This window comes from Lupinus angustifolius, chromosome LG03 (genome assembly GCF_001865875.1).
Source record: "Lupinus angustifolius cultivar Tanjil chromosome LG03, LupAngTanjil_v1.0, whole genome shotgun sequence".
Classification (NCBI taxonomy): Eukaryota; Viridiplantae; Streptophyta; class Magnoliopsida; order Fabales; family Fabaceae; genus Lupinus; species Lupinus angustifolius.
This window is the reverse complement of record NC_032011.1, coordinates 23,632,621-23,733,555: the sequence shown is the minus strand read 5'-3', so window position 1 is coordinate 23,733,555 and position 100,935 is coordinate 23,632,621. Positions and strand designations below refer to the sequence as shown.

The 100,935-nt window shown below is 31.9% G+C and overlaps 13 protein-coding genes and 1 long non-coding RNA gene across 16 annotated transcripts in view; 7 read left to right on the top strand and 7 right to left on the bottom strand.

The window, feature by feature from the left end:
• LOC109343814 (putative nuclease HARBI1) lies at nt 2,201-4,105 on the top strand. The gene has a single exon (XM_019582293.1). It carries the CDS (start codon nt 2,381-2,383, stop codon nt 3,815-3,817), a length of 1,437 nt encoding a protein of 478 aa, XP_019437838.1. The 5' UTR covers nt 2,201-2,380; the 3' UTR covers nt 3,818-4,105.
• LOC109343815 (RNA-binding protein 1-like) lies at nt 6,258-9,222 on the bottom strand. The gene is made up of 6 exons (XM_019582295.1): nt 9,058-9,222; nt 8,685-8,809; nt 8,287-8,581; nt 7,924-7,985; nt 6,854-6,935; nt 6,258-6,513 (listed from the first exon to the last, which is right to left on the bottom strand). Exons 1-6 carry the CDS (start codon nt 9,113-9,115, stop codon nt 6,410-6,412), a joined length of 726 nt encoding a protein of 241 aa, XP_019437840.1. The 5' UTR covers nt 9,116-9,222; the 3' UTR covers nt 6,258-6,409.
• On the bottom strand, nt 11,463-19,182 carry LOC109343813 (aminopeptidase M1). Its single transcript, XM_019582292.1, has 19 exons — nt 18,926-19,182; nt 17,826-17,971; nt 17,391-17,493; nt 16,712-16,898; nt 16,536-16,629; nt 15,791-15,944; nt 15,569-15,673; nt 15,324-15,440; nt 14,969-15,082; nt 14,534-14,716; nt 14,133-14,421; nt 13,928-14,049; nt 13,749-13,846; nt 13,156-13,333; nt 12,961-13,075; nt 12,818-12,885; nt 12,550-12,624; nt 11,909-11,986; nt 11,463-11,812 (listed from the first exon to the last, which is right to left on the bottom strand). The coding sequence occupies exons 1-19, from the start codon at nt 19,139-19,141 to the stop codon at nt 11,627-11,629; spliced, it is 2,628 nt and encodes an 875-aa protein (XP_019437837.1). The 5' UTR covers nt 19,142-19,182; the 3' UTR covers nt 11,463-11,626.
• Nucleotides 30,981-35,820, bottom strand: LOC109342622 (probable WRKY transcription factor 50). Its single transcript, XM_019580564.1, has 3 exons — nt 35,638-35,820; nt 31,432-31,573; nt 30,981-31,311 (listed from the first exon to the last, which is right to left on the bottom strand). The coding sequence occupies exons 1-3, from the start codon at nt 35,657-35,659 to the stop codon at nt 31,188-31,190; spliced, it is 288 nt and encodes a 95-aa protein (XP_019436109.1). The 5' UTR covers nt 35,660-35,820; the 3' UTR covers nt 30,981-31,187.
• LOC109343810 (17.1 kDa class II heat shock protein-like) lies at nt 38,328-38,976 on the bottom strand. Its single transcript, XM_019582290.1, has one exon. The coding sequence runs from the start codon at nt 38,840-38,842 to the stop codon at nt 38,369-38,371; it is 474 nt and encodes a 157-aa protein (XP_019437835.1). The 5' UTR covers nt 38,843-38,976; the 3' UTR covers nt 38,328-38,368.
• Nucleotides 44,131-45,524, top strand: LOC109343808 (solute carrier family 25 member 44-like). Its single transcript, XM_019582288.1, has one exon. It carries the CDS (start codon nt 44,159-44,161, stop codon nt 45,218-45,220), a length of 1,062 nt encoding a protein of 353 aa, XP_019437833.1. The 5' UTR covers nt 44,131-44,158; the 3' UTR covers nt 45,221-45,524.
• Nucleotides 46,761-52,095, bottom strand: LOC109343809 (PHD finger protein ALFIN-LIKE 4-like). Its single transcript, XM_019582289.1, has 5 exons — nt 51,908-52,095; nt 51,791-51,823; nt 49,321-49,549; nt 47,585-47,717; nt 46,761-47,336 (listed from the first exon to the last, which is right to left on the bottom strand). Exons 1-5 carry the CDS (start codon nt 52,002-52,004, stop codon nt 47,061-47,063), a joined length of 768 nt encoding a protein of 255 aa, XP_019437834.1. The 5' UTR covers nt 52,005-52,095; the 3' UTR covers nt 46,761-47,060.
• LOC109342447 (mechanosensitive ion channel protein 10-like) lies at nt 57,099-60,031 on the top strand. Its single transcript, XM_019580430.1, has 5 exons — nt 57,099-58,489; nt 58,609-58,729; nt 58,841-59,134; nt 59,221-59,423; nt 59,770-60,031. The coding sequence occupies exons 1-5, from the start codon at nt 57,099-57,101 to the stop codon at nt 60,029-60,031; spliced, it is 2,271 nt and encodes a 756-aa protein (XP_019435975.1).
• Nucleotides 61,769-62,399, top strand: LOC109343812. The gene has a single exon (XM_019582291.1). The coding sequence runs from the start codon at nt 61,842-61,844 to the stop codon at nt 62,214-62,216; it is 375 nt and encodes a 124-aa protein (XP_019437836.1). The 5' UTR covers nt 61,769-61,841; the 3' UTR covers nt 62,217-62,399.
• LOC109343805 (F-box/LRR-repeat protein 15-like) lies at nt 68,600-74,901 on the top strand. Of its 2 annotated transcripts, XM_019582285.1 has the most exons (18): nt 68,600-68,758; nt 68,852-69,069; nt 69,361-69,577; nt 69,694-69,826; nt 70,069-70,165; nt 70,251-70,448; nt 70,532-70,802; nt 70,885-70,983; nt 71,076-71,164; nt 71,319-71,418; nt 71,501-71,671; nt 71,923-72,072; nt 72,445-72,605; nt 72,687-72,894; nt 73,227-73,687; nt 73,769-73,832; nt 74,367-74,453; nt 74,606-74,901. In XM_019582285.1, the coding sequence occupies exons 2-18, from the start codon at nt 68,870-68,872 to the stop codon at nt 74,681-74,683; spliced, it is 2,784 nt and encodes a 927-aa protein (XP_019437830.1). In that variant the 5' UTR covers nt 68,600-68,758; nt 68,852-68,869; the 3' UTR covers nt 74,684-74,901. The 2 variants fall into 2 exon arrangements, with proteins under 2 accessions (XP_019437830.1, XP_019437829.1); XM_019582284.1 differs by having other exon boundaries at nt 68,600-69,069.
• LOC109343806 (copper-transporting ATPase PAA2, chloroplastic) lies at nt 76,631-85,367 on the top strand. Its single transcript, XM_019582286.1, has 17 exons — nt 76,631-77,268; nt 77,375-77,452; nt 78,098-78,195; nt 78,448-78,501; nt 78,731-78,817; nt 79,095-79,259; nt 79,560-79,670; nt 79,783-79,851; nt 80,202-80,311; nt 80,634-80,739; nt 81,200-81,266; nt 81,776-81,855; nt 82,532-82,983; nt 83,783-83,957; nt 84,088-84,219; nt 84,663-84,813; nt 84,987-85,367. The coding sequence occupies exons 1-17, from the start codon at nt 76,656-76,658 to the stop codon at nt 85,079-85,081; spliced, it is 2,643 nt and encodes an 880-aa protein (XP_019437831.1). The 5' UTR covers nt 76,631-76,655; the 3' UTR covers nt 85,082-85,367.
• On the bottom strand, nt 85,515-89,339 carry LOC109343807 (endoglucanase 16-like). Its single transcript, XM_019582287.1, has 8 exons — nt 88,797-89,339; nt 88,134-88,343; nt 87,632-87,832; nt 87,387-87,464; nt 87,141-87,290; nt 86,952-87,060; nt 86,257-86,420; nt 85,515-86,086 (listed from the first exon to the last, which is right to left on the bottom strand). Exons 1-8 carry the CDS (start codon nt 89,007-89,009, stop codon nt 85,763-85,765), a joined length of 1,449 nt encoding a protein of 482 aa, XP_019437832.1. The 5' UTR covers nt 89,010-89,339; the 3' UTR covers nt 85,515-85,762.
• On the bottom strand, nt 90,148-95,877 carry LOC109343804 (guanine nucleotide-binding protein alpha-1 subunit-like). 2 transcript variants are annotated; one of them, XM_019582281.1, is made up of 14 exons: nt 95,749-95,877; nt 94,535-94,711; nt 94,365-94,437; nt 94,120-94,157; nt 93,948-94,037; nt 93,664-93,741; nt 93,344-93,451; nt 93,151-93,252; nt 92,543-92,598; nt 91,734-91,868; nt 91,193-91,286; nt 90,963-91,022; nt 90,796-90,875; nt 90,148-90,568 (listed from the first exon to the last, which is right to left on the bottom strand). In XM_019582281.1, the coding sequence occupies exons 2-14, from the start codon at nt 94,619-94,621 to the stop codon at nt 90,391-90,393; spliced, it is 1,179 nt and encodes a 392-aa protein (XP_019437826.1). In that variant the 5' UTR covers nt 94,622-94,711; nt 95,749-95,877; the 3' UTR covers nt 90,148-90,390. The 2 variants fall into 2 exon arrangements, with proteins under 2 accessions (XP_019437826.1, XP_019437827.1); XM_019582282.1 differs by having other exon boundaries at nt 94,535-94,602; nt 95,749-95,873.
• LOC109343803 overlaps nt 100,588-100,935 on the top strand; it is a 437-nt gene continuing 89 nt past the window's right edge. Inside the window, exon 1 of the long non-coding RNA XR_002107260.1 lies at nt 100,588-100,879. This is a non-coding gene — a long non-coding RNA (uncharacterized LOC109343803). The remainder of the gene's footprint in view (nt 100,880-100,935) is intronic.

Genomic DNA, 100,935 nt, shown 5'->3' with positions numbered 1-100,935 from the left:
CTAATATGTGTATCATATAATACAAAAGTTTGCATTATCCCATAATATTTCAAAAGATACATCAAAATGATAAATAAAAAGCCATAATGAGAATTAAGATCACTTATCACCAAATTAAAATAGAATCTTCATATAGAATAGTTAACTATAAAATACATGAAAATAAACTTAATAGGTAAAAGGTAATACATGCTCACTCTTTATTGTGTCTTAAAATAATCTTGTCCAACAACTAAGTGACAATTAAAAAATTATCAAAATTTAATTATTAAAATATATTATTATATTTGAATTGACTTTTTCATATGTTAATTTTGAATAGGTCGTATGCCTATTTATTAAGGTATTGGAAGCCATGAACCTACTTAATTGCACGAGAAAACAAGGTGCAAATATGAATAATTAAAATTTCATACCCTTTTACAATAAATTAAATTATTTCTATTTTTCATATATTTTCTATTTTTTTATCCATGCAGGAATCAATCTCTAAAAGCTCATATATAAGTCAAACTACAACTCAAAGATATTTAAGTAATCAAAATAATATTTTTGTAATCGATATTTTTGGTACTATCAAAGGTATCATCCTTTTATCCTTTTTTGCTTTTTGGGTATGAAACTAATTTCTCTTGAGGTTCATGGCTGCCCCTCTCAACAACTGTCACTCCTAGAAATCAAATTTTTAATATTTTAATCATTCTATAGATCTAATAAGGTCTTATATCACTTGACCAATATATTGTTGGTAGTAATTGATACTTTAATTAATGGAATATAGAATGTATAAGAATGAAGAAGGAGGGGTCCTATAAGAGTAGATTCAGAGTATGAGAACAAAAGAGTTGGTTATGCAATCTCCTATAAAGAAATAGTTATCGTAGGCAACAATTCATAGAAGAAAAGATGAACAAAGTTAGAAAAAACCAAGTCTTCCATTGTCCTTACGCAAATGCCACTCCACATTTTAATTTCGTGTTCACACTTGCTCCTATACCTATCACTATCACCGACGCTAAAACTGCTCAACACAAAATAAGGATTACATGTCTCAACAAAATTATGTATTCATGTCCAAGCCAATCACATTATAATATGTATTCAAAGAAAATTATTTTCTATTTTTATGATTTTTTTCTTAACTAGTTGACATTTTTTGATAAAATTGATACACAATGGACACCAAATCTTAGGACAGGGATCCTTGACACATCCTAATTTCTTAATTTTTAAGCCTTTTTTAATCTTAAACTTAGTCTTACATTTCAGTCTTATAAATTTTACATTAAAAGTTTAAATATTAATCCTTTGTTGGGTCTTCATATTTGACCTAAATTAACTGAAATCTAAGAAATTTAAAAATATACGTTTTCATATTAGCAAAATTCTTATATTTTTCCTTAATCCCCAAAGCATGTTTTTATGTATACAATCATTTGACAAATGTTTCTTCCACAAAAAATGACTTTAGTATTTCATATTTTAATCATTATTACTTAACTAATGTATATTACATTTATTTAATAGTCAATAATATTCATAATAAATAATATACGAACAATAGAAAAAACTCTTATTACGGGTTGATATTTAACACTACAAAGATTGTGAAATGTAAACAAATTAAAAAAAATATAGGTGAAAAATAAAAATAAATGTATAAGTATTCATATAGTACAAATAGAACCTGACACTATAATATAAATTAACTAAAAATATATTAAATTAGAGTGTAATACTGCAAATATATGATATAATAATGGAGTATGAAATTAAAATATTATATAAAAGAGTATAATATCTTTTATATATTGTCTGTATAAAAATTTATATTAACTCAGTATACCATTTACCATTTATTTGTATTTCAGTTTTTTAAGAATCAATAATTATTAAACATCAACAATACATTATACAATGATAATTATATGAAGTTCATTCTTTGTAAGTACGTACATTTGTTCAGTATAAAAAGAAGAGTGATTCACTTACAGTAAGTTTTAAATTTATTCTTTATCCTGACCATTAATTTTAGGAAAATCCAATAATATGAATTAGTAAAATCATCAAATATTCATAAAAAATTAATAGTTAAGATGATGAGTAAAATTAAAAAAACTTACTCTTAGAATAATGAATCATTCAATATAAAATGTACCCTACAAAATAGTAATATATGATAGGATGAGTTTGAGAAAAGTGAGGTGCGTTCACACTACAAGAGAAAGTGTGAAAAGAAGGTTTTGCAGTTTGTGAGGTTCATCACCATTATATTATTATTACATCACTCTTCATTCTTCATTCTTCAATCTTCATTTCATTACCATCTTTATCAAAATCTCTACTTTTTCATACCCATAATAACAACCCCTTCGATCAAATGAATGAAAATCCCACTGCCACCAGAAAACGCCGCCGTAAGAACTCCGACGCCGGCGACGGGAAAAACAACAAAGAAGTTAAGGGAATCCTCACTTCACTTCTGTTTCTCGATGAGCAAGAAAAACATGACGAATTGGAGCTTCAAAAAATCTCAGAGGAAGAGAAAAACTCAATTGAAACTAATCACAGGAAGAAGAAAAACGCCATGTTTGATTACTATTCCAATCTCGACGATTACTACAGCGATGTTGAAGAATCAGAAGAAATCAAGAGGAAGAAATCACGTGGCGTGGCACGTGCAGCGTTGGTGGCAGTTACCGCCGCCACCGAAGACGGTGCTGATTCCAAAGATGCTAAATCCGGTGGCGGTGTTCCACGGCGGCTTTGGGTTAAGGATCGATCAGGAGCATGGTGGGATGAATGTAACAAACCTGAATTTCCAGAACAAGAGTTCAAAAAAGCATTCAGAATGGGAAAGGTAACATTTGATGCAATTTGTGAAGAACTAAATTCTGTAATTGCAAAAGAGGACACAACTTTAAGAAATGCAATTCCAGTGAAACAAAGAGTAGCGGTTTGTCTTTGGAGATTAGCCACTGGTGACCCTTTAAGGCTTGTGTCAAAAAGATTCGGTCTTGGTATTTCAACTTGTCATAAACTTGTTCTTGAGGTTTGCACTGCAATTAAGAATGTGCTTATGCCTAAGTATTTGCAATGGCCTGATGAGGTTTCGATTAAGAATATTAAGAATGAGTTTGAGTCGATTTCGGGTATTCCTAATGTTGTTGGATCTATGTATACTTCACATGTGCCTATTATAGCTCCTAAGATTAGTGTTGCTGCTTATTTCAATAAGAGGCATACTGAGAGGAATCAGAAGACTTCGTATTCGATTACGGTTCAGGGTGTTGTTAATCCGAGAGGGGTGTTTACTGATGTTTGTATTGGTTGGCCAGGGTCCATGAATGATGATCAGGTGTTGGAAAAATCCGCGCTTTTTCATAGGGCTAGTAGCGGGTTTATGGAAGGTGTGTGGGTTGTTGGGGGTTCAGGGTATCCTTTGATGGATTGGGTTTTGGTTCCTTATACTCAGCAGAATCTTACTTGGACACAGCATGCTTTCAATGAGAAGATCGGTGAGGTTAAGAAGATCGCGAAGGACGCGTTTGCGAGGTTGAAAGGAAGGTGGGGTTGCTTGCAGAAGAGGACTGAGGTGAAGCTGCAAGATTTGCCTACCGTCCTTGGGGCTTGTTGTGTGTTGCATAATATATGTGAGTCCAGGAATGAAGAAATTGATCCCGAGTTGATATTCGATATTGTCGATGATGATATGGTGCCCGAGGATGCGATGAGATCAGTTAGCTCCATGAAGGCAAGAGATGCTATTGCTCATAATCTTTTACACCATGGGCTAGCAGGCACTAAATTCCTATAATTGAAATTTGGAAGGTTTTAGTTTAATTGTTATGTTACTTCATATTAAAATTCTTTTTCTTGTTTTTATACATGATATTCAAGTCTTCTTCATTATTTGTTGAAGGGGATTCTGTAAAAGGTATAATTACCCCTTCAACAAATATTGATGAATTTATGTTATATAGCATTCATAGTGATAAGGTTTTATACTTTTATGTATTAGATTCAGGGACATGTAAGTTGTGAACCAGCTCCTTACTTTAACAAGAGATTAGTTAATGAAATGAGAATGTTGTTATTTGTTGTAGCACTCCTCTCACTGATTTCAGAAAAGCAAGTTTTATTTGTTTGTAGTGTCCAGGATCTTGTCATTTAAGGCATGGTATACTATAATAACCATTTTTGCTTGCTTGTCCCAATTGATGTTAATTCTTATTTGACATTCCACTTATGTATGTATAGTTATTTATTGATTTCATCTTAATTCAGTATTGTATATGGTTGTATTATTTTTATTTAAGAGTATGTAATAATAGTGTAACAATTTCTTACATTGTCGATGTATATATTATTTTCTCTTTCTTTTATAAACAAATTTAATTAATTTCACACATATAGAAGAAAATGATTCAAAGACAATTAATTAATTTAATAAAATAATTATAATTATTAATCATGTCAGTAATTGCTACGATTAAAATTGATATTAGAAACTCTTGCCAAATTTACCTATGTTTGAGAATAAAAAATATAGATGTTTTTTTCTTTTAGAAATAAATGTTTTTTATATTAATAGCGTATCATTTAGCATTTACATGTAAATATGATTAACTCTTATATAAAATTAAAAATATATAAACAATGAATAATGTATTAACCGTCTAATAAACTTTACACTAATAATATCCTGATACTAAATTCAGACTTGAAAGTATGTCAACATGTTGAACATGAAAGATGCAGGTTTCAATAGAAGTGAAGAGATGTGACAAAAGAACTTGTTAGATTTGTGGACAAACTTACCACGAGGACATTTACAACGATTACTAAATTCACTCTATCGTGTATTAGATTCATGTCAAAAAGTCTCATAAAAATAAAAGGCAACAAATCAATAAAACAAGCACATTTCATACCCACCTTTGCATATTTTATTCAAAGTTGAAGCAAAATCTTGTACTATTTTTTTCTTTGTTTACAAATCACAAATTGACTCCAACAATGTGAATAAGAATTCTACTCATCCGCATTCACACTTTAGCAGAAAGGTTAATTAAGAAGGAGACTTTGTGAAATGAGAGTGATATTCAGGGTTTCAACCCCACATTGGTTTTAGATTAGATGCTTTGTTAATTCCACCACCAAGTTGCAAGACCCTACTGCAGCTATTGCTGCTCCAGTTCACACTAAACTACTATTTGTAGAAAGGACACATTAATTACAATGATGGCAGTTTAGAGAGACTGTAGGGAAATTTCAACAATGGATCAATTTGGCATAATAATTTATACTTTATTAATTATAAGGATAGAGTTAATAATCATTTAGTTCACTGTGATCACAATTTGTTTTTATTTATTAAAATTTCAACTGATAATTGTGGGTGTTCTGGATATAACTCTAATAGTGACAATGAGCCAACCCATAAGTAGGGATAATTTTTATAGACTAGCAATATTCCACAGTCAAGACAGATAATTTTCAGCATTGGAAGTTTCACTTTTCACAGCCTTTCTTTTGTAAACAATCATTAACCAATAGACTCAGCACAAATCTTAGCATGTATATTGCATAATTAGTCATATATGTTTTTTAAAAGGGCTTTTTTTAGAAATTTCATTTTGTATATTTTTAACTCCTTTTATAGCCATATAGTATTCTTTTTTTCATAAAAATACATTTAACAGAACAGTTGGAAAGGCCCTCTAGTTGTGATGGCATGACATTTTTTTTTCAGAATCCTGAACTTTGAGCAAGTATTATTATTCTTTATAGTTTTAGGCAGCTGTGCTAATTGGATTGAACTTTGGCCTGGATGAAAAAGTGCAGCAACTTTTGATTCAACTTTGAATAAAATATGCATAAGATATGTGTGGCAAAAATGGTGAGCCCTTAAATATGGGCATAAGAAATGGTGAGCCCTTAAATATGCTTTTGATAACAAATAATAACAAATCAAATCACCACCAGGGCACCCTTGAATGGGTGAGACAGTAAACCAAGGTGATGCATATAGCATATAGCATATAGCATATAGTTACACCAAGCAAATTGTGATATTAATAGCATATATAGTTTATACTATCACGCATAAACCATAAAGAATTGCCAAAATACATTCCATTAAAAGGTAAAAATTGTTGTCCAATACATGAGACTCTCACCGTTTTGGTGTTTGCCAAGGGTATTTGTACATGACCTTATACCCATGAACGGGGGGCCAAAAATAAGCATGAAAGTTCGTCACCAGAAATTGATCCATGTATGCATTCCTATATTCACTGGCAAGGCAACTCATCTACAATTTGGAATGTAAAAACAAATTTCTGCAAATATAGTTCACCTGAACAGCAGCAAACGAATTCTCGCAACATAAAACCAGTACCAGTTACTATGACATAAGCTGTTGATCATGATCAGGTGGACGGAAAGGAAAGTGTGCAAATTGGATTTTCAAGGTCGACAACTCAGGTTTTTTATCATCAAATTTGTAGCCTGCATAAAATCTTACATTTGAGTATATGATGTATTTCCCCCACATTTATATTATGATTAAGTTCAAAAGGCTGGACAAAAGGCATCAGGTTATGAAATAGCTATGGTAATCAAATTAATATATAAAGCATAAGACTATAAGAGGTGTCACAAACATATATATGGGGAAATTTCACTTTCTTCTCTTAGTTAAATTGTCCCATAAGAATGTCGTCAAGTTAGTACATAGTAATCCTGTAGAGTTGGGCATGTAGTAATTGTATTACATTGTAAAACCATATGGATAGACATCAAAATCACTCATATGCAAACTGATAAAATTAAATAAATAACATTTTACCTTGCAGAGCTTCCATGGCAGTGAGAGCACATTTCGCGTCAATGAACTCCACAAAGCACAGAATCATGGCCTTGTCTCCACTCTGCAGTAAGCTTGGTCATTTAAAAACTACTAAACGTTCATGATAAATCAAATAAAAACAAATAACATAGATTGACATTTTACAATAAATATAGTTTAGCAACTGTTTCCCTAATTGGACCCAAGGAGGTCCGACAACGTTTGTGACCCAACCCAAGAGAACCATCCCATAACTTTTAGGGTCTGTTTGTGAGTTGGTTTTTGGAAGGTGTTAAAATATATTTTAATATCTTAGAATATATCAAATTATATTATAGAGAATATCTACAGGATACTTGAAGTCTTGAGAGTTGGAGCCCTCTCGCAAGTGTATTTCATGGTTCTCAAGCTCTTTTCCCTTTCCTTCCCCTCTAATAACCAACTCGAAATAGACTTTAAGCTTTGCCACTAGCTCGAGCAGATTCCAGAAGGTTCTAGAAGCCTAGAGTAAGGAAGACTAACACCAGGGCACCACAGGGGTTCATGGGCACACCCAAGAATCGTGCACCATGATTGAGCCTATAAAAGGCCATGCCATCACAAGATGGAGAGAGGTTCTATTCTCTTACTCTCTACCCTACTCTGTCTTATACACACATGCCATACTTTCTGCTGACCGGAGTGTCAGGATATCCCCATTGGATATCCACTGGCACTTGCATCCGACATCAAGAGTTAGGGAAGGATCTCTCCTTTCCATCACCAACTGAGTGTCTCAGGTCCCCAAGGCCTTCACCACAGAAACCAAAGCTAGTATTTTACTAGAAGAACTTCATGAACAGAGTAGAAGCAATAGCTTAATTAATGCTAAAAGACAGATAACAATCACAATCTCAGCCGTATTGTTTCTTCTACTTCTCCTTTGTCAACAGATGTAAATTACACTACAAGGGGTTATATTTTTGCTTCCCTAACAACTTCCTGCTAAGGACTTTACAAATTGAACCAACAACTATGTTATAGGTTCCATGTAAAATAATATAGATGAACATCTTAATTTAAACACTTACTCGTCTAGGCTCCCTGTGGATAACTTTGATATCTTTGTAGCCAATAAAGGGACGGAAAAGGTCTTCAGAAATAGGTCAAGGCTCCATATCAACAGAACAATAAAATTCGATTAATGTTATTTCATACACACTTCAATTTCATTTACATAATTGTTAAAAGGAAAATAATATTGTCCAAAGTTCCACAGGAAGTTTTTGATGAACTTGAAGTAACAAAGTACCACTAAAAATGATGTTATATTATACATCAAATAAGAATTTAATTTGAAGATGCATTCTTCCTATTTCCATTATCCACATACTCCATGAACAAACACAAATATGCTAATGCATAAATCCTGACATGTATGCAGCAAAGGATACGGCCAACTTCCCTTCTAGTGCAGTCCTTTGGAAGTCCACCCACAAACAGAACGTTTGAATCCCTTGGTGCAATCGAGACACCATCATGATTGCTTTTCGTGATCAATCTTTCACTATGTATATCAGGAACACCTGGACTAACTCCTAACGAACTATCTCGATTTTTACTAAGATCACGATCATCAAGAGATGGATAATGCTTGACATCATGCCCGGCTGCAACAACAGGTTCATGATGAACTCTAGAACCAATCGTATCATTAACACCATACGCCCCCATCCGATACAAATTCATCTGCAATTAGTTCAAGCGAAAATTTATGAAAATTTATCACCCACACACACACACACAAATGTATTAATTGCATAATAACTCAACAATAATTGAAGTTTTTTACATCTTTCTGCGGGTAATCCGGTCCGGCACCACGCAATTCAGTCCTATTTGATGCATGAGGAGAAGTCAATAATGACGGTGCAGTGGATGGAATATAACCAGCAAAGCTAGTTCTGGCAATGCTTGCTGAAACAATCAAAGTAATAAATTAACACATGAGTATCACGTGTAAACAATGTCATATGAATTGAAGTGTTAACTAGGTTTTCAATTTCTATGTTTCAGTATATAGGGTTTAAAGAGTAAATGACATGTTAAGATAATTCCTAATTAAGAACATGTAAGGTATTTTTTACCCTTCATTCCATGAATGCAAATTGAAATTGAAATTGGCGTTAGGGAAAAAAGGAAGAGAGAAGAAGAAGAAGAAGTACCTGGGTCAGAATCAGCGAGTGCGGGAGTAGCGTAAGGGTAGTAGGGATCTGCCATCATCAACACAACACAAAACAAAACACAGCTACTGATTTTCTATTCTTGATTCGGGTGGCCCGCAATGTTCCGGGTCGGACCAAATTTCATAAGTAAATCGGGTTGATTTCACCAAGACCGGAACTTCGCAATTTTTTTTTGTATGAGTATGGATCTTCTTCAATATTGGAAAGTCAAATAGTAGGAAACAAATAATATAATATAATACTTATACCCTTTTATATATAATGTCACTAAAAATAAAAGAAAAAGAAGAATTATTCTTTCTCATACTAGAGAAGAACATATCTACTTTAGCACTAATTGTATTCCAAAGATTTATGAAGAGATTATGTAGCAAAAAAAAAAAGTGGTGTCTGATACACATGGTGATGGAATGCATAGGCAAACTCACTAAAATCCTATATGAAATCATCAAATTACCCATAAGGGTAATATCCTAACTTACATATTAGAGTGAGTATCATCTTTTCTAGACTCACCTCATCTATCATTTTTATATTTGATGAATTATGGTTAATAGATATCCACAAGTATATATAATATTGGAATTCTAGATAATTCTGAGTCAGTAATGTAATAATATGTAAAGTTGTCTCCTTCAAAAATAATGTACTAATTATTGTTTTATAAAAAATGGGTTTAGATCTCTTAATTTGTTAGCTATCCATATATTTAATAAAAAATATATTCACGATTTGATATTTTTGTTTTTTGGTAATACATGAATTGAAAACAAAAAACTAAGGACCGGAACTAAGAAAAGCAAATTTGCACACCTAAAGGTTGAGAAAGCCACTGAGTAGTGACATTCAAGTTATAAAGTCTTGCAAGAATGTGTCCCATAGGATCAAATAGAACCTCATATACTCATATTTTGGAGATTTTCTTTGCAACTTTCATCATTATTCAACTTAACAAAATCCACCATAAATCCCTTTGTTCAATTAATACATTTTTTTCTTATCGAAAAAAATCGCTATTTGACTTGACATTAGTTTTCTTTGACATTTATTTGATATTTGATGATATAGATAATTTGTTTTTATTTTGTTATTTGATCAATAATTGCCATGGATACATACTTTTAATTGATTTTTTATATTTTTAAAAAAAACTTTTAGAAAACTTTGGATTATTCATATTTTTATTATTCTTCTGCCTCTCACAAGCCCTATTTTCCCTAACCAATTATAGTGTGCTGTTTGAGTTGGACTGTTGAACCCAAGCCTCAAGGTTTTCTCATCACATTCTTTTTAAATTGTTAGGTAGATCTACCAACAGCAGCAACAACTGAGTCTGGATCCTCACCAAAGGTACACTACCTTGTATTGGGTTACATGTCATTATCATTTTCTTCATTTAAATCCCCAACAATTCAAGTGTTATCTAAAAACATGGAAGTGTAATATATTTCACTTTTATATGAAAAACAAAGTAATAAACTAAGTTTATCATTCAGGAGTCTGAGATGCATGCTATGAGATGAAAGACAACATATTTAATAATTTATTATGGCTACTTTTTTTATTTTGGTACTACCAATGGTATCATCTCACCTTTTTAGGTATTAAACTAATCCTTTTCGGGATTCATAATTGTCCCTCCCAACAAGTGACACATTCTTCATTTGCAGGAATATGCTTCGAACCGAGCAGCTGAGGAAGCAGTCTTACAAATACTTGCAAGATCCCATGAACTAAGAAGAAAGCAGCATCCTGATGAAATTATTAGATGTGATGTGTATACATTTACTGGGACATAGCTCAAACTTAACTATAAAAGAAGACAGCTCAATCCATCAATCTTCATATAATTCACATATGGATTGAGCTTGAAAGGATGGTTTCAATATTTCCCATGCCTCAATATGATGAGGCTATACCCAGAACAAAAGGATCAAGACCGTCCCCTACACTATGTGGGATTTACAGATTGTACCATTCCTTTTAGTTCATAAGGATTAGACACCCATATTCTAGGACCATACAATCCTTTTACATGAAATGCACCTAGCAAAAATAAGCACCCCTCCAACAAATAAATGAATTCCATCCATTTTGTGGTGTTTATCAAACTTGATTTCTTCTACAAGTTTTTAATAAATAAAAAAGAGAGAATCCCCCTTGCCTAATTTAGGTTGTTTGTTAAAGAATGGATAAAAAAATGTCCACAAGAGATGTACTAGGTGGGTTATTCCATTGATATCTTCACTTGTGATAAGATGTGTATATCTACCACAACCTTGTACATTAGGTAGCCTCACTGGTATTTAATAAATTATGTACAGGCAAGAAGCCTCACGTGTATTGGTATTTTTTTACCCACAAGGCCACAAGGAAGACAAGAAATATAAAATTGTATAAAAATGAGAATAGAAAGTCAAGTTTATTACTAGAGCAGGTGCTGCTCACGTTGAAGATCCATACTCAGCAATAACACAGTAAACATGGACAAGTTGAAGAAAGTCACAAGTAGCTCCACAACCATTTTATGAAAACAAGAAAGCCCAGCCTAGTATTTCTTGTATGCTAACTCCTTCACAGTATCAGCCAGATCTTTCTCGTTCTTAACACTCTCAACCAAGTTTGCATTGATACTAACCCGTTCAAGGCTCTGCTTTAATGTTCTAGCAATCGAGGGCTTACCACGGGTGGCAAAGAATTCCTCTATTTCCTTGGCCTTCTCAAAGGTAGCAAACTGCAACAATGGGTAGGCACAAAAAGAAAGAATTTAACTTCTCCATTAGAGTGAGGATATCAATGGAATAAAGCATATAAGGAACATGAGACAAACCGGTGAGACAGTTGCGCCGACAAAGCGGGTTATCAAAAATCCAGAACCATATGCCTTTAAGAGGGTTTCCCAATTTTCCTGCATAAAATTAATACAGAACTTCTGAGAATACGATCAAAGGCAAACAGAGTTAAAAGTAAGATAAGTGCATATATCATTATCTCCATCACAATTTCTCATCAAAATCAAGGTACTATATTATGCATTAAAAGACTACAAACAGCATTGCCATGGGCAATGAAAAAACAGTGAAACTTAGCATGCTCTCCAGACTTAGTCAAATGACTCTAACTCAATCCAAACATGATCAGTTTCCAAAAGCTTGAAAGAAACTAAAATTGATTATGCTGGATATAAAAATAAAAAACATGGTATCAGAGCGTCTATGACCAACTAGTCATGGTTTCATGGGTTCAATCCTTGCCAACCCTATGCTATATAAAAGTTGAGCACATGGTAAAATGGCTTGTGAATTGTTAACGCTACAAGCCCAAACAGCTCTTGCTTGAGGAGCATGTTAGCAATAAAAGTTATTCATGTGTTTTCACCTAAAAACATAAGCAGATAGTTGGAATATATTAAGGTCTATACACTTCATTTCAATTTAATGTGCTTCACACTGCTGGTTCTTAGTTGTTTACCTTCAACCATGCCCAAGCTACGTCTCGTCCTTCCCGACTAGAAGGTAGCCCAAAAACAACATCCTGATTACGAACCTTGAACATATATAAACAACATATTAATTTCAAGTGTATATATTATAATTTTGGCAGAACTTTATGGAATCACTTGATCCATGTAGCCGATCCCACCCAGTGGAGAAAGACTTAGATGTTGTTAAATATATAATTTTCCAACTTGTGTATGTATGAGTATTCTGAACTCAAATAATATCTGAAAATTAGATACCTCAGAAGTCAACAAAAAGTTAAGAACTTCAAGAATCAGATCTGGATCAGGTGAAGAAGCCAATGAGCCTACAAGAACATAAGATATTAGGATCCTGACCTAGAAAAATGATACGGTAACTCACATAAAAGAGATGTTATTACCCAGAATGCGTGTTTTCTCCTGACTGAGGTCACTTTCTCTATATATTTTCAACAGAGAATCATAGCCCAGTCGGTTAGATTTGCTTGCCCGTTGCATTACAGCCACATATGCTGCCTGCCAATATTTCACACAAAAATCATTAACAGAAGAATCCATAGGGAAATTTCCAGCATTCTATTGATGCTGCGGACAACCTTTCTTATATCAGGTGGAAGAAGTGGTGTATTCCTGTCTTCTAAGAATGCCTGAAAACGCCTGCTTGCCTCATCCAGTGTTAGATCATGTCCAAACAAAGCAAGGGCAGTCAAAATTTCTCCTCTCAGCATTGCATCAAGATGACTCTCTCCAGGTTTTGGATCCCAACCAAGCCTCCTGTAAGGGGAATATCAAAAGAGGGTATTAAGTTGAAACGCAGACAAAAAGGAAACTAATAGACGAACATAGCCAATCTTGACACAACACAAACAGACAAGTTGGCATAACTTGTGGAGCCTCCAGTTTTTCCAATGTCTATATCCATTTCCGCAACATTACCATATGAGCTATTATTATCCAAATCTGAGCTATCAGTTCTACAGCAACATCACTTGCTATTATTTTCCAATGTCTATATCCAGATTCCTATCAGAGACTACCAACTCCATGGTATTGCACATGCCTTTATAATCATGATGCAAGCCATATGAGTGTTACACAGTTACAATAGAGCTACTCTAATTGCTGTAAGTTATTATTATCAAGAGTCTGAAACAGAATCATCTCATGATCAATGCATATAACAACTCACTCAGCAGTGGGCTGGAAAAGGTTAATAAAGAATTGCTTGAGATGTTCAAGTAAGTCTGGCACTGCATCAGCTGAAATTGATTCAATTTTATAACTTATCTGTAAAATAAAATAGAAATCAGAATTAGTTCCAAAAATAACCTAAGTAATGAATGAGCAAGCTTTGGAAGATAGCATTACCGTAATCAGGTTGGATAGCACCACATAATCAACTTCGTCTCTGTAAGCTCCCATCAAGTTAATCAAGGAGGTCAATGACTCTTGGCGAGCCACACAGAGTGCATATAAATCATCCAAAACGCCTGTCAAAACAATAACTCCCAAGTTATTTGCCTTTTTTCTATTCTAGCATTGGAAACAATTTGTCACGGGGTATCTAATTTACCAAATCGGTCTGTTGCAGTTAAGAGCTGTTTCTCTACGGCATATCGAAGTTTAGTTGCAAGCAACTCATCATATTTCACCCTGTAAAAACCAGTCTGATCCACATTAAGTTTAATCCAAGAATTTACACCTTTATCTTCAATCGAGGTACCCAAGAACTCTTTAACATCAAGTGTTTCAGATTTTGTTTGCAAGAGGAAATTCTTCCGGACGTCATACGAGCCAAAGCTTAGCGTTATTGGAACAATCCACTGGCCTTCTCCTTGAGCCCCACTTGACAAGAATCGTGACTGCAAATTACATGCTAAACTTACAACTTGCAGGTTACAATACATATAATGGATTTTCTCACTGAAAATAATCATAATGAAGAACTGGTGAAAAAGTCAGATGCAAAGAAACCTGATTAAACTCCAATTTCTGATCAGTGGCTTTAACTGATACAACAGGATATCCCTGCTGCTTTGTCCATGTGGTCATTATTTTGTTCACAGGTTCACCAGATCCCTCCTCAAGTGCAGCCCATAGATCCTCAGTCTTAGCATTTGAGCCAGCATATTTTTTTATGTATGAAGCTAGTGACCTCTGGGTACATAAACAAGCAATGTATAATATGATCACAAATAATGCAACACATAGCTCTGCCATATTTTATATGTAAATTAATGTAAAAATATTTAATACATACTTATAAAAACTTCACATCATAATAAATACTACATCTGCTTATTACTTGTGAATTCAATATGAAAAATTCACTGTAGGTTCCTATTTCTTCCCTGAAAAGCTGTCATTGATAACAGTGTTTTATGGAGGCAGCATGGGCCAAGTACTGACCTGAAAGGGTTCAGCACCTAGATAGCTTTGTAGCATCCTAATTACGGAAGCACCTTTTCTATAACTTATAGCATCAAATATTTCATCAATCTCACCAGCATGATTTATCTCCACCTGCAAAATATTTTTATAAAGATTAACTATTTTAGCCAAGGATTAGCAAAAAGCTTGATTTATTTGAATATTTAATTCAAAAAATCGAAATAAAAAATATATATTGATTATATACAACAAAAACATAAACAAAATAACTGCATATAGTTAATCTGACATACAAGCAAAGTCAGATAAAATTAACAATCTTCATTACCTAAGGCATACTAAATTCATGGACAGCTGAAAGATATAAAAATACCTCAATTGGGTGGGATTCTGCAAGCCCATCCAACTTAAGACCAGCAGTAATTTCATCAAGAAATTGAGACCATATTTTCCACTCAGGAAACAAGCTATCAGTTGCTAAATAGCTAACCTGACCACACCCAATGAGAGTAGTACAGAAGTAGAGTAACTATTAGTTACATGTTACAAAGCTAAAAAAAATAGCAAGCAGAGCTTGTAATTGCAACTATATAATGATATATGAGCCACACAACTTACCCATGTTGCAAACCCCTCATTCAGCCATAAATGTGTCCACCACTCCATTGTAACAAGATTACCAAACCATTGGTGCGCCAACTCATGAGCTACAACTGTCGCAACCTTAACAGCAAGCAAAGAAATATTTTTTGTCCTTGATTTGGTAATAGTAAAATAGCTTTATATCGAGATTAGGAAAGTTAAGTCACCAAAGGGAGAGTTTAAGGATATCTAGACTACCCTCTGTTTGTTAGCAGCAGCAGAATGTTGATCATCATACAGCAAAGCAGTCTCCCGATAAGTAACCAAACCATAATTCTCCATGGCTCCAGCAGCAAAATCCGGGATTGCAATCATATCCAACTTTGGCAGAGAATAGGGAGTGGCAAAGTAACTGTCGAATTATCATAGATAGTTAAATAATGAATAATAAACGATGCAGCATACCGACACAGTCAAGCAAATGAGCAAACAAGAAGATTAACATATAATCAACCATTACTGATATATGAAGGATGGCCGCTTGAACGACAGTCTCAAGACTGCAAGTTTTTCCTTCATTGGGACTTTATACCATTAATATTTGGGCTGCATGGTGTACAGCTTTATTTTGAATTCCAAAACCCACAATAAAAGATTTTGAGGATAAAAAACAAAACTTCCCCTAGAATCCTACATGGCAGTATGATGTCTTAGTCCAAGCCTGACCATCCTAAGTTGAATTTCAGTGTATAATCAAATCATGTCTGTCAGTAATTAAAAAAAGAAGACAGAAGCAATTTTTAATAAAAATTAAGAGACTCTTTAAGCATCTCTCGCTCTGTCATGCTCTTTGGGTAAATGGTCGTGACTTGAGACCAAATAAAAAAAACGTGTTTTGAACCAGAGAGGTGGATTAACGAAACTAAAAAGATATAATGTTCTGAATTATTTCTGGTAAATTTCCTATTTTAGAAACAAAGAATTGAAATGGTTGCATACTTACTCCTTGAATAATTCCAAAGTTTTCACAGCAACATGTAATGCAAATTTCCCCTGGTTTGTCTTGCCAATTTGACAATACACTCGGACTTTGACCCCTGTAGAGATTAGATTGAGTTAAGAGGAACAGGAAAATCAGAACTAGCAATACCTATTATTAGGTAGCAAAAATAGTCATACCATCCGAAGTATGATCTTCCACATAATCAAACAAACCAACAACGACTGCAACCAAGTATGTAGACATGATTGGGGATTCTTGATATGAAACTGTTTTGAAATTTCCATCATTTTTTTCTTCAACAATTGGCATATTAGAAAGAGCAATCAGCTCCGAAGGCACATCCAGTGTGATCTTGAAAGTAGCCTGCAAGATCAACATCCAGTGAAAATGGGCCTAGCCTTAAAAGTACTTATAATTTCTGAGAGCAACGTGAATCCTAGAATCCATTCAGACCTGTACTATCCTATCCTTTTATGGCCTCACCAACCAAGCCATGAACCAAATAAAGAATTATTATTTAAAGTAATAAGCTTTCTTTATTGCAACAAAAAATATTCTACTGTTATAGGTAAAAAAAGAATAGGAAAGGCAGATAAACCTTGCAAGCAGGTCCATCCTAACATGGAAAGCATCGCCTGAAAATGGGCCTAACCTCAAAAGTATTTATCATTTTTTAGACCAACTTGAATCCTAAAATCCACCCAGACCTGTCCTAATCCTCTTATGGCTTCTCCAATCAAGCCATGAACCAAAAAAAGACTTATTAATTAAATTATTAAGCTTTTACAAATACTCTACTGTTATAGGTGCTTATAAAAAGATTCATTTAAAATGGATGAGGAAAAGCAGATAAACCTTGCAAGCAGGTTCATCCCAACAAGGAAAGCATCGCCTGGCATCAGCTGGTTCAAACTGTGTAACTGCCATATTTTTCTTCTCACCATTATGCTCATAGGTACTGCATATGAGAATATCCACATAAATAATTTAAAAAGAAAAGGTAAAATTTCTGATTCATAACAATTAGAAAATTAGCAATAAGTTAACAGACCATGTAATTCGGTATATGTTGAATTGTGTTGGGAAAATACAGGTTTTTAGAATCAATATGGTTTTGAAATGACTCAAATGAGTGGTTTAAACAGAATCAAGAAGCCAAGAAAAAAAGTAAGTTATGAACATCAAATAATCAGTGATCAACTTGAAGCATGAAGCCGAGTTCAACTTAATATTTTTGCGATTTAATTCTTCAGGAAATTTGGCAACCAAAGAGAACCAACCAAGACTTGCCTTCTGTAGAAGCCTTTCATTCTATCATTCAAGGTTCCTTCAAACTGAATGGCCAGGACTCCCAACCCAATTGGTACTGTCTCTGGGAACTCCAATACCAAAATCTCATCATCTTCAAACAATGCAACGCTTGAAGGCTTGAGAACCTGCATGGGCATCCTAAATCAGCAACACTTTACAGGGTCACCAAAAAAATAATGACAACTTTTCTGAAATTGGTGCAAGAAATGCTTAGTTATCAATCTTAAATTTTGTCTAGACACGTCTTGAAGATATTTTTAGTAACATATTTAGAGTCGGTGCCCCACACTTTTAAAATGGCTGAAATGGATGCAAGAACTGCATCGTTATGAATCCCAATTCTTCTAGACAGTGGTGGAGCCAAATTGTTATGATGGGAAACATACCATAATTTCTATTATAAATCATGTCCATGAGAAAAGCATGCCAAAATTAAATAATTCTTAATCGTTTCACCAATATTTTTCCTTGACCTTTCATTTCTAAAGAAGTAACAATGGGACTTCCCTCCATCTGATTAAACTCTCATTATCAAGACTTTTATAAGAAAGTCTTCTCCACATATGCCAAAACTACCTAAGACAAGATTCTAAGCTCTTTTCTACGATAGATGTTACCCCAACGTTCTCTCTAATGCATTTTTTCCTTAATTCTACTTTATCTACTCATCCAACCCAGTGTTTTAAATTATGGTGGCAACTGCGACCATTGTAATGTTTATTGCAGCCATTACGACCACATCATTGTGATTCGGTATCACACCAGGTTTGTGTTGTGACACGGTTATGACGGTGACAGTAATATTGCAGCCACATCACTGTCTACAATTTGAATCACTGATCCAACGCACCATTCTCATTCCTCCTACTCTTTGATTGACATTACAAAATTTCGTAAAAATTTTCTTAAGCTTGACTAATCACAAATAACAGCTACATAACAAATAGGGATAAAAACAGAACAAGATTAGATCAACGAACTACTCTTACTATCAATAGATGTGGAAAATTGAAGTTCCGATCACAGATTTGGTTATTTAGCATCATAAATATAAAAATAACATGAATCGAAATGATAACCTTAGAGGAATCGCGGTTAGTGAAAGATACGGAAGCGTTAGTGATGGAGAGTTCAGCGGCATTGAGGACAATGAAGGAGGTAGCAGCGACGATGTTGAGGTCTACGGCGACGGAACCAGCGAAACGACATGCGGTGAGGTCAGGTTTAAGCGTTAAATCGTAGCGTTTTGGAACGGCGAATTTGGGAAGACGAGCTTGTCCTTTGAATTGATCCATTCTGATTTGATTTAGTTTCTTTCGAATTTCGAATGTAACCCTGAAACAGAAATGGATGTAGCTATTTATGGATATAGGATTTTTTTTTTTAGAGTGTAATAGGTGGCAAAAAGAATCTCACACCGATTTTAAGTTATTCTTCAACTATAAATTAAAAAGAATCATACTTATTTTTGTATTTATTGGATTTTGGATTTTGAGAATAGTTGGAGAAACAAATATCATCTCCATTAATGAAAAATAAGTACTTGATTTTATAAGTATTTTCAATTGCAAAAACATTATTATATTGTTATAAAAAGGGTAAAAATATCTTATTATATCGTTGTTTCATTTGTTTTTTATGGTAATTTCATTTCTATTAGAGGATGGAGTATCTCCTGGTGTGATGAGATAATTTCTCTTCTAACATCAGTTAGGCAATGATAGATGGTTATTTTTACCTATTTTAAAAATAAATAAGAAAACAAAAGGTAAAGTAATACAAGTGTCTATTAATGAATGAGTGTGAGAGGATAACTTCTCTCCTCACATCAGGACATATATTATTCTATTTTTATTAATAGAGGGGATAGTTACTTTAGTTGTATTAGTTGTTCATTCATTTTTTTCTCACTCACTTTATGTTCATTAATTAAGTGTAGTATGGATAAAGATTTACAATTAAGGAGAGTGACTCAAATGAGAACAGTTTTGATTTTCATATAAGAAATGTGAGAATAATAAATCTGATATAGGACTTACAACTAATCATTGATCATTATGATTAAAAATTAGTTATTGATCATACGATAATTATGTGTATATATATTTTAATCTTAGTCACACAAATAAGATTCAATAGTTTATATTAATTGTTCTTATTCCTCATAATAACGCATCGTTTCTACATGAGTAATTTTGTCGAGTAACCTTTGTTGAGCTCTCAATTCAAGTTAATTAATAAAAATTCATATTATCTTTTGTTTTATACAATTAATAATTTTAAATTATATTTTACCATTTTTTCAAAGTTATTTTCTCTATTGATAGTAATATCTTTTTACTTTTTTACCATTTTAGTATATATTTATTAATTTTATTTATAGAAATAATAATATATAATAGTAAATTTATTTAATTAAAATTTTATAATTAGTAAAAATTGATCATTCTAATTAATATTAAATATATTTGGATTAATAGAGCGTTATCATATGTAGGACTTAATTAGTTTTGATTATTTTGTTAGTTATTATTTGGATTGTTACTACCTTATCGTTTACAACGGTTTTTTATTGTATTTATTTGACTAATTCATATTTGAGTTTGATCAATCTTTATCATCTTAAACTTCTACATGGTAACAGTTTCATCATTCATGACATATTCGGTCACTATTCTTTTATCGAAAATTTGGAACTCCAATTAGTCATATCTCTTTGTCGTATCACATGCATTCATATCCTTTTTCCAATCTTAGAATCCCACTTACACGCACAATTCATTTTCTTTATATATATATATATATATATGTGTGTGATAATCTTCACATGGATAATATTTTTGGTAGCATTTTTTCTTTCATTAATGAATTATGTTAGTAGTGAATTCTTTCACATAGATGATCATTCTGATGATGATTATATGAATGTGTTCTATTTTCACCAACATTCACTTTGTGATGCATTTTCTCTCCAAAGAATTATGTTACTAATGGTTTCTTTTCCTATCAATGATATGGTGTTTCTACTAATGGTTTCTCTTCTCACTGATGATCACTCTAGTGACACCTTTTGTCCTCCTGATGAATTATATTGATTGTGACTACCTTTCATATCGACTAGGTGTGAGTAGGACCGGGTCCTACTCACTCAACCAAAACGACTCCATCATGATCGAGTCTAAACATGGTCGGGTCTCATCGAGTTTAGGATCGGATTCAGATTTAAATATTAGACCCGATCCATATTTATGGTTGGGTAGGGACCAAGAATGACTCGTTCAGACCCGTCTCATGGTTACTCACTTATCATGTTTGTATGTGTCTCTATTCAAATGTATAGAGAATAATGTCATTGTTTTTTATTGAAAATATCATTGATTCTCTAATTTTTTTTATCATCATATATACATGATTAATAATATATATTATTTTATATGTCAAATTACATATTCATAATAATAAATATTATTAAGAAGACTTTATCTAAAATGAGTATACATTATATTTAATCGAGTTTAAGGTCGGGTTCGGGTGAGACAACCAATATTTAAGGTTGGGTAAGGACAAACCTTAACTCATCAGAACTCAGCCTATGCTCACCCCTAACATCGACAATCATTCTGATGTTGATTATATATCTAAGCTTTATAGTTCACAACACATTTCACTATTTTTTGTGAAGCTCTTATAATTATTTGATTATTTATATTTTGAAAAGAATTGTTTCTAATAAGCTTACTAAGTTTTAGCTTGATGAATATGTTAGCTATGTTTGGATTAATAAAACATTATCATATCTAGGATTTAGTTAATTTTGCTTATCCTATTAATTATTATTTGGATTGTTATTATTTATTATTTATAATGATTTTTTGTTTATATAATTGTTGGGGATGTTAGAAATATGTTACTATATGAAGTCTCACATTGCCTAGTATTAAAATAAAGTAGAGTAATATATTATATATTTGATTCAGGTTCATTGTTCATTGTTAATATGTGCACCAAATATAAACATCAAATAGAAACACATTATGGGCAGTTGAGCTCATGTATGTGATATGACTTGTAATCATTATTCTCTAATAATATCTTGGTAGTCGTTCAACGCTACTGGGACATAGACACAATTGATTGAACCTCATTACTGAATCCCTTGTGTTATTCTCTTTTCCTTATACTTTTTTACTATTTAATTGTTCACGTGTTCCCAACAATTGGTATTAGAGCTAATTGGTATATAACTCTTGACCCAAGCATCAGGTTATGGCTAAAGAGAGTGAAAGCATGATGGTTAGACGAGGTGCATCAAGGGTACTGCGTAAGAATAAAGTATATGAGTTGAATGAGAAGAAAACATAGCGGAACTATGGTAGGGTGATGTATGTGTTGATCCAGAATCCCAGAAATTCATGTAACGTGTTAGGAACATGGTGGAGATAAAGACAGTGGTGTTGAGTTAGATGCTGACAATATCTTTGTAGATGTTGAGAGAATTTTCTCATTAGAGATGAGAAATGGAATATCATATTGATGTGTGTGCAACGTCATAGTGAAGAATAATAATCGTTAGCAGATCTACAAAAGCACAAAGGCATTGGCTGACTTTGATGTAGGTGTAACATGACAATTGACTTTGATGCAATGTGTAACACGGGAATTGGTAGAGATGCATGGTGTGACATGAGTATTGACTTGGATGCAAGGATGTGACACAAACATTGGTTAGCATTGCCGCAAGGTGTGTGTTGTGGGTATACTCCTTATGGTGGAGTATGATAGTTCCTTTGAACTAGGATTGTCGGAGTAGACAATGGTGGTAATAGTTGAGACTTTCCAAGGAAACTCCAAGGTTCAGTTTGACAGAGTATTGAAGAGGACGATTATTGGTAAAATTTTGTGTAGAGGTTTTATATATTAAAAGATTTCCTAGCAATAAGTAGTTAGGCGACATGTTCCATGTGATGACGGTACGTGAAGCTGCACTACAAGTTTGGAGAGCTAGACTCTTGGTAACATTGTCAAAGATACTAAGAAAGGCTTATGCGTAAAGGGATTAGACTCTTATGTGGAGGAGTTGTTACAGAGAATTAGGCATTGAGCAACGTCAAGTCATATATTCGCTAAGATGAAGATTCTTGTGAATATTTCCTAAGGAGCAAGATATTCGTCCATTTCAATCAAGGTGAAGATTGTTTGAGATGTTTGAGATATGTTATTATATGAAGTCGCACATTGCCTAATATTAAAATAAAGTAGAGTATCAATATTATATATTGAACTGCGATCCCTTGTTATTATGTGCATCATATATAAACACCAAATAGAAAACACTCTATGGACAGTTAGGCATATGGGTGTGCTAGGACTTGTAATCCTTATTCTCTAAAAATTCTTGGTAGTCGCTCACTGCTCTCGAAGATGTAGACACAATTGGCCAAACCATGTTACCAAATCCTTTGTGTTATTCTATTTTCTCTATACTTTTTCACTATTTGATTGATCTCTTGTTCCCAACAATAATAAACTATTTTAATTAACTCATATTTAGACTGAATTTCTACCATTTAAGAGAAAATGATGTGTGTGTTTTGGGTAAAAGAAGATCTATCAAGTAATCACCACACAGTAATAAGATTCTATATCATCTGACGAAAAAGGTAATATACTTGTGACATGAGTAAAAAAATATGAGAGCGATGCTGGAAGAGAATGGATAAAGTATATATGCTCTTGAAATAAAAAGTAGTCGAAAATAGTTTTCAAGCATGAATAACGTTATTATTTCGGATGATAAAGTCATTAATATCCTTAAATAGGTTAGCTTCTGCCGTTGCTTTTTTATTTTTCTTCTTGTTGATTTGTTTTGTACATTTGGTACCTTTTGATAAAAATGAGGAATATTAATACTTATTATGACTTATAAGGCAAGTAAAATGAAAGCAGATCCTCATTAGAGGGGGATGGAGATTAAGGGTGAAAACAGGCTCAACCTAACTTATAATAGATTTGGTCAAACATTTTTCATGAACATGTTAAGCTTGAGTTTTTAATAAGCATATTTCGTTTAATAGACCAGATTTTATGTCATCTGAAAGATATATTAAGTCTAACATATTATATTATTTAGTTATATTATATAATAATATTCATATAATACTATTTCAATATTGGTAATTGTTAGAAAAGTCTTATCAAAGCCTAGAGAGAAAATTAGAAAGGAGAGAGAGAAAAATTTGGAAGAAAATGATTATGTTATTATTCAATTGTTAGTTATGACACAATCACTCTTCCATATATATTGGAGTTGAAACATATCAAGAGATAATACAATAGCTATCAATAATACATAATCAACACTACTTTAATATTCCCCTTAAATTCTGAGCCATCCATACTACTAGCCGAGCTGAGTAGAAAAACCATCAGTAATCTGAAGCTTGTCTATGAGGATAGTAAATCTAGAGGTGGAGAGAGTCTTGGTAAGGACATCAACAACCTGATCTTCAGAAGAAACATGCTCAACAAGAAGTTGCTTGCTAATAACTTTTTCTCTAACTCAGAAAAAATCCAACTCAATATGTTTGGTTCTAGAATATAGAACCGGATTCTGGGAGAGTAAAATTGTACTCATATTGTCACACTAAATGACGGGAGTAGTAGCCTGAAACTGCAACTCATGAAGCATTCTTTGAATCCAAAGCAATTCATTTGCAGCAACAACTAAACTCATGCACTCAGCCTCAATAGTAGACTGAGCAACCCACTCTTGTTTTTTAGACCACCACGAGACAAGGTTAGGACCAAGATAAACAGAAGTACAAGATATAGATTTCTTGTCATCCAGATCAAATGTCCAATCGGCATCACAATAAGCATAGAGAGGAAGATGATCAGTCAAATAAGCAAGTCGTAATAACAAATCATGATTAAGTGTGCCTTTAAGATACCTAAGTATTTTTTTAAGAGCCTTCTAGTGTTTCTCTTGAGGTTGAGAGAGAAACTAACACACCTTGCTAATACTGTAGCTATTTGTCCTTTGTTATGTGGATAATATTATTATCACACGTACTTCCTCTTCCCTTATCAAACAACTCATTGATAAGATGAACTTAGCTTTTGTTTTGATACCATGTTAGAAAAGGCTTAATCAAAGCCTAGAGAAAGAGAATCAGGAAAAAGGGAGGAAGAAGAAGAAGAAAATGATTATGTTATTATTCAATTGCTAGTTATGACATAATCATTGCTTCATATGTAGAGGATTTGAAATAGAACATGGGAGAATACAATAGCTATCAATAATGCTTAATCAACACTACTCTAATAGTAATATTATTATATATCTAATTTTAATTTAAAAATATAAACAAAAATATAATATTATTGTTAGAGTTAGATAAGCCTAATTAAAAATAAATATAATAGCATATTTAAATGTAGACATAGTGATCTATTTCAAGAACATATAGTATATCAGATCTTTAAACAAACTAACAAGCCTGGTACATATCAAACATATGTTTTGAATTTTTTTAAAGAGGTTAAGAGGCTAGACTCGGACTTCTATATGTTATATAGATTTGACTTGTTTAAGACAAAGTCTAGTTTGGTCTAACCTATTTTCATCCTTAATGAGATAGTACCTTGTATACTTGATGACGATCCTGAGCCCATAAAAATAATAAACCCAATTCTGAGTCGATAGATGTTGGCATAAGATACAAAAGTTGAAGTTGTTTACTCACATAAACACCATTGACTCAATCTCCAACTCCATGAGAGTCAATAAGATAAGTTCTTCATATTCAACTTCTCTTTATGGGAGTTACATTTTAATCTCAAACTTTGTATGACTTTATGTACATTTCCTTTTTTATTGGTGAAAAGAATAAAACATGAATTAAATATATATTAACTTTAAATTTTCTAACCAATAAGAATGAAAAGGTACATAAGTGACCCAAAGTTTGAGACAGAAGATGTGATCCCCTCATTATGCACCTCTTCAAGATGCATACCATACTTGCTTCAACATGTTTGATTCATTCTAAAATCATTCTTAGATGTTATTCCATCTATTTTACCTATATTAAACCATATCTTCATTTTTGAAGGTGGTACTTTGAGAAATTCATGATAGGTCACAATGTTTTCAATGAACCAGGCCTTTTCTCCTTATAACAACAATAGAAGTTATGTATTTGTGATGATATAAATAGGTTTGAGTAGAGAGTTATACATTTATATATTTATATGTTATGTAAACCTAATATAATAAGGATAATAATAACCGCAAATACAAATCTTATTCTCTAATACATAATGTTAGTCTCTCAATTGGTCGAACATCGTTATTAAATTCATTTAATTATTATCTCTTATATATAATATCTTTTACTACTTGATTACTCACTTATTCCCAAATACTATGGCTTATAGATGGCTCAAAACATAAACAAGAGCAAATAAAATAAGTTAATCAATGGTTGAAGCATGCAAACTCCTTTAGCTATTTTTTTGTTCTTAACTCATCCTTAAATAGAGTAATTGGTTTTCCAAATTTCTTATATTATTATACCTTATCTCTAATCTCTTTTACTATTTCATTACTCTCTTATTCCCAAATATTTCCAAATACTTATTATGACTTATAGAGGGCTCAAAACATAAACAAAACCAGATAAAATAAGTTAATCAATGGTTGAAGCATGCAAAGATTTATAATGAAAGTATAATATCTATATATTATAAGTGTAAAGATTTATATACAGTTAGTTATCATATATCATTTATTTGTATTATTTTTTTAAGAGTGAATGATGACAAAACATGAATGTTAAATGATGTAGTATCAATATATAAAATGCACACATTGTCAATGTATACATTTTTTATATTGTAACCAATATTATGAAACCCGAGCCGAACATCAAACCGGAAGAGATCTCACATTAGGTTTAACTGGTTAAAACGTCGGGTCATATTGATATTAGTTATATATAAATACAAAAATTTATATAATAAATAATTATGTATAATTACATTGAAGTATCATATCTCTATATTTTTCGATTGAAGTAAAATAAAATATTAGAGTAGTATTCCGTTTTTTTTTAAATTATGTGAATTGTTCTATTTACTTTCCGGATTATTTGGTTTAACCAAATTTAACATAATTGGATTGATATTTCTCTAGTTCAAAACGGTCTAACTCCTCATTCAATTAATACTACAAACCATGATTGTTCTCAAGTCTGGTCAGAAATCAAACATATGGACATGGTTATCCAGTTCTCATAACATTGCTTCAAACAATCAATATGTGGAAAATGGAGTGCATAAAAATGAAACACTTCTACTATCAAAGTCATTGGCTATTACTATTAAAGTGTTTTCCTTTTGTCGTGTTTGACTATCCACTATTATTACTTCAAACAAATACGCTTCTTCACATTTTTAGCCAGTTAATGGAGATTTATATATCAAGGGATGTATTAGTGTACAATAATCCTTTGAATCAAAATGAAGAGTAAAAGATTAAAAAAATGGTAAAACTAAAAATTTGGTCCTCTAACTTATTTTATGTTTTAGCTGGTCAATAAGTTACTTTTGTTTCAAACAGATTATTTAAATTATTTTCTATTTTTAAATTGGCTCTTTAAGTTATTTTCTATTATAATTTAGTCATTAAATGTTTCCTAATTTATTTTAATGTTTTGTATACCTTTAAAATATTTTAATTTATTTTAATGTTTTTTACACCTTTAAAATAGGAAACATTTGTTTTTTTCCATCTTGCATTAATTGCCACTTTATCACTTTGCCTTTTTTTAATATTATATGTCGTTTTTGCATATCATAAATGATTAACCCGTTTTTCCATATGTAACCCTTATTGCATTAAATATTGAGCGGTAAAGTGAGTGATTTGTAGAGATATTTTGATCAAAACACATTATTTTACATTTATAATTAGGAAAAAAAAATGTATACATTGATAATGTATGATTTTTATTCATTATCATTATATTATCTATTATTCATGTTTAATTATTATTGACTAATGCAAAAATTAATTCAAATGAATTGTGTATGATATAATGATTATGTATAAATTTTTATACTGACAATACATAAATATTATACTATTATAATTAACACTTTCATAACTATCTTAATATGTACGTACCTAGCCGAACCGAGTCGAACCGGAGTTCAGCTCAATAAGGATTGGTTCAGCTCAAAACTCAACTTGAGTTCGATACGAGGTATTTTCTTAGCTCGAGTTCGGTTCTGTTAAAGTTCGTGAACTGTTCGGCTCAGTTTGATTAGTTCATTTGGACAACTTAAACAAATAATTATTTTATTTAAAAATACTATAAATTTTTTATACATATAAATATAATCATCTTTATATATATATAACAATAAATATAAAAAATAATGTATAAGTCATAATAAACATAAAAATTAGTTTATATATATATATATGAGCTAGTTCATGAACCTAACGAGTCGAACTGCATCCAACTCGAGTTTGGTTCATCTATTTAACGAGCTCAATTTCCAGCTCAAGTTTTGGTTCATGAACCAAGTCTATCGAGTTAAATAATAAATCAAGTTTTGAACGAATACCGAGTTGGTTTGGTTCATTGTCAGTCATATATTGATGTATTACACTAAAGTGCTGAATAAATTGTAGGACAAATAAAATGCTGGTTTTTTGTTTTGAAAATAATATGGAAAATGCTTGATAACCTAAATTGATTCAATTAATTTGATTTAGAAATATTAGAAGTATTCAAGTGTGAAGTCCCAATTTAAATAAGATGCGATAATTGAAAGAGTTTATAAATAAAAACTTTGAAACTTTTGTCTCCCATAACTCGATAACAATGAACCTCTTAGATAGTTTGACCTCCCCAATCCCATCTCCCAATAAGTGGTATTAGATGCCCTAAGGAGGAAAATACGTAAACTAAAGTATGTGAATATTCAAGTGGATTTAATATAAAATGATTCAAGAAAAGTGTGTAGTACTCATAGTTGATGAGAGAATAATCTAATATATTTTTTGTACGATCAAGAGTATATCATTATTATGAGGTAATGAATTAATCTCATTTCGCATTGTATGGTGTTCTTTCCAACAAGTGTCGTTTCTAAGAATCAAACTCTTAGCATTTTGGTCATCCTGAAATCTAGTAGGGTCTTCCACTGCTAGATCAACATTTTGTTGGTTGATATATTTAAGTACAAGGTAAAATATTGAATAAAATGAGATAAATAAAAGCATTTATAAGGGAAAAGGACTCATAAAAATTATAAGATTTTAATTTAAATTGTGGTGTGGAGTGACTTGATAACACAATTAGTACCTCTAATGGTGAGAGATTCCCCATTACAAAGACTATAGATTCATTATTATTTGCAATTTTGTAGCTTAAAAAATAAACCATTTCAATGTAAAAAGATGGTAACTTTCGTAGTTTGAATAAATTGATCTCTTTGCATTTAGTAGTTTGTTGAGATTTTAATGTATTTTGCAATATTTTAATTTCTCAATTTTGGGCATTCTACAAAGGATGCAAGAGAGAATGAGGAAAAAAAGAGCCGTTGCCATATTTTCTAAGGGCAATGAGATCCTATGAAAAAAAGAAAAATTTTAAAAATAAAAATATTATTCTAATTAGTTCGGGTAGGAAATAAGATATAATTTAAAATAAGTGATCTCAAGACACCATCTCAACTTGAGATCATGTAGGATACTATCCAATCAAATATTACTTAGAGATAATAACATGTATCACAAAAAATATTTTAAGGGTTCAATTCTTCAATTATTTTTTAATTAACTAAGTTCAATATTTATAAATCTCATTTTTTATCCTCACACAAGGGTTCCTTACCATAGAAAGATTTCAATTCCATTTGAACATACCATGAAAGTGATCATTTTTATCCTCTAAGCTAAAATAATATGACAAGGACACAATTTTTCATCACAACCTCTTCATAAAGTGTATGTTTCAGGAAAAGGCAATTCTTAAAATTAGCACGTAAATTAAATAGTAATTAGTAAAATGATTATTTTTTCTCTAAAAATTAGTCTCTTTATTACTCTATTATAATAAAGCTAGCATATTAATAAAACATTGATTTAGTTGTATAATGTAACATTAGATCCTTAGAATAATTAAAATGTTAAATATTTGATTCTTAAGAGTAACACTTGTTGCGAGAGATTACACAATCCGAAAGAGACGTAAGTGTCACTCTTCTGGCCTTATCAAACCTCCATACAATTTGTGAAAAGTACTAGTAAATTTGGTCACCCTCAAATATCAAAGGAAGTGGGTGATGAAGAAATGTTTGAAAAACAGAGGGATTCAATGATATTTGATCTTCATAATTTTGAGAAAAGAAAACTTTTCCTAATTTTGATCTTCAAAGTCTTTATTGCATTATGGTCTATTTGGAAGTTGATTATTAGAGAGCATTGGATTGGAAGGAAAATATTTTGGAACTATAAAATACACTTGTGAAATAACTTTCAATATGTTTCAAATTGCGGACTGCATAACGTGATGCAGCCGCAATATTGCAGTTGCAATGAGCGTCACAACCACATCACACTACAACTGTGGTATGATAGTGACTCACAATTATGCGACCATAACGGGTCGCAACACAACCACATTTGTGTTGCATTAGACCGCAACACAATCATATCAACCGCATCACTATTAAAAATATTTTTTTACTCATAAAATATTTCACATCGAAACGGTCGTAATCCGCATCGTAACGGCTGCAATGACCGCAATAGCAGTAAACGCAATTGCAATCGCGACCGAAGCGGCAATTTAAAACACTCATAAACCCTCATTTTTCCTTCATTCCTCTCTGTTTGCGGGTTGGTTTTTGATGGATAATAGAGGGAAGAAAAAGTTTAAAAGTCATGAAATACACTTATGATATGACTCAAACCTTCATTTTGTCTTCTTCCCATCAAAAACCCAACTCGGAAATAGACCTCAATCGGACATATCAAGTATTTTTCCTTCAGCAAATTCAAAATCACAATACTCAACCTGCTAGAAAAGCCACACAAAAAAAACATGCACCACCATATAGTTTAAAAACCACATTAAATTATGTCTTAAACATGTCTATACCAAATGATATTGGAATCTCCACAAAATAAACAGAACATAGGCTTCACTATTTTATTATTCACCAGGAAGTGTCTTAGACTCTTAATGATATAGGAATCACAAGGGTCAATAGCACATGCCTTAACCATAAGAATTAGTGAAGGCTATGACCTTAATTTCCAACTTAGGTAGGAACTGGATGAGTATGAATGCCATCATAGGTTGTTATCACATACGTTGGATCATCTCTGTCTCTTTCAACTCTTTTCTTCACTGGGCACCCATATGCAGAACACTTATAGTAGTTCCTGCAATCAAATCAAATATTCTTCACTACACTAGAACTTTCGAAACTATTTTTTACCAAATAAAAGTTCCATAATAATGCATGCATATATATATATATATATATATATGTTTATATATACCTTGGAAAGGGGCTGCTTTTGACCATTTTCTTCCCATACTTTCGCCATTTGTACCCATCATCAAGCACATCCACCTCAGATTTGGTTTTCAGTATAATTCTCTGTTCCTTCCGTTCAGGTGCAGGTGCATTGATGATTTCACCTATATGTGACACAACCAATGATATGACAATAAGCAAAAGAAAACAGAAGCTAGAGATAAAGCAAATTTATGTAGAGTTATATTAAGATGCTTATATAGTTACGCGTGAGTTTGGCACAACAGTAAAGTTGTTACTTAGTAACCATGAAGTCACATGTTTAAATTTTAGAAACAGCCTATCTGCTGCTTGCAGAATAAGATTGCGTACATCTATGCTCCTCGAACCCTACTTAATGACCAAATAAAAATCATATGGTACAATAATATAAACTCCATTGCTTTTACTTAATGATGCAGCTTCATAGTGATCTTCCTATGAACTATATCATAGTGACCTTCCAATATCAGTGAAAAAAACATGGAATTAATATTATGAGTGGCAATGCAGAAATTTTAATCCATATCAGCTATATATTTATATGTACATACATAAATTTATAATATTACATTAAAATATGTTTATATAAAAACATATTAATTAGTGACATATATAAAATCCTAAGATAATAACATCATACTACAACAATTAAACTTCTAAACTTCAATACTACAAACAAAACATTTCTCTTTATAACCAAATAAGTGTTCAACCATTAGCATTTCATATGATTTTACATTCCATTTTTTATATTTATGGATAATGTTTAATATTTTCTTTCTATTTTATAAAATAATCTAGAATATAAATGCTTGCAAAGGAAAAATGTAGTAAAAATCATGTCAAATAATAATTTACGTTTTGATACCCTTAGCTTCAAGGGTGGAACTTAGAAGAATGTAGTTTTATTTAATAATTTTTTCATAGACTCAACTATATTTGATACCAGGTTATGGTCCTAAAGTATATTTGATACCAGGTTATGGACACTCAAGTTCTGTTAAATGATAGTATAAAAGGTAATTTATTATGTAGTTTTATTAAGTATGTAACAAAGCAAGAAGATTGAGAAAGAAAGTGTAGTGTTTCAGGTTACCATTACATTGTTGTTTTCTATAAGTGGTAATGGAGTAGATGATCCAAATCCCGTTAGTTTGAGTATTTATGTATGGTCAGGAACAATCATAAGTTGAGATTATGCAAGTGCACAGTGAAACTGTGATAAAATATTGGTCTGAGACCAAGTTGAATTGGTAAAGTGTTGAGTACTGCCAAATCTCACATTTTTGTCGAGCATGATGAAAAAGTTCAACAATAAAAACTATGACATGTGGAGCTCCCAAAGAAATTCTATTTGCTCGACCAAGATCTTTGGAATATTATTAGTGGCATAGACACAACTTCACTAACGAACGAGAAGGAGAAAAGAGAATGGAAGATTAAAGTTGACAAGACAATGTACATGTTATCAATTGTTACAGAGGATGAGTTCTTAGAGAGGATCAAGAACCTGACAACACCAAATGAGGCTTGAGATACCTTAACGACATTGTTCGCTAGGAAGAGCGATGCTAAGTTGCAGCTATTGGATAATGAGTTAATATCACTCACACAAGGAGACATAGAGGTAAGTCGGTGCTTTACTAAAGTAAAATTTATTTGTAATGAGATTGTAAAACTATATCCAAAAGGAGTAATTTCTGAAGCAAGAAAGATGAGAATAATTAATTTTGGATTAAATTTAAAATATAATGGTATTATTACTCTCATTCGAGGATGGGACAAGGAACCTACTTTGACAAAGTTAAAGAGTATCTTGGCTAATCAAGAAGCTTTGGATAATCAAATATTTAAAGCTTCGATCAATGGGGAAGATAAAACTTTATTTAGCATAAGGGGAGCACAAAGAGAAAACAAGGCCCCTTTGAAGTTTAGTAACAAGGGAGAATGCTTAAAGAGATGAGAAAGTTGGCAGAGGAGTTGCAAGTATGAAGGATGTCTACAACAAGGAGGACCTAGAAAACTCTGATATAGAAATGATTCGGAAGAACATAAGTACCACAAGAATAAGGACTAGTGTTACAATTGCAAAAGAAGAGGTCATTGGCTAGAGACTTTTGGTTCAGGAACGCTGAAGGAAATGTAGTTTTCTCCAACTACAAGAAAAATGAAAGTGAAGAAGAATGTGACCTTGAAGCATTAGTTGTGATTGATGAAGAAAAGTTGAAAGGTGATTCTTCCAAGCTAGAGGAGTTAGAAACTTTGCGCTCTACGCAAACAAAAGAGATTGTTCTTATTACAACTAGTGATAAATCAATAAACCACAAGCATGATTGGATTGTTGATTTTGGTTGCTACAACCATATGATAAGAGATGATAAGAAATTATCAAACAAAAAAATAAAAAGGATAACGTGCGGTGTTAACTGTTGACAACGCCAAACTGCCAATTACAAATGTTGGTGAGACCAAAGTAGTTCCTCGCTAGAGTTCTCATCCATTACAATTGCAAAATATGTACCACATACGAAGGATGATGAAGAATTTATTGGCAGTTTCTCAACTTAAGCTTTGGGAAATTATATAGTGTTTGGACCAGATAATGTCAAGGTCTACATGAATTTGAAGCTGATTGGGATGCCAATTATGAAAGGACGACGACTTGGGTCGATATAAATAATGTCAACAAAAACGACTTACGTAGACAAGACTAGGAAGAATGAAACTATTGATTTATGGTATAACTGTTTAGGACACATGAACTATGGGAAACTCAAGAAGATGATGAAAAATCCCTACTAAAAAGTCATCCTTAACTAGAAATAAGAGATGAAGTAATGTGCATCAATTGTCAATATGGTAAGGCACATAAACTTCCTTATGGTGATTCATAGTTTCAATTAAAGGTGTCACTTTAGTTAGTTCACTCAAATGTATTTGGACCAATAAAACAATCATTGGTGAGTGAAAATCGTTACATGATAACCTTTATTGATGATTATTCTAGATATGTCTATGCATATTTCATGAAAGAAAAATCAGAAGCTTTTGAGAAGTTTAAAGAATTCAAGTGGCAGGCAAAAAAGTGAAACAAGGCAGAAAGTCTAGTGTGTGCGTATCGACAATGGAGGAGAATAAACCTCATGTCAGTCCTACAAAATTTTTGAGGGGGGCAATATACAAAGACAATTAATATGTCCTTAGACACCACAAAAATATGGAGTTGTCAACAAAATCGACATTTAGCATATTTTTCATGTGCTAAGCTTATGGTCTTTCTCAATATTTCATCTCATTAGGCATATATCAAATCAAAAATCAAAAGTCAAAAGTCAAAACAACCACTCTCTCCACAACCTTTATTTCCAAGTTATGTTTACCAACATTTCACTTTTTTCAATTTGGTAGGGCCTCCGAAATTACTTGTCAATGATTAACTTCTTTTAATAATAATATAAAGGAAATAGTGATTATTTCCTTTTCAACCTAATGTGTACATGATTTTTTTTAAATTTGATCTCCAAAGTTTCTTTTAAAATTTAAATTCATCCCTACTATTAAGTTTAGTGTTAATGATGTGGTTTCGCTCTTCATCTTCATGTGTCACTTATTTTTCTAAGTGCTAAATAACCTAAGTAGTTAATATGAATAAGTTTCTTAGCAATTTTAAATTTCACGTTTAGGAGTATTTTATTGCCCTGAACTTTCATGGAGGTTTACCTAAAAATTCCAAGAAAGATTGAAGTTTGAAGGACTGAAAAAAGATATGGATTCCACCTGATATTAAGTGCAATTCTACCCATAGACTTTTCCTTGTTATAATTTTAGATCAGAGATAAGATCAACCCTATTGGACCCTCAAACTTATGATAGCGGAATAAATAGATCCCTCACTTTTTTATTTTACTGTGTACAATTATATTTGTTGGTTGGAGATTTCAAGTTGAGGATTACTCGTATTGGTAGGAGTTTGGTGTTCCAATTATTGAAAGAATCTATTTCTCAACTAAATGCTTACAAACAGACAATCTAACATTCGGGGAAACAAAATACAAAAATCATAATTTAACTATTAAAGAATCGATCAATTAAACCATACCATATTCAAAATAGACCATTATATTTTCATATCAAAGTAAGAGCAGATATCAGGGCAAAACCCCAAAGAAAATTTAGGGTTTCTTACCTAGATCGGAAGATGATGCCATTTTCTCCCTTACGATCTTTCTTCGATCTGAACCTTTTCGATTTCCTCTTCGCCTCGCCTCTCCTCTCCTGTGCTTCACAATAGTAAAGTAAAATATAAGACACTGAATCTTTCTTTCGCCGACCACTTATATATCTAGATAAATCTAGAAAGATCGAATGTGATATAGAAGCCCCATTGACCCATTACTTATATCTTGGAAAAGTAAACGACGTATTAGCAAGTGACCTGTGGGGTCAATTTTTTTCTTTAAAAATATATTTAAAAATCCTATTTCGGAGACTTACCATATAAGGAATAAATTATAAAAAAATGAGCTGAAAGGTTAATTATTAAGTATAATCATTTATGAGGTATTTTTATTGTGAATATCAGTATTTAAATAACAAAAAAACAATAGTATTTTTTGCGGTCAATAAGATAAATTTATATACGTAGAGTTATCGAAATAAGTCATTCATATACTTAGTGTTGCTATGCACAAAAGATCCAAATCTAAATATTAAATTAAAAGTATAATATTTATACATTATGAAAATAAATATTTATATATAGTTAATAATAATGTATTACATTATTTATCATTCTTTTCCATTATTATTTTTGAAGAGACGAATTTCACATGAATGAAAATAAATAACACAATAATATTACATAAAATTTTACTGTATTAATACATATTTATTTTTTTCTAGTGAATTAAACTTTTATTGAAAAACTAGACTAATAGTTGGTTGGTGAGAAACTTTAAACCAAAAAAAAGGAAGAAAAAAATGTAAGACGACACCAAGAGTTGTCGTATAATGAAAAGGACGAAGAAATGCACATTACGAAGAAGATTCCAAATGAAAATGAAGAAAACCATTGAACGAAGACGAATATGAATCGTAGTGAGAAATGATCATACTTTTCGCATAGAGAAGCAGCAAATGATTGAAACATGTATTGGATTCTTCTTCTGTACTTAACTTCAAGTGAAAGGTTTGATTTTAAATTTTAATTTAATAATGGAACAATATGAATTTACCTTTTTCAGAGACAATAGTATTTGATTTACATCATTATCTATGATATTATTTTCGGTTAGGTGTGCAAGGATCATTATCTAGGACATGTAATACTGTAATATTAGATTGGGGAATGAAAATTGTAATTTGTTGAAAAATTATAAGGCAAAACATGAGACATGAAATATTGATTCAGCTTATAGCTTTTTGGAGCTAGCTTTTAAAAATTACAATTTCTGTTTTCGATAAGCTATAATCTGCCAAATAAGCTATAAGTTTGCTAGGCTAAACACAGAGTTGTATTGGATGATGTTTTGTTGAAGCTGTTAGATTATTTGCAGGTCAGTTACTTTCTCATATTGTATATAAGCTACCAACAAGCCCCCACTTGATTCCCAATGTCGATGTTTCGATTCTTGCGAGCGACATTTGTTTAGAGAGGCAGCCACGAACCCTGAAAGGGATTAGTTCCTTACCCAAAAAGGTGAGGGGATAACTTGGTAGTACAAAAAAATATTGTATATAAGCTGCATGGTTTGATTGATGTAAGCACTTTCACCCATTTAGTAAAATTCAGGTTCTAGTTTTCTCAACTCTTACACTTCTCTGTTCTCTGCCATGTTTTTTCTAACAAGACACTTAATCTTAGGCAGTTTCACTAGTTTGATGATGCAGAAGAGTACCTGAATGATGATTTCTTGAACATAGATCCCAAGGCTCCTTGTTATTCTAAGGTGGACTGTGATTTTCTTATCTATACTTGTATGTTCTTATTTTCTATGGAGCTTATACTGGATTATCTGTTTGCTTTGGCATGTTGTTGTAACACTTTAACATCCAGTGTTTTATTCCACAATTACTTTGTTCATGTTTTTATGTAGTTATTATCAGATTTATTATTGCAGATTCAGGCTATAACTTCTGGATTCTTCCTGCTCTGGGTCTTGCACTGCTGCTACAAAACTAGACCATCTGCTCCCATCTAAAGCAAAATAATCATTACAGTATAATATCTTGGAAACCAAAATAGTCATTACAGTATTATATATTGTAAACCAAACTAAATCATTATATACAAACCTAATTCATTACATGTATCAGGACCTAGTTTTAGATTTTGACTGATATTATTTGTCAATTTAATGCAAATTAAACATGGAGATTTTCTTTTGAAGTTTCAACTTTTGATTACATAGGTCAAGATACTGATATGGAAAGATTGAACAAGCTTGCATCTTTTCAGAGAAAGGCTCTCCAGCATGCTTTACTTGTGATTAGTTTGTTTATCCTTATCAATTCATTTTTATTCATCTTTCACTTTCTAGGTTCATTCTTTTCTGGGAAGGATCTTTCTTTTTTTGAATTGATATGGATATTAATATTATAAGTCTAACATCTTAGATTCTTTGAAAATTTAGAAATGTTCCTTAAACTACATGCAGTTCCTGCAGTTGAAAGAATTTTCTACAGTACATGTTCAATCCACCAAATAGAAATAAAAATACAGAAAAGCAAAGCAAATTATAATTTTATTTATAATTCATTCATATCAAAGCATGCATTACATCTCACTTAATCATGTTATATCCCATGATCATATTACAAAACTCATAACCCAAAAGACACACTATAGACTAAACAACAATATCATAAGTCATAACCATTATACCACTTTTTCAACATTCACTTGAACAAGCTCAAACTCAAGCAATGTGAACCTCAATAGTCTTAGGCTTCTTAGGCTCAGGAGGAGGCAATTTCTCAACAGTAACAGTAAGCACACCATCTTGACAAACAGCAGAAACAGAATCAGTGTTAGCATTTTCAGGGAGCACAAATTTTCTCATAAATTTACCAACCCTTCTTTCCATTCTCAGATATTTACCACCTTCTTTCTCTTCCTCCCTCTTCCTCTCACCACTTATCAGAAGCACATTCTCATCCTCCACCTGAACCTTTATGTCCCCAGATTTTAACCCTGGCATGTCTATCACAAACACAAATGATTTTGGGTATTCTTTCACATCTGCAGGAGTTGCAGCCATTGCTTTTGCATCCCTCACATATGTTCTACTTGGTGCATTCAGATTCTTCTCTGCATTTTCATCTGTGAGGTCCATTATTTGATGCAGGGTGTTGAACAATGGAGAGTCAAAACCCAACAACCTTAAATCCATGTTGCTTGTGAAATACTCTTTTGTTTTTGTTTTTGTTTTTTTGTTTTTGGAAGCTTTGATTTGTGTAGTTGTAGTGGCTATGAGGGGTGTAAGTGTTTTATAGAAGGGTGATATTGAGAGAGTGGAACAGAGTGGGAGGTTCTGGAGTGACCTTAGGAACTTCCAGGTTCTTCTTTTTTCAAATTGGAATAAATGCTTCTAGTAGGCTCCAGAATACATCATATCATATCATCTTCGATTAAAACCCAAATTAAATAATTTGATAAATATAATGTAGAAAACACAAGGAATTATTCTTTGATCCTCTATTGACAATTTAGGCTATCATGTTGTATTTATATAATGATTATCTAAATTATGATGATTATACACATGTCTATTTGTGAAAGCACATAAAATATTATGTTTTGCTCGTCTTAAATATGGATAAAATAGACTTTTGGATTATCTGCTAAACAATTAAAAATAAAGAAAAGAAAAAAATTATGATGTCATTATCACATTTTTAAAATTGCATATAAGAATGTTCAAAGTATTTAACATTGTATCTTTAAGTTCAATAATAAAAAATCAAAATTATGACAATAACTGCAGCTAGTTAAAAAGGCTCTCAGACAAATCAAACATTTTGGACTAATAAAAATATTTTTATGAGTATTAAATCTATATAATAACAGTGTAAAGATGTATACACAATTAGTGTATCATCTACCGTTCATTTGGATTACTTTTTTTAAAAAGTCAATAATAAATGTAAATAAATGTTGGATGATGCACTCACAATGTAAAGAACTCTTATACTCTTAGTATATATATCTTTTTCTCTATTTTTATATCCTACCTGTTAATTATTATGGGCGGACTTAGAAGACATAGCTTAAATTATCAATGATATTCATAGTTACACTTACCCATTAATTTTATAAATATAAATTTGATTGAATAATACAAAATGAATAATGTGATGTGTGTGAGACAATCGGTCCTCGTGTGATTTTTTTTATATTATCAGTAATACCATCTACCACACTCTTTCTCCTATAAGCACAAGCCCATGACTATTATTAGAAAATTATAAAATTTGGAAAATAATCTAATATCTGTATGGCTAATTCCCTATCAATTCAACAAGATTTGGAAAATCTATTATTTATAAATGCAACAATTAGAAAATGAGTTATGAATTGGCTCACTTTCCTAATCTACCGGTACTTGTTTAATATATATGGAAGTGTGTAATTTTTACTTATATTTTTAAAAAACAAAGCATGTGTATTTTTGTTGGTTGTTTTTATTACTTATTTTTCACTTCTCATTTTATCCTTCCAATTTAAATACAATACTTTCATCTATTTCTATTGACTTTTCATTGAATTGATTCTTTTATCATTTGTGCATCATTCATTTTTTGGATTGTCTAATTTCATTTTAATAAAAAAAATTAATTGTGTGTTAAATATCACATCTCTCTGATTTAGAAGAGATGACAAAAAATACACTGAAGATTATTAAATTTATGTTTCCTCTCATATGAAGAGAAAATGGGAGAAGAAGAGTAAAAGTGAAAGCATTAATTTCTCTTATTTATTATATAATTAAACAACACAAAAATTCAATTTATTTACATTTCTTTTCTCTTTTCACTCCTTTTATTGTTTCTATATTCTTATTTTCTTCTCTCAAGAAACTTTCAAATGTATAACAAGTTTTTAAAGATTTAAGAGTAATATTATATATTACTATATTATCATATTAATCCTCCTACGCATAAGAAAGTGACACATATTTCTGATAAATCAATCATTAATAATGATTTTCCAATAAATGAATATATAATTTTCCAATACTTCAATATTATTTAATGATGTGCCCCACCTTTGTTTTTTTACTAGCTATGGCCAATAGTAAAACAAATCTATTAACAATATAATAAAAAAAACTTCATCATGCCACATGTCACTTTCTCATTCCCTCATGCCACATATCACTTTCTCTTTCCCTTATGTCACATGTCACTTTCTCCTTCTCTCATGCCACATGTCACTTTCTCCTTACATTTTTTCTTTCATGCCACATGTCACCTCTTCCTCACATATTTTTCTTCCTACTTTTTATATATTATATATTTTATATGCTAATAATAATTTAATATTAATTAGTGATTGGTTCATGTCGCTATCCCACTAGAATTGAGTGTTTACAACATCTATATTTTGTTATGTTAAAAAGTAATAGTCATTTGAAATCATTTTTCACATTCAAATTATTTCTTTACATGAATCTATCTATATAATTTAATGATTAGCATTAATCTAAGAATAATTGTATTTTTTCACCTCATCAAAGTTTTTTGACATTTTTCGCACTGAATTTTAATATTACAGTTCAGATTCTTTGAATTTTAATTTTTATATATTAACAACATAATAAAAAACACTCCCTTATGCCACATGCCAATTTCTCCTTACATTTTTTCCTTCGTGTCACATGTCACCTCCTCCTCACATTTTTTCCTTCCTACTTTTTATATATTTTATATGTTAATAATAATTTAATACTAATTGTAGAAAATTCAAATTAAAAATTATCAATTTATTTTTCTTATGTGCTTAAACATGCAAATACACAAGTAAGATGTATATTCTTAATAATATGAATGTATGAGTAATATGTGCGTTTTAACTATGCGAATACATGGGTAACATGTGTTTTTTTAGTAATGTGAATGTACGGGTAACATGTGTATTTTAGCCATGCGACTGCACGGGTCACATGTATTTAATTACTATCATTATATTATTTAATTAAAAGATAACAATATTATATATATTCATGAAAAATATATGTATTTTAATTTGTACTATAACAAATCAATTATTAGACTCTTTTTATTATTTTGATTAAATTTATAAGAAAAAATATCTGTCATATCCTAACTTAGTGTGTTTTAATTTATGAGTTATTTTCATACAATGATTATTAGCTAAAACATAATCAAATAAATAACATTTAATTATACAATATTTGAAAGCTAAAAATATATTCAAATATTTATACACAATGAACATTAATCTAAAATAAAACATAAGCATTTAAGAGATATGCTAAAAAATCCTTATGACTTTATATGATACTTATAAACGTAATCACAAAAAATATGATGCAAAAATAACTCCTTATATTTATAATTTTATATAGAGAATATAGAGGTGAGATATTATCCAATACAATTTGAATTTTATTTATTGAGTTATTTAAGAATCAAATAATTTCTATAATCACACTTTCAACAAATAAATGCTTATACAAACACATTTATAATTGTTAATATTCTACATATACACTAAAAAATCAATGTTAATATTGCACCTATATGAATGGGAAATATGATGTTCCAATACATGATTTATTGATATTATAAAATATATGTATATTATATTTGCATTATGCATAAACAAAGAAGCGACTCGTGCAAGTGTACAAGTACACTGCTAGTTATTAATAAATAAAGTATTAGTTTGCGACACATGTCACATTCTTGTGAATAATAGGAGAATATATCATTTTTAAGATTTAAATTTATTTAGTGACGTGGCTACTTTGTTTTTTTTCCAGCTTTGGCCAATTGGAAAACAAGTCATTCGTACTATGCATGGACTTTTTATTGCTTGAAATAATGATTTGATATAATATTTATAATGTGGTGTTGAGGTAAAGATTTATATAGTTAGTGCATTATCCATAATTTATTTCTATTATTGTTTTTTGAAGAGTTAATAATAATTAAAAATAAATGATGAATGAAAGACTTGATAGTATATAAAACTCCTGCACTATTAGTACGTACGTCTTTTCCTCTAATAATTTTATGATTAATCAAGTATATTTTCCATTTATATTTATAAGTCAATTTTTATAAATTATTTAATGTAAATTATGTTATGATATTTAAGTAACAATAAATAATTTATAACAAATATATTCATTTATGATTGCACTCTATTTATTATTCTCTACGAAGCTAATGAATAGATAAAGTAATTTTAAAATTTTATTAATTTTTTATAAATGGGAGAATTAAGTTACTTTGATTTAATTTTGTGTTAGAAAATTATTACAGTGTTATATTTATATAATAATAATGTAAATATTTATACAAAAATTTAATACACTTTCAACATTTATTTATATTACTCATTTAAAATAATTAATAATAATTAAAAATAAATGATAAATATAAACATAAAATATATAAAAGTTTGAGTTTAAAATTAGTGCACTATAAAGTTTTTTACACTGTTAGTATTTATTATTAATTTATATTACTTTATTTGAGAGTCAATAATATTTAATAAATCAATAATAAATAATTTACTAACAATATAAAAACATTTATATTATCAATATATACCTATTAAATCCTAAAAGTTTAAAATGATTAATACATTTTTCGTGTTCATATTATATTCTACCCACAGGTAACACGGTGTGAAAGCAGAATACAAATATACAATGGGTGATACTGTTACCTTGGTCCTCGAACCCGCATAATAGAGACATAATCAGAACAGCTACCTATGTAGCATCGACCACGTGTCTATTTCGTTCATCCTAAAGGCCCTAACTTTAACGGTTTAACCCCTCACATGTTTCCAAGATCGGTCCTAAAAGTCAATAGTAAATAATACAATAATAATATATAAAATTCACACATTATTAGCACATATTATATCTTATTCTAATAAATTCTTGACACATAATAAAAATTAAAAAATATATATTTTCAGTCACTCAAAATTATTTAGTAGTATCACAATTTTATTCTATTGAATTGGAACATGATTGGGACAAGTTTGAATACAAGTGATATGGATTGAAATGTTTCTGCTCTTTTCTTTCTCTTATTAAATATTCTCTGTTTTCACTTTACTACTACATACACCATCACATATATGGCAATACCTATTATATACCTTACTCTTCTGAATCCTCTTGTTCTGCCCACTAATGTTTCACCCTTTTAACCCTTCCCAAATCTGTCTCCGTAAAAAGAAGAAAAAACAGATAAACCCCACTATTTTTATTAGCCATTTTCTTCAATTTTACACTCTTTTTTACCAACAATCATAAAGTGTTCACAATTGTTGCTTTCATATAAAAATCTGTCCTTTTTTTAGAAACAAGCATACCCATTTCAGATTTAGATAATTGGGTGGATGAATTCAAAGTTAGTGGACCTTCCAAACGATCACCTTTGATTGTGATATTTGTGAAGGAAAGGTGTTTGATATTTATTTCCTTCCAAAAGTGGCTAAGATGGGTTTAAGCACAACCAATGATGATTCTTCTTCTACTTCTTCTTCGGAGATTCACATCCCAGAAGAGATAGATTGGCACATGCTTGACAAATCCAAGTTTTTCTTCCTAGGTGCAACCTTATTCTCTGGTGTTTCAGCTTTTCTTTATCCAATGGTTGTGTTAAAGACACGCCAACAATGTTCTTCAACACAATACTCTTGTCTCAACATGTCTTGTGCCATTATGCGCTATGAAGGGTTCAGAGGTTTTTACAAAGGTTTTGGAACTTCTTTGATGGGAACAATCCCTGCTCGTGCATTTTACATGGCTTCTCTTGAAGTTACAAAGAGTAATGTTGGCACTACTCTTCTTGATTTAGGATTTTCAGATACAACAGCTAGTGCTATTGCTAATGCTGCTGCTGGTGTCACTTCTGCTATGGCTGCACAATTGGTTTGGACACCAATCGATGTTGTGAGCCAAAGACTTATGGTTCAAGGTTGCAATAATAGCACCAACACAAAAAATGTACTAACCAATCTTAACTCTGAGAATTACAGGAATGGCTTTGATGCATTCAGGAAAATTCTATGTGCTGATGGAGCTAAAGGACTCTATAGAGGGTTTGGGATTTCTATATTGACTTATGCACCATCTAATGCAGTTTGGTGGAGTTCTTACTCTATTGTCCATAGGCTCATTTGGGATACTTTTGGTAGCTACATGGGTAAAAGGGATGATGGGAATTTGGTAAATAGAGGGTATGGTTTTAGGCCTGATTCTAAGGCAATGGTGGCTGTGCAAGGATTGAGTGCTGTTATGGCAAGTGGGGTATCAGCAATTGTGACAATGCCATTTGATACAATCAAGACAAGGTTGCAAGTGTTGGATAGTGAAGAAAGTGGGAGAAAGAGGCCTTTAACTTTTGTGCAAACTGTGAAGAGTTTGGTGAATGAAGGTGGATTGCTTGCTTGTTATAGAGGAATGGGGCCAAGGTGGGCTTCAATGTCAATGTCTGCAACAACCATGATTACAACCTATGAGTTTTTGAAACGGGTGTCCACAAAGAGTGAAGAGTAATTGTATGCCAAATGTTTTTTGTTTTACTACATTTTTATAGAATATTTGGGACAAGGTTAGATTTATGTGAATATGGATGAACATCAAGGAATCCTATGTTTTAAGGTAGAGTAGAGAAATGTGTGTACAAATAGAATGTTGTCTCAAATATGATGAGTGATTCATTTACTCCAAAAAAGTTTAAAAGAACTTATTCTTCATCCTAGCCATCAATTCGGAAATCTAATGAGTGAACCCGAAATTTTGGGGATAGAGGGACTTGAACCCTCACGATTTATAAAGTCGACGGCGAACAAATTATATCAATTCGGAATTTGAAATTACTGTAACTGAATAAACCTTTTTTTCAATTAGTGAGTAGATCTAAATCATTAGATTTCCCTAGAATTGATGGTTATGATGAGGAGTAAGTTTAAAAACTTACTCTAAGTGGATCCCTACTCCTCAAATATTGTCAAAATTTGTTTAATAAATAACACAATCTGCGTATTGAAGTCTCAGCTAAAAGGCTAAATTTTCTTTGATTTTTTATGGTTTTTTGTTTGATTCATTTGAGTGCTTCTATGATACAACGTCTTCAGTTAGGTGTAATAAATTGCTACCACTTGAACTACCATTGTGGATGATACTCAATCACTTAGCTACTATTTTGTCTTATGCACCATCCTGATCACTACATACCTATAACTATCCGGATCAAGAACATCTTCCTGAGCCTCAAACGCTTGAACAAGTTTTTGTCTCCAAGTCTTCATTAAACAGTTTTATAAGAAAAAGAAAGTTTGTGTCATTGAAATTGTCCTAAATGGCATTTACTTTTATATATTTTGCTTTTAGTGGAGAAGTTGAATAAGCTTCAAAGTTAGCACCATTAATAAATATAAGCTTCATTGTTTTGTGAGTTAATATCAATGTTTTGTTGTTAAAGCAAATCTGATATCCACAACTTTGTGTCACTTCATGTATCAGGAGATGTCATTGGTCAGAAAAATATAAAATAATTATAATTTTAACTTAAATAATTTTTTCAACCAATCAGAGTTGATGATAAATGGAGTAATGCAAAAAATGAGATATCATATGTGATCCCTAATATATAGGAGCTCCATCTTCTATCCAAGAGTTTATAACCCTGCATGTATCTTTTCTTTCTGGTTGTGATCATAAAAGTACAAAACATAAATAAATGACCAATAATAATAAAATTGTAGACATATTAGGATAAAAGATGTGGTCTTTGGATAGAAATGTAATGTCTCATATGACAAGGTTTCCTTGTGTTCTTTCAATCCCTAACTATTTTGGTAACTTTATAAAATCGGAATAAGTAATGTTATATCATCTTACAAATTCTCATACCCACAAGAAAGTGACATATATCACTCTTAAACCAATCATTAATAAACAAAGTATTACTTTATCATTTTCTTGTAGGTATGAGAATTTGGTTGGAAAATATATCATTTTAGAATTGGAATACATACATTCAATACATGCATTCAGATGATAAAGTAGCCAGATATTTGATTTGCAAAAAGTGACTGACACATGCCAAACTTGAATTAGAAAAGACTAAGGTTATGGCTCATGGGGAGAAAATATGAACTTCACTGAGATTAACAAAGATACCCTTATAGACCCCACTATGTTTAAGGAAACGCATAACACAACAACATTTAAGTTCGGTTGTAGCACAAATATTCTAATAGGCAGTAACTCATGCCTAATGTAACATCTGAAAAAGGTTGCCTGAAATTGAGAAATGTTAAAAAACCTGACCAACTAAACAATATATAGCAGTCATAAAATTGGCAGGGGCATAGATTATTCACCATCCTAGTCACGGTAAAGGTCGAGATCTCTTGTGGCTGCAAGACGGACATTTGTAGATTTTGATATGATCAGCCCTTGCCTGGGTAATTTTGACACACTTTCCATGGAACCACCTCCCGCAGACATCACAACAGATCCAGAACTGCCCAGTTATATAGTTCTCTCCACATGCCCCACATTGAGTCTCTCCATGGTCCTCCTCATCTTCCTCTTCAAAACCATTCTCATCCTCATCTTTTAATTGCACTGCTCTGGAATTCTTAGCTTGAGGTTCAGAACCTCCCTGCAAGTGCCAAATCAAAAAGAGACCGTCACAATTGATACCAATAGGGTGCCGAGATGGCAATATTGTCTGTGTAATCATTTATCCCCATTTCCCAAGAAGAGTTCCTACTTACTCCAGCACCTAATGTCTAAAGACTCTAAACTAACAATGGAAACTTGTATCAAATTCAAAATAATTTTCAGAGAAAAAGTAATTAGCTTCGTTGCTAAAAGTTATGACATAAACAAACTAGCTTCATTGCATACCTTAGAGTTTGATTTAGGTTTGTTACTGCTATGATTAGAGACTGATGACTTTTCCTTTCCCTGTTTCTTGGCCAATCCTGAGACAACCTCAGATATAGTTGGAAGATCATTTATCATAGTAAACAGTCGTTTCCTGCATTTGAAGAATGAGAAGTAAATACTACTGAAAGATGACAACATATATCAAATTACTTAAAAACTTGAGAGGGTAAGCCATCTATTATAATCATGAGAGAAGATATGATGAAGCACTAATAAGCAATCTTAAAAAGGAAAAAAAACCATTAACATCAAGTAAATGGTATTAGGACCACTAAGAGCACGGATTCCGACAGTGATAGAAGTTAACATTATAAGTACCTCTAAAAATGCAAGGTTCCTAAGTTCTAAGTACTCACATCTATGAACATTAATAATCAGATAGTTAATTAACTGTGTTAATCATACGAGCAAGAATATTGGAGGGTATCACCCTCTTATGACGGAATTCCCAGATTAATCTCACCATCCAGAGCAATTGGTAATACGCTGGATATTTTAGTCAAGGATAGCAAGTTCCGCACACAGTGACCAGTTAAAAGAATGACAAAACTCTTAAGTGACTGTACATTATTGCTATTGTGATTATCATAACCAAACTGTTGAATTGGAGGGTTTTTAGGTAAGGAAGGCGGAAAAGAGAGAATAGAGAATCAGATGACAAACTTAACAATGCAATTTATGCTAATAGTGCACTCTTAGTCCTATTGTCCTAATTAATTAAGAAAACAAATTAGGGAATCTAAATATGAAATAAATCCTAAGAGATCATCTAGAATGCTATAAGATATTCTAGGATACAGCAATGATATTATAACATATTTTTTCATATATATTCTAACACAAGTATTGGACGCAAAAACATTGCAAGCCATGAAATATAGACCTTTTCCATGTGATTAGTACATATCACTTGATACTGTATGGGCTTTGTGTTTCACCCAAAGTTATTGAGTGGGTTCATCCAGCAGTATGGAACGGTCGTAGTATAAATTACAGATTCAGTTTTCAAATGTAACAAAAGTGGAACTGAAATTGAACAGTCCAGTGTTAAAATGTTCCTGAAGCTACATATTATCTAAAATCAGCCTTACTGAGGCCAAAACCACTACACGTCAATGACATACTATTATTTGAACAAACATCTTTTAAATATTCCATTGAGTTGCACATTAATGAAAAGCGGCAAAAAAAGATCAACACACCAATGCATTGAGAGGTACTATTGTAGTAATAAAGTATGATACAACCAAAAACCAAATAGAAAAGTCATATATTCATATTCTGCTTCAACAGTCAAAAAGTTTTCCTCGGATGAAACAAAGAATGGCATACTTAGAACTAGATGCAACTGTCGAGATAGCAAACAGGCAATTAAATGTATTAGGTAGAAAACTGTTCTCATGCAACTCTGCCTGCTTTCATTATGTGTATTTATTTGATATTCACCACTTGTGTCTGAACATTTATTTTTTATAATGTATTGTTTTAGTCTTATTTCACGTGCCAATAGAGAAGCAAAAGAACTGCACATGTTATAAATTTTGGACAATAATATGAAAACAATGTCAGTCATCCAGCTACCTGACAATAAACCTACGCATCTTCAGAGTTCAGATCAAACATATACAAAAGAAAAGAATAGACACTAACCAGCAGAATAAAACAATGTATAAATGGGAAAGGAAAATAATTACCTATCAGCCTTATCAAATCCAAACTTGGCACCGAAATAAAATGCTACAGAAAGTAACCATGCATCACTATGGACAGCAACCAAGGTAAGCCAGTCCTTTTGTTGCATCCCATCTCTTGCAAAGTTAATACCCAAAACTGGCTCTGGAAGCTCTGGAGGCACCTCCTCAGCAGGCAGATTGACTTCCCAGTGTTCAGTAGGAAATCCATAAAGGCAAAGATTTTCTTTGTCTGTGTCATAAAGCTCATGCAAATCAACTGAAGTTTCAAAAATAATTGCATGCTATATAAACAAAATCTATAAGAGGTAATTTGGAAGTACATTGGAGAAACGGATAAAATGACAAGCTGACAGATCAAAGACAAAATCCAGTATCAATGGTGAAATGTCCCTACCTAAGAGCTGAAAATGTTAGGTGGAGACCTACAGATATTTTTTTATCCCTAACACACGTTGTCATGCAAGAGAGCCTTTTGGGGCATGGGCAATGCAGAGCCCAATTTTACCTTGTGCTGAGACTAAATTTAATAATGAAGAATGATGGTGGCAAGGAGTGAACTCGTAGCCAAGTGGTCACAGAGGTTTTGATACCACATTAAGGACTGGCTCTCATTATATATCTAACAATGTTTTTCATACAACTAAAATTTTAATCAACGAGTTCATTTCAGTCAAAAAATCAAAATACATAAAATGCGATTAATTGATGTATCATCTAACTTATGAATTCATGAAAGGAAATTTATAATTTCCAATTAACATAAATGATCCTCTTTTATCATATTTTCGTATGTTTTGGCAGCAGAGATGAAGCAGCACCGCAATATGAACATCAAGGTTACAACTTATCCAAAGGGGCAGTGCATGAGCGTGCAGCTCGCAGTTGACGCGTGCAATATAAATATCAGATGAATGTTGACTGCATTCCATTTTCCTAACGGATACCCCACTAAAATGTAAATTTAAGAACAACATTTTTTGAATCCAAAACAATATCTTTAGCGAAGGCCTTAAGTCGTAAATCAAAAGTCATTCACACAGATGACAGAACAAACAACCATATTCCAATATGATGCTGATTGAGTAGTTCTCAACTTCCCTCGACCCTAACAGTTTACTTAAATTTCAAAACTATATAAATGTAATTCTTTCAACTCTTTACATTGGCAACGGAGTTAAGGACGGATGGTCCTGAATGCATCTAGAATGCATAAAAATTCAGATTCCTGCAACCCAGTAGCTAAGTCCCATCAGCAAAACGAACTTTCCGACCCAAGTACAAACAAATAAAAAGACGAAAGTTTTAAATGAAAGCTACAAACAGCTTAAAGAATTTTCCAATTAAAGATTCCATCCAGACATGGAAGCATATTGCTATTCCCATTTCAGCAGTGGTGGTGCCATGTTATGATAAGGGTTTGCATGAGCACTAGCTGAAAGCCGGAAACGTTTTAATTTCAACAATATGTATTATTTTAGGTTCAAATGCTAATTCTCATTATTTAAAAGTAATTCCACACAATTTTTTATATGTATATGCTATGTGGACCATAGTTGGGCCAAAATACCACGGCAGCCCACTAAGGGCACAAATCCTTTTATCTTGATTGGCATCCTCCATCCACAACTGATCCCAAAGCGGTGAGGATAAAAGGAATAAATCCGTTAGCTACTACCAAGAACTTTGATAACAAGCAAAGATCCCGATCATTATCAGCTCAACCAATTCTCATCATCTGGTTCAATTTTGCTCACGTGTAGCACACACTGACTTGACTTAAGAGTCCGAAAGTCAGTGCAGCTACACATCCCCCATTTTCGACACTGGAAATAGTGTGGAAGATGGAGGGCATAGCATTTCAGAGAACCTTCTGGTGAACATCCTGACACTCATGTAATATCACAAAACAGTGTGCATTAAGCGTCATTAATTTTTTGTTCCTAGAAAATACAAGGTAACGTCAACAACAGACTAAATAATTAACAAGCTAAAACATCTTCGGAATTCTTTAAAATGGTAAAATTTTAAATAAAATGAAAGACTACCAAAAATTAATGAAAAAGGCTAAAATGAACATGTTAAACTGTTAGGGTTTCTCTCTCATTCATGGTCACCTTACTCTACCAAACATCTTAAGTGCTCCATAAACCTAAAATGTCTTAATTACAAGGTTGAAGTTCGTAAAGAATAATTTAATAGATACAAAAAATATTGCCATAGAATTCAGTATAAGCACAAAAGGACTAACTCCACTGAATTGTGGACATGTCTGAGAATTTCATTTCATACAACAAAATAGAACTATAGCACATAAAAATAATTAGAAAAAACAAATAAAATTTAGATAGTGAATTAACAATTGAAAAAAAACAAAATCAGTAGTAAATTCACGTAAAAGCAAAACGAGCAAAAAAACGAAGAGAAAAAAACGAAGAAATTCATAACTAAATATATATCTATATATATATACCAGGATCACATTGTTGAAAGAAGTGTTGAACATCTGAAAAAAGAGAGGGAAACTAAAAAACGTTAGATAAGATTACATTTGAAAAAAATGAGTGAAGAAAAAGAGTGAGAGAAGTACCGGTGGTGAGGGCGTTGATGATGGAAGTTCTGCGGCCTTTGAAATCGGAGAAAACTTCCTCCACCGTGCGATGATTGTAGACAACGCTTCCTTCCATCACTGTTGAAACTGAAACTGTTAATGGAGGGAACAAAGCTGATAAACTATTTGACCCTTACCTTTCTCTCTCTCTCTCTTTCTTTCTTTCACCTTATTTCATTCGGAACTAAATTAATATATTAATCATATTTTATAAAACCACATGGGGTCCGTCAACCCCACTTCCTTGCATTTAAGAATGCAATTATATAATAAATTGGATTTAATACATATGTGATATTTATTTATTAATTATCTTTAACTTTAAAACAAAAGTAAAATAAATCAATAATGGATGATATATTGACAGTGTAAAAAAATTTAAACAGATTTTAACATTATATAGAAGTGCAAGAAATTTTTACATTATCATTATATTATTTGTTGTTCATATTTTATCATCATTAATTATGAAATAAAAGTAATATAACTGAATATAGATAATGTATTGATTGTGTATAAATTTTTATATTGTTAATGTACAAATATTATATTCGTAAATTTAAAGTCTTTCAAGTTTAAAAAGTTGAGAAAAACCTTATAACAAGGCTAATTATTTAACATTTAAATAGGATAAAAATTTGTCTTTAAATAAGCTATGATTTTAAATAAGTTCATCTTACACTAATAATTATATTAAAGTTGCATATATATATATATATATATTTATTAGTTATATTAAAATATTATAATATAAATATTATTATATAATATAATTAAATATGTTGGTATGTTATATTTAATCGGATGGTTTAAAGTTTGATAAGTTAAGCTGCATAAAAGATTTAAAAAAATTCAATTATGAAAAAGGTTTAATCTAACTTATTATAGATCATATAATAAGCCGAGAATAGATGATTGGACATGTTAGTGTCTCATCTATATTCTCATTCTTTTGTACAACACACTCACAACTTTAATTTCCAAAAATATATATAATTCAATGTTGAATAATCAATTAGCAATGAAGCATTATTTGTATTATTACTCTTGCTCATAAATGATTTTATTTTGTTGTTATGGATATTTTGGATGATATGCTTATTAATAACATGTTGCATTTAAATATTTATGACATTTTCCTTATGACATGCTCCTTTTCAAGGTGTGTGTTTGGAAATAAGACGTGGATCTCTTGTCATCTAATCCTACTAAAAATAATATATTTTTTGTACTGAAGCTAAGTATTTGTGACCTTTTTTGGAGTTAAATATGCTTCCAGAACGGTGGTCTTCTCGTTAATATCCCGAACCAATCAAAATATATCATTTAATTGAAAAAACTTATAAAAAATAAATTAATATTTTATATTATTTTACGAAATACTATTGAATAAGACACATAAACTTTTTGGGAGAGATAAATCCAAAGGATCGTGCTCATGTTTTGTATATAGTGGTTAGTCACATCAAATCTTGGTCAACTCCATCATTGTCATATATATGCAACTAGATTGCAAGTCATTAAATATATCTATGCTCATTGGGTTATGATGTATATTTGAGCGTTGTTAAAACCGTACGGTTATCAAACCGGTCAGGATATTGGTATAGTGATATAGTGGTTCAATTGGTGGTTCAATAATTAAACTGTATGTCGGTTAAACCGAACATATCTACTTATATTTATATATATAAACCTATAACAAAAAAATTCTAAATAGGTAGATACTCAAATTTATAATCTATATTCATAATCTACTCAAAATTCACATAAACAAACAACTTTAAGTTTTTAACAAATTCAAAGTTTAAATTACAAAACATATAACAATCCAAAAGTATCACTTAACAACCACAAAATATAAATAAATGACACAAGTTCACAACTCACTCTACACAATAAATAAATTAGGAGTTTTAACATTTAACACCAAAGAGTCAAAGTTGTCTCATATCGATATTATATTTTTGCACCAAATCCTATCTTCATACAGTACTCCAAAATTACACAATGTCACTGAGATTACACACGAATGTTAGGAACCAAAATGTGTAATCTAAGTATGCATTGGAAGCATGTATCTTGAAGTGTTGAAGAAGGGTTGGGAATATGAGTCATATTGTAATGAGTTTTTAAGTTTTTTTCAAAAAATAAAATATATGTGTATAAACCAGCCGGTTCACCGGTTTTGATACTTAGCCGGTTCAACATCTGTACCGTACCGGTTAGGGGACCGATTCATCGATTTTCCAGTTGAATTGGCCGGTACGGTATGATTTTTACAACATTGATAAATTCTACCTAAAAAGGTAAGGTTGAGAGATATTGAGACTAACACCATGTGATTATCTTTGGTATTGTATTATGGTAATAATGAACATGACTATGCTAATGTCAATTGACATGTTCTACGTAAATCTCACTAGGATCTCAACATTATTCCTCATATTGGATTTAAATTAAAGTATATTATCTATAAATCGTTAATATAAAGATTTATGTTGCTATTCAGTCTCCTTTCCTATCTGATACGATACAAGACATAGTTACCCATATGACATATCCGATCTCACTGAGCAAACAAAGACGTCAGGCCTATAATCAATATATTATTTATTAGAGGACGATTCACTTACTCCATGGGTAAGTTTTTTAAACTTACTCACCATCCTAGTCATCAATTATAGAGAATCCAATAGTTTGAATTAGTTAGCAAATCTAAATCATTATACGTACATAAAATTGATGGTTAGGAGTAAGTGGATTCTCACTCTATTTATTATTTATTTATATTACTTCTATTAAAAATTAATAATAATTAAATATGAATGATAGAAGTTATAATAACAATATAATCCGACTAAAAAACTCTTACTTATACATATTTTCTCATCTAATTATGCCCCATCAACCATCATATTTAGTATAGTATATTATTTGATGATGTTTGTAAATCGTCCTTAATATCATATGTTTCCTCTCACTGTAAGGAAAAAATATGTTATCTACAAAACAGGAAAAAAGATGTTATCTATAAAACTCTTATCTTATCCTTATAAATATTAATTATTTTTTCATTCAATTAACTTTTTCCAATTTATATATTTCCTTTTCCCTTAAGCAAAACCTCAATTTCAAATCTTAAGCATTGACTAATAGACAAACAATGCTATTTGTTAGAATAAAATACTCTCTAAGTTTAAAGTTTGAATTTTACAAATGAATATATACTTACTAAACTATTTTCAATATATATATTATGCACTAATGATTTATGAGTTTTATACATTATCATTGTATCATTCATATATATAGTCACTATTGAAAATAATGCATAAACGTAATGATTGTGTATAATCTCTACACTGATAGTATATAGATATTATACTCAACATTTTTTTAAATAATAATAATTAAAGCTATGAATGAGTTGAAGCATTAACAGATACTAGCTTATGTTTACAAATTTGATGATCTCACTTGGTAAGCTGGCAATGTTTGTTACTTAAGTTGTTCCCTTTGTCTTGTAGCTAAACGTGTGTGTGGATATGTAGATCTATTCAATAGATGAGTTACATTTTTAAAGTGTTGAATTCAAATGTTACGAGTTTGTGTTAAGAGTTTGTTTACGAGTTTAATTTTAAAGGAGAATAAAATATAATAAAGAATTTCAGAATCATTCCATAAATATATTTCATAACTCTTAAGTCTTCTTATTTTTATCTCTTTCCATCCAAAACTTAATACACAAACGAAACTAAAAATGTTATAAGTTTGAATTTCTCAAACATTCTGAGTTTTATCTCGTATGAAAAACGTATTATTAGAAGTAGACACCTTTTCTCTGATGCTATCATATTCCAAAAAAAAATAGTATCAAACAATCAAATGAGAGCATAAAGTGTTTCCACTCACCAAAAATCACGATATATATATTTATATATATATTCCCGACGTAGGTTAATATTAACAAAATAATTTTAAGAAGTTATTTTTCACTAAAAAGTAAAAACTTGTTAAATTATCTTTCATACAAAATAATTAATATTAAGATTTGAGAGGTAACCATAGTCTACGACAAGCACACATTTTATGCAAATCACGTGGAGGAAGAGTAAGTAAACATGTGCATCTAGAACAATCCAAAAATGAGAATAAGCAAATCAGATCCACCCCATAAGTTTAAACCTTGCCCTTAAATCCAAGGACACTCAATTAAATATTTTCTTGTCACCCAAGCTTCTCCATTTAGTTACCACAATATTTATATCAATGTGGGTATCTAACTTACCCTATGAAGACAATTGTTAACTCAATTTTTAAGTAGACAATTCATACACTAACTAAACTTTACATTTAATTTATGGAGAGCTTAACATATATGTACCATTGTGAATTTTTTTATATTTCCACTCATTTATCAATTTTGTATTTTCACATTAATTCATTTTATTATTTTTTTAGTAGTACCAAAAACATTTTTCACATTTTTTAGTAATGAACTAATTTTTTTTCGTGATTTGTGGCTAATCATGCCAAATGTCGCTATCAGGAATCGAACCATCGATATTAGGATCTAGTAAGTTCTTATACCACTAGACTAACTCCTTCTTATAAAACTAAAAAACAAATAATCACTTTATATAGATTTTTGTTAGTGAGTAGTTGAGATTTGAGAATTAGTAGTTTAGTACATGTATGCAGTTCTTGGGATGCAAAATTTTGTCTCCTACTTCTTCAACTCACACATGTAATGTAAGCACTCTCTTTTATACATTTCCACACACTTGATCACTGTCATATATTGCTCTTCTTCTATTTACAATCTTATAGATCCAACTTCCAATGAAAAGGTTAGTCCAATGCACGAGTCGTCACCTACTAAGGTTTGCGAGTGAGATGTAGACAGTCTTATATCGTAACTCGACAGACTAATTCTAGGATTTGAATCCTTAAACTTATAATCCTTAAGCATCGACCTTATTGTTGCGGCTGACTCGTAAAATTCCTATTCCTTAATAATACATTTTTTTTATAAATTCAAGCATGTAAGGTTACTTGTTCAAAGCTTTTATTTTGATGGTTACATTAATAGAAAGGTTAAGTTTGATATCACAATTTATTAACATGCATAGGTTTCTTAATGGAGGCTAACAAGAACCAAGTATCCATGGCAGAGAACAAAGTAGAAGTGGTGGTGGCAATTTCAAATGCTGGTGGAGAAAACCATGACTCCAAAGTGATTGTTGAATCGCCTCAGACAAAAGTTTTCAATGACAATGAGGTTTTTACAAAGTCACCACCTTTACACTGTGCTTCCCCTGAGATAAGGTTCACTCCTAGTCCAAACAAGACACCAAGAGTTCCTACTAATGGCAACCTTATCAGAAGAAAATCACTTGCAAGGTTAGTGTATTCAAAACCCAAATCAAGATTTGGTGAACAACCTTATACATTGGATGGTAGTGTCTTAGAAGAAAATAGTATTTCAACTTTGCAAGAACAGTTGGCTGTTAATTCACCATATAGGAACTCGATCGGTAAAGCACAGCTTAGTAAAAAGCCCGGGCCGGTTACTAGAACCGCCTCTACTAATTCCACCATCACGCCTAAGACGTCGTTGATTGCGTCTCCTGGCCTTGGTGGAAAGGATGAGGGTGAACTTATTTACATGAAAGTGGAATTGAGCAAAGGGAAACGGAAGAGACTAACGATTAAGGTTTTGAACGATTTCTTTGTGTTTTTGTTTATTCTGGCTAACCTGGTGGCTAGCTTAACAATTGAGAAAGTTAAAAGGACAAATATTTGGGGTCTAAGGATTTGGAGGTGGTGTGTGCTTTTCATGGTGACCTTTTGTGGCATGTTAGTTACAAGATGGTTCATGCATTTTGTTGTTTTCTTGATTGAAAAGAACTTTTTGTTGAGGAAAAAGGTGCTGTATTTTGTCCACGGACTAAAGAAAGTTGTCCATGTCTTCATTTGGCTCGGTTTAGTTCTCCTCACGTGGGAGCTGTTGATCCAGCAATCTGAATTGGCTACAAAAGTTCTGGATGGTGTAACTTGGACTCTTATTTCTCTGCTCATAGGAGCATTCCTTTGGTTGTTAAAGACATTGCTGCTCAAGATTTTGGCATCAAATTTCCATGTCAAATCTTTCTTTGATCGAACTCAAGAAGCGATCTTCCATCAGTATGTTTTACAGACTCTCTCTGGGCCTCCACTCATGGAAGAGGCCGAGAAGGTCGGGGGATCGCAAAGTATTGGTCAATGTAGTTTCAGGAGTACAACGAGTAAAGGCGCTACAAAGAAAGAGGTAATTGATATGGCAACACTCCACAGGATGAAACAAGAGAAAGTTTCTGCATGGACTATGAAGATTTTGGTAGATGCAGTGATGAATTCAGGACTCTCCACAATCTCTAATTCACTAGATGAAAGTTTCTACGATGGAGGAACTGAACAAATAGATAAAGAGATTTCAAATGAAATGGAAGCAATTGCCGCAGCCTATCACATTTTCAGGAATGTTGCCAATTCCACAATCTCTAAGTCATGCTACATGTAAGTATATACGCACTATGCTACTATCACTTCTAGATGCTTGTAAATGTGTCCGTCCTCTTTTTTTCTTCGTATTTTCCACTTTCGCCGCTCCTAAAAAGTTATCTCATTATGAATAGGTACATTGATGAGTATGATCTCCGGAGGTTCATGATTAAGGAAGAAGTGGATCTGGTATTTCCCCAACTAGAACAAGCAGAGATGGGACAAATTACCATAAAGTCTTTAACGGGCTGGGTGGTAAGGTCTTCTATATATTTTCATTTGGAATTTCTCTTGTTTTCGAAGGATTGAAATCCTGTTTGATTAGCAAAGATTTAACTTCATGATGGTTGTGTTCGAGTTCTTCAGTTGAAGGTATATCAGGAACGTAAAGCATTGGCACACGCCTTAAGTGACACCAAAACAGCGGTTAAACAATTAGGCAAGCTTGTGACTGGAATCCTAGTAGTGGTGTCCATAATAGTATGGCTTCTACTGATGGGGATTGCAACAACAAAAGTTCTTGTATTCCTCTCTTCGCAGCTAGTACTTGCAGCTTTCATGTTTGGAAACACGTGCAAGAATATTTTTGAAGCTATCATCTTCGTGTTTGTGATGCATCCATTTGACGTTGGTGATCGATGTGTTGTAGATGGTGTTGAGGTAATTTATAGTAGTCAACTTTTAGTTCATTTCTCAAGTTACAACGTTACGTATCACTGCACTAACGCCTTCGTAAAATCTGGCAGCTGCTAGTTGAAGAAATGAATATACTGACAACAGTCTTCTTGAAGACTAATAACGAAAAGGTTTACTTTCCAAACTCAGCGCTGGCCACAAAACCGATTAGCAATTATCACAGAAGCCCTGACATGGTTGAAATTGTAGAGCTCTCCATTGATTTTCTGACACCCATGGAGAAGATTGGGGTATTGAAAGAAAAAATAAAAGGGTAAGTTGATTATGTCTTGGATTAAATAAATAAGTTCCCCGTATTCCTTTTTTTCTCAGGGGACTTGAATTCACAAGCATCAAAAGCATTATTCTTCTAATGTTATGTACTTTTGTATGGTTTGAAGTTATTATTTTATCTATCTATTAGATACGATCGTACGAACTGATAATGTAAAAGTGATCCATTTTTTAGAAGTTCCTTCGAAGTTTTTCACTAACATCCACTAATTATGCATCTCATATGTGACTTGTAGGGTACTTATTAGAGTCAAATATTTCAAATAACATGATAGTGAATACTTGGATTATTGTATTGTAAACTATGATCTTGCTTTCGAGTCTAGGTACTTGGAGAGCAACCCACAATTCTGGCATCCTAATCACAACTTAGTAGTGAAGGATATTGAAAATGTAAATAAGATTAAGATGAATCTGGCTGTTATCCACACAATGAACTTCCAAGAATTTTCTGAGAGGAACAAGAGAAGAAGTGAGCTAGTGATGGAAGTAAAGAAAATAATTGAAGAGCTCAATATCAGATACTACCTTCTTCCTCAAGGTGTTCATCTCAGACATATGGAACCAGATACAACTTTACCCAAGTGATGATTCTAACTCTTTGCTATGTATCTGAAACTATGTGCCTCATGCCTTGTTTTGTTTTGATTGATCAAATACCTTCAATAATTTTCTTTGGTTGATTTAATTTGTGATTGGTGATAGTATTGCTTTACTAATAGTGCATGGAAATGTTGACAGTGTTGCTACATATGATATGAAATTATTAATTGATATGCTATGCATAACCGATCCTAAGCTCGGATGAAAGATGAATTTTGTGTTAGGCAGTTGAACCATTCATTTTACTTCCCATGCAAGGAAAGTTTATACAACCTTTAACTTTTTGACTTTCTGTTCTAAGATTGAAAAGTATAAACACAAACAGGTAAATTTGCAAGCATCCATGGCTAGAACCAAATATAAACACAAGCAGGTAACTTTGCTACAACCAAACTTTAATATGAGGTTGTTTAAAAAGATTAATCTTTAGATCTTTCCTATTGTTTTTGTTGGTGTCTTTCTACCTTCAAATATTAGAATAACACCAAATTTATCTATTTTCTTTATTGAGTCTTCTAACGGTCTTATCCACATATGCATAAATCACCTAAGCGTGATTCTACCATCTTTTTACACTAGAGCTACTATGCTTTCTTCACGAAAATGTGTTCATTCATACTTCTATATTGTCTATATGTCTACTCCTTCAAAGCAATACTCTTACCTCTTATTTTCTTTACGATGACATTATTTTTTTTTTGACATTTGATTGTCCAATATTCACCCTCATATAATATTATCAGTTTTATGGTTGTGTTGTAAAAAATTTCTTGAAGTTTTAATAACATTTTTCTATCACATGTAACACTTTGTCATTTCGTATAGTAAATTATAATAAGACATGATATTTAATCTTTATCTTATTAAATTTTATTTGTCTACCTCTTATTAAATTTCACATAATTCATCTTACTTCCACTTATATATAAAAGTCTTATATTTTAAAAACTTGATTTGAGCTTTCTATTTCCCATTTCATTCTTTGCAAAATAAAAAATGCATAACAGGTGAATAAGAATGACTTAAGTCCCAATCCCCAATCCCCATGTTAAACTTATCATTGAAAGAATAGAGAATCCATTCTTATTAAAGTATCACTCAATTAAAAAGAAAAATTACAAAAACATAAATTATTATTATTATTTTTATATTAGATATAAGAATTTGATTGACTAAGAATTATTGTGGACATAAGATCTTTATTATTCATTATTCTTCTAAAATAGGAATTATTTGTTCCAATTTTTTTTATCTCTATGTCATAATTTAATAAAATCACACTAAATAATATAAAAATATTATTTTATATTTTTATAATTTTTTGATTAAATACATATTTTAATTAACATGGATGTAAATTAGACAAAAAAGTATTTCATTCCTTCTTCTTCCGGATTATATGGTGAATATCTGCTGTCTCAAAATAGTGTATCAGTTCATGTGTCATTGTGATCGGTTGAAACTATATATTTAAATGACACAAAAGATGTGTCACTTCATGTATCACAACATCTTATAGTTAATTAATTATTTTTCTGACCAATCACAAGCAAACACATGAAGTGACACAAGATGTGCTCCGGGATTATATAGATGTTTCTCTCCCCAATCTCTTTGATGATATCTGCCACATAGGATAACCTACAATTGTCACGTCATCAACAAAATCTAAACTTAGCACCTCGTCATACGTTATTCTATCAATTTCTATATCCACTCCTTAAGCCCCATAACCCCATCGTTCTCATCAGAATCTGCAGAAAAAACTAAGCAAAACAAAAACCATCACTGAAAAATGGCTTCTACTTCTGTTTCAATGGCTTTGCCACTAACCACTGTTACTCAAAACAAGGTGATTCAACCATCTTCTGGATCCTTTTTCAAGCCACTACCCATAAGACAACAAAAAAGGACCCTCATTTCAGAACCACTATCAAAAACCAAGGGTGGAATTCAAGCATCTTTGAAGGAAAAAGCAGTGACAGTTCTTACAGTTGCTTCATTAACAGCATCAATGGTGATACCTGAAGTTGCTCATGCTGCTGGCTCTGATGTTTCTCCATCACTTCAGAACTTCTTGCTTAGTATTTTTGCTGGTGGGGTTGTGCTAGGTGGCTTATTTGGAGCTGTTATTGGTGTTTCCAACTTTGATCCTGTTAAGAGAACCTAGATGTATGGTCTCAATGTTTGAATTTTCTGTCCTTATTTCCCTTGTTTTCACTTTGTAGTTTATCTCCCGATTTTCGGCTACGCGACTTTCCCATTTTCGACTACGCGACTTTCCTGACAGAAAGTTTCTCCTGACTGTGAAAACTCTAATAAGTAAGAAATTATTGTATGATTTCTGACCAAATTCATTATTATTACCTATTTTATGTTTTCCTTTAACACCCAATAATTCATCCAAGTAGGTATTGATCATGCGGTTAAGATGTTGTTTTGTGTCATACTAAGAACAAAGTTGTCATGAGTTTTCATCACTTGAATGTTAGTCACAACAATGTATTGAATGTAGTTGTTTGATGTCAACTTACAGATCTCCTATATCCATTGGTGTCCCTAATGGTGTACCAAACCAATCAAAATGTGTCAATTAATTGAGAAAAGAAAATATAAAAAACATAAATTAATATTTTATATTATTTTGAGAAAAACTATTAGTTAGGGACATGGAAACAAAAAAAATTTGGGACAGAGGATACTTGTTTTAACATGTTTTGTTTGTTGCTTGCATGAAATGCTAGATTCGTTTTAAAGCAACTAGCACGATACACGTGCTGATTGCAACGTTTTTTTGCATCTAGTAATTTTAAAAGTTATTATAGCATAAAAGCCTAATTTAAATGTTACCTAGTCTAACTTGATGGAACAATGTGTATGTAGATTGTTCATCTTATCTTATCCTTCGTGCCCTCATCTTAGGTAGAAAATTGGTTATCCGACTAATTGAAGTTGTCATCACATTTTTTTTGCTGTCAAAACGTAAAAAAATCATTTTATGTCGAAATGTGTGTATGTAGTTGATTGTTCATGTACACTTGTTGGCAAATTCACTGTACAATTAAAGAATGTTTATCGCACTCCGATTTTTGATTATGCGACTTTTCAAAGTTGACGCTATATTTTTTGCAATTAAAATGTATAAATTTTAATTTAAGTCTGTTTTTGAGTTACCTAATCTTTAAATTAGAGATTTAGAGTCAGATACTAGAATTTTGTCTAATTATACTGAGATGATATACTTATTAATTGCATAGATAAATTTGTACTTTGAAATTGTTTGATTATTTTATTTATTTGTAGAAGGAAAAATATTTTTTTAACTTTTTTGTTGCATGTGACAATATATGATCTTACTCATGTATATCTATGAGACTATGACTATAAGCAATAGGAAATTAATATTATGTAGTTTTTAGTAGAAATTATATGTTTGTTTTAATTATTTTTATAAACATAAGCGAGGTAATGTGATTGTTCAAATGATAAGATGAGAAAAGAAACAAATACTAATAATATTTCCTTCATCTTTAATATGATTGTTATTTATTTTGCACCTATCAATTAAGAAATTGTTTTTTTTATTTAAAAAGAAAATATTTTGATATAGTATACATTATAGAAAATTTGTTTATTGCCATTATTTTCATTACATAAAATAGAAATGATGCATCACGATCTTTTATATGTTTTGAGGAAAAGAAGTGTAACTATGACCCTCCTTCACCATAGGAAAAAATAATTTATTATAAAAACTTGTAAATTCTACCATAATTAATCTTGATTGAAAACATTACATGATTACTATGTACCAAAAAACTAGGTTATTTTTTTAATTTTTTAATAAAAAATAGTAATATGATCAGTGGTGGAGGATTAATACCTGAACATATTTGTTGTTCAATAAGATGCATTGCTCCACGTGTTATTTGTTGTGATTGATCATAAAAATATTTAATATGTATTTTTTAATCAATCATAACAAGTAACACAATTTTTGGAAGAACACATGTATTGTATTTACCTACACCCAAATGACGTCTTTATGGAGATACTAATTGGACCTCACATATTTGTTTAATTTGAAGCTTAATTAATAAATATAGTCCAACTTGTGTGTCATTCTAAAAATTATACATAATAGATCTAATTCTTTTTTATGTGTAGATATTGATATTGCTTATAATAATATGTGTAGATGTAGATGTTGATTTTGTCTAATTATGTATGTATTGATTATATATCCTAAGAATACTTATAAGTCATTTGATATTGGTAATATATGTATTTTTGTCCAACAATTATATGCTATGGGTTTTAATGAGCAAGAAAATATTAGTTTGATATGTCAATTTCAACATTTATTATTGGTGTCGTTAGTCATTCAAGTTTGAAAAACTTTCAACAATATATCATTAGTCATATCTTGTTTTATCAAATTATTCGTCTTATCTTAACTATTATACAACAACAAAAACAACTAAACAAAATTAGGTAGAAAGATAGAAGATAAATTTATTGCAGATGACATAGTGATTAATATTGAAAAGAAAATAACTGAAATTTTTAGTTATAATATAATAATGTATGTTTCTTTATATTTTTCTTTACTAGATTAATTTTAGTTACAAATTGCAATTAAATTTTATTGTCCCTCCTACAATTTTAATCAAGATCTACCACTGAATATGATTATTATTATTATTAGTATTACTATTATGACATATAAAAAAGAAGAAAGACAAATAACATACATGTGACAACATATTAAGATTATACCAACTATGGAAGTGATGTAGCACATAAAAATGATGGGATTTGTTTTATTTTCTTGGTTTGTTTCTTGTTGATTTGTTGTGTTTTTTGTTCTCCTTCTCATGTGAGCAATATCTATATTCATAAAGACATTTCACACATATTGAAGACAAAAGAGAATCTTTCTCATTAATGTATTCGACCAATTGAAATATTTTTTATTCAAAGTTAAATATAGAATTGATTGATTTTATTTAAGTTGGGGTAAAATTATTTCCAGAATACATTGAAGATATCTTAATTTTATAAAGTGGCCGAATATCATTTTGATATTTATATTTATTTGACTTTAATCCACTTTGATCTCCATTATATATAAGTGAGAAATCTAAAATTATTTTCTCACTTAAATAAAAATTTTATGCATCCATATTATCATTATATAATTAAGACATGAACAATAATATGTTGTTGATAGTGTAAAGAATAATTAGTATAACTAATTTCTCTATTGTGGACCACTATCATGGAAGAGACATTTCGTGCTTCTCAGTCCATATTCTTATTTTGTTGTATTAAACAATCATTTTTATGTATTGAATGTATTTTATATTCGATGTGCTTTATATTATGATGATTTTATCTATATTAAAATATCATCTTACAATTAATGTTTTGGGATGATTATCTAAGATTACATGATTTTTTAATAGAAATTAGAAAAAATTAATTGGAAAATAGGAAAATACAAATCAGGATGATGATTATACAATATTTGGCTTCATATATGATGTAAATAACACAAACATATGTATGTAAAAGTTTTTTGCTATACCTACTATTTTTATTCTTGACCAACAACTTTCATCCGTATGTATATGATAATTTTCTTGTAGTGTCGGATATATGTTGACTTCCTCACTTTGCACACAACACCATGCTCTAACCTCAGTTAGATTCTCCATGACCCTATTTATATACACCCTCGTAGCATTTCATGTCCTTTGTTTCCCTTATTTGAATTATCATTCATCATCATATCTTGCACGAGTCAATGATCATTTTGGCTTTACAGTCTATGGTAAAAAGTAATTTGATGTTATGATAGGTGTAGAGATAAAGAATAAATTGAGAAAGCAGAAAGAGTGACCAAAATGGACCTTATAGTTTTTAAGGATAACCAAATGAAAAATGATAGGTAACATGTGATACTTTATTTATTATATTAATGATTAATTTATAAATAATATGTTAAATTTTATGGTATAAAATATTTTGTAGAAAAATATATTACTACTCTAACCAAATAGTAATTATATAAAATTATTTATTTTAGATAAGAGTACCATACTTCATTGCTTAAATGGAGTATCATAAAAGGCATTTACATCTATTGAGAGTGATAATTATGAATGAGGATTACCTATCATACTTTTGATGTATCATTATGTTCAAACCAACTAAAAGTTGCCACATATTTAAAAAGAAAAATCATAAAAGCAAAAAACAACTTTTTTGTATGTCTAAAATTTATTTTTTGTAAACAATATGACATATTTAATGAAAAATGAGTATTTTCTTGTTGAATAATTTTATATTATTGTTGATATATAACATAAGGATTTTTATGACCGTCTATACGAAAAATACTAAGGTGTTTATTTGTATCTTTTGTTTGAGTCTAATAAAATTGTTCTCCGGTTTTGATATGTCAAAACTAGTTGAATTTGCAAAGTTTTATTTACATAGTGATTTTTGTTCAACTAATTTGGTGATGCTCAGCTTGATAATCAATTTGAGACTTACATCATTAAAATGTGTATTAGGGTTGGATTTGCTTCTTGAAAAGGTATCAACAATATTTTAGATATGTTATTTGAAAGTGAAAGAGACATTATTTACTCATTATCTTATCTTATTTTGAACTTAATAATGATTTTATCTTTTGCAACAAAAGTGTTGAAAGAGTATTTTCAACTGTGAAAATTGTGAAAAATAGATTGCGTAATCGACTATGGATGAAAAACTGTTTAGTCACTTATATTGAGTTAGAAATATTCAATAACATTGACAAATAAGTTAATAATTCAACGATTTCAAAATATGAAGTCATATTGAGATCAATTATGAAATATAAAACTTATTTGATTAAATATATTAAAAATTTGTGATTTTAATATTAATGTTTTCGTCATTTTATTTATAATGATATTTATTGTTTTAGTTTTTGACATATGTTGACATCTCCGCATCTTAGATCCGTCACTGCGTACATCTCTCGAATTTTTGGTACATTTTCTTAATTTCCAATAAGCTTTTGATTTTTAAGTTTTTTTTGGAAATATTTTAAACTTATTAATTTTTATCAAATCTGTATATCATTATTATCCCCTTTACTATTTCATTCTCCTTAGCATAACATTTTATCATCAACAAAATATTTATTATTATCGAATCTCCATATTAGTTATCTGCCATTTATTACCATATCATTTACTTACTTATTTTCAATTACTTGTTTCTAACTAATCAACTAATATTCAACATGCCAAAACTAATAAACTAATTAGAACAAATCTACATATCATTTTTTTATAGTGACAAATGATATAAAGCAGGTGAAGAATGTCAAAACATACTTAAATATGGATACACGAGTAATTATTTTTTTTACCTTTATTAATTATTAGTAATAATTTATTACATGTATGAATATTATTCACTGAGAAGGTTATTAATATGAATTATAAAAATGGAAAATAGGAAATTTATTAATATCATCTCAGAACAAAATACTCGCTAGGAGAGTTAGCCTTATATAGCTGTGTCAATGTTTTCGACTCAAACATGATTGTCTCAAGTGCGAAGATACATCTGAGAAACAAAAAAATAAAATATTTATATTTATTCATCTAGTCAAATAGATTATAAACATTGACATTGTTTTTAATTATTTTAATAGTTACCAAAACCTATTAACATTGATTTTTTATATTAACAAAAGAACACAAAAGAAATTTATATCGAAGATAAAATGTATATACTGACAATATAAAAGTTTAATATGCTATCAATTCATCATTTATTATTTATTTTCAATTATTATTAACTCTTCAAAAAAATAATACAAATAAATAGTGAATAATTTATGTGTAAAAATATTTATACTGACAATAAATAAATAAATATTGCTTGACCCATTCAAAACTCAATTTGAAAATAAAATAAAAAATGTGAAAACAAAAATCATATTAAAGGAATAAAGATGCACGTCTCACGGAGGGAAAATAATAAAAAATAAAAAAACATAATCCATTTGTCGCTGTTCCCAGCACTGTAGACGGGAAAAGAGACATGAAGCACTGTACCGCAATTTCAAAATAAACACGCCAAAGCACAATTTCTAAGAGAAAAAATAAATTCAAAAACATGTTGCTCTAGTTGGAAGTTATTTCAATAATAATAGAGAAGATCCAAACTTACTGTATTTAGATGGTATAAGATTATATTTATTCAAATATCAAATGTTCAATTTATAGAAGTATATCTTTTATTCCATAATATGTGTCGCATTCTATACATTATAAGAGTCATGATTGATTAGAGAAATAATTAATAATTATATTTTTAACTTAAATGTAGTTTCTTCAACCAACCACGACATAACATGATGCATATTATTATGAGATAGAAAATATGTTATCTCGATTTACGGCAGCCGGTTATTGGGGCAATCACGTAACCGAAATGGATTAGTTTATTAGCAAAATTGTAAACTAAAGTTCTAAAACGCCGTCGTCTTCATCTGCCACTCTCTCTCTCTCTCTCAATTCAATCGCTTTCCGCACACACAAAAAGCACAAATCATCATTTCCTGTGAAACCAAATATGACAACAAAGTAGATCCGAAGATCCGATCAGATCCGTTCAAACTTCTCCATTCTCCACACATTCTCTGTAACTAACTCCATTGATTCCTTCTTCTATTGTTTCGTATCTGTAACAAAATTAGTACCTAGGGTTTGTAATGGTTTCGTTTTGAAGCTCAAGGTTTTTCGTCTATACAAAATGAACGACAAAGGTGTTTCGAGAAACGATGATTTGATGTCATTTGAAAATAAGATGATACGAGCGGGTCTGTTAGCGTCTTGCTCCAACCGCCGCCGCTTCGACGGAGAGAGTAGCTCCGCTTCCGCTGTTGCCGCCGCCGCTGATGATGATAATCTTGATTCTCATCACAAGCGTGCTAAAGTTTACTATGATTTCGAGTGAGTTTGTTATTCAAACTCTAATCTCTTTTTGTCTTCGTGCTTCGTATTTTTATTATGTTCTTTTGAAGGAGTATTTGATTCAGTGTTTTTTTGTTATTTATGTTTATAATTCGTTTCGGTGGAATTTAGCAATTGCCTTGATTGTGTATTTGAGTGAATTCTGCCAAGATTTTCAAGGCTAGGTTGTGTTTTCAAACCCTAAATCAATGTTGAATGGTGAAGGGGAAACTGGCACTGTAGGATATTGTGAAATATTGTATATCAATGCATGATTATTATTTTTTGCAGTGGCTTTCATGGTGATTATAATCATATTCGAAGCTTGCCTTTTCAACCTACCAATAATATCTATACTTGTCATGATGATTTTGGGGTGATGTTTACTGGTGAGGAGAATAACTTTGATTCTAGCCATGTGAAAGACAATGAAGGGGATAACTGTGACATGTCAGAAGTAGAACATGCAACCATCATAATGGATCTTTCGGATGACTTATTGCATATGGTATGCTCTGGGAAAATAATCATTTTTGTGCACTTTGTTGCTCTTTTAATGGAACTTTGATTCTAATTACTGATAATGGTTTTAAATTCCCCTCTCACCTGTCCCATGTAATTTAGATTTTCTCATTTTTGGATCATACCAATCTGTGCAAAGCTGCCTCAGTCTGTAAGCAGTGGCGAACTGCTAGTGCTCATGAAGATTTCTGGAAGAGTTTGAACTTTGTTAATCGGAACATATCTGTAGAGCAATGTGAGCTTTTTAACATTCAAATTGTTGCATATGATATAATGAAACAGTATTAAAATCTGAACATTTCTGGAAAAGTTTGAAAACATATATCAGTCCTTGTAAAAAAAACTGTTGCAGCAAACCTTTTTTTACATTCAACTGAGTGCTGGAAATTATACTTTGGGTCCCCAATAGAAGACCCACTTCAGTAATACCTTTCCCCACTTGTAAATGTGCTGATTTCAAGCTTTATCTATTTACAGTTGAGGACATATGTAGGCGTTATCCTAATGCCTTGGCAGTGAGCATATCTGGTCCTGAAATTCACCTTCTTGCGATGAAGGCTATCTCTTTGTTAAGGTGCGTAGCTACCATGGTATTTCATGCAGTCATTAGTCAATTAAGTTATATGTGGCTCCAGCTGATTATGTGTCCTTATTTTCAGAAATCTTGAGGTTTTAAAATTGGGAAGAGGACATATAGATGATAGTTTTTTCCATGCTTTGGCTGATTGTTCTATGTTGAAAAAACTGAGAATCAGTGATGCTACACTTGGTGGTGGTGTTCTGGAGATACCTATTGATCATGACAGTTTACGTCATCTTAAATTAAAAAAATGCCGTGTGATGCGCATAACAGTCAGGTGAATGTGTTTTAATGCTTAACAAACCTTTAGCTGTCTCTAAACCAATGAGCTAAAATGTAATAGTGTTTATTCTTTTTCAGGTGCCCACAACTTGAAACCATGTCATTAAAGCGTAGTAACATGGTACAAGCTGTTCTTAATTGCCCTCTTTTGCGCAAACTTGACATAGGCTCTTGCCACAAACTTCCTGATTCTGCAATTCGCTTAGCTGCAACTTCATGCCCGCAATTAGTGTCGTTGAATATATCTAATTGTTCATGTGTTAGTGATGAAACACTACGTGAAATATCCCAGACTTGTGCTAGTCTCAGTTTCCTTGATGCATCCTACTGCCCAAACATATCCTTGGAGGTATATTTTAGAATCTCTAACCACATTTTGACCATTTAGATTCAGTCTGACTTTGTTTGACATGCTTGTTTCCTCTTTGAAGTCTGTTAGACTGCCCTTGTTGACAGTTCTTAAGCTTCACAGTTGTGAGGGCATCACTTCAGCTTCAATGGCTGCAATATCTCACAGCTCCCTGTTGGAGGTGTGTAATTTGTCCTAGGAACTGATACATATATTAATGATGAGTCTGAAACCTTGAGCACTTATGAGTAAATGATGTTATTCCTATCACAGGTTTTGGATCTTTATAATTGTAGTCTATTGACTTCAGTGTCTCTGGATCTTCCACATTTGCAGAATATTAGATTGGTACACTGCCGCAAGTATGTTTTTGCCCCATTTTTGCTCCCTAGAAATTTTATATATTTTCATTTGTCTATTTTCGTTCCTAGCTTCTCTCATGCTTCATTTCCATCATATCTCATTTATCAATTGTTTTCTTTTCTATTTTTTTTGTAAAATTGTTTTCCTTTGCAGATTTACTGATTTGAACTTGAGGGCTATAATGCTCTCTTCTATGCTGGTGTCCAACTGCCCTGCACTTCAGCGCATCAACATCACTTCAAATTCACTTCAAGTACGTCGTCATTGTCCTTCATGTTTTGTTCACATACTCGTGTACACTTTAGAAGTCTAACTTATGGGCTGTGGTAACGCAGAAATTAACAATGCCAAAGCAGGGCAGCTTAAACACAGTAGCTCTGCAATGCCAATCTTTACAAGAAGTGGATCTCTCTGAGTGTGAATCTTTGACAAACTCTGTATGTGATGTTTTTAGTGATGGTGGAGGATGCCCGATGTTGAAATTATTAGTTCTTGATAGTTGTGAGGTATTTAATTACTTCTTGTTTGCCATTGGCTGGATTCGCTTTCCTGAATTTGCTTATCCATGACCTATGCTAGTAGAATGGATTAATGGATGTGTGGATTATCTTTGTTTGTCTTGTTATCTAATTCAATAACTGGCCATAACTCCATATTGTGATTTTCAAGTTGAAAATCTGCCCTACAAAGTTATTACTGATAATACTGTGGTATTATTTTAAACTGTGACTAACCTATGGAGTTATGATGAATTCAGAGTTTAACATCAGTTCGATTCACCAGTACCTCTTTAGTCAGTCTCTCTCTTGGCGGTTGCCCAATAACAAATATTGAGCTCAAATGTCCTAATCTTGAGAAAGTTATTTTGGATGGGTGTGATCATTTGGAAAGAGCATCATTTTGTCCTGTAAGTGGTGGTATTGATTTATTAGGTGCTTTCTATTATGTTTTGCTGGAGATGAAACTTCTTAAATTATTTTTGTGCCTTTTGATTTGAACATTTGACAAAAATACTAAATCTGTAATTAAGATGACCAAGTATCAGCATGATGTAGGTTTTTGTTTGTGTGATTTGTTGTTCCCATTCCTTAAGAAAAAATATATTTTTTGCTAGACTTCTGGGTTTCTACACTTATATAATGGTATCTGTAGGGCACTGTTGGGTTAAAAAGGCTTTGTCCTAGGCTTAAGAAATAAACTCAAGGAGTTTAACTTTTTATCAGTCTGATATACTGTAGCTAGAGGCTAAGTGCTTTCTTTTTCTTCACTTGTTTCTCAGGTTGGTCTTCGGTCTCTCAACTTAGGAATATGCCCAAAGTTGAACATGCTCAGCATTGAAGCACCATTCATGGTTTCACTTGAGTTGAAAGGATGTGGCTTACTGTCCAAAGCATTTATTAATTGTCCACTCCTAACATCTTTGGATGCTTCCTTTTGCAGGTCATGTCGTGTTTGCTATTTTCTTAGGTTTTCTCCTTGTCTGCCAAAATGCCAACTCATGTTTGTTGTTTGGAATTACAGCCAACTAACAGATGAGGACTTGTCCGCAACAACTGCATCATGCCCACTAATTGAATCATTAATATTGATGTCTTGTGCATCAATTGGTTCAGAAACTTCAGATGGACTCCGTTCTCTGCATTGGCTTCCTAATTTAACTGTTCTTGACTTATCATACACTTTCTTGGTAAACTTGCAGCCTGTTTTTGAATCTTGTTCCCAGCTAAAGGTAAGAGTTACCCTGGAAGGGTTTGTTCTTACTTTCAAGCACTAGGTTCTTAATTTTTTATGAGTCTTAATGTGTTAGCAGTGCTAATGAGGTAGGTTTTTACTAGTGTACTACAGTAGTACTTGGTATAAATAGGACTATTTGGTCCATGGATAGTGTTTTGTACTCATCTCATAACATTGTGTCATTATTTTTTTTATAAGTTAACATTGTGTCATTATAATTTCAGTTATTCACTGCCTTTCTCTCTTTCAACCTTTTTCCGTATTCGACATGTTGAATCATTGTTGTCTTAACCTTTTGTGATATTGTTTTTTGTCTGTTTCATGAAGGTGTTAAAGTTGCAGGCATGCAAATATCTCACTGACACCTCACTCGAACCTCTTTACAAAGGTGCTTTACCAGCACTTGAGGAGTTGGACTTGTCTTATGGAACTCTCTGTCAGTCTGCCATAGAAGAGCTTCTTGCTTCCTGCACAAACCTCACACATGTAAGCTTGAATGGCTGTGTGAATATGCATGATTTGAATTGGGGGTGCAGACGCGGTTGTGTGCAGATGAATGAGTTGGGTGCTGTTAACACCCCATTTGGTGCAAGTTCCCATGAGAAGATACCTGAAGCAAGTGAGCAGTCCACCCGCTTATTGCAGAATCTTAACTGTGTGGGATGTCCTAATATTAGGAAGGTTGTCATTCCAGATTGCTTCCATTTATTATTTTTAAATCTTTCACTCTCAGCAAATTTGAAGGAGGTTGATGTTACTTGTCTCAACCTGTGCTTTCTTAATTTAAGGTATGACTGGCTCTTATAAATATGTGCTGGTTTGTATCCTTCTCATATCAGATCTGATAATGTTTTAATTTTTATTCTCAGCAATTGTTCCTCTTTGGAAATTTTGAAGTTATTGTGTCCGAGATTGTCCAGTCTATTCCTTCAGGTATTATTAATCTTCCCTGTTAATTTTAATCTGTGGTGCAGCCATAATAATTTGCCGTTCAATCCATGTAGCTGACCCCACCTTGTGGGACTAAGGCTTGATTGTTGTTGCAGTCATAATAATTTGAATATTGATGCTTCTTTGGTGCTAGATATTGTTATTTAGAATGCTTTAAAATACTGTCATATGTTGGTTGTTTTTTCTGCATTACAACATTCATCACCTGCCATCGTACCTTGTGTTTGCTTGACTTTTTTAAGCCACTAATTTAAGGCTTCTGCTAAACTCTGATGGATCACAGAAGTCTTTTTTATGGAAAATGTTCCAGTTTGGGATTTGTTGTCTTCCACCAGGAACACAATATGCGTAAAACATGAATGTTTGTTGTGTTATCGATCTCACAATTATTGTTTCAATCTATTTATATCTTTGCATTCATCAATATTTGAAGTTGGTTATAGGTTTATTATTGATAATCATACTTCATCAATTTGTTTTATTAATATTTTGTGGTTTGGAAATTTGGGTTTGTAGTCTTGCAATATTGACGAGGAAGGTCTTGAAGCTGCTATATCAAATTGCTCTATGCTGGAGACTCTTGATATTCGCTTCTGTCCAAAGGTTAAACTCATTTTTTATGTTCTTTCATTGTGTTTGATGCTTTTAGTAATTTTAGCCGATTAACCTTTTAATCGATGATGATAGATAGTCTTCACTATTGTTTATGGTCACGTTCTTAAACTACTTTTTATATACTTAATGGTACTCTGTAGATACGCTCAATGAGTATGGGGAGGTTACGTGCAGCATGTCCTAGTTTGAAGCGTATATACAGCAGTTTGTCAAGTTGATGTACTCTGGACCAAAGATATGATTTTTCCAGTGCTTGTTTTACTTGGGGTAAAGACATACTTAGTAATAAATCTGGTTATTTCGTAATGTACTATATAAATGGCTGATTTATTTCATTGTCTGTTCGGCACATGTAAAACATGTAACTGTCTCTTTATTTTGCAATAATTTGTCTTTGTAAAACTTGCTATTGTTTTAAAACATACATTTCAAATTTTAATGCATATTTTATTTTAGAGATCCCTTTGTTGTTATGAGGAATGCTTGTTCCTTTGTGCAATAGCATGTCTGATACTGTAAATTATATTATTATCGTTTCTAAAGTGCAAAAGCCCATATTATAACTATTCCTTCCCCTTGTTATAAGCAAGATTGTGTGTGTATTCTGAAGTGGGACAGGTTTCATCACTTTCATGGGCGTGGCACAAAGTCCATTCTGCACTTTGATAATGTTTAGATGACTCCAAATTGAAGCCATAATGGTATGTGCCTATTTCAACAAGATCCACTCATGTTAAATAGTTTTTCATTTTCTCTCCATGTCCTATACTCATACCCTTCACCGTTTAAGCTACCTCTTCAACTAAGAATCCAAATCCTGATAAAAACGTCACTCTTGCTATTTATATTTTTACTTATTTTGTTCAGAGAAAACAAGAGATTGTAGAACTTATCTTATGCAGTAAACAATTGCTTGGACGTTTATCATGGACATAAGAACAAAATTCAAATGAATAAGATAATAAGCTAGTGCAATTTGGCCACTCACAGAATAGTCTGATAACGTTGAGAGTTTTAAAACTAATGCTTTAAAAAATAACTAAGTAAGACAAAAAATAATAAGTGACCATCACGAGACAAAAAAATATTAAGTGACCAAAGCGAGAGAGAATTAACTCAAGCAATCAAAGGAGTAAAATTACCAATTTTATTTTTCTATTTTGAAAGTGACTTTTTTCTATTAATTACTATTTTATATTAAAATAGATTTGAAATGTATACCCACATTTAGCATGTGAAATAAACTAAATGTGGTCTGCTGGGTAGCAAAATTGAATTTGTATACTTTTCCATGGGATTGAAAATATATACATCCATAATATAAGAGTTTTAATGATGATTGATCGGATCATTTTTTGAACTCAGATCCGATTTCAGACCCGATGCTAATCCAATCCTAAATATCAACGAGATCAACCTTTAAATTTGGACCTGATTTTAGACCCGATTAAATATAATGTATACTCATTTTAGATAAAAAAATTTAATATTATTTATTATTCTGAATATGTAATTTGACACACGTGTATATATATATTGTGAATCATGCATATATGATGCAAACTTTAGAGAATCAATAATATTTTTGTCAAAAAATGTGACATTACTCTGCATACACATACAACAAACAAATGAGTGACTAAACATAGGACGAATCGGGACGGGTCATGCTTGGTCCATACCCAACTCTAAATATCGACCGAACCTAATATTTGAACACAAACTTGGCTCTAAAAACAATGAAACTCAACCTTATTTGGGCTTAATCATAATTGGACCATACCAGATGAGCAGATGAAGGCTGTTATGCTCAATCCTAGACTCTTCTATCTATTTGTTCTCCCTCATTTGTTCTTATCCTTTGTACAATCAACGTTTAACATGTACACAAAGTTAGATTTCTCCATAGCATAGATTGCGTGCCATTATAAAAGAAAATTAATATCCATCCACTTACAGTATAACTATTTTTTTACACTGTCAATAAATTTCTATCATTTATATATATATTTATGTAGGTTAGGTATTGATTTTTAAACAAAAGTATTATAAATCAAATGTTGTATTGACAGTATAAAAAAATTTACACTGTCGATGCATAAATTTTAAACTCTAAAAAAACGAGTCGTGAAAGAAAAGAAGTTAGTTATTAAAATCTGAAAATTTGGTGGTTGACATGACACACAATTCATGTTTCTCTTCTCTTCCACCATGGCCTCTCATCTCTTCAACCTTTCTCTATCTTCTCAACCAAAACTCTCTTTCAACCACACTCCTATTCCTCATTTTCACTTCATTACTATTCTAAGCTCTAAACGCTGTCGTATCACTAACCGCAACTATCTTCGCCGTCGATTTCTCCGGCCACATTTCTCTGTATCCAACTCCTCTCAAACTCAGACTTCCTCGCCGGTTCTACTCGACGTCACTGGAATGATGTGCGGCGCGTGCGTTTCACGTGTCAAGAACATCTTATCCGCTGATGACCGAGTCGACTCGGTCGTGGTCAACATGTTGACCGAGACCGCCGCCGTCAAGCTGAAACGAAACGAGGAGGAGGTGGAAGGTGTTGCCGAGGGACTTGCTCGGAGATTGAGCGATTGCGGGTTTCCGACGAAGAGAAGGGCGTCGGGGTTGGGAGTGGCGGAGAATGTTAAGAAGTGGAAGGAGTTGGTGAAGAAGAAAGAGGAACTAGTTGTTAAGAGCCGTAACCGTGTTGCTTTTGCTTGGACTTTGGTTGCGTTGTGCTGTGGATCTCATGCTTCTCATATTTTTCATTCTTTGGGGATTCATATTGCTCATGGTATAATCTCATGTTCCTTATTCAATCCACTATATTAGTTTATTATCTACATGCTAAAAAATCAATTTGAGATACTTAACTCTAACTTGCTTTTTTTTGTTTGTAGGACCGATTTGGGAGATTCTTCATAGTTCATATTTCAAAGGTGGTTTAGCTTTGGGGGCTCTATTGGGACCAGGACGAGGTAAGTTCTTCTCTTATTTCCTTTATACATATTTAGCAACTAGTATACTTTGAAGAACCATGCGTTCAAATATTAGGATTGAATGATGTGTTAGATGTGTGAAGAGGAATGGATGTATTTTAAAGAAAATTGATGTAATACATATTGTAGAAACGGTTTTGCTCCCATCAAAATGGTTAAAAATCCGAATAAGTAAAGTTTTTATTGGGAACTACGTATTTAATAAAGAATTTTTAGTTTTGCAATAAAGAATTTGCTTTTTCGGTTGCTTCATACTTTAATTACAATGATTAGGGAAACCATTGTAGTAAAGATACTGCTATAGGTGGCTTGAGCATGTGTGAAAGAAGACATAGAAAAAACATAGAGAAACTCCACTAAGGAGAGTAGATTAGATGGAGGGTAGCTCATTATTAGAGGTAGAAATAGACTGAGAAAAATTATAGGCGAAAACATTTAAAAGGATTTAGCTTTAAACATTTTGTCTACACATGATTTGGAGTAGAAGATTGTGATGCCATTTGATTTTTTATTTTCACATTTATAAATCTGAAGAATATTTTGCTTTAGGTTGTAGTTCTGCTAGTTCAAGGGGCATAAATTACTTGTTTTTCTTACTGTACTTGACTCGCTAAAATGTTGCAGACTTACTGTTAGATGGTCTAAATGCATTTAAGAAGGGATCGCCAAATATGAACTCTCTTGTGGGATTTGGTTCTATAGCTGCCTTTGTCATCAGTTTGGTGAGATTCTCTCTGGGATTTGATTAGATTTGTTTTCAATTGCATACCACATCACATGATGTGGTTGCAACATCTTGGCCACGGTGGCTGCCACAGCCACATGAGGTTGTGTTTACAACTAGATTGGCCTGCTATGACAGTGAAGTAGCTGCACCATAACCAATTTAAAATCCCTTAATAACCATTAAGTTGTAAGAAGACTAAACTTCTGTTTTTATTGTGTTGTTAATTCAAACTGTATATTTTATGCAGATTTCACTACTTAACCCCGGTCTGGCATGGGATGCATCATTTTTTGATGAACCGGTGATTTTCTCTAACTTTCAAATGTTCCAGTATATGTCATTCGAGATTTTACTACCTTAAACTAAGCAAGAATATGCTACTACTTCTACTCATCTTGGCTTGGGTTTTCTTTCATTAGAACCAACAATTTCTTGCATTCCCAAAATATGCTATTCTTGTCTTATTGGCACGTTATACTCCATGCTGGTATTATGCTCCTCATGAAAGGATTTTGTCTTTTAGCATGCAGGTCATGCTTCTTGGTTTTGTGCTTCTAGGACGTTCTTTAGAGGAAAAGGCTAGGATTCAGGCATCAAGTGATATGAATGAACTTCTAGTAAGTTGCAATATGGTTAATCTCTTTCATCTCATAGTATTCCAACAAAAAATGGCCATTTAAGGAAATGTAATGGTTTTCCATTTAAAAGTTTGTACATATTTCAACTTTCATTTCTTCTGTTTGAGGAAACTTTGATTATTAAAGTGGCTGATTTGAGCAATTTATATTTTTCTGTAAAGAGTGATAATTTATATTTTTTCTGTAGAGTCATATTTTATTGTAAGTTTATTTATTTAGTCTTACATGACTTCTCTGTGGTGGATGTTTTGTCCAGTCACTCATATCTACTCAGTCAAGACTTGTAATTACTTCATCAGAAGGTTCATCGTCTAGTGACAGTGTGCTTTCCTCTAACTCAATTTGTGTTGAAGTCCCAACTGATGATATTCGAGTAGGTGACTCAGTTTTGGTGTTACCTGGAGAAACTATTCCTATAGATGTAAGCCTTTCTGATTGTTAACTAAGTTGCTTTTATGTTCATTGCAACCTTTAAGGGATCAAAGTGCCTATTTTGAGTGTTTGACTGTGCATATGAAGTTCTGGTGCCTAGGACTGAATGCTCAATTAATGGCTTAAATCCTAATCTGCCATCCCTGGCCTATAACTAACATTGTCGTAGAAAGCAGTCATTCAAATCTTTATGCTTGAAACTTCTCTCATCATGATTTAAGATGGGATATTTGGTTAAACTTAATGGGTTGAATGATATTGCTTGCTAATGCTAGAAATTCCTGGTCAGGGAAGGATTGTATCAGGTAGAAGTGTTGTGGATGAATCCATGCTTACAGGAGAATCACTTCCTGTATTTAAGGAGGCAGGCCTCACAGTTTCAGCTGGTACTATAAATTGGGTAAGGTTTTACTAAGGCTCAAAATAGATACTGTGTGGCTTTTATTTTTCTACTTTTGATTGGGAGAGCAGTTGATAATCTATTGCATTGAGCAAACAAATTTCTATTTCAGGATGGTCCTTTAAGGATTGAAGCTTCTTCAACTGGCTCCAACACAATGATATCCAAGATTGTACGCATGGTTAGTATAGCATATTCTCTGATGGCTTAGTGGTGAGATGCTATATAATGTTTAATGAGGGGATCAAAATTTCCAGCATTTCCCCTAGTTAAGAATGTAGTTTTCTGTAACCATAATTGTTATAGCTTTGTAGAACAATCTAGTTCTGAAAATATTTTATAATTTCTTAGCTTCATAGTTCATATGGTATTTAGAATCATGCAGCCGGGAATGACGTATATAGTTTTTGTTGACATTTTATGATTGCGTTACTGACATCCATTTACTTGGGATATATGCTAATTAAACATTCATACAGAGATTTTCTGCAATGTTGTTGCAAACTAACTGCTTTATCTTGTAAAATTTAGGTTGAGGATGCTCAATCGCGTGAAGCACCTGTACAAAGGCTTGCAGATTCAATAGCAGGACCATTTGTATACAGTGTAATGACTCTATCAGCAGCAACATTTGCATTTTGGTACATACTTTTTTCCATTCATATTTTTTGTTTGAAGTGAGTATGATTTGTGACACTGATATCAGATGATGGGTTTTATTTGGCATACTGATTATTATTATATATGACATATGTTGATGTAATCCAACCTGTGTAACCCATACACTTAAAAAAATGGAGTTGTATCCTTTTGTCTTTCATGTCTATGCCAACGTTCATGCTTTTTACAATCTTGCAGTAAGGTTTATGATTATCCTGGACATTTAATTTTTCGAAGGAAAAGATTTTGTGTACAGTTCATCTTACCCATCACCTTTGACAAGTTTGATGCATTTGTCTCCAGGTATTTTATTGGGTCGAACATATTTCCTGATGTTTTGCTCAATGATATTGCCGGCCCTGAAGGAGATCCTTTGCTTTTGAGTTTAAAACTCTCTGTAGATGTTTTGGTGAGTGATTTTAAGTTTGTGGTTAAAACTACTTGCTTGTCCTTTTTGGCTTTTCTTCCCCTCATCTCCTGAGCATTAATCACTCCCTTTATCTGCCTTTCCGCTTCTGTTGTTAGGACATGCTGTACAATCTGTAATTAAAACTGTGCCCTTTATCTAAAAAAACTCCACTCATTATCCATTTCAAAGAGCCTTCAATTTAGACTCTTCACATTAGTCAAAGATGTGATGCTAAAAACTAGTATTTGTAATTTATCTGTCTGGAACCGATTGTATCGTTCAATTCCATGAGTGTTAATGAAATAGAGGAAGAGAAAAGTAGGGTCTATGGAGATGGCATTGGCATTGTTCCGGGATAAAGGAAATTTTCACACAGGACAGCATTGAATGTTTTGTTTTTAATTTACTTCTCAGTTAATTTTTTTACAAATAGTCCCCTCCCCCCCTCTGCACTCTGCAGGTTGTTTCTTGTCCTTGTGCACTGGGTCTTGCCACACCGACAGCAATCCTAGTTGGCACCTCACTTGGTATGTTACTTATGTTTTCTGCATTTAGTAAACTTATAGAAACATTATTGAAAGTTACTTGAACAGTGAAAATATATATGACATATATTCACATTGTTTTTACGATGGAAAACCCGCTCTTTCCTCAAATATCGAGTCATTTTTCTCTAGTACCATGGTTTTTCAATTTTATCTCTTAAAAAATGGGTTGAAACTGAGTAGCATTTTCTTATTTTGTTTTCCATTTATACTTCATTACTGTTTAACTCTTCCTTTTTTTACAATCTGGCAGTCTTTGTTAACCATGGTTCTATAAATATATAAATACATATTACTCAATACAAGAATTGTCCTTCTGCAATGTGGAGAAGTTGTGCCTTAATCAGGCATAAGGTGTCTTCTCTTATACATTTGTATTAGTGAAATTCTATTGCAGATCATATTACTGCCCGATAACTTTGATTTTTTTTTTCCTATCATTTTCTACTAATTTCCCACCATAAGGCATAATACATCTTGGCAATAACCAGGGGCAAGAAAAGGACTTCTTATTAGAGGAGGGGATGTGCTCGAACGCTTGGCCAACGTAAATTATATTGCTCTGGACAAGGTAAATTTCACATTCATGAACTATTTTCTTTGTATCCCCTCTCATGTACAATGCACAAACATGCATATGCCACCATGTTTATGTCTGTGAATAGGCATATAGGGCCAGGGTCGATTGACACGGGTGTAATCCAAAATCAATCTTACACTAATTAGTGACTATACATAGGATGTGTTTCTTAAACAAAACACTGTTGGTTGAAAGTTTATATCATACCTATTTTACTTATAAGATTTCACATTATATCTTTGATCATTTTTCGCTCCATCAAAATATCTTAGACTTAATATTATGCTTTTAAAATGATAGAGAATACCAATCATTTGATAGTGTTTATTTTTGTTTCAACTTTCTATTAGTTTTATGTGTAAGAGCAACATGAAATTACTTGTAATTCAGCAATCGGATTGAACAACATGATTTGTTTATGAAGTTTTTGAGTAAGTGAAGCATTGAGTCAATGTCAATTGATGGCATTTAAATTTAGACGATAAAAAAAGACCAAGGCTTTCTATACATTTCTATCTAATGTGAACCATAAGTATAGACAATGGATAAACAAAAGTAGTTATTGAATTAATTACTAAACTGTACAATATTCCAACTTTCAAGATTTACTAACATTTCCCTAAAAAAGGGAAGGAGAATGGCTAATGGTCTAATACTAAACTTTCAGACAGGAACCCTCACCAAAGGAAAACCGGTTGTCTCTGCTATAGGCTCTATTCATTATGGAGAGTCGGAAATTCTTCAGATTGCAGCCGCAGTGGAGAAAACAGCATCTCATCCAATAGCGAAGGCTATTGTCAATAAAGCTGAATCATTAGAGTTGATTCTTCCACTTACAAGAGGGCAGTTGGTTGAACCAGGTTTTGGAACCTTGGCAGAAATAGATGGGCGGTTGGTTGCGGTTGGATCTTTACAATGGGTCAATGAACGCTTCCAGACAAGAGTGGACCCATCTGATTTGATGAATTTGGAACATACTTTGATGAATCATTCCTCAAATATGACATCTTCAAACTATTCGAAAACTGTTGTCTATGTTGGACGTGAAGGAGAAGGCATCATTGGTGCTATTGCCATATCTGACATTGTGCGCGAAGATGCAGAATCTACTGTAACAAGGTATGTTTGTTTCGCTGTACATGTATCCTAAGAATATTATCCACACGTTTTAGGCAAACAATAGTACTGCTTCTTCCAACCATATGTGAAGTTGGCTCACAACTTCCGGTAGAAAGAGGGATAGTGCCCTTTTTCTTTTGGATTCCACTTCCACCTAAGCTTAGCTTGATTTGATTCTTGTTAAAAATTAGCACAGTGGGCATCCTTTTCTTAACCATTTGTTAGTTCCTGATAAAGTTGCAAGAAAAGACTTCTGATAAAAATATTTTTAAAATCTAGGAATCACTCAGCTGGTTAACAGTTTTTGTTGTGTGATCAATGAGTAACTAATCATTGAACTTAGTTAACGACTTCAGCAATTAATTATTTCTTATGTAGAAATATTTTTCCAAGAACTTACTTTTTTTGTAATTATCCATACTTTTTATATATGCAAGTGGTTTTGTTATGACTGTCTAGTCCGGTAGTAAATAGTTTAGACACGAGAGTTTTATGGCATGATTCTGAGTTCACAATGCAGACTATCATCACTCATTTGCAATAAGATTATACAGTTTTGAATTAAGTTAGGCATCCTCCTTGCCTTGTTTCCATTTCTTTTAAAGGGACGGGAGTTGTATTAACTGGTTGCTTCCATTATTTTCCATCTGAGTATTTGCTTAAGCTTAACCATTGAAATATAAGCTATACATTCGATTAAAATATTTCCTGTATTTGTTGAAACTGTTTGCCGAATTGAAGTATTTTTCAATTGCTAATTTGTACAATTTTTGGTTGAATTTGTTTCTTCTATTGGAAGGCTTAAGCAGAAGGGGATTAAAATGGTCCTCTTATCCGGAGACAGGGAAGAAGCAGTAGCAACTATAGCAGAGACAGTTGGAATTGAAAGTGATTTTGTCAAAGCTTCACTCTCTCCACAGCAGAAATCTAAATTCATTTCATCTCTGAAAGCTGCTGGACATCGTGTTGCGATGGTAAGATGGCAGCATAGTTCACTAAAGTTCATCACCCCAAGCCTCAATATCTTTCTCTATGTTGGCCTTTAGCTAAATACAGAATCATTTTATAACAGTATACTAATGTATTTTTAACTCCTTCTCTAAGGTAGGTGATGGGATAAATGACGCACCCTCTTTGGCCGTAGCTGATGTTGGGATTGCTCTGCAGAATGAAGCTCAAGAGAATGCTGCCTCGGATGCAGCATCCATTATACTTCTTGGGAACAAAGTTTCACAAGTATGTCATTTCTGAATTCCTTAATTTATTAATTTGATTTTCTGCATCTTGAGATTTTACTTTTATGCTTTCACCCTGCATCATTTCATGTATTTTTTTTAGAAGTGTTTTTTCCTCCTACTCTGAAAGTTGATACATCACATGTTATATCCGTAAAACACTAGTTGTTTTTTTATATTTTGGCATTTTTTTCCTAGTGAGTAGAAGGACTTGTAGGATAATTCATAGGAGGATATACGGTTTCTTGTTCTTTTTACAGTGAGCTTTGCTCTCTCCATACCCAATTCCCTTATGATGGAATTGACCCTCAAAAAATTGAAATTGCTGCTCAAGAGTATCGAAATGTGTTCTAATAAGTATATTCTGTTAATACTAGCATATTTGGTACAAAATCCACTTTATTGTTCTCCATTGTCTACGTTTACTGACTTTTTAATTGACAGATTGTTGATGCACTAGACCTTGCACAGACAACTATGGCAAAAGTGTACCAAAATTTGTCTTGGGCCGTAGCCTACAATGTTGTTGCCATTCCCATTGCTGCTGGTGTATTACTTCCTCATTATGAATTTGCTATGACACCTTCACTTTCAGGTGAGCAACATTGTATCACTCATTTCTTTTCAATTTTCATATAGTAGCTAAGCAAATAAGGGTCTATTTTTATCTTGTAATTGCTGTTACTCTCATACAGTTTCTGCACCAACCACATATTTTTTTCTAAAGAATGGTTCTTTTCTGTTTATGACCCTTGATTTTGATCACAGGAGGAATGATGGCTCTGAGCTCCATCTTCGTGGTTAGCAACTCACTGCTTCTACAACTTCATGGGTCTAAGACTACCACAAAGCCCTCACTCTAGTCACACGTAATAAACATATCTTCTATCCATTACAGCATGGTACAGTGTAAGTTTTGTTAAATATGGTACCGGGGGTGGCGATTCTTTCTTTCTAATCAACACAATAAGAGTACGAGTTTGGCATTTATCAAATAAGCAGAATTAAGAAGAATCACAAGCACCAAGCTCCTATTTTGTTGTTGTAATTAAAATTTGTGTATAGTTGTGACCAATATTAGAATAAGTCTGGTTTTGATGCTATATTAGAATAGTGCAAGTCAAACTTAACTCAACATTGTTCGTCATATTTTCAATTAGTGTGCAACTATGTTAGCACTAAATGAATACATCAATAAAAGAAAGTTACTGACCATAGAGGCAGAGGAAATATAAGGATGAAAACTTGCAATTTTGAAGGGTGGTGTGAAAGAAATTAATGATTGATTCTATTCAATAGTAAAATGTTCTATAGCTAACATTATCAAAGCTAAAATGTAGCCAGGAAAATGTTTACATTATTGGTTCATATGTTACTTGCCCACCACTTTACTCACAAGGGAAACAAGTATATACTATAGCCTAAATAACTACCATATATACAAAATAAACACCGATCTAGCCACTAACCATGTAATAAACTTACAAAAAACAAATCAAATCTTGATACATATATACTCTATACACTAATTTTAAAACAATGAATTAACCAAGTGATGCAAGCTTTGCTAGAGGTCCAATTGCTAAAGAATTAACATAAGTGCATGGTTCAGTATATGATGATTCAGTGCGTTTGTCAACAAATTTGTCATTTCTGTCAGGTCCACCAACAATAGCACCTGTGAGCTCATTGGGGTTAGGTGAATCTACATGTAACCACTTTGCAAAGCTCATAGAACAAGTGGCTACTTCATCCTTTGCTGACCTTGGCACTGAAGCACCTCTATGGTGAGCTTGTTTTGGTGGGTTTTTGCCAAATCCTACCATGTAGGATCTATCTGCAGGGTTTTTCCCTAGTATGTAATCAATCTGTACCAGTTTACATGCAACCATATTAGCCTATGTTTATTGTTCCTTTAGATGGTATAAATAAAATGTATTATATAGGAAGTAACGAGAACATTTATTACTGTGAGAAATGAGAATAGTTAATATGGTATATATATATATATATATATAATATTATAGTATGTACTAACTTGTTTCTTAGCAAAAGCCAAGAGGTGGGATGAGTTGAATTGTTTATCTCCACAAGTGACTTTCTGTTTATGTTTGGCAAGCAAATCACTATATACAGTGAACAAGAAAGCTGCGCTGGTCACATATTGCATGTTGGCTCCATCTCTCATATGAACCAAGCTAGCTGCAAAATCAAATGAATACATAATTTTAATAACATGAACATCAATAATATTATCTACATGTTAAGGTTCTATATCAAAACCAATTAGCAATGAAAAGAGTAGCCCAACTGATATTTAAACCATTCCCGAGACAATGAGGTGAGCAATGTAAGACTTATTTTCCAACATGCCCTCTCCACATAAGCCTGTCGGACCAGACAAAGGGTTACCTTTGACCCATAACTAAAGGGCATCTTTTGGCTCATGATAAACGGAAAGAAGTTGGGCTTTGGCTCTGATACCATGTTAAGATTTTATCTCAAAACCAACTGGCAATGAGAGGAGTAGCCCAACATGTATTTAAATCATTCCCAAGATAACGAGGTAGGTGATGTAGGACTTATTTTCCGACAGATATTCGTTTTTTATATCTAACCCAAAGATGTATGGTTTTGAAAAAAGAAAGCAGAGAATCACATTTCCCATCCTTGTTTTAAGTGTACAAATAACATTATTGTGAAAGATATTACACACAAAGAAAGAGAATTGACCAGGAGTCATTCTAATCTGCTTGTAGGGACTATCAGGAAGCACTGAACAAATGAAACTATCACCATGGACTTTGAATTCTTCAAGATCCTTCTGTCCTTGAAAATGTAACTGAACAACACACAAAATTTCATTTTGTTAGAGGACTTAAGAGTTCAATAAAAAAAACATAGAATAGATGAAATAAAAACCTGGGTTAGAAGGATTTGAGCTCCAGCATATTTAAGGTCCCAACTAAATTCTGATACACTAGCACTTATAGCATCATCCTGTATATATTTCATATACATTGGCTTCCTTGTTGCATAGTATAACCATGTTGCAGCCCACATCAGTTCATCCTGTTTCATAAAAGTAACATTATCAATTCCAATAATTGATTAGAAAATGTTGTTATGACTTAGAGATTAAGAAAGGTTATAAGATAAATTATTTACATTATAGCCAGAGTAAGAGCAGTAGAAGGGACACTCTCCATCAAAGGTTCCTTTATGTGATTTTGCAAATTCAAAAAGCTGCTAGGAAATGACAGAAAATTAAGTTACAATAGGCACAATAGAAATATGCCATATCATGTTTCTAAATTGTGATCCATGACCATAATTGTGACTGCAATATTACAACTTCAATAATATTTTTAAGTACAACTGCAATTAAAAATATTCTCCGTAACAAATCGTACCAGTTTGGCTTTGTTGAGGAGACGATGCGCGTATTCGGGATCAATGGACCTAAAGACAATAGAAGCAGCAGCCATTGCTGCTGCAGTTTCAGCTGCAATCTCAGTCCCAGGGGTTTTATTATCAATCATCAAAACTGTTCTTTTTGTTTTCATTTTTTCTGGTCTAACCCAACATTTGTGATCCTCATTTGGGTCCCCTACCTATGCATATACAATCTTTCTTCTATTAGTATTCTAAACAAAATAATAATTACAATAAATGAAGTATGTAGTATATAGCATTTTTTTTTGTACTACCAAAGTTATTCCCTCACCTTTTTTAGGTAAGGAACTAATTCCTTTCGGGGTTTGTGGTTGCCCATACCAACAAATATCGATCCCAGGAATCGAATTTTCGACCTTGGAGATCCAGTAAGACTTTACACTACTAGACCAACGCCTTGTTGGTTATAGTATATAGCATTTGCTAGTACAAGAATTAAACTAATCATAGGAGCCTCACCTCAACATATAATTTTTGAGATTGGCTGCATTTCAGAAAATAATCAGTACCCCATTTGATTGCATCTTGAACATGTCCCAATTCCTTTGCAGCTTGTAATTCTTGCTTGTAGAAAAGTGCAGCCCATGATAGAGTAGTAACAGTGAATGCCATTGGGAGACCATACTTTACATTATCTCCTGCATCATAGTATCCCCCAGAAAGATCCACCTAAAAACATTTATGTACCCAACAATTTTAAGATATTTGTCCGGAGAAAAAATGTAGGTACTGACAGTGTAAGTTTTATACACCATTTTAATGATCATTGACTCTTCGGAAAAAGTAATACAAATGAATGATAGATTATCTAGTAATTGTGCATAGATATTACACTCACTCATTTGTTTATTCAAATGCATACATAAAAGATTTATATATAAAAAAGAAGATATTAAAACAATGTTATGCAGTATAATGTTGAAATAACAAGGCTAAATTATTTAAATGTGTTTCAAAGAAATGAAATGGGCATTACAACAACAACCAAGTCTTTCATGTTAGGTGAGTTCGGCTATATGGATTGAACGATGACAAATGCTCTACTATAAATCATGTTTCTTGATAAAGCAAAAATAACAAGGAAGGCATTAAAAAAAGAAAAAGGAGAAAAAAGAAAGATACATTAGCAAGTTTTCCATCATCAAGTGCTGAGTCTCCTCTCCAAGGGACCCTGTTATTAGAAGGAAGCTTCCCTGATCGTTGTGCCTCTAAGAAAATAATGGACTTGGTTAGAGCTTCCTTATAATTAAAGTTACCATTAACAAGCATCAATTTTTCTCCAAATAAAGTAAGCCATACTACAATTATGGCCCAATGTGCTCTTTCAATACCCATTAACTTAAAAACTTTAAATTTGTAACACTATGAATATGGGGAAAGACAAAGTTAATTGTTTGTATGATGTAGCAAGAAATGATTAGAGTTTATAAGGAAAATATGTAAAGGATTGGTTATGTTGGTAGTTGCATAGTTCTTTAATTGTTCCAAAAGGAACCAATAAATGTTTGGTTTTTTTCTGTGTTTGTTATAGCAGGAAAAGTGAGGGAGTTGGGTTAAAAATAAACTAAGGATGGTTATGAGGGAAGGTGGCTTTAAACCATTGTTTTGCATAGAGATTTTGTAACATACATTTTGGACCCAATTTACCCAATACTATTCTTAAACATGAGGTGGTAAGAGACTTATTACCAATATGGAGAGGCAATGAAATTGTATAGTGAAAGTGCACCACTTATTCTCCATGCCTCAGCTTAATTTCACCAATAATAATCAACAAAGAAAGCCTGTCTTTTATTGTTTATGAAGAGAAACTAATATAACTTTTAAGCTGCATTTGATTCAACTTTTATTATGTTACCTAAAATTAGCCTGACATAGCTTTGGTTGCAATGGATGAATATTATATTCCCATGAACTGTAGTACAATGTTGAATTTTGTAAATTCATATATAATTTAAAGATGTATAAATAATTTATATAGATAAAATCTAGGATATGGTGATTGAAGGAGACAAAAATATTAAGAAAGAGTGGCATAAAGCATGCTGAATTCCATACAATATCAAAAGTATAAAGATATGACTAAAAAGCGACAAAAAGATTAGTTCTTTACGAATAGAATAAAGAATATCCCTAGTTAATAAAAAGTGAATTGAAAAATATTTAAAAATATAAAGACATGCGTAATTAATTAAGATCATTTAATTTCAAAAATGAAAAGAAAATAGCCCATTCTTTTTTTCTTTTTTGAAGGGAAAGTAATACATTCTTAAAGGAAGAGTAGTTTAAGATATTAAGCCACTCTCAAGAGATTATGTTCTAATTTGTTGATAGAATTGATCTATTCAATTGATGAAGCATTTTAAGTTTGATTCTAGTGTTCTAAAGTTGATATGAATTCAGAACTTGCGAATGTAAAAAGAGATGCACACCAACACAGAACCATCTATAACACCTCATTAATAAACACAAATAATAGAAATGAAATATGAAATATATCATTGGTGACTTTTAATCAACAAATAATGATGTCATGTTGAAAACTTCTTATAGGTCTTTCACAATCTACCCATTCAACAGGATTAACTTGACATAAAATCAACAAATTGATTTAATCCCTTTAATACTGTTGTATACCTGAACTTCCCATATACCCAAAATCTGATTACCTCTTCAATGTAAAAATTCTCCATCTTTAACATATACTGTTCAGTGATCATAATAAACCAGCTTCAAAGAGATTCCTTCGCCTCAAAGTCTCATCGACAAGTTTGAAAGTCTTCTTGACGAGCTTCTGATCAAGGGCAGTGGTCCGATAGACCTTAAAGACGCGATCGACACGATCAGGAGCAGTGCTCTGGAAATATAATTCCTCAAATTTTTTCTTCACAAACCTGCAGACATTGTTTAAAGTGAATTAATTGTGTGGGTTATAAAAATTTAATCATCCAGAATTTGAATCCTATGTTTATAAAAGCATCAACATGTATACAAAATTTATATGTTTGGTATTATGGTTGAGAAAGGAGCACAACTAAAAAACTTCGAGCTTGACATAGAAGTCATCTTCAGCAAAGCCCTTCATTCCATACATCACTGAGGTTATATAGAAGCTACTTACTCATATGCAAGCTCAATCTCTTGTTTCCCTGTTGAAACTGGCTGGTAATCTTTGAACCAATCACAAACATTGAGTGGGACCTGCACAATGTAAGACATTAGACGGAAATGATGATTGGCGATAGCTTCCCCCAATGACAAAGTGTACAATGTCTAGATGATTCTTACTTTCAGGATCTTCTTCTCAAATATGTCAAACTTGTTCAAAAATAACATGAAGGATGTTTTCTGTGCAGAAAAGAGAAGCATCATTGTTCGCTGATAGAATACAAATCTTAGTTGCCAAAATAGTATATGGCTCTCACACAGGTATCACATAAATGAAACCGAGAACAAAACAAAAATATTTCCCAACATAAAGTTAGATGATAATGTATTAAAAGAGTATAAAAGGAAACCTCAAAACATGGTTGCTTCAGGATCCACTCAAAAAGTTCCTTAGTCTCGGTCATTCTGTTCTTGTTTTCATCCTCAAAAAGAGTTTGGTCATACCTGGAAGGCAAATGTGAAGTCAAAACACATCTTGTACGATAATGCTCTTGCCAGAAAGACTGGGAGTGGGTGAATTACATTATCTACTCAGACTAAACCAGCATAAATATTTACTACTAATAATATGCATATTAACATTCTTTTAAATTAGTAACCAACACTAAACATGCACAGCTAAGGAATAGAATGAGCTTATCTCACTTCTCTTTCATGTCAAATATCTTTTTTATTAATCAGTGATAATATTAAGGCGTCAAACTATTATCACATAGAAATACTGTTTAACTGTAACTACAGGAGTGCAACTGGATTTTGTGACCTTCGATTTGGTGCATGACACGATAAAAAAAGATATGCCGACAAGAAACTGGGATATGTTTTTGAGTTCAAACAACATTTTACTATAGAATTACAGCCGAAACTCGCTAATCAAATGGCAGACCATACTCGCTAATAGCAGCACAGAATATCACAGCCGAAACTCCTTCGAAAAGATGGATCCATTTTCTCCTCTCATTTCTCTGGCCACCAACATCAAAGAGTCTATAGACTTCGCCACTTCTCTTATTTTCACCAACAGGGCTGTCAAAATAGAAAACACATACTAGTCATGTTGGTCCACTATGCACACAATATCATGACAAGAAACATTACAAATATTGGGTAAGTATGAGTGCGCCCTTATTCAAGCAACATAGATAGCTTGATATACACAATCACACACAGTAAGACAAGCATGATTTATCTTTCCTTCTGGAAAAATGCCAAAGATCATTTCAAAAAGCACACTGAAAAAACATAAGAAAACATATGCAACTAATTTTATGTCACACTTAACTACGTAGATTATGTGAGAATAACTGTTTAGATTATGTGAGAAGGTGGAGATGGTTGACACTTGACAGGCAGAAAGTATAAAATAAAACCATAAGCAATGAAGACAATATATAGCACTGAAAAGACAATGATGATTGATGGAGCGGATGAATATGAAAAATTACTCTCCAACTACTAATTTACAATAAAGGTAATTACACTTCGTAAATGCAGAAATTTAGTTCCTTATGTTCCCTCTCTAGGCTGTCGAGAAATTTAATATGGAGAGTAAGACTATAAATAATGCAGTTGTTCAAAAATTACATATAAGCAATGCAACAATTGCTACCGAAGAAGAATGATTATTCAGAAGCATAAGGACAATACACAAATAGTCTATCATTTTAGTAAGATAAAACATGTCAGGTTAGCATGTTCACCTGAACTGTATCTCTACAACACCAGTTGTCCGAACTCTTGCATATAGAACATCATCCTGTAGTTGTGAAACAGTGAGAAATATCAAGAGATTCATAACTTTGCAATACTTTGCAATTTAGAGGTCCATAAATGAAAACAGAAGCAAAATTGCAGTGGAGTAGCGTACTTCTCCCATCACATATGTATTTGGTGTGCTGACTTAGTAGCAGGTAACTTTTGAAGCATAAAGTGTTACAAATTACAACATTAATATGTTTCTTAGTTCTACAAAATAAGTTGATGCATGGACAAAAAGAAGTTAAGCACACTAAGGCCATCTAGGACCAAAACAGCAATGCACCAATATACATTTTCAAACCCTTTTCTTTCACTTTTTTTGAAAATGATAAGTAATGAAATAGAAGTGTGACATACTGTAACTTATACATGTATGATGTAGGAAATGATTTCGACCCTCAAATTTGAAAGTTAAATCATTTAGAAAATCCACAATACCACACCCACCAAAAGAAAGAACTCAAGTTTGTAATACACAGAGCAAATACAACAGCTGTTAGGATTTGTTTTTCGCATTTACGTATAATAAAGTATGATAGAACTTGCATACCTTTGTCGGAATGTAATTCGCATCAGACAACCTCTGCAAATTTTCCATAAAATAATGAGCACAGTCTGGAACTTGGAGTTCATTGCCACGGGCATATGTTTCCTATACCATGTAAAATGTGTAAATAACAGCATAAATACTAAGTAATTGACGACAATATATATAAAGCAATCAAACTGTGCAATCTGACCACCTGAATTGCAGCATCCTCCCACAGAGTCTCTATTTCCTTTGCGAGTTCCTTGGTGAGATATGGGTAATCCAGCCTGCCTCCAATTTCCGAGAGTTTTTCACCAATGTCCTGCCATAAAAGTAAGCTTTGTCTGAATTAAGAAGACATTCACATATAAGTTTGAAAAGCAACATATGCTCAACATGAAAGAAGACTACATAAAATTGATTTTTCTGTAGTTCTTCATAAATAATCTTGGTAAGAACATACCATACTATAAAATGTTCAATTAATATTAAACAACCACAGCAGCGTATAAAGAAGTGGTACTGGTGAACTACCTTGTTTTGATCAGATATAACATACTTTGAAGAATCAACATCATTCTGAGCCAACTCCTTTGACCCATCATGCAGTAACTGTTTAAACACATCACATATGAACTAAGCATTATAGCTTTTCTCAGCTAGCTTTATCAAGACTCAACTCACATAATCTTTATGTACCAAAAAACTCACATAATCTTTTTTTCATTACTTAATTTTAACTTTAAACAGTGGACACTGCAATCTCTATATATTTTAAAGAGAAAAATAATCAACACACCCTTTCAAGTATTGCATACTTTTATTGTCTGATACACATTAGCATGAATGACCGGTATGTAGCTCTTTAGCTCTGCCTCATCAAAGCCAGTTTGAAACAAAAGTTTTATCTGCATGTTACAACAAGAAAAAATCTCATAATCTAGTAATTCTATACTGTCCATATAAGTTGAGAACAATGCAATTTCTTGCCTGCTTAAATATTGTAGACTTCCCTGACTCTCCAGCACCTAAACAACAGAGACATGGACACATTGATTTACGTCCAGAGAAAATATGATAAAGTGAGGATGCTGTTGAGAGATTTTTTTCTTTTGATAAATGAAGAAATTTCATTAGAAGAGAAGAGAATGGTACAATAGAAGAGGATAAGGAATCCTCACAAAACCAAAAGGAAAGGGAACAACTAAACTAAGAGGTAGAGCAATGCTGCATACCCAGTAGTAGGAGTTTCTGAATGTGCTTTTCAGCCTTTGTTTCTAACTCTATTCTTCTTTCAATATCTGCAGCCTGCAAATGCATGTCCCATTTATCAAATTAAAGTCCACTTAACAGTTTATGATTATTTCTAACTTAACAAGTATGCAATTTATGGAGCAAAGAATACCTGTGCGCTTTCTTGAGCATCAGCGTCATTATAACGACGATTTCTGCTGCAGAGTAAGCCCATATTTTCTGTTACAAAAGACAGCATAGAAGTTGCAGTAGTCAAGCTCCACCAGAAATCACTGTGTTTCAATGCCCTTCTCTAAATGCATACATGCATTAATGGGTTTGAGTTCACCTAACAAGAGAACAAGGAGAGTGTCAGGAGGAGCGAATAAAGACAACCAAGCCCCCCCACCCCCTCTCAAAGGAATATCTTAAGCCAATACATCAACAAACACAATTGCATACACAAATAATAGATTCCTAGTCGACCTACTACGACGGATGGATAAATCAAAACAGACTCTACGACAAAGGTCGACAGCAGGAGCAAACTGAACCAAAATCCACATTGTCACGACAGCCAAATTGTTTTCCACATCAGATCTGAAGTTCAGGATATTTCTCAATTAACTCATTTACCTAAATTACTAGACTGATCATTGAATGAAGAGCAGAATCTTCTAATCTTTACATTTTCTGAAAGATATCATATATATGAACTAGGTAAGAATTACTCCTCAGTCCAAGGTTCAACTTGAATTAATTTTTGACCAATTTAATTTTTATTTTGAAAAAAAAAAGTTCTATTACATACCTACAACATGAAACTGTACGGCTATAAAACCCATAACCATATAAATTATAAAGGCAACTCCATGTTGAACAATGAGCATAGAGTTATGAGCATAATTAAGATGTCCATAACTGATAAAATGATTTACATGGACCACTATCAAACGAATTTAGGGAATTTAACAAAATCATAAAGTTACTAATTCATAAACAAAAATCCTACCTTGTTAATTTAATTTTCCAGCTAATAATTTCAAACTTTGAATGTTAATTCCTTTGCCAGTGAGGTAGAAACTTTAGCAATTGAATTAGTGTTAAAAATAGAAGCATGCAAAGCACAATCAAACTTCGAAAGCTTACGGTAGAAAGAAAATACAGTGGAAAATGACACAAAGATAAAATGAAAAATTAAAAAATAAAACAAAAAAGTGGAGAAAAATGGAAAATACGTTCTCGTCTCGATCTACATATGCAACACCATATACAGAGATCTCTATAGCAAAAAAAAAAACAGTGAAATTATTTAAAGCGTAAAGAAAGAAAGATCTTGAGAGAGAGATTGAAAAATAGGAATGGAAAAGAAGAAAGAGTTAGTACCTGAGAAGAAGGATTGAAATATGAGGGTAGATTTGGTGGATTCGTGAAGAATCAAGTGTGAAGTGAAACTACAAACAAAGCAAGTTCAGTTGTTTTGTGTTGTTCTTTGTGGAAGAACTTGGAACATGAATCACTCTACTTTCTATATTCTATACCTTCTATATAAATACTATATATAATAATATCCTTTAATTATCATTTCAATCTTTATAAATGTTTACACTTAAATATTAATATTTTATTTATTATTACAAAGTATTTCAAGAAACTTATTTTTTGTTGAGTACGTGGAGACTTCTAGTTGGTGTTATTTATAAAATCGAATTCTTCACTTTTTCTTTTATGAAATCTAGTATAACTTTAAATTAGTAGACCGAGTTTTTGTTAGTAATACTTTATTTTGATTTTATAAAGTTTTATATGAGTTAATATTATCACATTTATCATAATTATGTGTAATCTATCAAATTATCATTTATTAATGAAATCCTAAAAATTTGCTCTTTTTTAAATGACTTGTGTAATTACAGGTAAGTAAAGTAGGTAGTCAATGTCCTTTTGAAATACGTTTTGAAATAGATTAAATTTTTACACATATAATAACGAAATATGTTTAATATATTTAAAAAATTCTTATTATGCACTACAACCAAGATGGGAAATGATTTATAAGGAAAGAAAATGAAAATTGATAAGATGAATGACTTTCATGTAGTCAATAAATTTGACCCATTGACCAATTTGCAGCTCAAAAAATCATGAGTCTTACTAAGGCACTTGTGAAGATTATTAAAAACGGATAAAAAAACATAAATATACATTACTTCTTCTATCGAAAATATAAAAATAAAAAAAAGACCATTTTTATATATATTTTTACTAAAGTTCTTCAAATGTGTTAGGCACTTATATCATGCTTTTGTCAACAAAAAAAACAGCATGAGTATGTGATTAACATGTACTACAAAAAATAGAAAATAATTTATACACTAGTAAAAGAAACATTATAAACAAGGTATACTTTAATATTTTTTTAATTTTAAATAAGAGTAATATGAAGTATGGGTTAAAACTATATAATGGTAGTACACTAATAGAGAGCGCCACAAATAGGTGAGGTTTAGTGTTTTGAAAAATTAAATGAACGATGATATTTTATTCTAAGAAAATTTTATGTTCATATTTCAAATCAATCAAATTTCATAAAATAATATAAAAATATTAACTTTTATTTTTATAGTCTTTTTATTTGAATGTGATTTTCTAATACCTACCTAAACCAACATGAATACCACTTTCAATATTTCATACTACTTTCATTCAAGAATAAAATATCATTAACGTAAAATTATAAATAATGTGCTAAAATTCAGAAACTATTTTCCCACAATTTATATGCATAGATAAAAGTGTAGTTAAAGTGTTCCTCGTATGGAGAACCGTGTACAAGTACAACACTGCCCCCACTCTGCGCCTGCCACTTTCAACTCCAACTTCTAAATTTCAGTCAAGTCTTTGACGGATAAAAATTCCCTTATTACCAAGAAAATTTGTCCTCATATTTCTAATCAATCTAACTTAATACAAAAAATAACAATTTTTATGATATTTATTTTTAATTAAATGTGTTTTTTATTGAACATGTACATAAAGTAAGACATAAATGAAACTATTAATTAGAGAAATAATATTTGTGTATACTTATTCATTTTATAAGATCTATTTCATTATTTTCTCTGAACATACACATGCATGATAAAAAATTAAAAAGACTGAAAAATAACTGTCCAACATGGGAATAAAATTTTGATACTGATCCATTTAGCACAATCCCATTCCACAATGGAATCAAAATCAATGGCAAGAAAACAAAATACAAAAATCAGAGTTCAGACCAATGAGTCAAAGAATGTCAGACCGTAAAAGTTGGAAGATTTTAACTTTATGACCAACAAAATAAAAGTCTACAATAAGATTCCACACTATAGAGAACAACACTGTTAATTACAACATTTATTTATAGCAGGCATAAGATCAACACAAACAAATTAATCTTTTAAAAATGAGAAATTAGTTTATTATTAATTTGATATATGATAAGTTAAATATAGTATATTAGAGTAAATGAGGGAAATATAAAGGTGATAATGTTAATGTAATGAAAAGAGAAGTAGGAAAAGACAAAATTGAAATTGAGTAGCACGCGTTGATTGGATGGTAGGAAACGTTAAATAAGTGGTCAACCTCATAACCCAAACAGAACACTTGTCATATAACCAATTCATTGTGTCCTTCTACTATTATTTTATCAACTTTAAAATATTTAGAATGTTGTTTTTACGAGAAAATATATATATACTTATATTATAAGACTTTTTATATTATTATTGAATTATTTATTTTTTATTTTTTATCATTGTTAATTCTCAAATAAAAATATTAATATAAATGAATGGTAAATGATACATTGAATATGTATGAATTTTTATGTTAGTTCATATACATTACACTCTATTTTTATTATTAGAAACTTAATATATATATATATATATAATATTATTTACTAACTATATTATTATTTGTTGGTTGTTATTTTTTCACCTTACATTTTATTCAATACATATTTATACTTTATTTTATAATTATATTATTATTTGTTATTTGTTTCTTCATCTCATGTTTCTCTATTTCTTTTTAGTTTCATTTTCAACGTAGTTTAACTAGGATATTTTAATCAAAGTTTTTCAAAACTATATATTATTTAATATTTTTAAAATATGTGAATAACTTTTAATATCGAAATATATGGAACATATAAATTGGTTATTAAGAAAGTATAAATGTTTTATTTTAGATTAATGTTTAGGGAGACACTATAACTTGTTTCAATCGCATTGTCACTAGCTAAGTGTTTTTACATGCCACATACATTTTGTTCTTTTGTATTAGGAGCGAATGGTCGATGATGGATGGAGAATGGTCGACGATAGATACCGGTAAAATATAAGAGATTAGAAGACTTGGTTGGGGCATCGTCTGAACTCACCAGAGGAGGTACCTGAAAAGGTTCTCCGACGATCATATCACTAATATGTTATAGAGAAAAGTTAGATTAACAATAAGTGTAGCAATAAATGAGGGAATGAAAATTAATTGTATTTTTTGTATGATATCTTCTATTTATAGAGTTTAGAGTATGCTGAAATGACATATTGTCATTGCCCAGCATCTAACGTGTACAATTAATGTACTCTGGTTGTCCTTGCATGTCTGCTCTTGTTGAATTGTCGAGGGCAAGCGGAATGTGCAGCTGGCGTGACAAGTGGTCTATTAGCTCACATTGAGTGTGAGTCAGCGACGCATTAATGACGAGATTAGAAGTGTATTAAATAGTGGGTCATATGCATTAATGGTGAGTCAGAGACATTAATAATGAGTCAAAAACATTAATGTCGCGCCAGGAGTATTTATGTTGTCTCTGAAGCATTTATGACATCTGTCACAATTAGGCTCATCTAAGACGGGTAACGAGGAGATGATGAATATTGTATTGGATACTCGGGATGAGCAAGGGATAGTCCGGATGCAACCGGATATAACACACTTATCACTAGCCATTAGATCAATATAAAATTAGATAGGTGACTTGAATTGATGAAGTTTCACGTTAGTTAAGAGGCCATGTTAGAGTTTTATTGTTGGCAGGTAAACATTGACCAGAAAGCTATTCGTGTAGAGCAAATGGAGATATTTTTGTTTAACATTTTGGTTACATATTGCTAACGTTTCTTTATATGTAATTATTATTTGAATTAACAAATTGAAGTAATTGAGCTAAGTTGAATTAAATAATTCATGAAATTAAGATGAACCAAACTGATTCAAATTAACAATTGCCGATCATATCATTATTAAACTAAACCTAATTCAACTTAATTCACCCGTTCTGCCTTAAAAAATATATGATGCAAATTTGAATGAGGTGTTACCTTAATGTTGTCTGCAAAGTATGTTATTCCCTTTCTTGAGTCCCAACATCTTCAAACATTACTAGTTTCCCAATTTCATAATAATTTTTTGGTACAAAGATATAAAAATCTAATATATATGCATGGTTAATGTAAAATAGTATAAAAAAATATTAAACTGGTAATGCATATTTCCCATCTTCAAGAGTAATGAGAAGAAGGGATTAGTGAAATGGAAAATGCAATTCCTTAACCAATGCGACGTCGTATTCCATTCGTTTTGGAGTTGTAACACTACGCAGTTCTGAAAGGAAAAAATGGCGACCGCCGTGGCCATCGCCGGTGCTCTATCGGCGCACGATCGGAATATTCTGACAGCTGTCAACGCCGGAGCATCGAGTATTTCATTACTCTTCGCTAATTTAATCAAATGAGTTGTAATCTATTTCAATGAACCATAATTCAAAAGCGTTAGGAGTTAGGACTAGGTTTAAGTAATTTACTAAATTGTACTTCAATTACGACCCTAATTATGATTACGATTATTATTTATGTGCTAGTAACTGAGATAATTATAATAATAGCTTTTATTTTCTCCATATGTATTGTTAAAGCCATGGGCAAAACCTAAGCACTGTTCTTTGGTGCTTGTGCTACTGTTTCCAAACAGTTTATGAATGCAAAATATAACATGTGGTTTCAACTTTACATGTTATATTTTTATTGGAAAATAAATACTTATAAAACAATACTTGAGTCTCAAGTTTCGTCCCGAAGTGATTACCACAGTGTTAGTGACTTAAATCGCAACAGTGAAGTATTAACATCATATTTTCTTGATGAAATTAGTTGTGTAGTTAGTTAGTTGTCGCGCCTACCCGATTTCTTTTCATTTGTGTGTTTATTGTTGATGCTTTGTTGCAATTCAGATTTATGCCCTTTTGGCATTTTTGAAACCAAATATTTTGTGCATGCCCAGTTTCTGCATTAGTTTTGCCTTATTTTCTACTTCTTCTCTGATTGCAGGATTTGCTTTGCAGTTTCTTCAGCATAATAGGGTATGCCTTCTGAATCAAGTGCTTTTTTTAGAATGTATGGCGTGACTGATAGACTTTCATTTTGATTCAGGGATCCATCGAAAGGTTTCTTTTGTTATGCTCAAGGTTATAGCTCACATTTCTTTTGTTATGCTCAAGGTTATAGCTCACATTTCTTTTGT

Bases quoted from the DNA above. Each gene is read 5' to 3' on its own strand.
- LOC109343813 (XM_019582292.1), bottom strand. From the start codon at position 19,141: ATGGATCAATTCAAAGGACAAGCTCGTCTTCCCAAATTCGCCGTTCCA. The intron at 14,717-14,968 runs GTCAGTACTTGG...TTATGTACCCAG, and splicing joins TAGGTGCTGAACCCTTTCAG to AGGTCACTAGCTTCATACAT. The intron at 14,422-14,533 runs GTTTCTTTGCAT...TGTAATTTGCAG, and splicing joins AGAAATTGGAGTTTAATCAG to TCACGATTCTTGTCAAGTGG.
- LOC109342622 (XM_019580564.1), bottom strand. From the start codon at position 35,659: ATGGCATCATCTTCCGATCTAG. The intron at 31,574-35,637 runs GTAAGAAACCCT...TGTCACATATAG, and splicing joins GGCATCATCTTCCGATCTAG to GTGAAATCATCAATGCACCT. The intron at 31,312-31,431 runs GTATATATAAAC...ATTTGATTGCAG, and splicing joins AAAAGCAGCCCCTTTCCAAG to GAACTACTATAAGTGTTCTG.
- LOC109343815 (XM_019582295.1), bottom strand. From the start codon at position 9,115: ATGATGGCAGATCCCTACTACCCTTACGCTACTCCCGCACTCGCTGAT. The intron at 8,810-9,057 runs GTACTTCTTCTT...TGATTGTTTCAG, and splicing joins ACTCGCTGATTCTGACCCAG to CAAGCATTGCCAGAACTAGC. The intron at 6,514-6,853 runs GTAAAATGTTAT...GATTTTATGCAG, and splicing joins TGCCATGGAAGCTCTGCAAG to GCTACAAATTTGATGATAAA.
- LOC109342447 (XM_019580430.1), top strand. From the start codon at position 57,099: ATGGCAGAGAACAAAGTAGAAGTGGTGGTGGCAATTTCAAATGCTGGT. The intron at 58,490-58,608 runs GTAAGTATATAC...CATTATGAATAG, and splicing joins ATCTCTAAGTCATGCTACAT to GTACATTGATGAGTATGATC. The intron at 59,135-59,220 runs GTAATTTATAGT...AAAATCTGGCAG, and splicing joins GTGTTGTAGATGGTGTTGAG to CTGCTAGTTGAAGAAATGAA.
- LOC109343805 (XM_019582285.1), top strand. From the start codon at position 68,870: ATGAACGACAAAGGTGTTTCGAGAAACGATGATTTGATGTCATTTGAA. The intron at 69,578-69,693 runs GTATGCTCTGGG...CATGTAATTTAG, and splicing joins CGGATGACTTATTGCATATG to ATTTTCTCATTTTTGGATCA. The intron at 73,688-73,768 runs GTATGACTGGCT...TTTTATTCTCAG, and splicing joins CTGTGCTTTCTTAATTTAAG to CAATTGTTCCTCTTTGGAAA.
- LOC109343812 (XM_019582291.1), top strand. From the start codon at position 61,842: ATGGCTTCTACTTCTGTTTCAATGGCTTTGCCACTAACCACTGTTACT.
- LOC109343806 (XM_019582286.1), top strand. From the start codon at position 76,656: ATGTTTCTCTTCTCTTCCACCATGGCCTCTCATCTCTTCAACCTTTCT. The intron at 79,671-79,782 runs GTAAGGTTTTAC...TTTCTATTTCAG, and splicing joins CAGCTGGTACTATAAATTGG to GATGGTCCTTTAAGGATTGA. The intron at 79,852-80,201 runs GTTAGTATAGCA...TGTAAAATTTAG, and splicing joins TATCCAAGATTGTACGCATG to GTTGAGGATGCTCAATCGCG.
- LOC109343807 (XM_019582287.1), bottom strand. From the start codon at position 89,009: ATGGGTATTGAAAGAGCACATTGGGCCATAATTGTAGTATGGCTTACT. The intron at 87,465-87,631 runs GTACGATTTGTT...ATTTCCTAGCAG, and splicing joins TCCTCAACAAAGCCAAACTG to CTTTTTGAATTTGCAAAATC. The intron at 87,061-87,140 runs GTTTTTATTTCA...TGTGTTGTTCAG, and splicing joins CTCAAATCCTTCTAACCCAG to TTACATTTTCAAGGACAGAA.
- LOC109343809 (XM_019582289.1), bottom strand. From the start codon at position 52,004: ATGGAAGGAAGCGTTGTCTACAATCATCGCACGGTGGAGGAAGTTTTC. The intron at 51,824-51,907 runs GTACTTCTCTCA...CTCTTTTTTCAG, and splicing joins CATCAACGCCCTCACCACCG to ATGTTCAACACTTCTTTCAA. The intron at 49,550-51,790 runs GTATATATATAT...TTTATGACACAG, and splicing joins CTTTCAACAATGTGATCCTG to ACAAAGAAAATCTTTGCCTT.
- LOC109343804 (XM_019582281.1), bottom strand. From the start codon at position 94,621: ATGCTGTCTTTTGTAACAGAAAATATGGGCTTACTCTGCAGCAGAAAT. The intron at 93,452-93,663 runs GTAGTTCACCAG...CTTTTATGGCAG, and splicing joins TTATATCTGATCAAAACAAG to GACATTGGTGAAAAACTCTC. The intron at 91,023-91,192 runs GTTTCCTTTTAT...TTTTCTGCACAG, and splicing joins TGAAGCAACCATGTTTTGAG to AAAACATCCTTCATGTTATT.
- LOC109343810 (XM_019582290.1), bottom strand. From the start codon at position 38,842: ATGGATTTAAGGTTGTTGGGTTTTGACTCTCCATTGTTCAACACCCTG.
- LOC109343814 (XM_019582293.1), top strand. From the start codon at position 2,381: ATGAATGAAAATCCCACTGCCACCAGAAAACGCCGCCGTAAGAACTCC.
- LOC109343808 (XM_019582288.1), top strand. From the start codon at position 44,159: ATGGGTTTAAGCACAACCAATGATGATTCTTCTTCTACTTCTTCTTCG.